This window comes from Schistocerca nitens, chromosome 6 (assembly GCF_023898315.1).
Source record: "Schistocerca nitens isolate TAMUIC-IGC-003100 chromosome 6, iqSchNite1.1, whole genome shotgun sequence".
NCBI classification, from domain to species: Eukaryota; Metazoa; Arthropoda; class Insecta; order Orthoptera; family Acrididae; genus Schistocerca; species Schistocerca nitens.
This window is the reverse complement of record NC_064619.1, coordinates 618,643,089-618,787,267: the sequence shown is the minus strand read 5'-3', so window position 1 is coordinate 618,787,267 and position 144,179 is coordinate 618,643,089. Positions and strand designations below refer to the sequence as shown.

Genomic DNA, 144,179 nt, shown 5'->3' with positions numbered 1-144,179 from the left:
TTATCGCGAACACAAGTGTTTGAGTGGTTTAAACGATTTAAAGATGGCCGCGAAGACACCAGTGATGACACTCGCACTGGCAGACCATTGTCAGCAAAAACTGATGCAAACATTGAAAAAATCGGTAAACTTGTTCGACAAGATCGCCGTTTAACAATCAGAGCAGTGTCTGAGTTAACAGGAGTTGACAAGGAAAGTGTCGAACAAGTTTACCGATTTTTTTAATGTTTGCATCAGTTTTTGCTGACAATGGTCTGCCAGTGCGAGTGTCATCACTGGTGTCTTCGCGGCCATCTTTAAATCGTTTAAACCACTCAAACACTTGTGTTCGCGATAAACAATCATCGCCGTACACTTGTTGTAACATTACAAACGTTTCACTTGCAGATTTTCCTAGTTTGAAACAAAATTTGATGTTAACACGCTGTTCTTTCTGTACACTCAACATTTTCCGACACACAGACAAAACGTCAACTACTTAAAACAGACGCCACGGGCAGACTGAGTGCAGGAGGCAGATGAAACTCGAGCAGTAGGCGGAGCGAGAGTCACGTGACAGGCCACGCGACTTTCAGCCTTATTGCATTCGTTTTATTGTTTCACCAGTACTAGTCCGGTTTCTTTCTAGCCACACCTCGTATACAGTGAAGCACTGCCTCCGCCACCAGGACAAGGATTGGTACCGACAGGGCATACACGCCCTTGTTTCGTTTCGCGCTGGAGGAATGCCACAGAACGGGGTGGAGAACACGTGGAAAAATACGGTATGTAGATAAAACACGATTCTTTCCTGTGTGTCTCATTATGTTGAATGAAGAATTGTTGAAGGAAAAAAAAATGCGGTGCATTTCTTACTGGGCAATCCTCGTTTATGGCCACTCACTGAGTTTTGTGATTTTGGCTTCGAGCACATGGTACCTATAACCCGATTTTTGAATCTTCCTCGTTGCATGAAAATGTTGTACGATGGAGGGATGATCACAGTTCATCACATTTGCCACTTCTCGAGTACTCCGACATGGGTCACTGTGGGTTAACGCGTGTACAGAATCTTCACCAAACCCCGAAGGTCAGCCCGAACATGGAGAGTCACTAACGTCAAAACGATACTCCTTGAAACGAGAAAACCATTTCGTTGCCATCCTCTGTCCAATGGCATTATCCCCATACAGGGCCCAAATTTTTCTGGCTGCCTCCGCAGCTGTCACCTCTCTACTAAACTCAAACAAAAGAATATGTCGGAAGTGTTCCGACTTCTCCACTTGGTAGTCAATTTTTCTGGCGTCCGCAGCTTCACTCACTATCTCGAAACGAAAAAATTACAACAAGTAAACTCAAATAGTAACAGTGAACTACAAACGAAGAAATGACAATTGATAAATAAACTTATAGCAGCCGGAATATCAAATATGCATAACAAAAACGGTACGAACTAATATTTAAATAAACAACGCGTTTCGTCATAAATCTCATGTTCAGGCTACAATGCAAATATAAAAACGTTTAACGCAAGTACACGTATGTATTGAAGTTGATTTTTACACTCATGGCATGTGATGTACAGTATCTTCAGGATTCGTCCGACAATAGCGCACGGAATATAACGTGCACTACCATAAAAATATACCTAAGAAACGGTTTACTAAGATCGTTTAATATATAGACGTAGAAATAAAAGGCTATTTGGGTTCATATCTTCTTTAACTTGCAAACAAACCTACGTTATTTAAAATTATGCCTCAATTGATGTCAAGCAAGTAACAGTACAGAGAAAAAAGAATAACTGCGAAGTTGAAAGAACTATAACAGCCTCACTTAAGGGGACATTGCGGCCGGTGTGACCGAGCGGTTCTAGGCACTTCAGTCTGGAACCGCGCAACCGCTACGGTCGCAGGTTCGAATCCTGCCTCGGGCATGGATGTATGTGATGTCCTTAGGTTGGTTAGCTTTAAGTCGTTCTAAGTTCTAGGGGACTGATGACCTAAGATGTTAAGTCCCATAGTGCCCAGAGCCTTTTGACCCATTTTTAAGGGGACATTGTACGTGAAATTCGTTGACATTTGACATTTTCTGTTTTTTACTTTGGACTTTCCTGAACATTTTGGTATATAATACATTAAAATCTGGCAACTGTGAGACCTTCAAATAATATTTTGAATGTTGACGTGTGACTCTCAAATTTCGCGGCTACGCATATACTGCCACAGTTGAGCAGTCACATCTTGGGAATTACACAGTCTAGAAGGCTGTGAATTGCGTCAGAAGCTGTTGAACAAAATGAGGGTGACACAGACATCAGAATTGCTGTGGATTGATCCCGGCAAAAGCGTGTGTTTGGTTCTAAAAATAATTATACATCAGCATTACGTACTGACACTGGGAAAGTTTTGGATTTTGAAGTTCTCAGTAAGTACTGCCAAAGTTGTACAGTGAATCAGAAGAACAGATTACTTCACAAGCAGCAGTGTATAAAAAATTATGATGCAATAAGTGGAGGAATGGAGGTAAAAGGGGCAGTTAACATTTTCCAGCCGGCCGGAGTGGCCGAGCGGTTCTAGGCGCTACAGTCTGGAACCGCACGACCGCTACGGTCGCAGGTTCGAATGCTGCCTCGGGCATGGATGTGTGTGATGTCCTTAGGTTAGTTAGGTTTAAGTAGTTCTAAGTTCTAGGGGACTGATGACCTTAGAAGTTAAGTCCCATAGTGCTCAGTGCCATTTGAACCAGCCAACATTTCGCAGCGTTCGCAGAAGGCAAGAGGTGTCAGATATGTGAATTACTTAGGTGATGGAGACAGCAAGGCTTTCATTGAAGTGCAAAACAGTTCACCATATGATGTTCCTATACAGAAACTTGAGTGTGTAGGACGGACATGTCAAGAACAGGATGGGAACACGTCTGCGTAACCTAAAAACGAAGCTGGGTAACACAAAACTGTTTGATGGCAAGACAATAAAATGTGCTGGAAGACTATCGGAGAAAGTCATTGATGAATCACAGGAATGTTATGGGAAGACCATTAGAGATAACTGTGACAATTTAGAGAAGATGAAAAGAGTTGTGTGGAGCACTTTCTTTCATCGAATATCAACCGATGAAAAGCCATGTCATGATTTGTGTCCATCTCCACCAAACACTTGGTGTAAATATAGGAAAGCTGAATTTTCTGGCACCCTGCATGAATTTACACATAAACATTCTCGTCCTTCGGCAGTAATGGAGGCAATCAAACCTATTTACAGAAATTTGGCAAATCCTGAGCTACTAAAGAAGTGTTTACATGGTAAGGTTCAAAATGGTTCAAATGGCTCTGAGCACTATGGGACTTAACAGCTGCGGTCATCAGTCCCCTAGAACTTAGAACTACTTAAACCTAACTAACCTAAGGACATCACACATCCATGCCCGAGGCAGGATTCGAACCTGCGACCGTAGCAGTCGCTCGGTTCCAGACTGTAGCGCCTAGAACCGCATGGCCACCACGGCCGGCCTACATGGTAAGACCCAGAATGTGAATGATTCCTTTAATAAAGTTGTGTGGTTCTGTGTGCCTAAAAATGTATTTGTTGGCCTTATAACTCTAAAGTTAGCAGTGACTGATGCTGTAATAACTTTCAATGGTGGGAACTATGAAAGACTTTAAGGTTCTGGAGAAGTTAGAGATAAGATTTGAACAGAACACAGCTAAAGGACTGCGGAAGCTGGATGAGCTTCGTGTACGTGAAGCGGTGTTAGCTGCTCAGCAAAAGACAAAAGAAGCAAGAAAGAACAGAGGAGGCAAGAACTGGGCTGTTATGACACTGAAGAAAACATAGACTATGGGCCAGAGCAATTCTAGTGCATAAAAGGCGCAGAAATAAGAATTTGTAATAAAAAAGTTTTAAACCTCAATATCCTTGAACTACATTTTTTGCAATAAATGACCCGTTTTCTAAAAAAGTACTGTTGGGAGAGACATGACATTTTCACAGCATGCCAAGTGTGAGATTCAACACATATTGTACTTAGAATAATTAAACTATACTGAGTTTTTTTGTTTTTATTTTTATTTATTGACAAAATTCTGTCAAAAATTGAGCGTTTGAAAAAAAAAAAAGATAACATGCCCCACAATACAATTTTAGTAATAATTCTAGTTCAGTGTATCTATAAAGGTGCATCCAATAATTATTGAAAATTGTAACTTGGTGTCTTAAAAAGTTTCCAAGATAAAAGTCGATAATTTAACATTGACGGCATAGGACATACAACGTCCCCTTAGACATGGAGAAGGTTCAGAACTTGGCTGGGTTCGCATGAGTGCAAATGGCGTGGGGATTTATTTTTTATTGATGGAATTATGGACCACAAGATCCACATAAACATCCGAAAAACACATATTCCTAGAAGTGTAAATAATACGGGTCTTTCTTTTGATTATATATTAAGATAATCATCGAAGATGTAAGACTGTGACACTTCCCGCTGGATGCCGGCACCACAGCAATCCTCAGACAGTACCCCAATACAGAATTTGTGGTATGTACTCGACAAAAATATGATGAATCATCAGATATCCAACAGAAATGATGTAAAGAACGCTCTAGGAGAGAAACGGTAGAAAAGTACAATGCAAAGAACTCGATGTCTGGAGAAGCCCATGCCAAGAGATAACAAGAGATTATAAAGAGGAAAGGAGAACCTACTATGTACCGACCATAACATTATATGTACAGAGCGTTGTTTCCAATATTGCAGAAGAATACGTTTTTGCATTCTAAATTGCTTTTCTTAATTTCTGAATGTTTATCTATGTCTCTCTAGTCAGAAATCCGTGTTTATTGTACTTTCCTTTTGGCTGGTTAATAATGAGATCCATCTTCCTGCTTACTTCATTCCGACAATTTTCCACTATCTATACACCCTTCAACATTCACTCATGTATTAAGACAAATACTTCATGGAGTAACTGCATGAAATGGCTGTATTTATGTGGCATGTTCAGTTACATACTCTGCTATGAGTCGTTGATTCTTCTTACACAGTGTACGTAAACTTGTAAAGGGCTCTTAAAACACACCACTAAAATCAGTTCAGTAGAAACACGGTGGCGGTCAAAAAACGGCTACATAGAATCAACTACCGATGTATGGATCCTGATATTATGCGTCACTTGCAATGTTTTCTACACACCTTCCTGACACATCTGGATGAAATGTATTACTACAAGACAGACTGTGGTAATCTGCATGTAACTGAACACACCACAAGAAGACAGCCATTTCGCAAAGATGGCCACACTCCATGCCGAGACTGCACAGAACGGCTTTAATATGTCTGTGTGCTTTTGTTAAATGTTTTTTGTATTGTCATTGTAAGCTGAAGATGAGGTCTGTGCCTCGAAACATGTTGTTTTATTTCATAATTCCAGTAAGTCAACAAAAAGTTCTGACAGGTATCGCTCTCCAAAAAAAACCCTTGTCATATTTTTGAAATAGTCACGTTTGCTTAACAGTCGCTAGGGATCTAAATTAAAGACAGGAAAAATTACTGAAGACGGCAGTTGGATGAGGAATTGTGTAGACTGAAAGAAGACAAATATCACACGGGGGGAAAAAACCTAACAAGTGCGGGAAGCACTCGCGCTCTAAGGCTTCCGAACAAACTTAATTATACAGTACATCTACAGGTTTTGATTAGTGAATTTGTGAGTATTAAAATGGGACATATAAGGCCGTATCGTTTCGTTGCACTGACTTAAAAGCTTAAATTACACTACTTGCCATTAAAATTGCTACACCAAGAACAAATGCAGATGATAAACGGGTATTCATTGGACAAATATATTATACTAGAACTGACATGTGATTACATTTTCACGCGATTTCGGTGCATAGATCCTGAGAAATCAGTACCCAGAACAACCACCTCTGGCCGTATTAACGGCCTTGATACGCCTGGGCATTGAGTCAAACAGAGCTTGGATGGCGTGTACAGGTACAGCTGCCCATGCAGGTTCAACATGATACCACAGTTCATCAAGAGTAGTGACTGGCGTATTGTGACGAACCAGTTGCTCGGCCACCATTGACCAGACGTTTTCAGTTGGTGAGAGATCTGGAGAATGTCCTGGCCAGGGCAGCAGTCGTACATTTTTTGTATCCAGAAAGGCCCGTACAGGACCTGCAACATGCGGTCGTGCATTATCCTGCTGAAATGTAGGGTTTGGTTGGTTGGTTTTTTGGGGAAGGAGACCAGACAGCGTGGTCATCGGTCTCATCGGATTAGGGAAGGATTGGGAAGGAAGTCGGCCGTGCCCTTTCAGAGGAACCATCCCGGCATTTGCCTGGAGTGATTTAGGGAAATCACGGAAAACCTAAATCAGGATGGCCGGACGCGGGATTGAACCGTCGTCCTCCCGAATGCGAGTCCAGTGTCTAACCACTGCGCCACCTCGCTCGGTGGGTAAATGTAGGGTTTCGCAGGGATCGAATGAAGGGTAGAGCCACGGTTCGTAACACATCTGAAACGTAGCGTCCACTGTTCGAAGTGCCGTCAATGCGAACAAGAGGTGACCGATACGTGTAACCATTGGCACGCTATACCATCACGCCGGGTAATACGAGGCCGTTGGGATCCAGCACGGCGTTCCGTATTACGCTCCTGAACCCACCGATTCCATATTCTGCTAGAAGTCGGATCTCGAACTACGCGAGCAGCAATGTCGCGATACGATAAACCGCAACTGCGATGGGCTACAATCGGACCTTTATCAAAATCGGAAACGTGATGGTACGCATTTCTCCTGCTTACACGAGGCATCACAACAACGTTTCACCAGGCAACGCCGGTCAACTGCTGTTTGTGTATGAGAAAACGGTTGGAAACTTTCCTCATGTCAGCACGTTGTAGGTGTCGCCAACGGCGCCAATCTTGTGTGAATGCTCTGAACAGCTAATCATTTGCATATCATAGCATCTTCTTCCTGTCGGTTAAATTTCGCGTCTGTAGCACGTCATCTTCGTGGTGTGGCAATTTTAATGGCCAGTAGTGTATTTACACCGCCAAGAGACCGTAGATGATACATTCGACATAAATATCAAATTGATACAGACGGACAACAAAGTAATCCTATACGGGTTCGGAATGACGTACGGCCCCCTAAAAATTCAACAAAAGGCACAGGAAAGAAGGTACTGCATTCGAGCTACTATGGAGCTCGATTGGATTACACTGATCACACAGAACATTATGACCATCGAGCTACTACACTCCTGGAAATTGAAATAAGAACACCGTGAATTCATTGTCCCAGGAAGGGGAAACTCTATTGACACATTCCTGGGGTCAGATACATCACATGATCACACTGACAGAACCACAGGCACATAGACACAGGCAACAGAGCATGCACAATGTCGGCACCAGTACAGTGTATATCCACCTTTCGCAGCAATGCGGGCTGCTATTCTCCCATGGACACGATCGTAGAGATGCTGGATGTAGTCCTGTGGAACGGCTTGCCATGCCATTTCCACCTGGCGCCTCAGTTGGACCAGCGTTCGTGCTGGACGTGCAGACCGCGTGAGACGACGCTTCATCCAGTCCCAAACATGCTCAATGGAGGACAGATCCGGAGATCTTGCTGGCCAGGGTAGTTGACTTACACCTTCTAGAGCACGTTGGGTGGCACGGGATACATGCGGACGTGCATTGTCCTGTTGGAACAGCAAGTTCCCTTGCCGGTCTAGGAATGGTAGAACGATGGGTTCGATGACGGTTTGGATGTACCGTGCACTATTCAGTGTCCTCTCGACGATCACCAGTGGTGTACGGCCAGTGTAGGAGATCGCTCCCCACACCATGATGCCGGGTGTTGGCCCTGTGTGCCTCGGTCGTATGCAGTCCTGATTGTGGCGCTCACCTGCACGGCGCCAAACACGCATACGACCATCATTGGCACCAAGGCAGAAACGACTCTCATCGCTGAAGACGACACGTCTCCATTCGTCCCTCCATTCACGCCTGTCGCGACACCACTGGAGGCGGGCTGCACGATGTTGGGGCGTGAGCGGAAGACGGCCTAACGGTGTGCGGGACCGTAGCCCAGCTTCATGGAGACGGTTGCGAATGGTCCTCGCCGATACCCCAGGAGCAACAGTGTCCCTAATTTGCTGGGAAGTGGCGGTGCGGTCCCCTACGGCACTGCGTAGGATCCTACGGTCTTGGCGTGCATCCGTGCGTCGCTGCGGTCCGGTCCCAGGTCGACGGGCACGTGCACCTTCCGCCGACCACTGGCGACAACATCGATGTACTGTGGAGACCTCACGCCCCACGTGTTGAGCAATTCGGCGGTACGTCCACCCGGCCTCCCGCATGCCCACTATACGCCCTCGCTCAAAGTCCGTCAACTGCACATACGGTTCACGTCCACGCTGTCGCGGCATGCTACCAGTGTTAAAGATTGCGATGGAGCTCCGTATGCCACGGCAAACTGGCTGACACTGACGGCGGCGGTCCACAAATGCTGCGCAGCTAGCGCCATTCGACGGCCAACACCGCGGCTCCTGGTGTGTCCGCTGTGCCGTGCGTGTGATCATTGCTTGTACAGCCCTCTCGCAGTGTCCGGAGCAAGTATGGTGGGTCTGACACACCGGTGTCAATTTGTTCTTTTTTCCATTTCCAGGAGTGTATTTGTGTAAACCCGTCCAGGCGATAGCAGCGTCACCAGGTGAGGAATGACCGCTAGTCAGACGCACGCACGGTGCATGAGGTGTGAGTGAGCGTGCTGTACGTGTGTAGAATGGGGAAGGCGCTCGATCTATCTGACTTTGACCGAAAGGTTCGGCACACGCATTTCGGTAACTGCACGACCTGCCGCGTGTTCGAGCAGTGCCGTGGCGCGTGTCTTCAACACGTAGCGAACCAAGGTGAAACCACGTCCAGAGGTCTTGGGGTCCAGAAGTCGGAGGTTGTAGGCCGGGCAGACTGGTAAAACAGGGCAGCCGGCGAGCTGTGCCGGAAGTAGCATCAGACTTTAAGGATAGGCACAGTACACATGTGTCTGAACACACAGTGCACATAACGCTCCTAAAGGTGGGTTTTCGCAAACGACGACCTGTGCGACTACGACTGAAATGAGCACGTGACCATCGGCACTGGACATAGGCGTAGTGGCAGAGCGCTGCATCGTCTGATGAGTCCCGATACTTTCTTCACAATGCCGATCTGGAAATCTGTGGTAAGTTTCTATGGGACCAAACTGCAGAGGTCTTCGGTCCCTAGGCTTACACACTACTTAATCTAACTTACGCTAAGGACAACACACACACCCATGTGTCCAAGGGACGACTCGAACCTCCGACCGGCGGAGTCGCGCGAACCGTGGCAAGGCGCCTTAAGCCGTCGGCAGACGGGCCGTGCTGTCGAACGTTAACGTTGAGCGTGCCAAGTTCAACGTGCTGCTGAACGCTCAGGAACGATGCGACTTGTGCATACGGTACGTGGGCCCCAACGTGGTATACGCGATCGCAACGCACTCCAGCAGCAGTTGAGGGATGTTTCTAGTTCGTCAATCACACTGTTTACTCAATGGGCGCGCGTAAAATTCCCACGTTAGCTCTATTAAAACGCACATTTCCTCCATCGTCCACGAAAAGGAAAGTACCATGTCCAATCAATAAGGACACAGGCTTATAAAAGTTCCATTACAAACATTGCGTTTCAAATTTGGAATACTTCTCCACTTAAGATAAACATTATTTCGTCATTCCCACATTTTAGTAAAGCCCCAAGGTCAGTCTTACTTGATCACTGTTCTTACCCAGTAGCAGAATCTTTGCAACATGTGAATTACGAAGCGTAAAAGAAAAAGGAGCAAAATATCTTTATACAAGTAGCGCAAGCTGTCCTGTAATTAAGCCAATCGAACAAAGTCACCCCTCAAAGAAAGGTGAACTTATATTTACATAACATTAAATATTATAGCATATACTTATATTAAACTAATAACACGAACACGAATTCTTTAAAGACGAATGGAAAAACTAGTAGAAGCCGACCTCGGGGAAGATCAGTTTGGATTCCGTAGAAATATAGGAACACGTGAGGCAAATTTGACCCTACGACGTATCTTAGAAGCTACATTAAGGAAAGGCAAACCTACGTTTCTAGCATTTGTAGACTTGGAGAAAGCTTTTGACAATGTTGACTGGAATACTCTCTTTCAAATTCTGAAGGTGGCAGGGGTAAAATACAGGGAGCGAAAGGCTATTTACAACTTGTACAGAAACAAGATGGCAGTTACAAGAGTCGACGGACATGAAAGGGAAGCAGTGATTGGGAAGGGAGTGAGACAGGGTTGTAGCCTCTCCCCGATGTTATTCAATCTGTATATTGAGCAAGCAGTGAAGGAAACAAAAGAAAAATTCAGAGTAGGTATTAAAATCCATGGAGAAGAAATAAAAACTTTGAGGTTTGCCGATGACATTGTAATTCTGTCATAGACAGCAAAGGACTTGGAAGAGCAGTTGAACGGAATGGATAGTGTCTTGGAAGGAGGATATAAGATGAGCATCAACAAAAGTAAAACGAGGATAATGGAATGTAGTCGAATTAAGTCGGGTGATGCTGAGGGAATTAGATTAGGAAATGAGAAACTTAAAGTAGTAAAGGAGTTTTGCTATTTGGGGAGCAAAATAACTGATGATGGTCGAAGTAGAGAGGATATAAAATGTAGACTGGCAATGGGAAGGAAAGCGTTTCTGAAGAAGAGAAATTTAATAACATCGAGTATGGATTTAATTGTCAGGAAGTCATTTCTGAAAGTATTTGTATGGAGTGTAGCCATGTATGGAAGTGAAACATGGACGATAAATAGTTTGGAAAAGAAGAGAATAGAATCTTTTGAAATGCGGTGCTACAGAAGAATGCTGAAGATTAGATGGGTAGATCACATAACTAATGAGGAGGTATTGAATAGGATTGGGGAGAAGAGAAATTTGTGGCACAACTTGACTGGAAGAAGGGATCGGTTGGTAGGACATGTTGTGAGGCATCAAGGGATCACCAATTTAGTATTGGAGGGCAGCGTGGAGGGTAAAAATCGTAGAGGGAGACCAAGAGATGAATACACTAAGCAGATTCAGAAGGATTTAGGTTGCATTTGTTACTGGGAGATGAAGCAGCTTGCACAGGATAGAGTAGCATGGAGAGCTGCATCAAACCAGTCTCAGGACTGAAGACCACAACAACAACAACAATAAAGTATCAGAAGTAAATAAAAACGCGAATGTTAGGGGAAAAAAAATTGGGTTTTAAGACGCGAACCACCGCCACAAGAAAGACTCATACTTGGACAGAGACGCTACTCATTACGCTAAACCAACAACAGGCTCCTACTTCTTAAAAATATTGTTTTACCCCTTGCTAAGAACGTTAATCGTAGATAATTCTGTTATTAATTGAAATTTAATTATAACAAATTGTACGAAGGACAATGCGTCTTAGGTGGATCTTCGGTGTGTCGCTGCCTTCAAATAGCCTACTCTCATATACGCAAGTTACAATAATTCTTTTGCCACGAATATGATGTTTCTCATTAGTTTATTGGAACGAATCACACAACTAAGAACGGGTTTTCCAGTGATTCTAAATTTGCTGGTGCTCAAAAACGGAATATATACGTATAGGCTTGAAATGAATGCCAATATGGCGCCTCACAACTCTGTACTGAACGGAGATGGCGTGCGTGTGACGTAGGTGGCGTTGCGCCATCTCATTGGTCAACGCTCAGACGCACGCTCAGAATATCTGACATGCCGGATATTGGTCTGCACGTTCGGAAAGACTCCCGAACGTGCTATTCCGCGCTATGACGTCAGAAACTGGGCACGCTCAAGGCCCAAACTTCGGATGCACGGTTCGTGTGCCGACGGCTTTAGACCGCGCGTCATACTGCCGATGGGAAGGCGCGAATCTGTCGTCTTCCAGGGGAACAGCTCCTTGTCACTTGTATTGCGGGACGGAGAAAGGCTGGATGCGGCGCCATTATGCCCTGAGGAACATTCACGTGGCCATCCATGGGGTCCAGTGGAGCTGGTGCACGGGACCACGACGCCCAAGAAGTATCGCACACTGGTTGCAGACCACGAACACCCCTTCATGACGATCATGTTTCCCGAAGGCAATGATATTTTTTAACAAGATAATGGGCAATATCACAAGGCCAGGAGTGTGATGCACTGGTTCGAGGAACACAGTGGCGAGTTCGAGTTGACATGCTGGCCCCCACCAACTCGCCGATATGAACCCGATCGAACACATCTGGGATGTAATGGAACGTGGCGTCACAGCTTATGGCTCTCTTCCCCGGAATTTACGGGAATTAGGTCACTTGTGTGTGTGCAGACGTGTTGTCAGCTCTCCCAGCGGCCTACCAACGCTTCATTGCTTCCATGTCACGTCGCGTGACATGTCTTTTAGTCCCTTTTAGTCCTCTTATGGGTCGAAAGGAGGATATAAGATGAACATCAACAAAAGCAAAACAAGGATAATGGAATGTAGTCGAATTAAGTTGAGTGATGCTGAGGGAATTAGATTAGGAAATGAGACACTTAAAGTAGTACAGGAGTTTTGCTATTTGGGGAGCAAAATAACTGATGATGGTCGAAGTAGAGAGGATATAAAATGTAGACTGGCAATGGCAAGGAAAGCGTTTCTGAAGAAGAGAAATTTGTTAACATAGAGTATAGATTTAAGTGTCAGGAAGTCATTTCTGAAAGTATTTGTATGGAGTGTAGCCATGTATGGAAGTGAAACATGGACGATACACGGTTTAGACAAGAAGAGACTAGAAGCTTTCGAAATGTAGTGCTACAAAAGAATGCTGGAGATTAGATGGGTAGATCACATAACTAATGACGAAGTATTGAATAGGATTGGGGGAGAAGAGAAGTTTGTGGCACAACTTGACCAGAAGAAGGGATCGGTTGGCAGGACATGTTCTGAGGCATCAAGGGATCACGAATTTAGTATTGGAGGGCAGCGTGGAGGGTAAAAATCGTAGAGGGAGACCAAGAGATGAATACACTAAGCAGATTCAGAAGGATGTAGGTTGCAGTAGGTACTGGGAGATGAAAAAGCTTGCACAGGATAGAGTAGCATGGAGAGCTGCATCAAACCAGTCTCAGGACTGAAGACCACAACAACAACAACAATGGGTCGAGCGGTTCTAGGCGCTTCAGTCTGGAACCGCGCGACCGCTACAGTCGCAGGTTCGAATCCTACCTCGGGCATGGATGTGTGTGATGTCCTTAGGTTAGTCAGGTGTAAGTAGTTCTAGGTGAGTGATGACCTCAGATGTTAAGTCCCATAGTTCTCAGAGCCATTTGAACCACTTTGAACCGGACGTGGGTTTGAACCGTCGGCCTCCCGAACGCGAGTCCACTGTGCTAACCCCGCTTCGCTCGGTAAGCGTTTTGCGTTCTACGTTTTGCGCAGGGCGCGTTAGTAATAACTGTTCAGCGGGACTTTCATACTAGGTGTGGCGCGTATCGACCTGCAGCACAGAGCATTAGACGATGACTTAACAATTCCGAGAAACAGGTTGTTTGTGTAAAGACAAATTGCGAGGCCTTCCCTGAGAGTCTGACACAAAAGTGGAAGGCATCCGCCATAGTTTCACAGGGAATCCGCAGAAATCCTTTCGCCGTGCAGCTCAACATGCACGCGATGTCCGTCTCGCGTGTGTTGCGTCGACGTTTACACATGAAAACACTCAACATTCAGCTACTACAAGCTCTTCGTGAAGGTGACCAACAACGACGTGTGTAGGTCTGTAATTTCGTTCTTGGCAAGATGGAGGATAACAGTTTTCTTCCACGCTTAGTGTTTAGTGAAGAGGCAACATTCCATTTAAATGGAAAGGTGAGCCGTCAAAATGGTTCAAAAGGCTCTGAGCACTATGGGACTTAACATCGGAGGTCATCAGTCCCCTAGAACTTAGAACTACTTAAACCTAACTAAACTAAGGACATCACACACATCCCTGCCCGAAGCAGGATTCAAAACTGCGACCGTAGCGGTCGCGCGGTTCCAGACTGAAGCGCCTAGAACCGCTCGGCCACATCGGTCGACGTGAACCGTCAAAAAGGTGAGAATATGGGGTACAGAACAAGAACATGGAGTTGTACAACGTGAGGGGACTCTCCAAATTTTAATGTGTTTTGTGCAGTTTCACGGGAAATGGCGTATGGTCCATTTTTCTTTGCACAGAACACTTTTACAGGAAGCACACATCTCGATATGCCTGAGAACTTCCTTCTCCCATAGTTACTGATTCGAACAACTTCATTTAACCAATAGGATCGGGCAACGCCACATTGGCATATGGGAGTGTGGGAATTTTTAAATCGAAGGATTACTGAACGATGGAACGGTCGCACTGGACCAAATGATTCAGCCGTACATTACTGGTCTCCAAGGTCCCGGACCTGACTGTATGTGTTTATTTCTTGTGGTAATTTATAAAATGCTCTATGTGTCTCCGTTACCAACGACAGTGAATGAACTGAGAGATCGCCTAACAGCAGCGGTGGAAGATGTAACTCAAGACATGCTCGCTGCAGTGTGCGAACAATTTGAATACCGCATTGATTCAAATGGTTCAAATGGCTCTAAGCACTATGGGACTTAACATCTGAGGTTATCAGTCCCCTAGACTTAGAACTACTTAAACCTAACTAACCTAAGGACATCACACAGCCGGCCGGACTGGCCGAGCGGTTCTAGGCGCTACAGTCTGGAACCGCGCGACCGCTACGGCCGCAGGTTCGAATCTTGCCTCGGGCATGTATGTGTGTGATGTCCAAATTCAAATGTTCAAACGTGTGTGAAATCTTATGGGACTTAACTGCTAAGGTCATCAGTCCCTAAGCTTACACACTACTTAACGTAAATTATGCTAAGGACAAACTCACACACCCATGCCCGAGGGAGGACTCGAACCTCCGCCCGGATCAGCCGCACAGTCCATGACTGCAGCGTCCTAGACCGCTCGGCTAATCCCGACCGACGTGTGATGTTCTTAGATTAGTCAGGTTTAAGTAGTTCTAAGTTATAGGGGACTGATGACCTCAGAAGTTAAGTCCCACAGTGCTCAGAGCCATTTGAACCATTTTGACATCACACACATCCATGACCGACGCAGGATTCGAACATGCGACCGTAGCAGCAGCGCGGTTTCAGACTGAAGCGCCTAGAGCCGCTCGGCCACAGTGGCCGGCTACCGCATTGACATATGTCGTGCATCTCAAGGGGGAAATCTCCTGCAAATAAATTCCCAATTGGGAGATATAAGAAACCTCATTCCCGTTAGCACAAATGCAAACGAATATATTAAAACAACCAAATGATGTCCCTTGTACACCCTCGGCCGAGAAAGAGCAAAGCAAGCTCTAGTAAGCCACGACTTTCCCTTAAGGGAATGAATGAAAAGTGCTTAAGAAAAAGGGGGGGGGGGGCACACTGAACACCTATGAAAAGGTGTGAAAAAATACTTTTTGCGTTTCCCGTTCATCAAAAAAGAAAATTCATTGCATATCTTTATTAGTTTCAGAAATATAGACGTCCCAAATCGGATGATTCTTTTTTATATAAGCTGTATTAATACTATTATTAAACTTAAAGGGGCTTTTTTCTCTTTTTAGAGGTTTTTGTGTCTTTTTTAATATCGGTTTTATTTCTCGTCAGTTGACCGGATCTGCAAACGAGCTATATGCGGCCGAGTTTCGAACCCTCGCTGGCTCGCGCGGGACTAGCATAGACAGCCGGAACTTGGGAGTTAGTCTAGATTAACCGGATCCGCTGAGCCGCTGTACAATGCATAAATGCATGCCCCGCACGGCCTTGCACCTGGACAGGGGCACGTCCACAATCTCGGAAGGTCGGGCGAATACTCATTGCGTCCAGGAAGCACTGACTCCACGTGCACCTTTCGACAGAGCCAAGATACATCGCGGGGAAACTTCCGCTGGCATTCTTCTCGACAGTCAGCCAATCCCTGACGCTCCCACACGTACTGTGCGGTCGCCGGCAGGTGGGCGTCGGTGAGGACGGATCCTGGGGGGGAAAACAGCGAAAGGTTGCGGCAGCGACCCGCGCACAACACCGACCCGGGAATGGGTTCCACAAGGACAGTTTACATAAGGAGCCCTCACAGCGTGCGGGCCGGCGCGCCGGCGTAAACATCTTGCGCAACCCGATAAAAGTCTGCGCACTGCAATCTACCTGTCTGCGCGCCGGCGGATCCCAAACAGGGACCTAGCGAGAGGCGTGCCTTTCGTTAAAAGTCGTCGGCACACGGACCGTGCTGTCGAACGTTCTACATCTACATCTACATGATTACTCTGCAATTCACATTTAAGTGCTTGGCAGAGTGTTCATCGAACCACAATCATACTATCTCCCTACCATTCCACTCCCGAACAGCGCGCGGGAAAAACGAACACCTAAACCTTTCTGTTCGAGCTCTGATTTCTCTTATTTTATTTTGATGATCATTCCTACCTATGTAGGTTCGGCTCAACAAAATATTTTCGCATTCGGAAGAGAAAGTTGGTGACTGAAATTTCATAAATAGATCTTGCCGCGACGAAAAACGTCTTTGCTTTAATGACTTCCATCCCAACTCGCGTATCATATCTGCCACACTCTCTCCCCTATTACGCGATAATACAAAACGAGCTGCCATTTTTTGCACCCTTTCGATGTCCTCGGTCAATCCCACCTGGTAAGGATCCCACACCACGCAGCAATATTCTAACAGAGGACGAACGAGTGTAGTGTAAGCCGTCTCTTTAGTGGACTTGTTGCATCTTCTAAGTGTCCTGCCAATGAAACGCAACCTTTGGCTGCCTTCCCCACAATATTATCTATGTGGTCTTTCCAACTGAAGTTGTTCGTAATTTTAACACCCAGGTACTTAGTTGAATTGACAGCCTTGAGAATTGTACTATTTACCGAGTAATTGAATTCCAACGGATTTCTTTTAGGGCTCATGTGGATCACCTCACACTTTTCGTTATTTAGCGTCAACCGCCACCTGCCACACCATACAGCAATCTTTTCTAAACCGCTTTGCAACTGATACTGGTCTTCGGATGACCTTACTAGACGGTAATTTACAGCATCATCTGCGAACAACCTAAGAGAACTGCACAGATTGTCACCCAGGTCATTTATATAGATCAGGAACAGCAGAGGTCCCAGGAAGCTTCCCTGGGGAACACCTGATATCACTTCAGTTTTACTTCGAACTGCGACCTTCCTGACAGGAAATCACGAATCCAGTCGCACAACTGAGACGATACCCCATAGACCCGCAGCTTGATTAGAAGTCGCTTGTGAGGAACGGTGTCAAAAGCTTTCCGGAAATCTAGAAATACGGAATCAACTTGAGATCTCCTGTCGATAGCGGCCATTACTTCGTGCGAATAAAGAGCTAGCTGCGTTGCACAAGAACGATGTTTTCTGAAACCATGCTGATTACGTATCAGTAGATCGTTCCCCTCGAGGTGATTCATTATGTTTGAATACAGTATATGCTCCAAAACCCTACTGCAAACCGATGTCAATGATATACGTCTGTAGTTCCATGGATTACTCCTACTACCCTTCTTAAACACTGGTGCGACCGGCGCAATTTTCCAATCTGTAGGTACAGATCAATCGGTGAGCGAGCGGTTGTATATGATTGCTAAGTAGGGAGCTATTGTATCAGCGTCATCTGAAAGGAACCTAATCGGTATACAATCTGGACCTGAAGACTTTGACGGTATCAACCGATTTGAGTTGCTTCGCAACCCCTAAGGTATCTACTTCTAAGAAACTCATGCTAGCAGCTGTTCGTGTTTCAAATTCTGGAACATTCCATTCGTCTTCCCTGGTGAAGGAATTTCGGAAAACTGCGTTCAATAACTCCGCTTTAGCGGCACAATCGTCGGTAACAGTACCATCGGCACCGCGCAGCGAAGGTATTGAGCGTTCCAAGTTCAACGTGCTGCTGAACGCTCTGGAACGATGCGACTTGTGCATACCGTACGTGGGCCGCAACGTGGTATACGCGATCGCAACGCACTCCAGCGGCAGTTGACGGATGTTTCTAGTTCGTAAATCACACTGTTTACGAAACGGGCGCGCGTAAAATTCCCACGTTAGCTCTATTAAAACGCACATATCCTTCATCGTCCACGAAGACGAAAGTACCATGTCCAATCAATAAGGACATATGCTTATAAAAGTTCCATTACAAACAGTACGGTACAAATTTGGAATACTTCTCCGCATAAGATAAACATTATTTCATCATTCCCACATTTTAGTAAAACCCCCGAGGTCAGCCTTACTTGATCACTGTCCCTACGCAGTAGCAGAATCTTTGCAACATGTCAATTACGAAGCTTAAAAGAAAAAGGAGCAAAATATCTTTATACCAGTAGCGCAAGCTGTCTTGTAGATTAAGCCAATCGAATAAAGTCACCCCTCGAAAAGAGTTGAACTTCTATTTACATAACATCAAATATTATAGTATATACTTATATTAAACTAATAATAAAGTATCAGAACCTAATAAAAACGCGAATGTTAGTAAAAAAAATTGGAAGTGTTACAACGCGAACCATCGCCCCATCAAAATCTCATTACTGGACAGAGACGCTACTCAATACGCTAAACCAACAAAAGTCTTTCTCTATTTATTCACATGTTAGCTCTTGGTAAAAGCGTTAATCGTAGATAATTATGTTACCAATTGCAATTTAATTATATCAAAATGTACCAAGAACAATGCGTTTTGGGTGGATCTTCAGTGTGTCGCTGGCTTCAAATAGCCTATTCTCCTAATACGTAACTTACAATAATTCTTTGGCTTGGAATATGATGTTTGTCATTATTTTATTGGATCGAATCACACAACTAACGACGGGTTTTCTAGTGATTCTCAATTTGCTGGTGCTCAGAAACGGCATATATACAGGGTGTTTCAAAAATGACCGGTATATTTGAAACGGCAATAAAAACTAAACGAGCAGCGATAGAAATACACCGTTTGTTGCAATATGCTTGGGACAACAGTACATTTTCAGGCAGACAAACTTTCGAAATTACAGTAGTTACAATTTTCAACAACAGATGGCGCTGCGGTCTGGGAAACTCTATACTACGATATTTTCCACATATCCACCATGCGTAGCAATAATATGGCGTAGTCTCTGAATGAAATTACCCGAAACCTTTGACAACGTGTCTGGCGGAATGGCTTCACATGCAGATGAGATGTACTGCTTCAGCTGTTCAATTGTTTCTGGATTCTGGCGGTACACCTGGTCTTTCAAGTGTCCCCACAGAAAGAAGTCACAGGGGTTCATGTCTGGCGAATAGGGAGGCCAATCCACGCCGCCTCCTGTATGTTTCGGATAGCCCAAAGCAATCACACGATCATCGAAATATTCATTCAGGAAATTAAAGACGTCGGCCGTGCGATGTGGCCGGGCACCATCTTGCATAAACCACGAGGTGTTCGCAGTGTCGCCTAAGGCAGTTTGTACCGCCACAAATTCACGAAGAATGTCCAGATAGCGTGATGCAGTAATCGTTTCGGATCTGAAAAATGGGCCAATGATTCCTTTGGAAGAAATGGCGGCCCAGACCAGTACTTTTTGAGGATGCAGGAACGATGGGATGGCTGGGTGTTGTGTGCTGTCCTTAGGTTAGTTAGGTTTAAGTAGTTCTAAGTTCTAGGGGACTTATGACCACAGCAGTTGAGTCCCATAGTGCTCAGAGCCATTTGAACCATTTTTTTGAACGATGGGACTGCAACATGGGGCTTTACGGTTCCCCATATGCGCCAGTTCTGTTTATTGACGAAGCCGTCCAGGTAAAAATAAGCTTCATCAGTAAACCAAATGCTGCCCACATGCATATCGCCGTCATCAATCCTGTGCACTATATCGTTAGCGAATGTCTCTCGTGCAGCAATGGTAGCGGCGCTGAGGGGTTGCCGCGTTTGAATTTTGTATGGATAGAGGTGTAAACTCTGGCGCATGAGACGATACGTGGACGTTGGCGTCATTTGGACCGCAGCTGCAACACGGCGAACGGAAACCCGAGGCCGCTGTTGGATCACCTGCTGCACTAGCTGCGCGTTGCCCTCTGTGGTTGCCGTACGCGGTCGCCCTACCTTTCCAGCACGTTCATCCGTCACGTTCCCAGTCCGTTGACATTTTTCAAACAGATCCTTTATTGTATCGCTTTTTGGTCCTTTGGTTACATTAAACCTCCGTTGAAAACTTCGTCTTGTTGCAACAACACTGTGTTCTAGGCGGTGAAATTCCAACACCAGAAAAATCCTCTGTTCTAAGGAATAAACCATGTTGTCTACAGCACACTTGCACGTTGTGAACAGCACACGCTTACAGCAGAAAGACGACGTACAGAATGGCGCACCCACAGACTGCGTTGTCTTCTATATCTTTCACATCACTTGCAGCGCCATCTGTTGTTGAAAATTGTAACTACTGTAATTTCGAAAGTTTGTCCGCCTGAAAATGTACTGTTGTCCCAAGCATATTGCAACAAACGGTGTATTTCTATCGCTGCTCGTTTAGTTTTTATTGCCGTTTCAAATATACCGGTCATTTTTGAAACACCCTGTAGATATAGGCTCGAAATGAATGCCAATATGGCGCCTCACAACTTTGTACTGAAGGGAGACGGCGTGCGTGTGACGTAGGTGGCGTTGTTCCTACTTATTGGTGAACGCTCAGACGCACGCTCAGAATATCTGACATGCCAGATATTGCTCTGCACGTTCGGAAAGACTCTCGAACGTGCTATTCCACGCTATGACGTCAGAAACTCGGCACGCTCAACGTTCGGATGCACGGTCCGTATGCCGACGGCTTAAGGGGGGAAGGCTAGGGTCTAACGTACCGTTGACGATAAAGTCGTAATGCCGTTTCGCACGAGCGACTTTATTTAGCCAGTCAACTTGTGGCAAGTGGGCGAACTCGTGGCAAGTGGGCCTCCTACAGCGCCCCTAGCGTGTTATTCCTGCTCTAACAAGGGCGGCCTGACGGCAATCGGATTTTCGTAATTTTTTAGATCTATGGTAAGTGAAGTTCAGAACAAGTGATGAAGAATTACATGATCTGCTGAATGGAATGAACAGTCGAATAAGTACAGAATATGGATTGAGAATAAAATGAAGAATAAACATACAAAAATGACGAATAAACATAGAAAAGTGCTTTGGTGTCATTTATACTCAGGAGACGTTTCATGAACTCACTGATGGATCGACCTCTTGGGGTACTACGTGTGCCACTAACTACAAGAAGTTACAGGTTGTACAAAGCAGATGCCTACGATGGATCACTGGAGCCCAATGGTGGATCCGGAATCATGATATTCATCGAGCCTTAGGCGCATCTTACCTCTCAGACAAGGTCAAGGAAAAGGCACGAACCTTATTTCGGAAGTTGGATATGATACGTGACAATACACGACAACTCACCACAGTAGGTACGGTAGAACCCTTACGCAAACACAAATATAAAGTACCGAAGGCGATAGTATTTGAGCCCCCGTAAATGATATCCCTACGTAATTCTCCATAATTTAAGGACATAAAGTCCTTTAGCACTTCTACACACATGTTTTCAAACACACACCAAAAGCAGCGACTTAAAGGACCCTTCTGTGTGCCCAAACTAAAGCTGAAAGAAGAATAAATAAATAAAGAGAAAATGTTTACCCTTTCCATTCCCTGCAGAAGTAAAAAATCAACGAAGTTGATCAGACTTCAGCACCACCACACACACACATGTAATTTTTCCTCCTATCTATGTAGTTCTCAATTCGTTCGAGCAATCAGTCATTCATAATATGAAACACAGTCATAGCTCAGTCACTCAAAATGATTCAGAAATTTTACTTGTTAGAATGAAATCAGGCGATGATTATTCTTCTCTGCAGGCTCGTGCTTTGCGGCAGTCTGCCAATCTGTACAAATAAAATGCCCCGTAATTTTTGGAGCGTTGTATAATTAGTCGGGAAACCTCAGATCAAGCGGATATTTGGCTTTGATGAAGTTTAACCTTCCGAAGAAGTAATGGAGCTCTTGGATTATTAAATGCAGGTTCGTATCCAGTCTTTCGGAAGTTCCCTTCTGATTAACAACTACGCAATATATCGATGAATATCATTAATTCTCAATTGTCAAATACACACCTTTTGTATAAAGGAGCAATTTATATATATATATATATATATATATATATATATATATATATATATATATATATATATTTCCCTTTTAATCGTACAATTTCGTCTCAGTTATCTTCTGTCATAATCAGATTACAATTCTTCAAACCACGCTCAGGCAAATCGGCACGAAGACAATCTCGGAAGCTTTTTTCTTCTAACAACCACCAGAGAGAATACTACAAAGAATAATTATGCGCTCATGGCATAGCTATTGTATGAAACTATTTTGCGCATGGATTCTGCGAGTATGGAGATAGAAAATTAGTAAACGTCATTCAAGGGTAGAATTGTATCAGAATAAGTCATCGAATATAAAGAGATATTAGACACACACACACACACAAAATGAACTCACTGTAATCTTCTCAGTACAATAGAAACGTCAGCTTAGACCCTGTCGTATGAAAGGGCGAATCAAATTCTGTGTACCATCGTAAATGTGGCAGGTGAAATGCTAGAATAAACTAGGAAAAGTGCATTGGTGTCAAGTTACGTATACTCAGGAGACGTTCCATGCGCTTAGTGTTATCACCCTAGTAAAATACAAACGTCGATGACAAGTATCAGAAATAAGAACAGTGAGAACCTTAACATGAGGATTGATGGTCACAAAGTAGATGAAGTTAAGGAATTCTACTATCTAGGCAGCAAAATAACCAATGTAGGACGGAGCAAGGACATAAAATGCAGACTGGCACTGCAAAACGGGCATTAATGGCCAAGAGAAGTCTACTAGTATCAAACATAGGCCTTAAATTGAGGAAGAACTTTCTGAGAATGTCCGTTTGGAGCACAGCATTGTATGGTAGAGAAACAAAGACTGTCGGAAAACCAGAACAGAAGCGAATCGAAGTATTTGAGATGTGGTGCTACAGACGAATTTTAAAAATTACGTGGGGGGGGGGGGGGGGAGGGATAAGGTAAGGAATGAGGAGGTTCTGCGCAGAATCGGAGAGGGTAGGAATATGTGGAAAACACTGACTAGGAGAAGGGAGAGGATGATAGGACATCTGTTAAGACATCAGGGAATTATTTCCATGGTGCTAGAGGGAGCAGCAGAGGGCAAAAACTGTAGAGAGAAATCGTAACATCCAGCAAATAATTAAGGACGTAGGTTGCAAGTGCTACTCTGAGATGAAGAGATTGGCACACGAGAGGAAATCGAGCGGGCCGCATCAAACCAATCAGAAGACTGATGACTCATAAAAAGTTTTATAAGGTTCAGTCGCCCAAAATGTTGCAACTCTCAAAAATGCCCGAGAAAATTGATTTTCAAGTTTTCTCAGCGATTTTAATACCCTAATGTGCGTTTTATTCTTCCACAAGCGGCGCGGCTCTGTTGTATAGTGGCTTGGGTTCGATTCCTACACCCTACAAATTTTTAAATAAGGGTAGCTATTCTACGAGCATTTCAGTTAATACGAGGGACATTTCATAACTAATGCGCGGGCTGGTATTACTGTGAACTGTCTGATGCAACAACAATGAAAATTACGTCAGATGTAGTTGGCAGCTTCAGGAAGAACGTGTTTTCGTTTTTTCAGTCTGTACTCTAAAATAAAATTGTCGAGAGGTAGAAATGGACCCCGCAAGGGTCTCGGTTACTGTGACTGCTGAAAACCAGAGGTCGAAAACCAAGATTGAAACTTTACGCGGCGACAACCCGTAAGAAATCCACAGTGCATAAAGTGAAGTTTGTGGTGAGTTTACAGTAGCCCGTAGTACAGTTTCACGTTGGGTTGATCGTTTTCGAGGTGACAGTGTGGGCACAGACGATAATCCAAGTCCCAGAAGGCCAAAAACGTCAACAGATGAGCGAAGTGGGAAACTTGTGGCAGATGCTCTTGAAGAAGATCGCAGCGCGATTTGTCAGGAACTGTCTGTGGCCACTGGAATTCCCCAAACGTCAGTATTCCGTATTCTGACAAATGATTTGAAGAACAGAAAAGTATTGCGCGATGCGTTCCGAACTGGTTTGACTGCTGAAGAGCAGTAGAAACGCCTGAACAGTGGAACCCTGCCAAAAGAACGATTCGACTGTACAACTCAACGACTCTGGTGTCGAATTGTCGCTACCGGTGAAACGTGGGTGAGAGACTTTGAATCAGAGTTGAAATCACAATCTAATGAGTGGTGAGGCTCAGATTCTCAACGTGCAAAACAATATCGACGCGTTCAATCAAAGCTCCAGCAAATGATAATTTTTGCTAATGATCACCAAGGATTCATCGTGACAGACAAGAGTCAGCCCATGTGGAACAGTGTCACAGCAGTGTATTATCGTAACTTCGTGGAAAACCTGCGCAGAAAATGCACAAAACCCGACCCCAGTTTCTCGAGGCTGGGCCATTCATTCTCAACGACAACTCTCACTTGCATTTCGACAATGTTGTAGCCAAAAAACTGCGCGATTACGGATGGTTAAGTGTTGCCGCATCCTCCCGTCAGCACGGACATGCGTACACCACACTTCGACTTAATTCCGTCGTTATCTTTCTCTGGAACAGCTTTGTACCACGGTTACCCGAGCCAATGGACAGATGAACAGAAGCTGTGTCCTGGATGGAACAACACAGCTTCCGAGACGAAACGTCCTGGCAGATTAAAACTGTGTGCCGCACCGAGACTCGAACTCGGGACCTTTGCCTTTCGCGGGCAAGTGCTCTACCAACTGAGCTACCCAAGCATGACTCACGCCCCGTGCTCACAGCTTTACATCTGCCAGTATCTCGTCTCCTACCTTCCAAACTTTACAGAAGCTCTCCTGCGAACCTTGCAGAACTAGCACTCCCGAAAGAAAGGATATTGCGGAGACATGGCTTAGCCACAGCCTAGGGGACGTTTTCAGAATGAGATTTTCACTCTGCAGCGGAGTGTGCGCTGATATGAAACTTCTTGGCAGATTAAAACATTCTGGAAGCTTCCGAGGCGTTGGGATTCAGTCATAGAGAAGCAGGGAGACTATATTGAAGGACTGTAAAGAGATACTGAAAAAAATAAACGTGTAAGTAAAAAAAAGGTGTGCATTATTCATGAAATGTCCCTCGTACATAGAGATGAAAAAATGACAATTGACATACATTTTTGTTTTAAACAACATTCATTAAAATATTTTATAAAATATTGGCAATTAAGAATTTGTATTGGTAAGAAAAACTGGATTTTTGCGTGCAACTTGTAACTATAAATACACTCCAAGACAAAAAAAGGAAGACGCACCACAAAGGAGTTTTGCAAATTGGTCACAAACTGTTGCTGAAACAGGTGTAGACGGAAAAATGCAAAATTGTGAACTTGGGCAGCAATTTGACAGTGCATCTGCAAGGATGGTAAACAGGGGACATGTCGATACCAGGCCATAAGGTCTTTGCGAATTTAATTCTGCGTACTCAGTTGGACAATAACTATGTCTCGCAGACGGGTGGTTGGACACAGACGACAGCATTTGAGAAATGACGCGGAGTTGGGCTCAAAGAAGCCGGTTGCAGTAATCGACGAATCACTAAACAACTGAATAGGACCTATGCCACTATTCAACGATGTTGGCAGGAATGGGTGAACCATGGCCGAACACAGCGTCGAGAAGGAAACGGTCGACTTAGTGAGACGACAGAACGCGAGGACCGAGCAATCGACAGAGGGGCGCTCAGAGCCCCGCAGTCGTCATTATTATCGATCCGATGTGCAACTGGTGCTCCAGTGACCACAACGACCACTGATAGGTGGCTCCGAGCAAGTGTGGTCAGCTCACGCCGACCCTTGCGTCGACTACCATTGACCTCTGTACACCAAAAATCCCGTCTGCAGTGGTGTCGGGCACATTCGGCCTCGAATCTCATTCACTGGAGTTGAATTGTCCTCAGTGATGAGTCCCACTTGGAATTCAGCACCAGCGAAGATGTGTCTCTATACACCCCGGACAGCAGTGGAATACCAACCCGTCTGTTTCCCGCCATATGGCTCGATAACCAGCAGCAATTATGTGGAGTGCCATTTCATTTCAAAGCGAGACCCCTTTGTTGTCATCCGCGACAACCAGCGCTACTTCGACGACATTCTACGTCCCGTTTTGAGGCCTTGCGTGGCAAGCCATCCCGAGTTGGCAAGCAATCTTGGGCTTACATTTCAGGAAACAAAAACCGCTCCCACACGGTGAGAGCTTCTACTGCTTGTCTTCGCGCTTGCCAAACCCTACCTTGGCCAGCAAGGTCGTCGGATGTCTCCCTAAGTGAAGAAGTTCGGAGCCTCATGGGCAGGGCCCTCCAACCAGCTAACGCGCCAGTTGGGCAAAATTTGGCACGATATCCTTCAGGAGGTCATCCAAAAACTCTGCCACCCAATGCCAAGCCGAATAAGTGCTTGTATGAGGGTCACAGGTGGAACATCGCATTACTGGCTTGTTCAATTTGTGAGGCTCTTTCCCTTGAATAAATCCAATTTTTCTGAAATTATAATCATTTTTTTTCTGTACATCTACCAATTTGCGTATCATACGGGTCATTCCTTCGTTGTTTTCTGAGAGAGTAAGAAGTGCATTATAATAAAAATGACAATTACATGTGTGTTAATTACCATATATTTGATGAATTTTGTAATTAATTGACGCTGGTATTCGTCCTGAACGAGAAGCGGGGAACGTAAAACGACTAGACTCGAACCAGAAATTACCGGTATTGAGCGCTACATATGTTTTTTGCCGTTTTCGTTGTTTTACGCTTCATGGAAATGCTAGCGGATCACGCACCCTTGTCTAAAAATTTGCATAATCCTGGAAATGAACCCAAACCGTCCATATGGCAAGTAAACACTCTTCCACAGAACCACGCTACTGTCGAAAAATTGAACTTACCTTAGGGTCTTAAGGGCGCTTGCTAAACTTGAAAGTCGCTTTTCGCGAGCATTTTTGAGAGTTGCGTCCAACTGCTTTGGGCGATGGATATTTGAGGTCTGAGCTTCACGTATCATAAATATAAAAAATTGTAAAAATTCGATTGCTCTCCTAGTGAGACGCACTTGTCACGAGTGATTGTATTTATTTACGTGTGACTGCCCAGAAGTCTCGCGTCAGCGGTTCTATTTCTAGCGTTAATGATGTTACACACTGGACGTCAGTGGAACATTACGGAACGGGAGAGCTGGCGTGGGAACGACATCGTCAAATGGCGTCGAGTTCACACCAGATGATACATCAGCATCTGAGGTGTCCAAGCGCCCCACGTCCATCTGCGTTACTACACACATCAAAAAATATCCTTTCAGAATGGGAAGAGCTACCTCAAAATACATACATAAAAAAAGTTTTGCATTACCTCAGTTCCTACAGTTCCGGAACCTGCACAGAAAACTGGAATAGGAATCAACATAAGCATCATTTACGCCCTTTTTATTGCTCATGAAAACCACACATTGCATGTTGTACCACCATACAGCGAGACCTTCAGAGGTGGTGGTCCAGATTGCTGTACACACCGGTACCTCTAATACCCAGAAGCACGTCCTCTTGCATTGATGCATGCCTGTATTCGTCATGGCATACTATCCACAAGTTCATCAAGGCACTGTTGATCCAGATTGTCCCTCTACTCAATCGCAATTCGGCGTCGATCGCTCAGAGTGGTTGGTGGGTCACGTCGTGCATGAACAGCCCTTTCAAATCTATCCCAGGCATGTTCGATAGGGTTCGTGTCCGGAGAACACGCTGTCCACTCTGGTCGAGCGGCGTCGCTATCGTGAAGGAAGTCATTCACAAGATGTGCACGATGGGGATGCGTATTTGTCGTCCACGAAGACGAATGCCTCGCCAATATGCTGCCGATATGGTTGCGCTATCGGTCGGGGGATGGGATTCACGTATCGTACAGCAGTTACTGCGCCTTTCATGACCACCAGCGGCGTACGTCGGCCCCACGTAATGCCACCCCGAAACAGCAGGGAACCTCCAACTTGCTGCGCTCACTGGACTGTGTGTCTAAAGCGTTCAGCCTGACCGGGTTGCCTCCAACGATTGTCTGGTTGAAGGCATATGCGACACTAATCGGTGAAGAGAACGTGATGCCAATCCTGAGCGGTCCATTCGGCATGCTGCAGGGCCCATCTGTACCGCGCTGCATGGTGGTGTGGTTGCAAAGCTGGACCTCGCCATGGAAGTCGGGAGTGAAGTTGGCGTCATGCAGCCTATTGCGCACAGTTTGGGTCATAGCACGACGTCCTGTGGCTGCACGAAAAGCATTATTCAACATGGTGGCGTTGCTGTCAGGGTTCCTCCGAGCCATAACCCATAGGTAGAGCTCATCCACTGCAGTAGTAGCCTGAGCGAGGCAAGTCATCGACAGTTCCTGTCTCTCTGTATCTCTTCCATGTCCGAACAACATCACTTTGGTTCACTCCGACACGCCTGGACACTTCCCCTGTTGAGAGCCCTGCCTGGCACAAAGTAACAATGCGTACGCGATGGAGCTGCGGTATTGAGCGTCTAGACATGGTTGAACTACAGACGACTTCACTATCTGTTCTACTTTAAAGAGCAAAAAGCCTCCAACCCCATGTTCTGTGAAGACTCGTGGACGTCCAACCATTTAGCGCCTACTGATAGTTTCACTGTCCTACCTCTTTCGTAGATGCTCACGACAGTAGCACGCGAACATTCGACCAGCTTCATCGACAGGCTCTGCATAATAACAATCGGCCCATTGTCAAAAAAGCTTATCTGTGGATTTCCCCATATGCAGCCCCTGTCTTCGCTAGAGTGATCCCCCCGTCCGTGACTGCTCCGTTCTGCTATACTTTTGTTACCGCATCACGTATCCGAAACGTCGCCAGGCGCATCCACGTCGCGGTGGGGAGTGGTCATGTATTGGCTAATCACTGTACACGGGTAAAATGGTTAAAATGGCTCTGAGCACTTTGGGACTTAACATTGAGGTCATCAGTCCCCTACAACTTAGAACTACTTAAACCTATCTAAGGACATCACACACATCCATGCCCGAGGCAGGATTCGAACCTGCGACCGTAGCGGTAGCGCGGTTCCAGACTGAAGCGCCTAGAACCGCTCGGCCACACCGGCCGGCTTACACAGGTAAGGATACTGCTTATACACTCTTATCTTATTTTTAAATCTAAAGCGGGAAACGGTTATAGCGTTCTCGTTTAACCCTTAACTTTCAAGGTGTGGACCGAGCGAGGTGGCGCAGTGGTTAGCACACTGGAATCGCATTCGGGAGGACGACGGTTCAATCCCGCGTCCGGCCATCCTGATTTAGGTTTTCCGTGATTTCCCGAAATCGCTACAGGGAAATGCTGCGATGGTTCCTTTGAAAGGGCACGGCCGACTTCCTTCCCCGTCCTTCCCAACTCCGCTCAGACCGATGACCTCGCTGTTTGGCCTCAAAAACCCAACCCAGCCCCACCCACGAGGTGTGGTCTCTCAGACCGCGCGAAAATTTTCGCTCCCCAAGGCCAGTCGTGGTGGAATGCTTCTATGCTCCCCCTACCCTCATTAAATTGCCAAGCCTACAATGTTTTGTTGTCGGTTGCGTTATCGCTTGCTGTGTTTATTGTTGACACGTATCAACGTGTTGGGAGTCTCCTAGACCGCACCTCGTGAACTACGTACCTGTTTTCTTCAGTACGGTACCATATAGCTCAAAATTTGTTGGCACCAATGTGTCATTTTCAACTTTCCCGAGTTTTATGAAACTGTTAATCGGTCTATTGAGGAAGGTGTCACAGAATAGATCAAGAAATAAACGAAAAAGGCGACGATTTTACATTTGCCAGTGATAACAGTTCTGCTATCGAACGGCCGCTGTGCCCGAGCGGTTGTAGCCGCTTCAGTCCTGAACCACGCTGCTGCTACGGTCGCAGGTTCGAATCCTGCATCGGGCATGGATGTGTGTGATGTCCTTAGGTTAGTTAGGTTTATGAAGTTCTATCTCTAGGGGACTAATGACCTCAGATGTTAAGTCTCATAGTGCTTAGAGCCATTTGAACCATTTTAGCTATCGAACAAGAATATCACTCAGAGGAAGAACTTCAGGAAAGTTGTGATGGGGATCTGTCTGTTTCTTCAATGAAATACTTAAAGTATATGTTAAAATTGAATGTGTTCTGAGTTGTGATAAAAATGTAGTTCCCAGCAATGAATGTCAATTTGACAGACTTTCTTTTTGTGCCTATCGGATGGAATTTTTATGCGCATATTGAAACCCTGGAATTTAGTTTTATTTAGAAATTTATTTGCTACAGAGATTGCATAATTTTCCACAATTTAAAATTCAGTACTACCAGTATATTTATGTGTACTATTTAAAAGAACCACACAAAATTATGTGATTTTGTGTGATAATAGTTAAACGCTGCAGGCTTTGTTTAGTGCAATAAAATAAACTGTTGTTGTTGTGGTCTTCAGTCCAGAGACTGGTTTGATGCAGCTCTCCATGCTACTCTATCCTGTGCAAGCTTCTTCATCTCCCAGTACCTACTGCAACCTACGTCCTTCTGAATCTGCTTAGTGTATTCATTTCTTGTTCTACCTCTACTGTTTTCACCCTCCACGATAACCTCCAATACTAAATTGGTGATCCCTTGATGCCGCAGAACGTATCCTACCAACCGGTCCGTTCTTTTAGTGAGGTTGTGCCACAATTTCCTGTTCTCCCCAGTTCTATTCAATTAAAAAAAAAATGGCTCTGAGCACTATGGGACTCAACATCTCAGGTCATAAGTCCCCTAGAACTTAGAACTACTTAAACCTAACTAACCTAAGGACATCACACACACCCATGCCCGAGGCAGGATTCGAACCTGCGACCGTAGCAGTCCCGCGGTTCCGGACTGCAGCGCCAGAACCGCTAGACCACCGCGGCCGGCTCTATTCAATACCTCCTCATTACTTACGTGATCTACCCATCTAATCTTCAGCATTTTTCTGTAGCACCACATTTCGAAAGCTACTATTCTCTTCTTGTATAAACTATTAATCGTCCACGTTTCACTTCCATGCATGGCTACACTCAATTCAAATACTTTCAGAAACGACCTCCTGACACTTAAATCTATACTGGATGTTAACAAATTTTTCTTCTTCAGAAACGCTTTCCTTGCCACTGCCAGTCTACATTTTATATCCTCTCTATTTCGACCATCATCAGTTATTTTGCTCCCAAAATAGAATCCCCTTTACTACTTTAAGCGTCTCAATTCCTAATCTAATTTCCGCAGCATCACCTGATTTAATTCGACTACATTCCATTATCCTCGTTTTAGAAGCATTTAAACAACACTTAAAATAATTCTAAAAATAAATGTTACATAGCATAAATTAAAAATTTCAAAAGATTTTTGCCTTACATCTCGGTTTAAACATAGGGGTCCCAGAGACCCCACCTCGTGGTTTACGTTGCAGAAAAGTCACCTCGTGAGTTACGGGTTAAGAAATAAAGTACAAAAAACAAATAGCCAAACAAAAAAAAAACATTTTCTTTTACCGCTCCGATATCTTCTTTCTGGTGCGAAGTATTCGTGACTGCCTGCAATTTCAGAACGAGGATCATCCCGTGAGATATCGACAGCAGCTGCCCCTCAGTCAAAGGTTCGCAGCAGATCTAGTCACGAATTCGACCGGACACGGGTCGGGAATTCGGCGTCATCTAGCGAAGTGTCCAGGGGGGATGATTTGCGAAAAGCAGCAGGGCGCGCCGCCAGCACACGGACGTTACGACTGTTGGGTTGCGGGGGAGGGGGTGGGGGAGGGGTTGCCGGCCCGGCCCCGCGTGGCGGCGGCCGCCATGTTAACCCAGTTCAGACGCCACCCACGCGCGCGGGTCGCTCGATATACGCTGTTGTGGGGCCGCTTTGGGGCTGGACGCAGCTGAAAGCGGGGCAAGGCGACGACGCCTAATCGGCACTGCGGTTTTCTCGTTTCGACACTGGATCACTGAGCCATGAAACCGCAAGTGGATGGTGTTTTTTTTTTCTTTTTTTACACGAATAACGAAAGAAAACCATTGTTCAGTACAAATAGTTTCTTGTTTTCCAAAATATACATCTTTGAAACGAACACGTTTCTCCAGGCGTCCGAAGTACCGGGTGATCAAAAAGTCAGTATAAATTTGAAAACTGAATAAATCACCGAATAACGTAGATAGAGAGGTACAAATTGACACACATGTTTGGAATGACATGGGGTTTTATTAGAAGCAAAAAAATACAAACGTTCAAAAAATCTCCGACAGATGGCGCTTCATCTGATCAGAATAGCAATCATTAGCATAACAAAGTAAGACAAAGCAAAGATGATGTTCTTTACAGGAAATGCTCAATATGTCCACCATCATTCCTCAACAATAGCTGTAGTGGAGGAATAATGTTGTGAACAGCACTGTAAAGCATGTCCGGAGTTATGGTGAGGCATTGGCGTCGGATGTTGTCTTTCAGCATCCCTAGAGATGTCGGTCGATCATAATACACTCGCGACTTCAGGTAACCACAAACCAAATAATCGCACGGACTGAGGTCTGGGGACCTGGGAGGCCAAGAATGACGATAGTGGCGGCTGAGCACACGATCATCACCAAACGACGCGCGCAAGAGAACTTTCACGCGCCATCTGTCGGACATTTTGTAAACTTTGTTTTTCTTTTTTTTTTGTCATAATAAAACCCCATGTCATTCCAAGCACGTGTGTCAATTTTTACCTCTCTATCTACATTATTCCATGGTTTATTAAATTTTCAAATTTATACTGACTTTTTGATCACCCTGTATTTCTGGAAACATTTCTTTCTACTCTGACGCTCGTGCCTCAAAGAGATGGTTCTGCTAGTTTTTTTTAAAGAATTCAACTTCTTCTTAAGGCGATGAAAATAGGCGCCCACGTAATTTTTGTTTGGTATACGAGAACAACAAGAAGTCATTTTTATGTTTTCTGTTGTTTCTTACAAGGGAACCTCCCCATCGCACCCCCCTCAGATTTAGTTATAAGTTGGCACAGTGGATAGGCCTTGAGAAACTGGATCCAGATCAATCGAGAAAACAGGAAGAAGTTGTGTGGAACTACGAAAAAATAAGCAAAATATACAAACTGAGTAGTTAATGGGCAACATAGGCAACATCAAGGAGGTTATGAGCTCAAGAGCGCCGCGGTCCCGTGGTTAGCGTGAGCGGCTGCGGAACGAGAAGTCCCTGGTTGAAGTCGTCCATCGACTGAAAAGTTTAATTTTTTTATTTTCAGACAATCATTATCTGTCCGTCCGTCCGTCCGATGCAAGGTAACTGCGCCGTAGTATGGGGACGCCACACCTAAACAAACATCGAAACACACGTCAGTCGACTACAGCGCACGGAAGAGAGAGTATTCCTGCTAACGAGGCTCCCTAGCTGGCAGCTGACTGTTCACTACTTTGGACGAGAGTGCATTAAATACGTGAGATGTATTACGTGGGCAATATGAATCCAGCAAATATAGCTCGAGCCTTGAATAACAATCGCACGGTTTTGCGGTGCGGACACAGGCGCTAAACTTATTACAGTGAACAGAGACGTCAGTGAACGAACGGACAGATCATAACTTTGCGAAAATAAAGAAAGTAAAATTTTCACTCGAGGGAAGACTTGAACAAAGGACCTCTAGTTCCACAGCGGGTCACGCTGACCACGGGACCACGGCGCTCTTACGCTCCCACAGTCCTTGATGTTGCCTATCTTGCACATGGATTACTCAGTTTGTATATTTTGCTTACTTTTTTCATAGTTCCACACAACTTCTTCTTGTTTTCTTGATTGATCTGTGTTCAGTTTTTCAAGGCCTATCCACTGTGTCAACTTATAAGTAAATCTGAGGGCCGTGCGATGGGGAGGTTCCCTTGTTAGATGCTTCTACGCTACGAGGGTTGCCCTGAAAATAATGCTCTGCATTTTTTTTCTCAGCCGAAAACAATGCTACGAATGCGAAACGTTACGTATCTATTGTTTGAAGTCTCCTAAGTGAGCGCGCCAAGTTTCCGTCACTTCCGACGGATAGTGTAGCTGCAGGACAGTTTCAAAATAGTTGATGTACGTTACAAGCAACGTGCCCTCATTGAATTTCTCGCTGCAGAGAATCTGTGGGGAATATTCACAAAGGCTTGTACAAACTCTACGGAGCATCTGCTGTCGACACAAGTACAGTTAGTCGCTGGGCACGGAGGGGGGAAGTCATCAGTAGGCGGTTCGGCGGAGCTCCGTGGTTTGCAGCGGTCCGGCAGACCATCCACGGCTGTTAAACCTGACAGCCCTGACCTAGCCCCCTCGCACTTCCACTTGTTTGGGCCATTAAAGGGTGGCATTCGTGGAAGACATCCTGTGGACGATGAGGAGGTGATTCACACAGTGAAGCATTGGCTCCACCACCAGGGCAAGGATTGGTAGCGAGAGAGCATACACGCCATTGGATTACGTGGAAAAACAGGATGTGTAGAAAAATACCATTCTTTCGTGTGTGTAATGCTCATTATCTACGATAATGACCGAAGCAGAAGAAATTAATTAAAATTTGTGCCACGGCCGGGACTCGAACCCGGGTCTTCTTCCTTGTTAGGCAGAAATGCTAACTACACTCCTGGAAATGGAAAAAAGAACACATTGACACCGGTGTGTCAGACCCACCATACTTGCTCCGGACACTGCGAGAGGGCTGTACAAGCAATGATCACACGCACGGCACAGCGGACACACCAGGAACCGTGGTGTTGGCCGTCGAATGGCGCTAGCTGCGCAGCATTTGTGCACCGCCGCCGTCAGTGTCAGCCAGTTTGCCGTGGCATACGGAGCTCCATCGCAGTCTTTAACACTGGTAGCATGCCGCGACAGCGTGGACGTGAACCGTATGTGCAGTTGACGGACTTTGAGCGAGGGCGTATAGTGGGCATGCGGGAGGCCGGGTGGACGTACCGCCGAATTGCTCAACACGTGGGGCGTGAGGTCTCCACAGTACATCGATGTTGTCGCCAGTGGTCGGCGGAAGGTGCACGTGCCCGTCGACCTGGGACCGGACCGCAGCGACGCACGGATGCAGCCAAGACCGTAGGATCCTACGCAGTGCCGTAGGGGACCGCACCGCCACTTCCCAGCAAATTAGGGACACTGTTGCTCCTGGGGTATCGGCGAGGACCATTCGCAACCGTCTCCATGAAGCTGGGCTACGGTCCCGCACACCGTTAGGCCGTCTTCCGCTCACGCCCCAACATCGTGCAGCCCGCCTCCAGTGGTGTCGCGACAGGCGTGAATGGAGGGACGAATGGAGACGTGTCGTCTTCAGCGATGAGAGTCGCTTCTGCCTTGGTGCCAATGATGGTCGTATGCGTGTTTGGCGCCGTGCAGGTGAGCGCCACAATCAGGACTGCATACGACCGAGGCACACAGGGCCAACACCCGGCATCATGGTGTGGGGAGCGATCTCCTACACTGGCCGTACACCACTGGTGATCGTCGAGGGGACACTGAATAGTGCACGGTACATCCAAACCGTCATCGAACCCATCGTTCTACCATTCCTAGACCGGCAAGGGAACTTGCTGTTCCAACAGGACAATGCTGGTCCGCATGTATCCCGTGCCACCCAACGTGCTCTAGAAGGTGCACGTCAACACCCTGGCCAGCAAGATCTCCGGATCTGTCCCCCATTGAGCATGTCTGGGACTGGATGAAGCGTGTCTCACGCGGTCTGCACGTCCAGCACGAACGCTGGTCCAACTGAGGCGCCAGGTGGAAATGGCATGGCAAGCCGTTCCACAGGACTACATCCAGCATCTCTACGATCGTCTCCATGGGAGAATAGCAGCCTGCATTGCTGCGAAAGGTGGATATACACTGTACTAGTGCCGACATTGTGCATGCTCTGTTGCCTGTGTCTATGTGCCTGTGGTTCTGTCAGTGTGATCATGTGATGTATCTGACCCCAGGAATGTGTCAATAAAGTTTCCCCTTCCTGGGACAATGAATTCACGGTGTTCTTATTTCAATTTCCAGGAGTGTATTACACCACCACAGGACAGTGGTGAACATTACTGCTTCGATCATTGTCGTAGATAATGAAGAGAATTAAATGTCTCAGGGAAACATTTAATTATAAAATTCGCATCATGTTCAATAAAGAAATGTTGAAGAAAAAAAATGCGGTGCATTACTTTCTGGGCAACCATCGTATTACTTTGGTATATAGTTTGATAGGGTTTTTGATGTCCACGTTGGTTATCCTGATGCTGTAGTTTATTAATTATCGATTGTCACTTTTTATTCACTGTTGCTATTTGAGTTTGCTTATTGCAATTTTGTCATTTGGAAACTGTGAGTGGAGCTGTGGACGCTAGAAAATGAAGTACCAAGTGGAGAAATCGAGACATTTCCGACATATTCTGCTGTTTGAGCAGACATATGCGCCGTGTCTGGGGATAATGTCGTTGGACACAGCATGACAAGAAAATGGCTACCTTGTCTTAATTAGGATCGTTCCGGCATTACCTTCGGCGTTTGATGCATATCGCTTAAACGCATTAATCCAAAATCATGCACGTCAGTGTACTCGAGAACTGGAAAATGTGATGAACTGTGTTCATTTCACCGTCGTGCGACATCTGAATGCAATGGGGAAGGTTCATTGGTACCAAACGCTCTAAGCTAAAAATTTAAAAATCAGCATTTGGAGGCATTTTGACTATTTTTCAACCGTGACTGTCTCAAGAAATATGTAAAGGTTTTTTTTTTTTTAAATTACTGCTGCCAGTCACTTACTTTGTCAACTATTGCATTACTGCCGGCCGAAGTGGCCGTGCGGTTAAAGGCGCTGCAGTCTGGAACCGCGAGACCGCTACGGTCGCAGGTTCGAATCCTGCCTCGGGCATGGATGTTTGTGATGTCCTTAGGTTAGTTAGGTTTAACTAGTTCTAAGTTCTAGGGGACTAATGACCTCAGCAGTTGAGTCCCATAGTGCTCAGAGCCATTTGAACCATTTTTTATTGCATTACTTATTTATTTAGGGACATGTTTCGAGGGTTAAACCTCATCTTCAGGCTAAATGACATTACAAAAAACAACTTTACAATAAGGTCACACTGTGCAATATCATTATGACCTTATTGTAAAGTTGTTTTTTGTAATGTCATTTAGCCTGAAGATGAGGTTTAACCCTCGAAACATGTCGCTAAATAAACAAGTGACACAATAGTTGACAAAGTTTGTGAATGGTAGCGATAATTTAAAAAAAAAAAACCTTTACAAAAATCAGCATGTCTGCTTGCTCGTTATCAATTGGTTCGTGAACAATACCGACCATTCCTATCCTGTATTGTCACTGAAGAAGAAGTGTCTTTATGCTAACATAAGGAATGGTTGAGCCCAAACATTGCAGTAACTCGTCGTTAGACCTGTGCGCGTTCACGAAAGATAATATTTCGCATCTGGTGGATCATCGAATTGCTGCTGACATTTATTGCTGCTGACATTTACTGTCAACAACTTAGACGCCTTGCGGACTTAATTTAAGAAAAACGACCAGGACGACTACGCGAAATGATCCAACTCCACGATAACCGTATTCTGTTCGACTAACAGAAAACACTATACAAGGAGTTGGGATAGGAAGTCATTCCGCACCCTTCACCTGACCTTGCGCCCTCAGATTTCCACTCTCTATCGAACAGCCTCCAAGGAAATTCCTTTTCAGAAGAATATGCGCTTTGAACATGGCTCTCCGAGTTCTTCGCCTCAAAACGACATCTTATCTACAATCGCGAAATCGAAAAGTTATCCCAGCGCTGGCAGACTATAGTAAACAGAGCAAGAAAATAGTGATGGCTTAAGTTTATATTATGAGTATCTGTTGTGTTTTATCAAACTTATGGTAAAAAACTACGAGGTTATGCGTCAACCCAATACTATGAGCTTCTTGGAGACGAACTAACCAAGTAACTAAAATGCATTTTGCCATATAATAACGTGATTGGAGACCATGGCTGTTATCTGATACAAACTGTTCATACTGAACACCAGTAACTAGCCACAAATTGGTTTTAATTTACTTTATCCAAAAAGTACTGTTACCAGTTCAGAATTGATACAGTTCGTCTTCAGACGGCTTGCATGCTCTCGTCAGAAAACTTATTATGTTGGTTTACATGTCAGTGGCTCTAGGGTAAACAGTAATTCACAGTTACAAACGTTAATTAAAGATGGTCGCGCTTCAGGCCTGTGGTTGATTGCAGGTTACGTTAAATGTCCGTCTGGAACACGTGTTTTCACAGTTTTCTTCCGACGAATCATATTCATGTTGCTCTTCGTATTTTCACATATAAATACGTTGGCTTTCATTATTATACACTTTCGCTGGCGGAGGTTCGAGTCCGCCCACGGGCATGGGTGTGTGTGTTTGTCCTTAGGATAATTTAGGTTAAGTAGTTCAAAAATGGCTCTGAGCACTATGCGACTTAACTTCTGAGGTCATCAGTCGCCTAGAACTTAGAACTAATTAAACCTAACTAACCTAAGGACATCACACACATCCATGCCCGAGGCAGGATTCGAACCTGCGACCGTAGCGGTCGCTCGGTTCCAGATTGTAGCGCCTAGAACCGCCCGGCCACTCCAGCCGGCAAGCATTAAACGAAGTAGGAGCATTTTAGGTATAATAAACACCATTCTTGCACCACTTCATTATCGTTAGGAGGAAACAATTATAATGCAAATAAGTTTTATTTATCATTCTGTCTGGCTTTCTGCTCGTTGTCTAAGGTTGGCCTTCTTATGTGATGACTGTTTCGAAGTTCTTCGCCTTTTTTGTCATTTCTCAACGTCAGATCAGTTGTTCAAGATGCTACTTCTACAGACGAGTCAATCAAACATCTTCAAACAAGTGACATAATATCTTTACAGATCGAAAGCTAAACGCACTCTCTAAATTGAAGCGCAACGTCCACATTTATAATCTCGCACTGCCCTCGAGAACTCTCGCGAAACAGAAACTTTGTAATTACAATTTTTTTATAATTAACGTATTAATTTTGACAAAAGTATACATTTTTAGAAACTTGAGAATTAGGATTACAAGAACACAGTACAGGCTATTCAAATCTTACTCAATTTTACAGAAGAATAACTTATTCCACCCTGCGAAAGTTTTTATAACCAACAACTTTTCAAACTCCAGAATCAGATTTTCACTCTGCAGCGGAGTGTGCGCTGATATGAAACTTCCTGGCAGATTAAAACTGTGTGCCCGACCGAGACTCGAACTCGGGACCTTTGCCCTTCGCGGGCAAGTGCTCTACCATCTGAGCTACCGAAGCACGACTCACGCCCGGTACTCACAGCTTTATTTCAACTTTTCAAACTAATTATTTTTGAAAAAAACCTGTACTTTCACAACTGGAGGCAAGGAGTTTTCAATTGAGGTATATCAAGGCTACTACAAATGACTTTCATCTGTACAGAAGTTTTGCGCAATACATAGTACATTGTAGGTATCGAAATTTTTCATATTTTTTAAAATACACCTAGCTACATTATTACAATCAGGAAACTGATAACGAATACTAATAATGTGAAACATCCTTAATAAAATGTCGAGTATTTCTGGAACATGTTGATTACCTGTGAGATGTTTCCCTTATGTGTTATTTGGATCATTAGTTTTGTTTTTATTACTTCCTTAATTTTAAAATGAATGATGTGATGCCCAACCTTTATTACTGTATGTTAAACATAAGTGTTGCAATTGTCTACACCTCAGAAGACATACTTTTATTAGTTATGACACACGGCGAATGAATTAAAGGTTTATATGTGATCACATGTATAGCACAATTCAGATATACCCATAAGTTCGAGAGCTTTTATAAAAACTGGTGAGCTAGAAAAGCGGTAGTAAGCAAAGGAGAAGCTGGCAGGTGGAAAAAATATATTCAGTCGCTATAGCAAGGAAACAAACCTGAACAGAATTTTATGGCAACGGCAGAGGAACTAGATGAAGATGAGATGGAGAAGGCAATACCGCGAGAAGAAGTTTACTTAAACGTAGAGACCTTAGTCGAAACAAGGCTGTTCCTCGTATCTACTGATATCCTTCGGAGGACCAACCATGACACAACTATTACAGCTGGTATTTAATATGAATGAGAAACGAAATACCTTCAGAGTTCAAGAAGAACGTAAAACTCCTAAGTTCAAATAAGCGAAGTGCTGACGGGTATCAATATTACCACGCCATCGGTATAAAAGGCACGTTTGCGTAGCCCTGACACGAGTTATTTACAGAAGAATGGAAACACTGCTACAAGAAGACCTTCTTGAACATCACTTTGGGTTCCGGACAACACGCGAAGCAATACTGGCACTGAAGCAATACAAATTTAGTGGTTTGACAATTAAATTGAAATTTCAACAGATGAGGGGAAGGATATGGAAGATGGGTTGAACGGAATGGATAGTGTCCTCAAAAGAGGTTATAAGAGTGAATCAACGAAGGAGAATTACCTAAGGCGATGCCGAAAGAACCTGATTAGAAAATTACGCAATTTATGTAGTAAACGAGTTTTGGTATTTGGGCAGCACAATAACTGGCGATGACAGGGGTACAGCGAAAATACAACGCTTACTGCCAATAGTGTCATATAAACTTCTTTGAAAGACTCTAGAGTTTAGCTTTTTACGGAAAGAGACGTGGACGATACACTATACAGACAAGACGAGAATATAAACTTTTGAAATGTGATGTTACGGAAGAATGCTGGTAGCCGAAGAGCTGACGAGTATGTTGCTTCGAATCGCGGAGAAAATAAATTTATGGCAAAACTTGACCATGGATTGCAGTTGAAATCGTGGCTTAGTGGATAACGCCTAGAAGATTATAAGGAAGAGAAGAACGACGTTGTCAACTGGTTCAGTACTCAAGAGGAGGATTTCTATACAGGTGGGTTGAAGTAGTTAGCACAGCTGGAACAAAAGTACCGAGAACTGGACGGCGATTCTGCGTAAAAGTGATGTAGGTTTATAGGAAATTGAAACCTCCAACAAAAGCTTTTTATGACGAATATATGTATTTTTATGAAAGAAAGGCACTTAAGTTTTCGAATACTCTGCGTAAAAAATAGTTCCGACGGCCTGTTGTAGAGCAGGAGGTATTGGATGGGTTTCGCGCCGCTACATTAATTTTACGCCACAGTCCCGCATGGTGGAGACGGCGGGTTTCATTATAAATAAAACAGGGGTGCCATTTACGCAATTAACTGTGACTTTTAGTGCCACAAAAACACGTGCATTCACACACTCGCAGCTAACTATTTTTGGTTCGTACCGCTTTGGCCGTAAGCCGTCTCTTCGCCTCCCACTCGTTTTATAAACTGGGTATTGTTTACCTTACAAAAGACATTATCTTATGAACGACATTAATTTATCGCACTGACTGTTATTGTTAGGATCAAACATACCTTTTATTTCATATTGTTAACTGCTACAGAGTTTAGGTTGTGTAGCAATTCTCAACTGTAGAGTGTAACCCGTTAAATGCACATAACCGGGTTACCGGCAGCCTACGTGTCTAGTCACAAAATTCTACAAGCAGAGTATGGTTGACCGGACTTACAATTTATCAGTATAGTAACAGGGGTTACAACAGTAATTACACAGCATAGGTGGGGCGGCAGGTGGAATAATACGCAGTTTGCCGTTCTCAACACTGGCTCTCTAACTACAATATTGGCAACCAGAAAGTGATTAGCAAAACGTGGAGCCTGTAATTAGAATTCCTAGTGCCCACTTCATCTGAGAAATACATTTATAGCTACAGCTTATAGCTCTGAGGAATTAGGAGATGTCTGGGATTCATAATCAAAAACCATTCTCTCTAAAATGTTCACTATATTCTGAAAGTCACAGACCAAAAAGAATCCACACAATCCAACTACCAGAGCAGTTCAGAGTCTAATGCGCTGATGTCACTATAACTGTTCAAATTAAATGTTTAAGTGAATGCTCGCCATAATTTGATGATAATGTTATATCAAACGCCACGCTAAATAATGGTAGAATGTCTGTCCTGCGGCAGCACGTGAAAATACGACATACGCAAACTGAAGATAGATCATTAAAGTCATCTCAGAATTAACACTTCACCCGAAAACGATTTCATGGTCACGCGTATCCCGAGTAACTTATTACGGCATCCGAGGCTGTTTATATCAATGATACCGACGCGATGTGACTCCCGGCACAGGTGGTGCGCTAATCAGCGTCTGGAGAGAACTGGGGCCTTCCTACTCTCGCGCAGCGTTCTTACAATAGGCATTTGACACTTATAAGTGACTAGGCTGTGTGATCGTTGCGAATTTGTGTTGCAGCACGGTATAAAATCGGTTGATTTAGTCTTGTGTTACCGCATCGTCTTACAGGGTCCGATTTTTATCCTTTCTTCAAAATGGGTTTCGAGCATTATTAAGTTCCTTTGGCAGTGACGAAGGGACCGTTCTTCCAGCATGACGGGGTCCCTGCATGTTCTAGTCAGGTGACGCGTCATCAAAACCAGACATTCCCCGTAAGATGGATAGGCACCAATAGTCATGTTTCTTGGTCATTCCGGTCCCTGGATTATTTTCCTGATCGTTGCCATTACGAATAGTGCTGCTCTCATACAGGTGCGCGAATGACACCTGAACAGATACACTTGGTTTTGTCACGCGTATTCGGAAGTGCTTCGAAGTCGGAGGTAACATTCAAGAAAATAATATTTGAATTTAATTATTTCAGTGTTATTATGCGAGTATTTGCGTGGATTAGATTCTAACAACTGTTTCTTGTAACCAATAAAAACAGAACACATATTTTATGGAAAATTTTATTGTAGTTAGTTTAAACTGTATAGTGGTGCAGCGTGCAATATGTGATTTTCATGAGCAATAAAAAGGGCGGAAATGATGTTTATGTTGATCTCTATTTCAATTTTCTGTACAATTTGCTGAACTCTCGGAACCGAGGTGATGCAAAACTTTTTTTGATGTGTGTAAAAGACTCGTTTCACGGATCTCAATATTTATGATGTCATACCTCCAGAACTACGTAAACCGCCAGGGTAGCCGAGAGCGCTAACGTGCAGCTACCTGGACTCGGGTAGGAGCGCCGGCCCCGGATCGAATCCGCCCGGCAGATTAACGACAAGGGCCGTTATGCCGGCCAGCCTGGATGTGGTTTTTAGGCGGTTTTCCACATCTCGCTAGGTGAATACCGGGCTGGTCCCCATGTTCCGGCTCAGTTCCTCAGGTCGCAGACATTTGCACATCCGCACTATTTCACGATTTACACTAGACGCAGACAGTTGGGGTACATTGATTCTGTCCTGGGGCAGAGGGGAGGGGGGGCACGGGATGGCGGCAGGAAGGGCATCCGGCCATCCCCGTAACACTAACATTGCCAAATCCGTTGTAACCACGCCGACCCTGCGATCACTGCGGTACTATGGCGTAAGCAAAAGAGAGAAAGAAAGAATCTCTGGAACTATGTCTTGTATGATGACATAACTGTGAAAGTATAGGAGGTGGACAAGAACACGGAAACAACAAAAACACAACACATCGCCAAGTCTAATGCGGCGCAGGAAACCTGTTGGCATGCGAAACAGCTTCCAGTCGTCTCGAAATGAATAAATACAGGACCTGTATGGTTTACGAGGGAAACATATACCACTCTTCCTGCAAAACAGTGGCAAATTTAGGTAACGATGATGGAGTTGGATAGCGATCTCGCATCCTTCTCTCCAAAGTACACCACAGAGGATCAATGACATTGAGATCTGGTGACTGGGGTGACCAGGGGAGATGCGACAATTGATCCTCGTGCTCACAAACCGAGACCTCCAGATTGAGAGCTCTGTGAACAGCGGCCCTATCGTCTTGGAACATAACATCATCTCTGGGGAAGGAACATTGTACCATGAGACCGACCTCATCAGCCAAAATGATCACATAATCCTTGACAGTAAATAAATGGCTCTGAGCACTATGGGACTACTGAGGTCATCAGTCCCCTAGAACTTAGAACTACTTAAACCTAACTAACATAAGGGCATCACACACATCCATGCCCGAGGCAGGATTCGAACCTGCGACCGTGGCGGTCGCGCGGTTCCAGACTGTAGCGCCTAGAACCGCTCGGCCACTCCGGCCGGCCCTTGACAGTAATGCGACCTTGCGGGGCAGCACTATATCATCACCAAAACTCGCCACGTTTCCCTCTTGGGACGAGCCGGCCGGAGTGGCCGAGCGGTTCTGGGCGCTACAGTCTGGAACCGCACGACCGCCACGGTCGCAGGTTCGAATCCTGCCTCGGGCATGGATGTGTGTGTTGTCCTTAGGTTAGTTAGGTTTAAGTAGTTCTAAGTTCTAGGCGACTGATGACCTCAGCAGTTGAGTCCCATAGTGCTCAGAGCCGAGCCCTCTTGGGACGTAAACAGGGCCAGAAGTTGGAAACAGTGTGAAACAAGACTCATGTGACAAAATTGCTTCCTTCCCTTGCTCCACAGTCAAGGTATTACGGCCTCAGCACGACGTTTTCCTGTTATGGGCATTTGCACCACTGATGAGTAGTTTTGGAATCCCTGCTTACGGAACTCCCTTCGCGTTATTTTAATACCGACAGGCTTCGCGAGTTTTGCAGCTGCCGTCCGCTTAGTTTCCGTCACAGTCCTCTTCAAAGACCGTCTGTCACGAACACTCAACACACACTTTCGTGCACTTTGTGACTTAGCGGATGATATTTTTTCGGTTCCCCTGTACGCAATATAATCTTCGATATGGTGCTTCTTGAAGCACCAAACATTTGAGCCACCTTGGTTACGGAAGCAGCCAGCATACGACCAGCAACAATCTGCTCACATTCGAATTGACACCGCTCCGACATATAGCACTCACAGCTACACAGAACTCTAGCCTCACCACGACTGACACTTGCAGCGTATTGAGGCCATGGCACACGTCGTATTCTGATCAAACACAACAGCGTAACCTGTAGGATTGGCTTTATTTAATGGGTGACAATTATTGAACTATATGAAAAATACGTAACTTGGTTACAAACTACGGCGTGCGCATACGAGGTGCATTCAAGTTCCAAGGCCTCCGATTTTTTTTCTCCGGACTGGAAAGAGATAGAAACATGCGCATTGTTTTAAAATGAGTCCGCATTCATTGTCAATATGTCCCAGAGATGGCAGCACCGTATGGCAGATGGAATTTTACCGCCAGCGGCGAGAATGAGAACTGTTTTAAATACTTAAAATGGCGACGTTTTCCTTACTTGAACAGCGTGCAATCATTCGTTTTCTGAATTTGCGTGGTGTGAAACCGATTGAAATTCATCGACGGTTGAAGGAGACATGTGGTGATGGAGTTATGGATGTGTCGAAAGTGCGTTAGTGGGTGCGACAGTTTAATGAAGGCAGAACATCGTGTGACAACAAACCGAAACAACCTCGGGTTCGCACAAGCCGGTCTGACGACACGATCGAGAAAGTGGAGAGAATTGTTTTGGGGGATCGCCGAATGACTGTTGAACAGATCACCTCCAGAGTTGGCATTTCTGTGGGTTCTGTGCACACAATCCTGCATGACGACCTGAAAATGCGAAAAGTGTCATCCAGGTGGGTGCCACGAATGCTGACGGACGACCACACGGCTGCCCGTGTGGCACGTTGCCAAGCAATGTTGACGCGCAACGACAGCAGGAATGGGACGTTCTTTTCGTCGGTTGTGACAATGGATGAGACGTGGATGCCATTTTTCAATCCAGAAACAAAGCGCCAGTCAGATCAATGGAAGCACACAGATTCACCGCCACCAAAAAAATTTCGGGTAACCGCCAGTGCTGAAAAAATGATGTCCATGTTCTGGGACAGCGAGGGCGTAATCCTTACCCATTGCGTTCCAAAGGGCACTACGGTAACAGGTACATCCTACGAAAATGTTTTGAAGAATAAATTCCTTCCTGCAGTGCAACAAAATCGTCCGGGAAGGGCTGCGCGTGTGCTGTTTCACCGAGACAACGCACCCGCACATCGAGCTAACGTTACGCAACAGTTTCTTCGTGATAACAACTTTGAAGTGATTCCTCATGCTCCCTACTCACCTGACCTGGCTCCTAGTGACTTTTGGCTTTTTCCAACCCAACAATGAAAGACACTCTCCGTGGCCGCACATTCACCAGCCGTGCTGCTATTGCCTCAGCGATTTTCCAGTGGTCAAAACAGACTCCTAAAGAAGCCTTCGCCGCTGCCATGGAACCATGGCGTCAGCGTTGTGAAAAATGTGTACGTCTGCAGGGCGATTACGTGGAGAAGTAACGCCAGTTTCATCGATTTCGGGTGAGTAGTTAATTAGAAAAAAAATCGGATGGCCTACAACTTGAATGCACCTCGTACTTTATTCAACATGTTAACGTCACTACAGAGATTCAGATTCACGTTATGAAATGTTCCATATGCGTGCCGTCATCGGCGATGATGTGCCGAAGACGAATAGCGAAATTCTGCGTGAGCCGCTGAAGTGTCGGAACATCGATGCTGTCATTGACCTTCTGAATGGCTGTTTTCAGCTCAGCAATGGTTTTGGGGTTATTGCTGTACACCTTGTCTTTAATATAGCCCCCCAAAACGGAGTCGCATTTGCTCAAATCCGTAAAATATGGCGGCCAATCGACGGCCGTGCCAGTATCCTCTGGGTAACCCAGAGCCAGAACGCGGTCCCCAAAGTGCTCCACCAGGGCACCAAACACCCTCCTGTTTCTGTGAGGTCGAGCTCCGCCTGCAAGACCACATATTGTCAAAATCAGGGTCACTTTGGATAATGGGGATGAAAACATCTTCCAAAACCTTCACCTACCGTTCGGTAGTCACCGTACCATCAAGGAATACTGCACAGATTATTTCCTGATTGCACATTGCACAACAACCGCTGAGGGTGAAGAGACTTCTCGACCGGTAAATGCGGGTTCTCACACCTTCAAATGTGGCAATTTTGCTTACTGACGAACACATCCAAATGAAAGAGGGCTTCGTCGCTAATTCCCATCATGCCCTGCGGCCAACCGTACAGTTTCAACGTCCTACCGCCGTTCAGATGACGTTTCTATTTCATATAGCTCAATAAACATCGCCCTGTATGTTCTAGCACGTATTTCTCGCGATATTCACATTCACCCCTCTACATTCAGTGGTACATATGTATATTGTCTGCAGAAGTGTTGCGAACAGAGATAGTAAGTAGGAAAGAAGTAATAAACCGAAAACGTCACACCTGATGCTGAAGTTTTACTGCAGCAACACCGAAAATGTAAGCGGTAGGTTTTTCCTTTCACTGTTGTGTGGGGGGATGTCAGAAAGTGAATTACGGTGTCTGTATACGGTTAGGTAGGGATCCGAACCACTGTCCTACCAATGGGCTCTGTATGCCACCGCTGCACGTCACAACGGTAACGTCGGGTGTGATCATCGGACACGTCAGGAAATGTTGCACAGCGGAAGCCGATGACACATGCGTTGCTGCATCATCATCGGAAGATCTCGTTTTGGTGGGCCCAGTCGTCAATGAATCTACCGTAGCACGAGTGCTCCGCTAAACAGAAGCAAAACTTCCTTACTGTAGCCGATATATATATATATATATATATATATATATATATATATATATATATATATATATATATATATATGTATATACGAGGGCCGTTCAGAAAGTAACCTCCGGTTGATTTAAAAGAATACACCAAGTTAAATAAAAATATTTTAATATATACATCTTACAACTACATCTTTGCACTATTTTTCTACATAGTCTCCATAGCGATTGAGGCACTTATCGTATCTCTTCACAAGCTTTGAAATTCCTTCTGCATAAAAATCACCCGCTTGTGCCTGGAGCCAGCCTGTGACCGCATCTTTGAGCTCTTCGTCGTCATCAAACCGCTGTGACCCGAGCCATTTCTTCAAATGCATGAAGAGGTGATAATCACTTGGCGCCAGGTCTGGGCTGTAAGGTGGATGGTTGATAACGTCCCACTTGAAGGACTCAAGAAGGGCCGTTGTTCTGCGAGCAGAGTGAGGACGGGCGTTATCGTGCAAAAAAACGATACCGGAAGTCAGCATACCACGGCGTTTGTTCTGTATAGCCCGTCGTAACTTTTTTATTGTTTCACAGTACACGTCTCGATTAATGGTCGTACCACGTTCCATGAATTCAACCAACAACACCCCTTTGGCATCCCAAAACACCGTTGCCATCAGTTTTCTGGCAGAAAAATCTTGCGAGGCTTTTCTTGGTTTGGTAGGCGAATTTGAATGTGCCCACATCTTTGATTGTTCTTTTGTCTCAGGGTTCACGTACTTAATCCAGGTTTCGTCACCGGTCACGATTCTGTTTAACAATGGTTCTCCTTCGTCCTCATAACGTGACAGAAAGTCTAATGCAGAGTTTTGTGGTGGTCGGTAAGAATTTTGGGCACCCATCGTGCACAGAACTTACGGTAACCCAATCTTGCTGTCACTATCTCGTACAAGAGAGTCTTAGAAATCTGTGGAAAACCAGTCGACAACTCCGACATTGAGAAACGTCGATTTTCACGAACTTTTGCATCAACTGTCTGAACGAGTTCGTCAGTCACCAATGATGGTCTACCACTCCTCTCTTCATCATGAACGTTTTCTCGTCCACTTTTAAATAAACGTACCCATTCACGGACAACTGCTTCACTCATAACTCTTGGTCCGTACACGGCACAAAGCTCACGATGAATAGCTGCTGCAGAATATCCTTTGGCTGTAAAAAACCTTATGACAGCACGCACTTCACATTTGGCGGGGTTTTCTATTGCAGCACACATTTCAAACTGCCACAAAAACTAAACTAGCGCAGGTACGACATTCACTCGACCACGGCTTGATGCCGACTGACCTGTTGAGTGCGTGAACGCACAGATGGCGTCGCTACTCCCCCCACAACCCGCACTGTGACCAATCGGAGGTTACTTTCTGAACCGCCCTCGTATATACACTGCTGGCCACCGTAAATGCAACACCAAGAAAGACAAGAGATAGCACAACAAAATTTATTTTGTAGATAACATGTTGACCAAGTATCAAATGATTACGTTTACAGACGTCTGTGACATGTGGTTCCTGCCAGAATCAGTAGCCAGAGTAGCCGCCATTGTTGGAGATCACCGCTGCCACACGTCTCGGTATTGAGTCAAAGAGACGTTGGATGTGTTCCTGGGGTACAGCAGCCCAAGCAGCTTCCACACGTTGCCAAAGATCATCTGGTGTGGCAGCTGGGGATGTAATCTGGGTCACTCGTTGAGCAACCATGGACCACATGTTTTCTATCGGCGAAAGATCCGGAGAGCGATCCGGCCAGGGAAGCAATTCAATCTGGTTATTGACGAAGAACCTTTGGACAATGCGTGCCACGTGTGGTCGCGCATTATCCTGTTGAAATATAGCTGTGGCCGAGTCCTGAAGGTAAGGAAGGACAACTGGCTCCAGCACCTCGGATATGTAGCGCCGGCTATTTAAAGTACCGCGCAATGCGTACTAGAGGCGTGCGAGAGTAATATCCAATACCGCCCCATACCATAATACCCGGTGCAAGACCAGTGTGGCGGTGCATAATGCAGCTGTCCAGCATCCTCTCTCCACGGTGTCTCCACACTCGAATCCGACCATCGTGGTGCTGCAGACAGAAGCGTGCCTCGTCAGTAAAGACAACGTCATTCCATTCTGCCGTCCACATCCGTCTGTCATCACACCATTGGCGACGGAGACGTCGGTGGTTCTGCGTCAATGGTAGACGAAGCAATCGACGACTTGCGGACAGACCACTCTGCTGTAAACGGCGTCGAATGGTACGCGCAGACACTGGATGATGCGTTACAGACGCAATGTGCTGTGCTATGGTTCGGGATGTCACTGAGTGATCCGTCACTGCCATGCGCACAATTTGCCTATCAGCACGTGCAGTGGTGCACCGAGGTGAATGCGATCGACCACGTCGGTCCGTCGTACCCTCCTGCATCCAACGGTCACATATCCGCATTACAGTTGTTTGGTTTCGTCCAACACGACTAGCGATTTCTCTGTATGATAATCCACAATCTCGGTAAGCCACTATCCTTCCTCTGTCGAACTCGGATACTTGATCAAAAGATGTTCGCTGTTGTCTACGAGGCATAACTGATCGTCTTGTGAAACAACCACAAGGTAAACACACGTGCCGAACGTACACTCGTCGAAATCGCCAAGCCTTAAATGGCGCTATGAGGTGGCGCCACAGGCGCGCGTGATGTGCGTCTGCGCTGAAATTCTAATCAGTTGTATATCTCATCGCTGCAAACCCATGGTGTAAATTTCACTTGATTCGGATGCTTCCTTCAGGTGTTGCATTTACGGTGGCCAGCAGTATATATATATATATATATATATATATATATATATATATATATATATATATGGCCGGTATGACGATATTTTCAACGACCGGGAGCGCGGTGTGCTGACCACATGCCCCTCCTATCCGCATCCTCACCTGAGGATGACACGGCAATCGGATGGTCCCGATGGGCCACTGGTGGCCTGCAGACGGAGTGCTTTTTTTATGACGATATTTTTTGCGTCGATGTATCGACAATTTTTTTCGATATGACGAGAGCCGATAGTCATATTTTTTAAAATAACGATATGTCGGATTCGTGATATTTTTAAAAATATCAGAATTTCTACTTCCCACCGTAAAGATGACAAGGTGAATACCAGACAGGCACAACGAAAAGACTGTTACACACTGAGCTCTCGGCCAAAGCCTTCTTCAGAAAGAAAACACACACAATCGCACAAGCACGCACACATCACCGCCATCTTGTGCGAATGCGAGCGTGTCTCCTTTCTGAAGAAGGCTTTGGCCGAAAGATAAATGGGTAACAGTCTTTTCGTTGTACATGTCTGCTTCTCAACGTGTCATCTTTAGGATACATAGCAACGTATCCTTTTCATAAATTCTTTGTTATTTTTTATTTTAATTTTATCCGTATTTCGCAGCTTCAAACGTGACTGTATTCAATACACCGGAGGTATGAATTAAAAAACGCCTTCAGTCAAGCATATGTCAATTGTTCAAGAATTATATATTTAGCTCAACGAATAAATTCAGCCGTCCGGAGTGGCAGAGCGGTTCTAGGCGCTACAGGTCACAGGTTCGAATCCTGCCTCGGGCATGGATGTGTGTGATGTCCTTAGGTTAGTTAGGTTTAAGTAGTTCTAAGTTCTAGGGGACTGATGACCTCAGCAGTTGAGTCCCATAGTGCTCAGAGCCATTTGAACCATTTTTGAAAGAATGTTTGCTGGTGCTAAAACGGTAAAAACGCTTTTCTTGGATTATGTGGTAAGTTTACATGTTCATCTTTTCCACTGTTTCGCACACATATTTTCCGCGTTTGACTTATGAAATTCACAACCTAATATCAAACATTTTCACGACAGGAATATGCATTTCACCTCATGCAAGAGAAAAAATAAAACATGTTAACACAAATTACACCTGATGATCGAGTCACAGGGTCCGAAATGCATCGCGTACTTAAAATAAACACGAAAAGTTGTGACTGAAGGAGTTTTTTTATTTCATTCCTCCAGTTGTTATTTTTTTCGTAATACAAGTAGGTATTAGAAAACGAATATTCGCGTTGGTTTGTAGAATATGTGAGTCTGGCGACATACCATCTGACTTTCGGAAAACCATCATCCGACAATTCCGAAGACTGCAAGAGCTGAGAAATGCGAGAATTGTTGCTCAGCAGCTTAACAGCTCATGCATCCAAGCTGGCTGACAAGAATAATATACAGAAGAATGAAAAACAAAACTGAGGATTTGACAGGTAAAGGGAGCAAAGAGGCAATTATGACGTTGGGGTTGATAATGTAAACAAGACTAGAGAAGGATTAAGATACATTCACAGGATTTGTCGATCTGGATAAAGCTTTCGACAATGTAAAATGGTGCAAGATGTTCGAAATTCTGCGAAAAATAAGTGTAAGCTACAGAGAGAGACGGGAATATACAATTATGTACTAGAGCCAAGAGGGAATAAGAAAAGTGGACGACAAAGAACGAAGTGCTCGGATTAAAAAGGGTGTAAGACAGGGATGTAGTCTTTTGCCCCAAGTGTTCCATCTGTACACCGAAGAAGCAATGGTGCAAACAGAAGAAAGATTCAGGAGTTGAATTAAAATTCCAGGTGAAAAGATATCAATCACACAACTGGCTGATGATATTGCTATCCTGAGTGAAAGTGAAGAAGAATTACATGATCTGCTGAATGGAATGAACAGTATAATGAGTAATGGACTGAGAGTAAATACAAGACGAAGGTAATGAGAAGTAGTAGAAATGAGAACAGCGAGAAACTTAACAACAGGAGTGACGAAGTAGATGCACTTAAGGAATTCTACTACCTTGGCAGCAAAACAACCAATGACGGACGGAGCAAGGAGGACTTCAAAAGAAGACTAGCACTGCATAAAGGGCATTCCTGCCCAAGAGAAGTCTATTGGTATCAAACATAGGGCTCAATGTGAGGAAGAAAGTTCTGAGAATGTACGTCTGGAGCACAGCATTGTGTGGTAGTGAAAAATGGACTGTGGGAAAACCGGAACAGAAGAGAATCGAAGCATTTGAGATGTGGTGCTACGGCCGAATGTCGAAAATTGGGTGGACTGATGAAGTGAGGAATGAGGTGGTTCTGCTGCGCAGTATCGGAGACGATAAGAAAACATTGACAAGGACAAGGGATAGGATGATAGGACATCTGTTAAGACATCAGGGACTGTCTTCCATGGCATTAGAGGGAGCTGTAGAGGGAATAAGCAAATTGGAATACATCCAGCAAATACAGGGTGGCGCACGAAATGTGTTACGAATTGTTTCACAATTTACGACGCACATTAGATATCCCTCTGGGATCTCTACAGCAGTACCAGCACAGCTTGGAAAAACAAGTGTGTTACGAAATGACGTGTAATTCACGATACTGCCGCTAGGAGACTAGTAAGCAGCAATGGCTGACAATGGAAGACTGACGACACAGCAACGATCGGCAATTTTGTTACTTTTTCATGAAACGAAAAGCCTTGTTGTGACTCAGAGGTGTTTTCAACAACAGTTTAACACACGATGGGTCCCTTGCAAGAAGACTATGCACAGGTTGTACGATAAATTTGTACAGGAAGGAACAGTATTGGAAGCGAAGCGACCTCGGTCTAAGCCTGTTTGTTCGCCGGAGAATATTGAAGGGGCACGAGTTGCTGTACAGAGAAGTCTCGGGAAATCGTGTAGAAAGGCTGCACTGCAACTGGGAACATCCAGACGCTCCGTTCAATGCATTCTTAAAAGTGACCTCCATATATACCCATACAAGATGACCTGTGCACAGAAGCTCACTGAAGAACACAAGTTGCAGAGACTACTGTTTGCTCAGTGGGCGGAGGATAGGGAAGAAACTCTCAACGACGTTTTGTTTTCAGTCGAGGCGCATTTTCATTCAGACGGTGTGGTTAACAAACAAAATGTACGCTTTTGGGCCACTGAAAACCGGCAAGTGCTTCATGAACGACAACATTACAGCGCGGGCAGCAATTTCCAGTCACGGACGTATTGGACCCTTTTTCTTTGAAGAAACTGTGAACAGCGAGCGTTATTTAAGCATGCTTCGCAATTAGGTTCATTCCACAGCTTCTTGCTACTGCCTTGCCCTTCAACACGCAATGGTTCATGCATGATGGAGCAAGGCCACTTACTGCAAACACTGAGTTGGAGTTTCTACACGAGCATTTCGACATGCGGATCATTTCACTCAGGTTTCCAGGTCGCTTCAATGACGGACAAAATTGGCCCCCCAATAGTCCAGACCTTAATCCATGTGCCTTTTTTCTTTGTGGGCAACTAAAGGAAAAAATTTTCCCGAACGTTCACGTGATTTAATGGAACTCAGAAGATTTATTCTTCAAGCTTGCAGTGAAATTACGGAAGACATGTGGCGTAGGGTAATCACTAACTTCAGTGTTCGTTTGAAGGAAGTTAGGAAACGAAATGGTGGACATATTGAGCATGTGCTGAGTTAGAACCAATCTCCATGGACGGCTTTTCATTGTAGTATATGTTCCTTTCAGATTGTATTGACAATAAAGTTTATATTCAAAAACAAAATGGTAACACATTTCGTGCGCCACCCTGTAATTGAGAACCTAGGTTGCAAGTGCAGCTTTGAGATGAAGAGGTTGGCACAGGACATGAATTCGAGTTGGGCCGCATCAAACCAGTCAGAAGACTGATGACTGAAAAAAAATACTAGTTACAAAAATTTTGTAAAGTTATTGTTAATAAATTTTGTTAACAGTGCAAGTGCATTGTGCAAAGCACTGAGTCGGCTCGCTCGGTGCCAGCGCTCGGCAAGCCTCATAACTTCGCGTCGCGTCCCTGACTGCGAAATAAACGTCCGGTGTGACGAATGTGTCGGTGGCGTGCACCGGCAGCGCACGTGGCGCGCTGGGCGGCCATTTGTTTCGCGGCAGCGTGCGCGCACGTGGCAGGGCGCGCCCGCCATCTTCACCCAGTTCCGCCTTACGCCGCGGCGGCCGTGTACTCGCGGCGCGGTCGATGGCGCTGACGTCACGCGCCGCCCATTCACCGGCGTCGCCCATTCTGCCCGCCGCGTACTACGGACGGCTCGCCCCCTCTGGGAGCGGCACGCCTTTTGTCCGCACGGTGGCCACGTTCTGTGTGGGCGGCGTGTAACCGAGAAAAATTTCGCAACGCGGTCCACGCAGACCGGACGTGTCGACTGGGGGAAGGATTTCGTGCAGTCGCAAATTTGTGTATAGCCGTAGAAAGGAGTGGAATCAACAACACACTAAAAATCCTTATCGGTGGGGTGTGCGCGTGGGGAATGGGATAACATGAGGAGGGCGTGTAATGGTCACTTTTTTAGGCTTCCCCTGAATATCTCCGAAACAGTGGCCTCTAACGAAAATATTTCCATATTTTCGATCTGCAGCTCTTTTCCTTTCTTTTCGCATTTGCAGTTAAATTGTAGGATACAGGTTCCGCCTTTTTTGCAGATACACAGTTTTTTCTTTGGACCCCAACATATTTCAGCACCACTGTGCCATCAAGTGTTGGTTTTTGTTTATTGGAAACTGTAGAAAATGAACATATTTTAGGTTTTAACTGATCTCACGAAGTAACGGCTAACGAAAGTTTTTGTTTGTTTTGGTTCTTACCGTGATTTTACATTATACGGTCCAGGACACCAAACAGTTTCACCCGCAAATCTATATAACATAAAATCACTATAAGAAGCAAACCAAACAAAAACTTTATAAACGTAGGTTACCGCGGCCTTTGTCACAGACTATAAATTTTTTCTGGGCTTGTAAACATGATGGAAATAGGATCACATATTAGGAAGTGGAGAAAATGGTCAATAGATTGCAGTGCAATAAAGCAGCTGGGGTGGATGAAATTAAGTCGGAACTCAACAAATACAGTGGAATGTCAGGTCTTAAATGGCTACACAGGATAATTGAAATGGCCTGGAAGTCGGGACAGGTTCCATCAGACTGGACAAAAGCAGTATTCACACCAATCTTTAAACATGGAAACAGAAAAGATTGTAACATCTACGGAGGTATCTCTTTAATCAGCGTTGTGGGTAAAATTTTCTCAGGTACTGTTGAAAGGAAAGTGCGAGTATTAGTTGAGGAGCAATTGGATGAAAATCAGTGTGGGTTTAGGCCTCTTAGACGTTGTCAGGACCAGATCTTTAGCTTACGACAAATAATGGAGAAGTGTTATGAGTGGAACAGGGAATTGTATCTATGCTTTATAGATCTAGAAAAGGCATATGACCGGGTTCCTAGGAGGAAGTTATTCGCTGTTCTACGACGTTATGGAATAGGAGGCAAACTTTTGCAGCAATTAAAGGTCTTTACATGGATAGTCAGGCAGCAGTTAGAGTTGACGGTAAATTGAGTTCATGGTTCAGAGTAGTTTCAGGGGTAAGACAAGGCTGCAACCTGTCTCCACTGTTGTTCATATTATTTATGGATCATATGTTGAAAACAATTGACTAGCTGGGCGATATTAAGATATGTGAACACAAAATAAGCAGTCTCGCATATGCGGATGACTTAGTTGTGATGGCAGATTCGATTGAAAGTTTTCAAAGTAATATTTCAGAGCTAGATCAGAAATGTAAGGACTATGGTATGAAGATTAGCATCTACAAAACGAAAGTAATGTCAGTGGGAAAGAGATATAAACGGATTGAGTGCCAAATTGGAGGAACAAAGTTAGAACAGGTGGACGGTTTCAAGTACTTAGGATGCATATACTCACAGGATGGCAACATAGTGAAAGAACTGGAAGCGAGGTGTAGCAAAGCTAATGCAGTGAGCGCACAGTTAGGATCTACTATCTTCTGCAAGAAGGAAGTCAGTACCAAGACGAAGTTATCTGTGCACCGTTCAATCTTTCGCCCACTTTGTTGTATGGGAGCGAAAGCTGGGTGGATTCAGGTTACCTTATCAACAAGGTTGAGGTTACGGATATGAAAGTAGCTAGGATGATTGCAGGTACTAGTAGATGGGAACATTGGCAGGAGGGTGTCTACAATGAGGAAATCAAAGAAAGACTGAGAATGAACTCTATAGATGTAGCAGTCAGGGCGAACAGGTTTAGATGGTGGGGTCATGTTACACGCATGGGAGAAGCAAGGTTACCCAAGAGACTCATGGGTTCAGCAGCAGAGGGTAGGAGGAGTCGGGGCAGACCAAGGAGAAGGTACCTGGAATCGGTTAAGAATTATTTTGAAGTAATAGGTTTAACATCAGAAGAGGCACCAATGTTAGCACTGAATAGGGGATCATGGAGGAATTTTATAAGGGGGGCTATGCTCCAGACTGAACGCTGGAAGGCACAATCAGTCTTAAATGATGATGATGACGATTGTAAACACACTGTCAATATGTAAAACTGCCCACGTTTCGTTTACTGTTGCAAGTGACCTCCTTCTGGGTCAGGTCACCTGCAACAGTGACCGAAACTTCAGTAGTTTTACATATTGACAATGTGGTCACAAAACCGGAAAAATTGTATTCACTGTGACAATGGCCGCGGAAGCCTACGTTTATAATGTTCAGGGTGTTTTTGTGAACAAAAACACCCTGAAGAAAGTCACTTGCAACAGTGACCGAAACGTCGGTAGCTTTTAATATTGACAATGCGATCAAAATTTTATTGACTGGAACAAAAACTTCCTTTAGGCGTCACTCTCTGTGATCAGTTACAACCTAAACTATGGCCGAGCGAGGTGGCACAGTGGTTAGCACATTGGACTCGCATTCGGAAGGACGACGGTTCAAACCGGCGACCGGTCATCCTGGTTAGGTTTTGCGTGATTTCCCTAAATCGCTTCAGGCAAATGCCAGGAGGATAGTTCCTTTGAAAAGGAACGGCCGATTTTCTTCCCCATCCTTCCCTAATCCCAGCTTGTGCTCCGTCTCTAGTGACCTCGTTGTCGACGGGACGTTAAACGCTAATCGTCTCCTCCTCCTAAAACATGTTAACTTTCTACAGTTTTGAAATGGCTCTGAGCACTATGGGACTTAACTTCTGACGTCATCAGTCCCCTAGAGCTTAGAACTACTTAAACCTAACTAACCTACGTACATCACACACATCCATGCCCGAGGCAGGATTCGAAACTGCGACCGTAGCTCTACAGTTTTCAATAAACAAAAACCCACTGATGATGGCACAGAGGTGCTGAAATTTGTTGGGATACAAATAAAAAACAGTGTGTTTGCAAAAACACGGAACCTTTATCTTATAAGAAAATATTTCCCATTAGGACACTGAAACTAGATTAAATTTGATACGAAAAAAGTTCTAGTCATTTTTTTTCTCTAGGACTAATAGTTCCATTGCTGTAGTCAATATCGCAGATTATAAAAAAATAGTGCTTCAATGGCATAAAACTGATGCAGAAGAACCGTATTGAGGGATAAATTATGTTCTCCGGACGAGCTGCGAAATGGTCGGACTAACTCCCTGAAACACCCGGTAGTCGCTTTTTGTGGCGCAGTGCGGCAACCAGAATGGGGAATTGACTGCTCGCTCTTCATTTTGCAGACCTATGAATGAGGGCAATGCGTGACCGCAATGCGGCGACCTACCTTCTTCCGGCACGCTTCTAACCTCTGCCCCGCCTTTCCATCCTATCACATCTACAGACCACAACTTATGCGTCTATACAGTTCTGCTGCACTCAGATGTGGCACAAACATTTAGCATTTGTTCTTAACCCTCGTTATTTAACAACACACGTTAAACCACCGATCATGATTTTTAATTGTTATGCATTAGACTCCCCCCTTCCACTGTACAAAAATTTGAGAAAACACCAATTTTTTCCCTAATTTTTCCTCTTTGACTGGACTATTACCCGCAAAGCGAACTGCACTCCTGGCCACTGTGCCACTAGAGTCGTGTTTACGTCAGACAACCGCGGGGGGAGGGAGGCGAGGGGGGGGGGGAAGGGGGGCGCAAAGTGCGTTCGGAAAGTCGCTGTGCGCTGGACTATGAACCCTTCGATACACTAAGCACTTCGGTTGCGTTGGTTACTGAAAATCCACCATACGAGCTATAACGATTTGTCCACGTACGAATTCATTTAGCTCCGATGCAATGCACTTAAAACTACACGGAGATCACGACACACACTTTAAACATTTTGAGGACATTGTACAGCAGCGCAACCTGCAGGCTTGGCTAGTACCTGCGTTTCTGTTCAAGCATGGATTTCTCAAGGTGTTTTCATATTTTTGTCAAACTCGTGTACCTAGATGTAGATACAGAGTGACAAATATTGAACTATGTGAAATAAAACCGTCAGCTTCTGAACGATCTGCGTTAGGACGTTCAAACTGCACGGGTGGCCGCAGAGCGTGATGGGAATTAGTATGTGCGTGCATGGTTTGGTTTAGCGACGAAGCCCACCTTCTTTTGGATGAGTTCGTCAATAAGCAAAACTGGCGCATTTGGGGGACCGAGAAGCCGTATTTTGCGATGGAAAAGCCTCTTCACCCTCAACGGGTGAATGGGTTGTGTGCATTGTCCTGTAACGGAATAATCGGTGCGATATTCCTTGATGGCACAGTGACTATCGAACGGTACTTGAAGGTTTCAGAAGAGGATTTCATCCCCATTATCCAAAGTGACCCTAATTTAAACAAGACGTGGTTCAAAATGGTTCAAATGGCTCTGAGCACCATGCGACTTAACTTCTGAGGTCAGTCGCCTAGAACTTAGAACTAATTAAACCTAACTAACCTAAGGACATCACACACATCAATGCCCGAGGCAGGATTCGAACCTGCGACCGGAGCGGTCTCTCGGCTCCAGACTGTAGCGCCTAGAACCGCACGGCCACTCCGGCCGGCTAAGACGTGGTTCATTCGAGACGAAACTCGACCACGTCGAAGCAGGAGACTGTTTGATGTCCTGGAGGAGCACTTTGGGGACTGCATTCTGGTGAGGTATCCAGAGGGCACTGGGACGGGCCTCGATTGGCCGCCATATTCTCTGGATCTGAACACCTGGGATCCTATTTGTGGGGCTATATTAAAGACAAGGTGAACAGTAATAACGCCAAAACCATTGTTGAGCTGAAAGCTCAGGAGGTCATCGAAATCATCGATGTTCCAACACTTCAGCAGGTCATTCAGAATTTCGCTATTCGTCTACGCCACATCATCGCCAATAATGGCAGGCAAATCTAACATGTCGTAACATAAATCCGAATATCTGTAGCAGTAGCAGCAGCTTTATTCATCCGTAGATGTCTTTTTACAAAGATATAGGACATGTCAAAGTATTTGCAAGTTTAGACCAATTTAAAATAAGCTAATTCGTATACACATACATTTACAGACTTCTTGTTAGAGACAATCATTAGGTTTACTCCTGGTATACAATATTTGTTTTACAAATAACTTATTAAATATTGTAATGTCACACTGTTCACTCAGATCTCACTATCAGTCACTGCACAGACTATACACGCATTGTTTCATAATACTTCACACACACACACACACACACACACACACATTGTTGATCTCTGAGCCATTTTCCGTACCACGACTTCACATTTGCTATCCTGAAAAATTGAGTCAGCATCCCTCTATAATGAGTGAGATGCTGAGATCAGAAAGAGGAAGAGGCGTTAATATTGTGCAATGCATAGCTTCGGGGTAAGATTTTCTGGAAAAGGAAAAAAGAAGGAATAAAACATAGTGTGAAGGTGTTATGTGGAATGTTGGATGTTTTATAATCATTATTATTATTTATTTGTATAACTTTTATTTACCAAAACCCTACTCTGTTTTATCTAAGTAATCCTTCAATGTATAGAATGTATTGCATAACAGGTACTTTTTTGCTGTCTTTTTAAATAAGTGTATTTTTGCAATTTCTTTTATCTCTTTTGGTAATTTATTGTACAGCTTTATTTCTTGGTAGAAAATGCTGTTTCGAGTTTTATGTTTATTTTTTCTCGGCAAATGTAAGCTGAGTCTATGCCCCAACGCAATTTGAATCGCGCGCCAAAAACACATCAACCAATCAGAGACTGTGCTCGACATCTATTGAGCTTCCCAGGGTGACACAGAGAGCATCCCAGAGAGCTACAACACTAAGAAGAATCGCTTCTCGGCTTTTGGCAAGATCAAAGTTTGTAGTATTTGTGGCCCTTAAAAGGGCCGTTTTTAGGACAACTGCTTTCAATGATTATACAGAGTAGAATCACCCACAATGCGACAATCTTCCAAAGAAGAAGGACCACTAGCCTTCACCCATAAGTGAACGCTGGAATCAGAATTTATCTTACAACGTCTACGACAAGACAAAGACAAACTCCCGTGCGGAAAAAGGTACGAACCCTCACTAGCAATAATAGCCTCAGAAACAGGTATAGTACGGTAAGCTAAGATTTCACGAGTTTCAAAGGATTCCAAACCGGCTCTTCCTGCATTGTTACATGCAACGAAAGCTACAGTTAGCCATCCGTTACCCGAACTGGAAGAAGAAGAAACTTTCATTAAAGAAAAATTTAACCTCGCACCACAAAATAAAGTAGGTCCATGAATAAGAACAAATTGAGTAGTTTTACCTACTCCTCTTATTTCGTTCTTTTTACCCTTCGCAGATGATGTCGAAGCACCAATGGTGCCGTCCACATTGACAAGTGATTTGTAAACCAGCATTCGCCGGCGACGACGAAAACAACGTTTACGCATGGTCATGGACAGTGTTTGTGCAGTAATTACCATTGTTATTTTTGACGTGTACATCTGAATGGTAAATGTATTCACACGGAACAGTTAAAGTGCCCAGTGTTTTGAAGCTCGACCACCATTTTTGGTTATAATTCTTATGGCTCTTTTCTGGTGTTAAAAAATTGCGTTTATATTTTGTGCATTTGTTCCCCATAAAAGAATGCCATAGCTAAGAACTGAGTGTACATATGAATAGTATGTAACTAAAGGACACTGCATGTTACACACTGATGATACGATTCTAAGGGCATAACGTGCTGATGACATTCTGTTTGCAAATACCTTTGTGTGTTTACATGTTGAATAAAGTGTGTGCACGCTGTAGTTTGTAACTAATTTACATTTTTTTTTATAGAGTTCGATAATAGATACCCTGTACTTGCAAGTGAAGCGCTGCTACAGGCTACGTTTGTGTACTCGCCACAGAATGGAGCGTCCATTTGGCACAACAGAAACGCGAGGTACAGCAGGTCCCACCTTTGCCGTTCACTACGCTTCGACGACAGTACATGTGAAACTACCTTCACCGTAAGCTCTCTTGCACAGCTGTGTCTGTCGATGTGTCGCGGACGATAATGCCTGCTCTCTGCTTTCATCCATGCCTACGTATTTTGTTTCCAGTTTCCTCGCTCGTCAACGTCTCACTCTTGCGGTAATCACAATACACTTTTTTGACGTTAAGCCGGCCGTTTTGGCCGAGCAGTTCTAGGCGCTTCAGTCCGGAACCGCGCTGCTGCTACGGTCGTAGGTTCGAAGCCTGCCTCGGGCATGGATGTGTGTGATGTCCTTAGCTTAGTTAGGTTTAAGTAGTTCTAAGTTCCAGGGGACTGATGACCTCAGATGCTAAGCCCCTTTGTGCTGAAAGTCATTCGAACCATTTGACGTTATATACGGCTTTTGTATAGTCTTCTAATGTCACAGTAGGGAAAAAACTGTCTGGACTTGTGGAGTAGTGCTCAGAGTTTTTTGCTTGTGGCGCAGTGGTGAGACGGGCGAGGGCCCATGCGGGGAACAAGGGCTGCCTCCCTCCCGCACGGTTGCCACCCTCTAGCCTCGTTTTGTGTTTACGCGGAAGCAGGTCTGCCACAACTGACACAGAGATCGCCGGTTTCTTCTGGTGATGTGAGAGTTATACCCAAGCCGAGCGATGGAACACAGTTAGTCCCTTCGCTCAGTTCAGAATAAGAAAAGAAAACAATGAGCAACCGACAGAAAAGTGGAGAACACAAAGCGTTCGAAGCTTTGGCTAAGGACCACAGCGCAATTGCTTGCTGAGGTTGGCAGGGCTCGTAAACGAGGTAGTACAGCTCCGACATCTACCGGTATCCGTAAGGGGTCCTCACAGGCTCAATATTTATTGAACAATATTGTGTATTACGCAATAATATGCACCGTCTTAGAGCGGTACTGGCGGTTTGCGCAATATATTGAAGGATTTCCAGAAGGCTTTCGACACCGTTCCTCACAAGCGTCTTCTAACCAAGCTGCGTGCCTACGGAGTATCGCCTCAGTTGTGCGAATGGATTCATGATTTCCTGTCAGAAATATCACAGTTCGTAGTAATAGACGGAAAGTCATCGAGTAAAACAGAAGTAATATCCGGCGTTCCCCAAGGAAGTGTTATAGGCCCTCTATTGTTCCTGATCTATATTAACGACAGAGGAGACAATTTGAGTAGCCGCCTTAGATTGTTTGCAGACGATGCTGTCATTTACCGTCTTGTAAAGTCATCAGTTGATCGAAACGACTTGCAAAATGATTTAGATATCTGTATGGTGCGAAAACTGGCAATTGACCCTGAATAAAGAAAAGTATGAAGTTATTCATAAGAGTACTAAAAAAAAAGCCGCTAAATTTCGATTACGCGATAAGTCACACAAATCTGAGGGCTGTAAATTCAACTAAATACTTAGGGATTACAATTACAAATAACCTAAATTGGATCGATCACATAGATAATATTGTGGGCAGAGCAAACCACAGACTGCGATTCATTGGCAGAACACTTAGAAGGTGCAACAGGTCTACCAAAGAGACTGCTTACACCACGCTTGTCCGCCCTATTCTGGAGTATTGCTGTGCGGTGTGGGATACGCATCAGGTGGGACTGACGGATGACATCGAAAAAGTACAAAGAAGGACAGCTCGTTTTGTATTATCGCGAAATAGGGGAGATAGTGTCGCAGACATGATACGTGAATTTGAGTGGCAATCATTAAAACAAAGGTGTTTTTCGTTGCGACGGGATCTTCTCATGAAATTTCAAAATGGCTCGGAGCACTATGGGACTTAACATCTGAGGTCATCAGTCCCTTAGAACTTAGAACTACTTAAACCTAACTAACCTAAGGACATCGCACACATCCATGCCCGAGGCAGGATTCGAACCTGCGACTGTAACGCCTAGAACCGCTCGGCCACCCCGGTCGGCATAAAATTTCAGTTTTCTCCTCCGATTGCGAAAACATACTGTTGGCACCCACTTACATAGGGAGAAATGATCATCACGATAAAATAATAGAAATCAGGGTTCGCACAGAAAAATTTAAGTGCTTGTTTTCCCGCGTGCCGTTCGAGAGTGGAACGGTAGAGACAGCATGAAGGTGGTTCATTGAACCCTCTGCCAGGCACTTTATTGTGAATAGCAGAGTAATCACATAGATGTAGATGTAGAGACTGAAAAGCTTTAAAAATATGCAGGCCGGTCAATATACCGCCCAACATATTGTACCGTACAAGTGTAGTATTGCGCAATAAATGGCAATTTCTGCCAAGACTGCGAGCAGTTCAGTTCGATGCGAACAAATTTCCATAATAATCAAAGATCTGGAAGTGTGATGGACGAATATTGAAGCGGTACTTTCAGAAATGAAATTCCTGGCAATTTAGGAAAGGCCAGGCAAATACAGGGTGTTTCAAAAACGAGCGGTATATTTGAAACGGCAATAAAAACTAAACGAGCAGCGATAGAAATACACCGTTTGTTGCAATATGCTTGGGACAACAGTACATTTTCAGGCAGACAAACTTTCGAAATTACAGTAGTTACAATTTTCAACAACAGATGGCGCTGCGGTCTGGGAAACTCTATACTACGATATTTTCCACATATCCACCATGCGTAGCAATAATATGGTGTAGTCTCTGAATGAAATTACCCGAAACCTTTGACAACGTGTCTGGCGGAATGGCTTCACATGCAGATGAGACGTACTGCTTCAGCTGTTCAATTCTTTCTGGATTCTGGCGGTACACCTGGTCTTTCAAGTGTCCCCACAGAAAGAAGTCACAGGGGTTCATGTCTGGCGAATAGGGAGGCCAATCCACGCCGCCTCCTGTATATTTCGGATAGCCCAAAGCAATCACACGATCATCGAAATATTCATTCAGGAAATTAAAGACGTCGGCCGTGCGATGTGGCCGGGCACCATCTTGCATAAACCACGAGGTGTTCGCAGTGTCGTCTAAGGCAGTTTGTACCGCCACAAATTCACGAAGAATGTCCAGATAGCGTGATGCAGTAATCGTTTCGGATCTGAAAAATGGGCCAATGATTCCTTTGGAAGAAATGGCGGCCCAGACCAGTACTTTTTGAGGTTACAGGGACGATGGGACTGCAACATGGGGCTTTTCTGTTCCCCATATGCGCCAGTTCTGTTTATTGACGAAGCCATCCAGATAAAAATAAGCTTCGTCAGTAAACCAAATGCTGCCCACATGCATATCGCCGTCATCAATCCTGTGCACTATATCGTTAGCGAATGTCTCTCGTGCAGCAATGGTAGCGGCGCTGAGGGGTTGCCGCGTTTGAATTTTGTGTGGATAGAGGTGTAAACTCTGGCGCATGAGACGATACGTGGACGTTGGCGTCATTTGGACCGCAGCTGCAACACGGCGAACGGAAACCCGAGGCCGCTGTTGGATCACATGCTGCACTAGCTGCGCGTTGCCCTCTGTGGTTGCCGTACGCGGTCGCCCTACCTTTCCAGCACGTTCATCCGTCACGTTCCCAGTCCGTTGAAATTTTTCAAACAGATCCTTTATTGTATCGCTTTTCGGTCCTTTGGTTACATTAAACCTCCGTTGAAAACTTCGTCTTGTTGCAACAACACTGTGTTCTAGGCGGTGGAATTCCAACACCAGAAAAATCCTCTGTTCTAAGGAATAAACCATGTTGTCTACAGCACACTTGCACGTTGTGAGCAGCACACGCTTACAGCAGAAAGACGACGTACAGAATCGCGCACCCACAGACTGCGTTGTCTACTATATCTTTCACATCACTTGCAGCGCCATCTGTAGTTGAAAATTGTAACTACTGTAATTTCGAAAGTTTGTCCGCCTGAAAATGTACTGTTGTCCCAAGCATATTGCAACAAACGGTGTATTTCTATCGCTGCTCGTTTAGTTTTTATTGCCGTTTCAAATATACCGGTCATTTTTGAAACACCCTGTAGCTGTACACTAGCAGAGGAAACTGAAGATCACTGTGCCATCAAGCCCGCTGTCCAGTGAGCATATATGTCTTTTTTTTTTCCCCCTGCAACAGCTGTCCCACCAGGAGAAGAACATGTAAATTTCAATCGCTAATCAGTACGCAATTCTTTTATTTAGTCAGCTACAGTTTTTACATAAGGGAAATACATAGGAAAGAACACATCTACACGATAAATTACAGTTCAGTTGTTTAATTTGTAATTAGTAGTAGTTGTGTTTCACGAGTCAGTGGCGCGCTGAATGAGCCGCTGATCCATTGCAATATTCAGTGACAGTTTTTTAGACTTATATCGTCCGTTCTGCATAACTTCTTCTTGTGTTTTGCAAGGCAAGCAACTCGATCGCAATACATATTAATTCCGCGTCGTCGAACGCTGGTGATTTTGCTACGAAGGCAGAGCTCTAACTGACGCGTCTCGGGCGAAAATGTTACGGAATAATATTGTGCGTTTTCGTGCAATATACTGACACAATATTATTGCGTAATAAATGTTGAGCGTGTGAGGGGTCCCTTTTCGCAAGCGTAATTGAAGCCCCTCCCCTCCCTCTACCGGTAAAACTGACACTTTAAACAGACACAGAAATAGTGGACCTGTGTTCAAAGAAACTCATTCTCTCGAAATACAGGGCATCTCAAAAAAATGTATGGACTTTTTCACAGCTCATAATTATAACACACTTGTTTTTTTTTTTTCGGGTGTGACGGCTTGAAGAATGGTTGGCGCCAGGCTGAATCTTGAGCAAAGAAAAATCATTCCCAAGTAGCACTGGAAGACAGAATTACGTGAAGTGCAAAGCCAGTACAGAATGAACTTTCAACGAGATGCGCCAACGCGACTTACAGTTACTCGTCTGCCAGAAAGTTTGAGGAAGAAGGAACAGTTCGGAATAAATGAGTTGAAAGAAGCAACTGAAAACGAATGTGCCAAAAATATCAATTGCAACGATCAGGATTGTGCCCGGACTCCATCAGCTGTCTCAATCACAATGGTTGGTTTCTACATTTGTTCCTATTGTTTTGAATTTTGAAATATTTCCGTTTCTTAATAAATGCATAGGATGGGCAGCAATAAGCGGTTGTTTGTTGATGAGGCTGTGGTTTACGGAAAGGTGTCCTCGTTCAGTAACTGTGGTAGCATACAAGATGCTTTAGACAAGGTTCCTAGTTGGTGTGATGAATTGTAGCTAGCTCTAAATGAAAAATATAAGTTAATGCAGATGCAGAAAAAGCAAACTCGTAAAGTTCGAATACAGCAGTGTTAGTCTCCGGCTCGGCGCAGTCACATCGTTTTAGTATCTGGGCGCAAAGCTATATGATATGGAACAAGCATGTGAAGGTTGTGGTAGAGAAGATGAATACGCGACTGCGGTTTACTGGGAGAATTTTGGGAAAGTGTGGTTCATCTGTAACGGAGACCTTCCAAGATCCTACTCCAGGAGGGTGTAAAAATAAATGTGCGCAACGCATACTCAGTGACAAAACAAAGCAGTACGCTTTTACGAGAAATATTGACCCTTAGACAATGTGTCCAATAGAGTATTTTAAATACGACAGTATGCCATCTTAGGCACTGTATAACATTAAAACACTTGATAATGGCACTTTAAAGCCGAAATCGTGATCGTGTAAGTGAAAATGTAACACTGTAAATAAACAACAGTCTAATGGCGGTACTGACGGTATGAAGTATTCCCGGAACACAGCAATAATCAGCGTCCTCCGACTTATTGTTGGGTCGCATTCCAAAACTTCCGTAGTACCCTCTGTACACTACTGGCCATTAAAATTGCTACACCAAGAAGAAATGCAGATGATAAACGGGTATTCATTGGACAAATATATTATACTAGAACTGACATGTGATTACATTTTCACGCAATTTGGGTGCATAGATCCTGAGAAATCAGTACCGAGAAGAACCAACTCTGGCCGTAATAACGGCCTTCATACGCCTGGGCATTGAGTCAAACAGAGCTTGGATGGCGTGTATAGGTACAACTGCCCATGCAGCTTCAACACGATACCACAGTTCATCAAGAGTAGTGACTGGCCAGTTACTCGGCCACCACTGACCAGACGTTTTCAATTGGTGAGAGATCTGGAGAATGTGCTGGCCAGGGCAGCAGTCGAACATTTTCTGTATCCAGAAAGGCCCGTACAGGACCTGCCATATGCGGTCATGCATTATCCTGCTGATATGTAGGATTTTCCAGGGATTGAATGAAGGGTAGAGCCACGGGTCGTAAATGTAACGTCCACTGTTCAAAGTGCCGTCAGTGCGAACAAGAGGTGACCGAGACATGTAACCAACGGCACCCCGTACCATCACGCCGGGTGATACGCCAGTATGGCGATGACGAATAGACGCTTCCAATGTGCGTTCACCGCGATGTCGCCAAACACGGATGCGACCATCGTGATACTGTAAACAGAACCTGGATTCATCCGAAAAAATGACGCTTTGCCCTTCGTGGACCCAGGTTCGTCGTTGAGTACACCACCGCAGGCGCTCCTGTCTGTGATGAAGCGTCAAGGGTAACCGCAGCCACGGTCTCCGAGCTGATAGTCCATGCTGCTGCAAACGTCGTCGAACTGTTCGTGCAGATGGTTGTTGTCTTGCAAACGTGCCCATCTGTTGACTCAGGGATAGAGACGTGGCTGCACGATCCGTTACAGCCATGCGGTTACACGCCTGTCATCTCGACTGCTAGTGATACGAGGTCGTTGGGATGCAGCACGGCGTTCCGTATTACCCTCCTGAACCCACCGATTCCATATTCTGCTAATCGCGATAGGCTACAATCCGATCTTTATCAAAGTCGGAAACGTGATGGTACACATTTCTTCTCCTTACACGAGGCATCACAACAACGTTTCACCAGGCAACGCCGGTCAACTGCTGTTTGTGTATGAGAAATCGGTTGGAAACTTTGCTAATGTCAGCACGTTGTAGGTGTCGCCACCGGCGCCAACCTTGTGTGAATGGTCTGAAAAGCTAATCATTTGCATATCACAGCATCTTCTTCCTGTTGTTTGAATTTCGGGCGTCTGCAGTACGTCATCTTCACGGTGTAGCAATTTTAATGGCCAGTAGTGCATTATTAGAACGTGACCGATTAGTGGAAATGACCGAATGCAGAGGGCGAGTATTAATGCACTGACAGCCGCGGCTGCGGCCGTCAACCTCGGCGTGTGACGCTCGCTGCTTGCTGCCGCTGTTGGTACTCACTCTTCTGGCAGTGGTTGCTGTTCCAGCAGAGCGGCTCCCCGGCGGCGGAGCGTGGGCACTGCGGCGCCCGGGGACACAGCATCGGACACTCGTTCTTGGGCCGGTTCGCCTGCAACACACCAGCCAAAGCTGCACTAGTCCGTCCCACTCACTGTGCTGCGCACTCCAACATCCCTCCCTTTTACATCTGGTCACCACCTAAGCACTTACGTGTATTTCGTAACACTCATTTACACAATCTTATTGATAACCTAGGGCAGTAGTAGTTAAAATTTATTTTGTCCGTACTGTGGTGTGCTGAGTTCGTGACCATTAAGGACTGTTGCTCGAGAACGCCACCATCCACAATGACTAGAAAAAACAATTATTGTAAAAGCCTGACTGCTTACGGGCTAGCACGTCAGTCTTCAGACAGCAAAATATTTTAATTATAGTAATATACTCGTCAGCTACGGGGGTTCGAACTTAAATAGTGGCAACTATTTACTCACAACCGATACAAACGAGTTACATGTTTGCACCTGTTACTGTCCTTCAAAGTAGTCGCCAGCGTTGTGTAGACCCCGTTGCCAACGACGTGGAAGGCGTGGTATACCGTTAGCAGAGCCTGTTCTGTTGATGGTGCGAATGGTGCGGTCTAAAGTTATGGTGATTCTCGTGTACGACTGTGATGGTGTTATCCTAACGCATTACGTTCCTCCACGGCAAACCGTCAATGCTCCTCTTTGGAGCATCGCCTGCGACCAGCTTTGCGAAAGAAGCGGCGACACTTTCTGCGCAACCCACCCATCATTTTGTACGACAATGCGCGGGTGCATACAGCGCAAGCTGTGGCTGCTCTGTTCGGTCGATGGGACTGGGAAGTACTGTACCATCCACCATACTCCCCGGAATTAAGTCCTTGTGACTTTGATTTTATTCCGAAGATGAAGGAACCACTTCGTGGCATTCGCTTCAGAACTGTTCCAGAGATTCGACAGGCAGTAGACCGCTCCATACGCACCATCAACAGGTATACTATGCCTACCAAATCGCTGGCAACGGGTTCTACACAACGCTGGTGACTACTCTGAAGGACAGTAACAGGTACAAACATGTAACTCTTTTGTACTGGTTGTGCCGCGCGGGATTAGCTGAGCGGTCTTTGGCGCTGTAGTCGTGGACTGTGAGGCTGGTCCTGGCGGAGGTTCGAGTCCTCCCTCGGTAATGGGTGTGTGTGTTTGTCCATAGGATAATTTAGGTTCAGTAGTGTCTAAGCTTAGAGACTGATGACATTAGCAGTTAAGTCCCATAAGATTTCACACACATGTGAACATGAGTGTATTGGTTGTGAATAAATAGTTCCCACTATTTAAGTTCCAACCCTCGTACGAGGTGTGGCTAGAAAAAAACCGGACTAGTACTGGTGAAACAATAAAACGAATGCAATAAGGCTGAAAGTCGCGTGGCCTGTCACGTGACTCTCGCTCCGCCTACTGCTCTAGTTTCATCTGCCTCCTGCACTCAGTCTGCCCGTGGCGTCTGTTTTAAGTAGTTGACGTTTTGTCTGTGCGTCGGAAAATGTTGAGTGTACAGAAAGAACAGCGTGTTAACATCAAATTTTCTTTCAAACTAGGAAAATCTGCAAGTGAAACGTTTGTAATGTTACAACAAGTGTACGGCGATGATTGTTTATCGCGAACACAAGTGTTTGAGTGGTTTAAACGATTTAAAGATGGCCGCGAAGACACCAGTGATGACACTCGCACTGGCAGACCATTGTCAGCAAAAACTGATGCAAACATTGAAAAAAATCGGTAAACTTGTTCGACAAGATCGCCGTTTAACAATCAGAGCAGTGTCTGAGTTAACAGGAGTTGACAAGGAAAGTGTTAGGCAGATTCTTCATGAATGTTTCAACATGAACAAAGTGTGTTCAAAAATGGTTCCAAAGTGTCTCACAATTGAACAGAAGGAACGCCGAAGAATGATTTGTTCTGACATCCTGGAAAACATTGAAAGTGATCCCACCTTCTTACAAAATGTTATTACTTGCGATGAATCGTGGTTTTTTACTTACGATCCCGAAACTAAACGCCAATCGATGCATTGGAAAAAAGCACGGAAGTCAAAATCGAAATTCAAGGCAATGATGGTTGTTTTTTTTTTTGACATCAAAGGGATTGTGCACATTGATTGGGTACCAGAGGGACAAACAGTGAATCAGCATTACTACATTAGCGTCCTGGCTACCCTACGTGAGCGAGTACGGAGAAAACGGAACGATTTGTGGAGAAAAAAGTCATGGATCCTTCACCAAGACAATACCCCAGCTCACAGTGCGTTGTCAGTGAAGACGTTTTTTGGCAAAACACAACATTCCCATCTTAGATCATCCACCCTACTCACCTGATTTGGCCCCCTGTGACTTTTTTCTTTTCCCTAAAGTCAAGTCAGCTTTGAAAGGAACTAGATTTGAGACTGTTGAAGCAGTAAAAGAAAAAGCGACGGAAGTAATGTATGGACTTACCGAAAATGATCTGCAGCATTGCTATGAACAGTGGCAAATTCGTATGGAGCGGTGTAGAGACCGAGGAGGAGAGTACATTGAAGGAGATAACATGAAATTGTAAATAATTGTAAATAAATGTTTTTTCCAGCATCAGTCCGGTTTTTTTCTAGCCGCACCTCGTATATGCTATTTGCTTCTGCGCTGAACGAGAATGTTACAGTGTTTACCGGCACTTAATTACGTTCTCCCGGCATGAAGAACATGCTTAATGTGCGCGCATTTCATATATAAAATGAAAGCGTTACACACACTTACGTCTGTGGTAGTGGACAGTGTTTCGTCTTGTTTTGGTCCTTATGTCCTTTCAGACAAGGCGAAACGCTGAACGACGACCGTAAAGCGTATTTAACATAACGGGGTGATTCGCTGATGATGTTACAAACCTTCTGTGGTGTCACCGCCAGACACCACACTTGCTAGGTGGTAGCTTAAATCGGCCGCGGTCCATTAGTACAAGTCGGACCCGCGTGTCGCCACTGTCAGGATCGCAGACCGAGCGCCACCACAAGGCAGGTCTCGAGAGACGTACTAGCACTCGCCCCAGTTGTACGACGACGTTGCTAGCGACTACACTGACGAAGCCTTTCTCTCATTTGCCGAGAGACAGTTAGAATAGCCTTCAGCTAAGTTAATGGCTACGACCTAGCAAGGCGCCATTAACCATTTGTAACGTTGCATGTACCTCAAGATAGAGTCTCACTTGTATCATCCAGAATGCTGTATACCAAAGGACGATATAAAAGTTAAGTGTTCTAGTAGCTACGTTCTTTCCTTTATCACATTCATCACGTATCCTGTTCCAAACTTCGCGCCAGACGGCGTGAGTTGACGCGTGCCCTTTCGGCTACTTCACTGTGGACTGGCTGCCTTAACAGTCCACTACACCTTCAGGGACGATGGAGAAGGGTAAGTGTTGCAACTTCAGGAAAGGGACCCTGGTCTGAAAACGACCCAGTCGAGAAGCTGTAGCCGGCCGCTGTGGCCGAGCGGTTCTAGACGCTTCAGACCGCTACGGCCGCAGTTTCGAATCCTGCCTCGGGCATGGATGTGTGTCCTGTCCTTAGGTTAGTTACGTTTAAGTAGTTCTGTTCTAGGGGACTGATGACCTCAGATATTAAGTCCCATAGTGCTCAGAGCCATTGGAACCTTCTTTTTTCGAAAAGTTGTAAGCCAAAATTATTCTGATACCTCAAATTGTGGACTTATTCTTCTGAAACCTCTTTCCGTTCCATATTTTCGGAGCAGGTAGCATGGGCCAAAGATCAAAAAAGTCCAGGAAAAGTGGGCTCTGTAACGAATGCCTCAAGAGCAGTTGTACATCTTTGTTACTGCGTAGCACACGTCTCTTACTGAGCAACAGGTCATAGCTTTCAAGGTATTCATTGCAGAGCCCACGTTTACTAGACCAGTGTTCTTGTTTTGGTGCGTACTACCTCCTCTGAAAACATGGAAAGCACAGAGTTTAGAACAGGTCCAGAGGTATCAGAACGATTTTCGCTTATATAACTTTTAGACTCGTCTGCGGAGCAGGGTCCCTTACCTCATACTGACAAGGGGAGGCCGCCAATTGTGAAATTCAGATTCGATTCATACTGCGCATAATAAAAGCTCATGGCCAGAGGTGTAATGTGGCAAAGAACCAAGATGCACTTCTCAGCCCTTGTCGAGAAAATCGACAGTTAAAAGAAACCGTTGCGGTGAAATACTCTCTACGATTAATAATTTTCTACAGCGTCGTGGCGCAGCGGTAAGCGCTCGGGTTCGTAATGCGGTCGCCGGATCGAATCTCGCGCCATGCAACATTTTTTTATTAATAGTTTTTCGTAATTCAAATATATATAAACTATTAATGAATTGCTTATGCATGTTGGTGAAGGCGGATCGCTCTCCAATTGTACCGCCTCCATTTTTCCGTTTTTTTAACAGGGTGTACCAAAGCTCTCACGTCCGCACTGATTTTTGACGATGTTATAAGTTGCGCTAGGGGCCGCATCTACCTTCTTTCGAAGTTAGCAGGCAATTACGCTGTTATGCGGCGGCTCGTTTCGGCCCATTCAACATCTGTCCTTCAAGTGTAACGAGCGATTAACGGAGTTATATTTCATACCTGCCACAGTAAATTTGTGTTCGTGGGGTTTCTATTCTAATTCGAACGTTTGACTTAACGCTATACGTATTCGTTTCGGAATATCGTTTCTGCGTCTTCCGTTAACTATACGTGGTTAACATTATGAAGACAATTAATAACATTTGTGAAATACAACTTTGTTTGCGGAAAACATAATGATGTTCGAAGTCACCAGTTTTTCCACGACAAACGACTTTCAACAACTTATTATATGCATAATTGTTGCAACTGATTGCCGGGAATTTTATATATATATATATATATATATATATATATATATATATATGTGTGTGTGTGTGTGTGTGTGTGTGTGTGTGTGTGTGTGTGCACCCATTTGAATTACAAAAAACAAATACTAAAAAAAAAGGGTTGCATGGCGCGAGATTCGATCCGGCGACCTTCGCATTACGAACCCGAGCGCTTACCGCTGCGCCACGATGCTGTAGAAAATTATTAATCGTAGAGAGTATTTCACCGCAACGGTTTATTTTAACTGTCGATTTTCTCGACAACGGCTGAGAAGTGCATCTTGGTGCTTTGCCACATTACACCTCTGGCCATGAGCTTTTATTATGCGCAGTATGAATTGAATCTGAATTTCACAATTGGCGGCCTCCCCTTGTGAGACATTTACATGTGTCTGCTGTACACGCAACATATAACGTGCTGATAAATGTTCTTCAGTGCACAGGCGAACGGCATGTTACTCACGAATATATTACTCACTTAAAAAAGTTAAGTCATCGGAAGTTGGGCTTGATATCCAAAAGCTCTTAATGGCGTTACTCTTTTTCTTGTTTTTTATAAAAAGGTTTGTGGCTGCTGGTTGCTTCTTCCTTTAGTTTTAGAGCTATTTTACCCAGTAAACTGGTTCATGGCTCACTGCTGCATCCCCCATCCCTATTCCCTATCCATTTATTCACTGCTCAGATTCAACACTACATGAATAACTGAAATTAGAACCACCACGTATGAAATTTTGTGGGGACGGCGAACCTACGACTGCGTTTTATTGGCAGGAAGCACGTGCAACAAATCAGCTGCAGAGGCTGCCTACACTACACTTGCCAGATTATTCCTGCGGGATATGGGGTTCCTCACCAGGCAGGACTGACAGAGGGCATCGAAGAAGTGGCGCTCGTTTTGTATGCTATCGTGAAATGCAGCTGAGGGTGTCATGCGTATGATAAACGAGTTGGTGTGCGAACCATTAAAGCAATGACCGTCTGATCTTTTTGCGAAATTTCAGTTACCAACTTTCTGCTCCAAATGGCAGAATATTTCGTCGAAATGACCATATTGATAAAATAAGAAGCAGCACAACCCCCACGGAAACATTTTGGTATCATAGACAACGAAATAGTTGACCATTTAAAACAGAGTAGTATCACGGAAGGGATGCCTTGCTTCGTACGCCTGCCTCATAGAGACTTTGTAACTAACGAAAAGGGCATGCGATTAATGGATCCGATTCTGGGACACCTCTAGGATGACGAGAGGGCAATAATTTGGAAGGATCCAACCGTCCTATCCTAAAACAACAAATCATTCGGAGTAAAAACTCTCACCACGTCATACAACATCATTGATAAGACAGCGAACTGGGAATGGGTGTTAGCCTGCCCATCTTCAGAGAAAGAATATTTAACGACGGAAGCTCGTCCTTCAGAACTGGCAGATTTATACCACATCTACTGCTCGGTTGTTCCCGCTACGCCAGTTGCCAGGGCAAACTTCATAAGGCAGTGGTCAAACTGGGAATTCCTCTACCCACAAGCACCACGAATCTTGGACACAGAGAACAAGCTATGTACACATAACAAAGTATTTTCAAGACACAGGCATTCCTTCCTGAAGTACAATATGTGACGACACCAGAGTCACAGCAAACGCATTACTTATTTGACTTCACATTTGCACACCAGCAAATTTTTCCCTCTTCCGAATACGAAAATATTTTGTTGAGGCCAACCTATATTGGTAGGAATGATCATCAAAATAAAATAAGAGAAATCAGAGCTCGAACAGAAAGGTTTAGGTGTTCGTTTTTCCCGCGTGCTGTTCGGGAGTAGAATGATAGAGAGATAGTAAGTTTGTGGTTCGATGAACCCTCTGCCAAGCACTTAAATGTGAATTGCAGAGTAGTCATGTAGATGTAGATGTGAAGAAGAAACTACTTGCACTCACGTTTATATGTGGTGACTAATGCACAGTGCTAACCCTTAGATCTATTAGTTAAATTATCTGAAATGATGATCCCCACAACACTTGTGTTGTTGTTGTCTTCAGTCCTGAGACTGGTTTGATGCAGCTCTCCATGCTACTCTATCCTGTGCAAGCTTCTTCATCTCCCAGTACCTACTGCAACCTACATCCTTCTGAATCTCCTTAGTGTATTCATCTCTTGGTCTCCCTCTACGATTTTTACCGTCCACGCTGCCCTCCAATGCTAAATTTGTGATCCCTTGATGCCTCAGAACATGTCCTACCAACCGGTCCCTTCTTCTTCTCAAGTTGTGCCACAAACTTCTCTTCTCCCCAATTCTATTCAATACCTCCTCATTAGTTATGTGATCTACCCATCTAATCTTCAGCATTCGTCTGTAGCACCACATTTCGAAAGCTTCTATTCTCCTATTGTCCAAACTACTTATCGTCCATGTTTCACTTCCATACATGGCTACACTCCATACAAATACTTTCAGAAACGACTTCCTGACACTTAAATCTATACTCGATGTTAACAAATTTCTCTTCTTCAGAAATGCTTTCCTTCCCATTGCCAGTCTACATTTTATATCCTCTCTACTTCGACCATCATCAGTTATTTTGCTCCCCAAATAGCAAAACTCCTTTACTACTTTAAGTGTCTCATTTCCTAATCTAATTCCCTCAGCATCACCCGACTTAATTCGACTACATTCCATTATCCTCGTTTTGCTTTTGTTGATGTTCATCTTATATCCTCCTTTCAAGACACTGTCCATTCCGTTCAACTGCTCTTCCAAGTCCTTTGCTGTCTCTGACAGAATTACAATGTCATCGGCGAACCTCAACGTTTTTATTTCTTCTCCCTGGACTTTAATACCTACTCCGAATTTTTCTTTTGTTTCCTTTACTGCTTGCTCAATATACATATTGAATAACATCGGGGAGAGGCTACAACCCTGTCTCACTCCCTTCCCAAACACTGCTTCCCTTTCATGTCCCTCGACTCTTATAACTGCCATCTGGTTTCTGTACAAATTGTAAATAGCCTTTCGCTCCCTGTATTTTACCCCTGCGATATAAACACAGTACTGAAAATAAAGTATCTGAGGATGTGTCCGACAGATGGGAATGAAACGTAAGTGAGTAGGTTTATACATCAACCACGGACTTTTAGTCCGGCAGTTTTAACATAAGTTAACTAATACTATTGATCTTTCGTCACGTTTCGCAGTGTCAATCTTCCTTTTTTCAGCAGTCTGACGTTTTGTTGGAGATACTAGCGAATGTTGCACTATACTAGCAGGGTGTACTCACGCCGATGTAGTGGGCGTCCTTGCCGGCGGGCGCGATGCGGTTCCAGTCGATGGAGTCAGCGTAGCAGAGCAGCGGGTTCTTCTCCAGGCGCACGCCGCCGCGCAGGATGTCCGTCAGAGAGTGCAGGCCCAGCTCCTGCAACACACCGTCAGTATCTCCTCAAACAACACGTTGATATTCACATGTCGATGTCATATGTCGACATATCGTCAATGCCGATGCATTTTCCCGACATACACGACGTTTCATGTGGAATGCTTACAGATTGTAAAAATGTACGTATGTACGAGGGTCACTCTGAAACAAATGCACACTATTTTTTTTTAAAAAATCCATCTTTTATTCTACACGTTTGAAAGTTTTACAGTGTGTAGACACATCCTTTAGGAACAATATTTTTCATTTCTCCACATAATTTCCATCCCTCTCAACTGCCTTACGCCGTCTTGGAACGAGCGCCTGTATACCCGCACAGTAAAATTCTGGACCAACCTGTTGGAGCCACTGTTTGGCAGCGTGCACAAGGGAGTCGTCGTCTTCAAACCTTGTTCCACGAAGAGAGTCTTTCAGTTTCCCAAAGAGATGATAGTCACATGGAGCCAGGTCAGGACTGTAAGGCGCATGTTTCAGTGTTGTCCATCCGAGCAGTACGAGGCATGCCGCTCCGAGGACAATCCTCAATATTGCCGTGCCCGCTTTCGTCACGTAACCTGATACTCCTTTTTCAACCTCTTATGGATGTTTCCCACTGTCTCGTTTTCACAGCACAGGAGTTCTATGACAGCACGTTGCTTCTGACGAACGTCGAGTGTAGCAGCCATCTTGAAGACATGCTGTGACGGCGCCACTCACGGGAACAGGTTGAACTAAGTTTGAAAATAAGCGGGAAGAATGTATCTACAAACTGTAAAACATTCACACATTCAGAATGAAAACTGTATTTTTATAAAAATAGTGTGCATTTCTTTTGGAGTGACCCTAGTATGTTCATGTCGTCACAGACCCCTGGACCGATTTCAACACTTCGTACACATATTACCTACTGTCTGTAAAGAATCGCAGTGTCGGTAAAAAGCCACCTACCTATCAACGTGGTGGGAGCGAATACTCAGAGAGTACACATCCAGTATTTGAGAATGAAAGCACTTCGTGACTTACAACAAACTTTACGCATAATTTCAAACGTTTACCAAGCTTTTTCTCGCTGATAGCCCCCACAAAATGGTGAACGGAACTTCATCCCATTTTCGCTGTTAGTGCAGAATAACTATTGCCTCGTGCATTTCCTTTTAATTTGTCATTTCTTTGCAACTAATTGTCTTCGCGACACATATTGCAGACAGTATTCGGATACATCAACGAATGTAGCTACGAAATTACATCATTTTACGGAGTATATTCGGGAGATACGGAGTGACAAAGACCTAAGCTGCATGAAAATTGAACTTCAGTCAGGAATTCGCTACGGGTACAGATAAAATATGCGTACAAATACGTGCGAAATATACTGAATACAATTGAAATAAATGTGACAAGTGCGTACTAAATGGCTCTGAGTACTATGGGACTTAACATCTGAGGTCATCAGTCCCCTAGAACTTAGAACTACTTAAACCTAACTAACCTAAGGACATCACACACATCCATGCCCGAGGCAGGACTCGAACCTGCGACCGTAGCGGTCGCGCGGGTCCACACTGAAGCGCCTAGAACCGCTCGGCTACTTCGGCCGGCCAAGTGCGTACTCTAGCAAAGCAAGGAGAGAGTGGGGAGGAGGAGATTGACTTAGAGCGAATGAGGAGATGAGAGAACGATGAAGAGAAAATGAACTTAGAGGGGGGAAGGAGATGATTGGACACCCAGAGAGGGGGAGCAGCAGGTGGACAGAGGAGGAAAGTGAGTGGGGTGGGGGGGGGAGGGGCAGGAGGAGAGATGGACAGAGGGGAAAGTGCAAAGGGGGAGATGGACTATGTATGTATTAAACCGGGTACCTAGAAACAACGGAGAGGCTTCGTCCCGCCGAAGCCCTCAGTGGTTCACAACCCCTACAACAGGCCACAGCATAGCAGTCCACCCACCCCACCGCCGTCCCACACCGAACCCAGGGTTATTGTGCGGTTCGGCCTCCAGTGGAACGTTGAGCAGGTTGGCGAGAACAAGTTTAGAAAAGGTTTGAAATGATGTTTACAGTCTGTGCTGGAATCCGCCGAGAACTCTCATTATGAAAGACTGGAAGAATATTTTCTGTGCAATTCGCGCTCCATTTTAAGCCAAAACAAGTTCTTGATGCGCCGCGATGTTTGTGGCAGCATATCACCTGAAGCACCTTTGTTACAGTGATATAACTGTGCAGGTACATTCAGTGATACATGTAGATACTGTCGGAAAACAGTGCTCCGAATAGAGTCTGTAGTAAACTAGTAATTAATTGGAACGTCATGTCTGATGCTACAGTTTCATTGAATGAAGCCACGCGGAGTGGCCGCGTGGTTTGAGGCGCCATGTCACGGGCTGCGGGCCCATCCCGCCGGAGGTTCGAATCCTCCTTCGGGCATGGGTGTGTGTGTTGTTCTTAGCATAGGTTAAGTAGTGCGTAAGTCTAGGGACCGATGACCTAAGCAGTTTGGTCCCTTAGAATTTCACACATTTGAACATTTTTGATTGCATGAACAGGGAAAATGTTGCAAGCGATAAACTCTTTTCCTTTCGTAAGTTTGTAGGGGTTTTTCAAAAATGTTCAAATGTGTGTGAAATCTTATGGGACTTAACTGCTAAGGTCATCAGTCCCTAAGCTTACACACTACTTAACCTAAATTATTCTGAGGACAAACACACACACCCATGCCCGAGGGAGGACTCGAACCTCCGCCGGGACCAGCCGCACAGTCCATGACTGCAGCGCCTTTAGACCGCTCGGATAATCCCGCGCGGCTGAAGGGCTGTCAGCGTGTAAAAGTTTCGTAAGGCTTTGAATTTATAAGAGTGTTGGAAGTCGCTAAGTGTTCTCATTCTCAAATACTGGATGTATGAAATCCGTCCGGGTACTTGCGCGATGTCAGTTACCTCGCTTTAAGTCAAAGAGTTTTAAACTGTAATCTGTTAAACATCTAACGTAAGATTATACTTCTTAGTGAGTAGATAATGACTAACCTTTTAAATTTTTTAATTCGGTCAATAATTACGCGAAATATTGAAAATAAAATTTTTGATGCCCTTGCAAGCCGTTAGAAAGGCAATCTGCAACTAGGATTTCTTTCCGGAATAGTCGCTTAATAATCTTACAGCTAGATTTGTGGTGTCACCGCCAGACACCACACTTGCTAGGTGGTAGCCTTTAAATCGGCCGCGGTCCGTTAGTATACGTCGCACCAGCGTGTCGCCACTATCAGTGATTGCAGACCGAGCGCCGCCATACGGCAGGTCTAGTCTAGAGAGACTTCCTAGCACTCGCCCCAGTTGTACAGCCGACTTTGCTAGCGATGGTTCACTGACAAAATACGCTCTCATTTGCCGAGACGATAGTTTAGCATAGCCTTCAGCTACGTCATTTGCTACGACCTAGCAAGGCGCCATTATCAGTGACTATTGATATTGATTCATGTACCGTCAAGACCGACGTTCTTCATTAACGGATTAAAGTTAAGTATTCCACCAGCTACGTCCGTTTTTCTAAATTCTAATTTCCTTGCCCGTTTCCAGACCTCACACCAGCCTGCGTGAGGTAAAACGCGTGCCTTTCGGCCTCCTCTAGTAAGACGGTGTTGGATCTCCTGCCAACCAAAACAAGATTACTCCTGGAAATCCTACATATAACAAAAGAGTGCATTGTCAAAGCAGCGACCCACACCACCACTCACGCGCTACACCCTAAAAAATGGTTCAATTGGCTCTGAGCACTATGGGACTTAACATCTGTGGTCATCAGTCCCCTAGAACTTAGAACTACTTAAACCTAACTAACCTAAGGACATCACACACATCCATTACCGAGGCAGGATTCGGACCTGCGACCGTAGCGATCACGCGGTTCCAGACTGAAGCGCCTAGAATTACACGGCCACACCGGCCGGCCCCTACACCCTCAGTCGCTTGTTCGCTTCTTGCGTTGTGCTAGACCTTTAGGGTCCCATTTGGAAACGACGCATGGTGCATATACAGGGTGTGCTCGGATAATAGAGTTTAAGGACACAAAGAAACACAAGAGAGGAAAGGAAATACAGTACTAAACTAAGGCAGATGTTAAAAGTAACCACCATTCCCCTCTTGGTACGTTTGCGCCCTGTCAGCAAGTTGCGAAAGGCGGATCGAAGCTTGACTGCTCAAATGGCTGCAATCTCATCTGAAATGTTCTGCTGCAGTTCTAGACGACTGTGAGGGATGTTGCGATACCAGACGTGAGGGCTCCTCACACATAGTAACCCCACACTGACCGATCACGTGACCTGGGCGGTCAGCTAGGCCCGCGACGAGACTGACCTCTGCTGACAACTCTCTCAGGCGTGAAGATGGCGTAAATGTGCTCCAATGTTCGGCCAGCTGTATGGGCAGTTGCTCCATCTTGTTAGAAGTAACTGTAACTCTTTTCCTCCTCCGTTAACGCTACCACAAATGGTTTCAAACTGTTGGCAATCGTTCGGGCCACTTTTATTTGCCCCATCCTTAGTATCAGTGAGCTTACTGTCCATGTGCAGAATGGGACAGGCGCGCGATCTATTGAGTTTGACCGAGGACAGATTGTGATGTCCTAGAGGCTCGGCACGAGCATTTCGGAAACAGCACGACTCAGCACGACTTCAGACTTTAAAGCTGGGCAGCCGGCCGCGGTGGCCGAGCGGCTCTAGGCGCTTCAGTCCTGACCGAGCGACTGCTACGGTCGCAGGTTCGAATCCTACCTCCGGCATGGATGTGTGTGATCTCCTTAGGTTAGTTAGGTTTAAGTAGTTCTAACAAGGGAACCTCCCCATCGCACCCCCCTCAGATTTAGTTATAAGTTGGCACAGGGATAGGCCATGAAAAACTGAACACAGATCAATCGAGAAAACAGGAAGAAGTTGTATGGAACTATGAAAAAAAATAAGCAAAATATACAAACTGAGTAGTCCGTGTGCAAGATATGTCACATTAAGGTACCTGTTCACTGAGGAGCACCGTGGTCCCGTGGTTGCCGTGAGCAGCTACGGATCGGAAGGTCCCGGGTTCAATCCTCCCTCGAGTGAAAAGTTTTAATTTTTTATTTTCAGACAATTATCAAAGTTCATGCACTCAGACATGATCAACTTTGCTCTCCAAAATTCCAGGACATGTTCAGATTTGCTTGGACACATGCAGGATTTGACGGTCTACACACCGAAAAACTTGAAAACGTTAAAAACGTTTGTTTTGACAGAGCACAGGGAAAACTGTGCGACTGTGAAACTGTTGCATTCATTTGTTGCCGTTTATGCGACAAACTCAATGTTTTCATCACTTTTTTGGCAGTGATTATCACATCCACAAGAAAACCTAAATCGGGCAAGGTAGAAGAATCTTTTTACCCATTCGCCAAGTGTGCAAGTTATGTGGGTCGACAACATATTCCTGTAATGTGACGCACATGCCGTCACCAGTGTCGTATAGAATATTTCAGACGTGTTTTCCTGTGGAGGAATCGGTTGACCTATGAATTTGCGATCAATTGTTTTCGGTTCCTATTGCAGAGGCACGTCCTTTCGTCTACTAATCGCACGGTTTTGTGGTGCGATCGCAAAACACAGACACTAAACTTATTACAGTGAACAGAGACGTCAATGAATGAACGGTCAGATCGTAACTTTGCGAAAATAAAGTAAGTAAAATTTTTGCTCGAGGGAGGACTTGATCCAAGGACCTCTCGTTTCGTAGTTGCTCACTCTAACCACGGGACCACGGCGCTTCTCGTGTTATATAGTCAAAGATGTTGGATATGTTACACTTGGACTACTCAGTTTGTATATTTTGTTTATTTTTTCAAAGTTCCACACAACTTCTTCCTGTTTTCTCGATTGATCTGTGTTCAGTTTTTCAAGGCCTATCCACTGTGTCAATTTATAACTAAATCTGAGGGGGGTGCGATGGGGAGGTTCCCTTGTAAGTTCTACGGGACTGATGACCTCAGAAGTTAAGTACCATAGTGCTCAGAGCCATTTGAACCATCTGAACTATGTTTTTGTGTCGAACAGTTATTTTGTCATCCTGTTGACAAGTAGTCTACTATTCTAGAGGACAAACAGTTTTATATAACACAAGGACCCTGTAGTGACTATATATTTAGTACGACACTGTTAACCTAAAAACACAAATAATTCAATCAACCTACATACATAATGTTAAATTAAAGAAGTTAGTAAGTCGTCATTCCCAGTCGTAGACTGAAGAAAGGTAAATCGAAACATTTGTAGATTTACAGAACGCTCTGTCTAATTCTAAAGGTACGAGGGGCATTTGAAAAGTCTGTGCAAAGTCCGAGAGATTGGCACCACCGGCGCATATCGAGGTCATGTTTAGTTAGTAGCATCTTTGGAAAGAACGTACACCAAGTTTCAGCCATATTGGTCTATTTCTTTGTGTTTGGCATTCGCGTGAATCAAGGAAGTCGAGTGACTGTCAAAAAATGGACGAAAAAGAATTTCGTGTGGTGATTAAACATTACTTTATGAAAGGCAAAACGCCTCAGGAGACTAAAGAAAAGCTTGATAAACATTACGGCGACTCTGCACCATCCATTAGAACAGTTTATAAGTGGTTTCAAAATTTTGGGAGTGGCCGCATGGGCACAAGTGATGCTGAACGTTCTGGACGCCCTGTGGAGGTTACGACTCCATAGATCATTGATGAAATCCCTGATATGCTGATGGATGACAGAAGAGTTAAGGTACGTGAGACTGCTAGTGCTGTGGACATCTCGAATGAACGGGTACACAATATTTTCCATACACATTTGGACATGAGAAAGCTATCCAAGACGGGTTCCACGACTGCTCACGTTTGACAAAAAATGGAATCGTGTGAAATGTTGCAAGGATGGTCTGCAGCTGTTCAGGAAGGATCCGTTACTGTGGACGAAACATGGATACATTACTATACTCCTGAGACCAAAGAACAACCTAAACAATGGGTTAGCAAGGGAGAATCTGCACCGAAGAAGGCGAAGACCGTTCCTTCGGCCGGAAAGGTTATGGCGACTGTCTTTCGGGATTCGCAAGGGATAATCCTCATCAGCCCGCATCTGGTGGTCGTGCGGTAGCGTTCTCGCTTCCCACGCCCGGGTTCCCGGGTTCGATTCCCGGCGGGGTCAGGGATTTTCTCTGCCTCGTGATGGCTGGGTGTTGTGTGCTGTCCTTAGGTTAGTTAGGTTTAAGTAGTTCTAAGTCCTAGGGGACTGATGACCATAGCTGTTAAGTCCCATAGTGCTCAGAGCCATTTGAACCATTAATCCTCATCGACTATCTGGAAAAGGGTAAAACTATTACAGGTGCATATTAGTCATCGTTATTGGACCGTTTTAAAACCGAGCTGCAAGAAAAACGCCGGTGATTGGACCGCAAAATAGTCCTTTTCCATCACGACAATGCACCAGCAGTTGTGGTCGCAAAATTAATGGAAATAGGATTCTAACGCGTTTCACATCCCCCCTATTCTCCAGACTTGGCTCCCTCGGACTACTATTTGTTCCTCAATTTGAAGAAATCGCTGGCGGGACAAAGATTTTATTCAAACGAGGAGGTGATTGCAGCAACTAACAGCTATTTTGCAGACTTGGACAATTCCTATTATTCGGAAGGGATCAACAAATGAGAACAGCGCTGGACGAAGTGTATAAGTCTAAAAGGAGGCTATATCGAAAAATAAAAAAGGTTTACCCCAAACACGTAAGTGGTTTTTATTTTTGCACGAGCTTTTCAAACGCCCCTCGTATAAGTGACATTTTGTTTTCCCGATGTATCACTACATCGATATCGAAATGGGAATATCGAATGCTCATATTTTTATTTTATATTATTTTCGCAATATTCGGTTAATATTTGAAATTGTAGTAGAACATAATTTTACCAATCTTTCTGTTTGACAGTTTGAAGCAAATATCGGTGGCACAAACAGTAAGTCCGACTGCACTGGGTGCTGGCGGTGTGAATGGAATAACAAGATTTCCGATGTGAAGAAACAACACAACAGACGCATTAAAAAACCATTTTTAACGCAACTGGTGTGCTATTTCTTCACATCGGCATTCTTCAAAAATAGTTGCTGATATTGATGAACACAAATCTAAATGATAAGATTGGTCTTTGCGGTGGGTGGAGACGTGTGAGGGGAAATGCGGACGTGATCAGTGCTACCATGAGAAACTGCAACGTTTAGCTTCACCACGCAGTTCTCACACTACGTTACTAGGTCGCTGGCGTTTGCAGAAATGAAAAAACATTGCAGTCGACATCAACTGGTTCAAATGGCTCTGAGCACTATGGAACTTAACATCTGTGGTCATCAGTCCCCTAGAACTTAGAACTACTTAAACCTAACTAACCTAAGGACATCACACACATCCATGCCCGAGGCAGGATTCGAACCTGCGACCGCAGCAGTCGCGCGGTTCCGGACTGAGCGCCTAGAACCGCGAGACCACCGCGGCCGGCTCGACCTCAATTGTTCTGGAAAAATCCGATATGTGATTAAACCGAACGACCGACCCATCGGCCACCTTTTATTGCGCACTTACGTGCAGGTACCATTGTTAGCAAAGCGGTTATCGCAAAGTGTGGACATGCATCGTTTTCCTTTCAGTTCTTGCTATAAAGAGGATACGACCAGTGTTACACTATCATATTTCTTTCACAAAGAAATATGATCAAATATTCATCCAATTTCTTTGATAAATAGCTTTGACGAGGCGCTAAAAAGGGGTGTTATACTGTCGTCATATTTTTCGTCAAATTTCAAGATGGCCGCGCAGTTGTTGGTACCACAATTGCATTGCGTGTGTATTTGGGAGAAAAGCGGAGGAAAAAAAGGAACCATACTTGGATGAAGGCATAGACATAACGTCGAGATAATGAAAGCATTCATCAAAATTTGATACGAGAGCTGCAAATGGAGAACGTCTACTCTTAGGGTATATAAATTAGTTACGAATGGATGAAAGTTTATTTCAGTATTTGCCCATTGTGAAGCGATTTATAAAGCACTGCATGGGAAATATGTAAAGGTAAATAAATGTTTAGTACACTATACTGGCAATAAGAACTATTTTTACTTTTGAACAGTTTAATTAATGGGATTAGTGTTCCAATAACTACAAAATTAATAAAAAGAACGAAACAGATGAAGCGCTTTTTAACTTGTGGCTTCCACAATTCAAAAATAGACAAAATAGAATGGAAAGCTGAGAAATGTTTTTTTTTTTTATTTTACAGTGTGACCATATCCTCTATTCCGGCTTGCTGAAAAGCTCACTGGATGTTTCGAGATGTAGAGGTGGTTAGCTATAGCTGCTGTGATCGCGGATATTTGTCACCTGCAGCATATTCCAACTGCCCATTAACACACAATTAATAGCATGTGCTGTGCTCCTTGCTCAACCCCCCCCCCCCTTTCCACCCTAGTCGAAGCAAGTTTGAATCGAAGGAACACACCAACTTTGAAGCCGTGTTTACAAACACACTTCAGAGACGTCAAATGGCTGTAGCGACGCCAGCTCTCCAAGGGGTTACATTTCACACTGCAGTGAACAGAAGACGAACGTCTTATGATCAAATCTAGGGTGAGGCCCTAGATTTGATCATATTTGTTTGACGACAGGCGAGATTTAATAAAGTTCTCTATTACACCATCAAATTTCTGTGGTATAAATATTTCACATATCAACTTTGCCTATGCAATATGACTGTTCAAATGGTTCAAATGGCTCTGAGCACTTTAGGGACTTAACATCTGAGGTCATCAGTCCCCTAGAACTTAGAACTACTTAAACCTAACTAACCTAGGGACATCACACACATCCATGCCCAAGGCAGGATTCGAACCTGCGACCGTAGCGGTCGCGCGGTACCAGACTGAAGTGCCTAGAACCCCTCGGCCACTCCGACCGGTTATGACAGTGTAAAAAAAAGGGCCTATACAGGCCGCTAGGTTGTTGATGTACAGAATATCTAATAATAAATCAATAGCCGGCCGCTATGGCCGAGGGGTTCTAGGCGCTTCAGCCCGGAACCGCGCGTCTACTACGGTCGCAGGTTCGAATCCTGCCTCGGGCATGGATGTGTGTGATGTTCTTAGGTTAGTTAGGTTCATGTAGTTCTAAGTTCTAGGGGATTGATGACCTCAGTTGTTAAGTCCGATAGTGCTCAGAGCCAATAAATCAATACTATAATATACAGCTCTAAAACTGGCACTATATTTACAATGTGCGGCCGATATTTTTAGGCCGGTACATTAGTATTTTTCGTCGATATATCGATACCATTTTCGATATGTACAGAGTTGGTAATGATATTTTTTTTGTAAATATCGACATATCGGCCTCTCGCTGTATCTAAAATATCAACAGTCTTAGTTTGTGTCACCTATAACCAAGAGGCAGCCGGCAGCCGATGTGGCAACACTGTAGCGGCCCAAGTGATAGTCAACTGTCAAATAATTTTAATCCGATTACATCTGCCGTTCCCCTATATCTGTATAACGGAGTAGAGTCGACTTCATGCTTCCCGCAGTTTATTGGCGCGCGCCCTGTGCATTCCGCGCACGTGACAGGCTGACCACACTGCTCGCGGGGAAGTCCCCGCTGGTGCGACTTGGGGGAACCCAGCTGTTCTCAAGGCCGCCGTTCGCCTTTGCCGACTGCGTACTCACAAAGGTGGCCGTGCCGACTCGCCATCACCGATTTCGTCCAAATTTACGGTATAGCTAGAGCTTGGCCAGAAATGAATGTGACTGAAGTTCAGACAGCCAACCGCTCAGAAAAAAATGGCTTTTTGATGCGGGTGGCGCGAGTCATGATCCACCTACGTTACATAGGTTCCACAAAGCGGTTTAAGCACCGAAGAAAAGTACACACAGAACGGTAAGGCACGAGTTGTGGGATCGAGTCGACACTCAGAAACATTTTTATTTTTGTTTCTTTACAATTCATATACAGGGTGATTCTTTTCTACCGTGTACAAACTCCAGGGATTGGTCTATGACGAAATACGGACCAAAAAAGTCTAACGAACTTAGGTCAGTAAATGCATGGTACCCATGTCCATTTATTCAATCACACTTTCTTACAGAGACTGCGGTCTAATACGCGCTCTAGCACGCATCTACAGTTACGGTACGCTTAGTTTCTTCCTAGAGGGTGGTACTTTCTTCATACGTCACGCCCTAACGCCCCCTCCTGCCATAGTCATTGGTAATGTTGCGTCCGATTCACGTCTCTTGCTGACTCACCTTGTAGTGGATGTGATACAGCGTTGTACACAGTGGTTCCGTATTCGAATCGAGAGCTTGCCTACATGGTGTTTGGGTGGGGGGGGGGTGTTTGGGGGAGGAGACCAGACAGCGCGGTCATCCGTCTCATCGGATTAGGGAAGGATGGCGAAGGAAGTCGGCCGTGGCCTTTCGACGGAAACATCCCAGCATTTGCCTGGAGCGAGTTAGGGAAATCACGGAAAACCTAAATCAGGATGGTCGGTCATGGGATTGAATCGTCCTCCCGAATGCGAGTCCAGTGTGCTAGCCAATGCGCCACCTCGCACGGTAGACATGGTGTTTACATACGGAAAGGCAAATGGCAACGGGCGACGGGCAGCAAGTTTGTATCAGGAGACCTATCCCCCGCGGAACAGCCACAGCATTCAGTGTTTGCAACAGTGTTTCGCCGTTTGTCTGAGACAGGGTCGTTTCAGGAAGCAGGAAATGATGAAGGGCGTACCAGAAATGTTCGGACACCAGAACTGGAGGAAAATGTGGTTAACACTGTGGAAGTCGACCTCGAGTGTCAGTACCAGGCAGTTGGCTGGCCACTGCAGGGTAGAGATGGGCAAAACTGTTCTTTTCAGAGATCGGATCAGAACTGTTCACTCCCTGAAATGAACTAGGTCTTTTTCATGACTCACCACTCATTCACAATAGAAAATAAATGGAAGGCACATTGCCATTTAAACTTGGTTTATTCCAGTACTATACCTGTATTTTGATCTTATTTGATCCTATTTTGAAGTAACACAGATAATGAGTAAGAATTTTGTATTGTTTATTGAAATTTCCACGATATGACAAAGTTTTTGATTATCGATTTATTTTGCACTATCGTGGTGTTTTGTGTGATCGGAAAATGTTGCAACTTGAAATTTACATTAACAATGTATTTGGCTATAATGTATTAAAATTTCATTAACCTCGTACAAATACATCCCAAGCCATATATTTTTAAAGTGAACGTTTCCTTCCGAAGACGCCCAAAATCGCAAAATCCGTACTACAATTAGAAAAAAAATATAAATTTGACTGTAAGACCAAAGTGCTGCATATAGCCTTACGCAGAATAAAACAAGGAAAATATTGGTGTATCACATTTTGCGATATGTTTATTGGTTCGCTCGTAATTAAAGTGTAAATTCGAGTGTCCATAATAAAAAATCCTATAGTAAGAGGAGTCGTCAGGAACCTCATCTGATCAGTTTAAACAAATAAAAATAAAATAAAAACAAATGATGTATACATAACATAATTAGTAATATACATATCGGTATTAGTACGAAAAACAATATCCAGTATAGACGAACTCCGATGCAGAGGCGCTGAGTCAAGCTGGTCGAGCCGCGAGCTGTATTGCTGCGCGAGCTAAGACCGCAGAGACCAGAGTGACACCTGAGTTGCTTTGCTCAACGCTCTGGCTAGAGTCGAGAACGGTGGGGTGAGCGTTGAGCGGGCGAGTTCCGAGGGTGGGGGGAGTGGTGAACGGCCACCAGTCACCCGCTCCGAGACAAATCGTCCGTTCTCTCGATCAGGTTGTTGCAAGTAGTTCTTATGTTCTCCGCTAGGAGGCTCTCTGTCCTGTTGCTCGCATCAACTGCCCAGAGGGCAGGACGTGCGACTGAAACGATCGCCGACGGAGTGCGATACTAAGTTAAGATGCGCCAGACACTGCACGCGGCAGAGGAAGCACAGAGACGGCACGGCGTATGTGAAACACAAAATCCAATGGGGCATTGCACAATGCAGGCAGCCAAGGCAGAAGCAGGGCAGAGGCCGGCCCTGGCTGTGTTGTGTGGCGTGCAGTGTGCTCTGACCAGCAGAGGCCCCGCTGACCTGCTCCGACTATCTCTCTCTCTCTCTCTCTCTCTCTCTCTGCTGTGTGAAACGTTTGGAGCTACCATTCTTTTTTTCTGAATCATTGATTGTTCACTCCTTTGAAAGATTCAACTCTATCAATCAGTTCAGGAGCGGATCCCCCATCTCTACTGCAGGGTAAGCCAGACGATCGTTGGAACATTGTCCATCACAATTGTTACTACCCTTATCACAGCATGTGCAGGGCTTACTACCAACAGTCTTCCCACATCGCGAGTAATTTTGTCACTGATTCCTTCACCAGGCAACCACGATTCCGGGATCTGTGTCATCCTTCATATTCACGGATGAGGCCACCTTTACGCCGAATGGTATCTTGAACTTTCATAACAGTCATTTGTGGGATAGCATGTAGAACCCCCATGGTATGGCAACAGCGAATCATCAGCATCGGTGCAGCCGGAATGTGTGGGCCGGGATAATCGGCGGCCGAATTTTGGGACCAGTCTTCCTTCCACGTTGCCTACCAGGCCGGAAGTATCGGCGTTTCTCGAGGGTGGCGTTCCCTCCTGTGTTGGAAGAAGTGCCATTCGTGATTCGAATGATTATGTGGCTGCTACATGTTGGTGCTCCAGCCCATTTCGCCGTTAACGTCCGGATGCATCTCAATCCTGTCTTCCAGTCAATGCCAATCTTCCCCAGTCGATGGATCGGACAACGTGGTCCACTTGCATGGCCTGCTCGTTCACCGAATCTCAACCCGTGCGATTTCTGGTTATGGGGCCATGGAGCCATTCCAGATTTGGAGACAATGGACCAGCGTATTCACGCTGCCTTTGACACTGTTCCGATGCAGCCTGACCGATGCGTTGAGACAAACGGAAACCATTTTCAACACGTACTGTAACTGTGACTGCATGGTACAGCGCGTATTAGGCCTCTTCTCTGCAACAATGAATGTATGACTTTTCTGGAGACTAGAAATCTACTCTGTAGGAATCAGAATGGGTTTCGAAAAAGACGACCGTGTGAAACCCAGCTTGCGCTATTCGTCCACGAGACTCAGAGGGCCATAGACACGGGTTCGCAGGTAGATGCCGTGTTTCTTGACTTCCGCTAGGCGTTCGATACAGTTCCACACAGTCGTTTAATGAACAACGTAAGAGCATATGGACTATCAGACCAATTGTGTGATCAGATTGTAAGACTTCCTAGATAACAGAACGCAGCATGTCATGCTCAATGGAGAGAAGTCTTCCGAAGTAAGAGTGATTTCAGGTGTGCCGCAGGGGAGTGTCGTAGGACCGTTGCTATTCACAATATACATAAATGGCCTTGTGGATAACATCGGAATTCACTGAGGCTTTTTGCGGATGATGCTGTGGTATATCGAGAGGTTGTAACAACAGAAAACTGTACTGAAATGCAGGAGGATCTGCAATGAATTGACGCATGGTGCAGGGAATGGCAATTAAATCTCAATGTAGACAAGTGTAATGTGCTGCGAATACATAAAAAGAAAGATCATTTATCATTTAGCTACAATATAGCAGGTCAGCAACTGGAAGCACTTAATTCCATAAATTATTTGGGAGTAGGCATTAGGAGTGATTTAAAATGGAATGATCATATAAAGTTGATCGTCCGTAAAGCAGATGCCATACTGAGATTCATTGGATGAATCCTAAGCAAATGCAATCCGAAAACAAAGGAAGTACGTTACAGTAGACTTATTCGCCCACTGCTTGAATATTGTTCACCGTACCAGATAGGGTTGATTGAAGAGATAGAGAAGATCCAACGGACAACAGCGCGGTTCGTTACAGGATCATTTAGTAATCGCGAAAGCGTTACGGAGATGACAGATAAACTCCAGTGGAAGACTCTGCAAGAGAGACGCTCCGTAGCTCGGTACGGGCTTTTGTTGAAGTTTCGAGAACATACCTTCACCGAGGAGTCAAGCGGTATATTGCTCCTCCCTACGTATATCTCGCGAAGAGACCATGAGGATAAAATCAGAGAGATTAGAGCCCACACAGAGGCATACCGACAATCTTTCTTTCCACGAACAATACGAAACTGGAATAGAAGAGAAAACCGATAGAGGAACTCAAAGTACCCTCCGCGACACACCGTCAGGTGGCTTGCGGAGTATGGATGTAGATGTACATTGAACAAATAGTCTCCAGCAAGGCAACCGCGCATTTCCGGACATAAGTTCATTAGACCTTTTTTGGTCCATATCCTCCCATCGATCAATCCCTAGAGTTTGTACACAGTGGAAACATTCACTCTGTGTGTAAAAATGTAAACAAATTTCAATACAATGTGACGAGAGAACCAGGCGCATGAGGGCAGGGCACGCTGCTGCTCTCGCGTCTCATAGTAGGCCTTCCAGAATCGGAGGCTGTCAAAGCGGTTGCCAATATGAAGGTGCCCAGCACATCGTCACGGATTCTGTAGAGGTACACTTTTAAAATTCTAAATAAAAGTGTCGGATGCCACCGACGGTTTGCCGAACTGCGCGGTGTTAGAACGGCCCGTCTCGTTTTAGTGGCTTGGTTAAAATGGCTCTGAGCACTATGGGACTCAACATCTTAGGTCATAAGTCCCCTAGCACTGAGAACTACTTAAACCTAACTAACCTAAGGGCATCACACACACCCATGCCCGAGGCAGGATTCGAACCTGCGACCGTAGCAGTCCCGCGGTTCCGGACTGCAGCGCCAGAACCGCTCGGCCACCGCGGCCGGCCTCGTTTTAGTGATGCATGTGTCAGTGACCCCCCCCCCCCCCTCCCCTGATCAAGCCCCAGGAGAACAGAAAATAGGAGCTGCTTCGGATCGCGTTCAAACTTCGTCGAATGGTTTTGAACGGTCCCTAACGGTTGCAGCCTGTACGATTGACCAAAAATTGTAGTCACGCTGCGCTCCAAACGGGTGTGATCACGTGCGATGCGGATACAGTTCCACAGTGTCCTTACAGAAGGGCTGAAACGTCCGACAGTGGCAGCAGAGTCAAAGGTTGTGAAAAAAGTCTTCCTGCTGCTCATCGCACTTTGAACTGTCGTTTTCGACCGCGAAACGCCTGGGCACAACGCCACAAGGAAAGAGACGGTTTTATTGGCGCCTTTTATGTCACCGCCTGTGGCGTTTCCGCGTCGGTTCTGGGCAGCGGTGTGTCTGGAACGTTTTCCTCGGCCGCTCGTAACAAAACCGCACGATTTCTACGCTGGGCGTCCATGGCAGAGGCGTCAAGAGAAGGGCTGAGACGTGGGTAAGAGAGGGAGGGGCGGCTTTCCCATCGAGCGACACGTCCGCGATGGCGTTGGCCGGAATTGTGGTGAAATTTCGTACCAATGTGACATGATTAACCCACCTAACAGCTCACATAAAGTTCAGAGCTGTGACCTTTTTTTCGCAAGGGACGAAACCTTGCTGCCTCAAGTGGCGCGGAGACCGAGGGTGACCTGGCAGGGCGCACCATTGGAGAGGAAGGTTGTAGGGACCTTTGAGGCAAATTTAAAACTTACGCGCCGCTGTGGGTGGCAATTACGGGTTTCCAAAAAGTGATCCCTTAATTCCTTGTCCACTTGATACTTTTTACTTACGCGCCCGTGGGCTATAGGCCACATGGATGTGCATCAGCCTGGACGGCAGCAGAAAACATTCCAATAGGGTACAGGTGCCCGTCCAGAGGCGAGCTGCATCTGCTGTCAAGAACGATTTCGACAGAGCTCTTAAGCAGAACTGGCATACATCGCTAGTTTCTCCAAATCGCCATGTCGATAACCCCCCCTCCCCCCCCCACCCACCCACCCACAAACACAAACACACACACTCCACCCCACCCCACATGTACGATGGAAAAGCCAGAGACCTGTGTCAAGACTCCTAGTGCTAACAACGAGATAATACTGATAATTTTAAGGTCACAATTTGATCTTACGCGCCGAAAGTTATGACACTCCAAAAATCCCCCTCCGGACAGCTCCCCAGAGAGGTTTGGCTCAAATTTGAAAATTGCGTAACCACAGATATAACGTTTAACAGATACCAGTGAATGAGCTCTCTCATCTAGCCTACCACGTGGTGTACAGTAGGAAGGACTGCCACCATGCTCACCCTTTCTGACCAGGAGAGAGTGCAATAACAAAATTCACCACTGGCCATTAAATTTGCTACACCACGAAGATGAAGTGCTACAGACGCCAAATTTAACCGACAGGAAGAAGATGCTGTGATATGCAAATGATTAGCTTTTCAGAGCATTCAGACAAGGTTGGCGCCGGTGGCGACACCTACAACGTGCTGATATGAGGAAAGTTTCCAACCGATTTCTCAAACACAAACAGCAGTTGACCGGCGTTGCTTGCTGAAACGTTGTTGTGTTGACTCGTGTAAGGAGGAGAAATGGGTACCATTACGTTTCCGACTTTGATAAAGGTCGGATTGTAGCCTATCACGATTGCGGTTTATCGTATCGCGACATTGCTGCTCGCGTTGGTCGAGATCTCCAATGACTGAATATGGAATCGGTGGGTTCAGGAGGGTAATACGGAACGCCGTGCTGGATCCCAACGGCCTCGTATCACTAGCAGTCGAGATGACAGGCGTCTTATTCGCATGGCTGTAACGGATCGTGCAGCCACGTCTCGATCCCTGAGTCAACATATGCGGACGTTGGGAAGACAACAACCATCTGCACGAACAGTTCGACGACGTTTGAAGCAGCATGGACTATCAGCTCGGAGACCATGCCTGCGGTTACCCTTGTCGCTCTATCACAGACAGGAGCGCCTGCGATGGTTTACTCAACGACGAACTTGGGTGCACGAATGACAAGACATCATTTTTTCGGATGAATCCAGGTTCTGTTTACAGCATCATGATGGTCGCATCCGTGTTTGGCGACATCGCGGTGAACGCAAATCGGAAGCGTGTATTCGTCATCGCCATACTGGCGTATCGCCCAGCGTGATGGTATGGGGTGCCATTGGTTACACGTCTCGGTCACCTCTTGTTCGCACTGACGGCACTTTGAACAGTGGACGTTACATTTCAGATGTGTTACGGCCCGTGGCTCTACCCTTCATTCGATCCCTGCGAAACCCTACATTTCAGGAGGATAATGCACGACCGCATGTTGCAGGTCCTGTACGGGCCTATCTGTATACAGAAAATGTTCGACTGCTGCCCTGGCCAGCACATTCTCCAGATCTGTCACCAACTGAAAACGTCTGGTCAATTGTGGCCGAGTTACTGGCTCGTCAGAATACGCCAGCCACTACTCTTGATGAGCTGTGGTATCGTGTTGAAGCTGCATGGGCAGCTGTACCTGTACACGTCATCCAAGCTTTGTTTGACTCCATGCCCAGGCACATCAAGGCATACCCAGAGGTGGTTGTACTGGGTACTGATTTCTCAGGATCTATGCACCCAAAATGCTTGAAAATGCAGTCACATATCAGATCTAGCATAATACATTTGTCCAATGAATACCCGTTTATCATCTGCATTTCTTCTTGGTGTAGCAATTTTAATGGCCAGTAGTGTACATTTTACTTATCTGGCAACAGACTCAAACTACTCTAGAATTTACGAATGATATATCACAAAGATCAATCCGTTTAATATTCAAAAATTCGATGACATGAAACAAATCAAACTAATTTTCCTTGATGGTCAGGTACCACCGTAGGCTTTCCTAACAGGACTGGTTCAAATGGCTCTGAGCACTATGGGACTCAACTGCTGAGGTCATTAGTCCCCTAGAACTTAGAACTAGTTAAACCTATCTAACCTAAGGACAGCACACATATCCATGCCCGAGGCAGGATTCGAACCTGCGACCGTAGCGGTCTCGCGGTTCCAGACTACAGCGCCAGAACCGCGCGGCCACTTCGGCCGGCTCCTAACAGGACTGTTGTCTCGTGGGGGCGGATCAATTTTCCGAGCCTCGAATTAAATATTCCTAGTAATCTGCAATAGCCACACGTGCTGTTCGAGCCGTTATTTTGAATTCGAGACCACGGCTTCTTTGTGGAGAGGTCCCTACCCTTTCGACGAGTTGCCGCCATTGTAGGGAAACCGATCTCGGAAGCGTGAGTCGAGACCTTGCAGGCCAGGGTTGGCGTACTCTCGGTAACAAAACTGACATGTGAAACCCCTCTCGTCCTCGGTGGTTAGCTGAAGCAGGTCGGTGGAATTCAGTGGCACACAAGTCTCCGTCATTTGCCTGTCATGGTGCACACCTACTGTCCTCACTACCTTCGCGTTAAAGGCGAAGCAACCGCGATTACCTCGGTCGTGAACCATCACAAATGCAACCGTTTGCAATCGATCGGTAGGCGCGACAAATCCAACTATGCTTTCAAATGGTTCAAACGGCTCTATGCACTATGGAGCTGAACTGAGCGAAGGGACTAACTGTGTTCCATCGCTCGGCTTGGGTATAGCTCTCACATCACCAGAAGAAACCGGCGATCTCTGTGTCAGTTGTGACAGACCTGCTTCCGCATGAACACAAAACGAGGCTAGAGGGTGGCAACCGTGCGGGAGGGAGGCAGCCCTTGTTCACCACATGGGCCCTCGCCCGTCTCACCACTACGCCACAAGCAAAAAACTCTGAGCACTACTCCACAAGTCCAGACAGTTTTTTCCCTACTGTGACATTAGAAGACTATACAAAAGCCGTATATAACGTCAAATGGTTCAAATGACTTTCAGCACAAAGGGGCTTAGCATCTGAGGTCATCAGTCCCCTATAACTTAGAACTGCTTAAACCTAACTAACCTAAGGACATCAAACACATCCATGCCCGAGGCAGGATTCGAACCTGCGACCGTAGCAGTCCGCGGTTCCTAGAACCGCTCGGTCACAACGGCCGACTAACTATGCTTTCGCGAAAGTACTATCTACCGCCCCTGCCTCGGCTTCAGATTATCTTTTCTTCTGGCTAATACTCACTAGAATTTATCTCTCAGTGCACTCACTGTTCTTCTCTCTCTCTCTGAGATCAAGGGGCTGGACGAGCTACGAGAACTCTCGATGGTACTGCAAACCGTTCCCTTTGCCTTGTCCTGCAGCGATACATTACCTAGCTGTTTATAAAGTTTGCTATCGACATGGGATCTCAAATTGATTCCATATTTTTAGATTTCCAGAAGGCTTTCGACACCGTTCCTCAATAGCGTCTTCTAAGCAAACGATGACTAACTGACAACCTCAGCTGCCGACAGGTGTTGTTGTTATACCTCGATGTGGACAGCGGAAAATGTGTGCCCCGACCGGGACTCGAACCCGGGATCTCCGGCTTACATGGCAGACGCTCTATCCATCTGAGCCACCGAGTACACAGATGAATAGCGCGACTGCAGGGACTTATCCCTTGCACGCTTCCCGTGAGACAACACCTGTCGGCAGCTGAGGTTGTCAGTTAGTCATCATTTATTCCAGGGAAAAGCTGTACGGTCATCAACATCAACTGTTCTATCGAGAACAAGTTACTGTCTTCATATATATATATAGTTAAAGGCTACCCAGCCATTGACCTTCGTCTGTGCGAATACGCACAGGTTGCCCAAACTCTTACGGGAATCGCCAAAGCGTGCGCGAGTAATGAGTGGGTGGGCAAATGTCTATAAGGTACAATACATATGTAGAATTGTGGACAGTTGGGAATGTGAGTCTCACGGGAAGCGTGCAAGGGATAAGTCCCTGCAGTCGCGCTATTCTTCTGTGTCCTCGGTGACTCAGACGGATAGAGCGTCTGCCATGTAAGCAGGAGATCCCGGGTTCGAGTCCTGGTCGGAGCACACATTTTTAGCTGTCCACATCGAGGTATAACAACAACACCTGTCGGCAGCTGAGGTTGTCAGTTAGTCATCATTTATTCCAGGGAAAAGCTGCACGGTGTTCATCCGTAACTGTTCTTTCGAGAACAAGTTACTGTATTCATATATATTCTAAGCAAACTCCGTGTCTACGGAGTATCGCCTCAGTTGTGTGAATGGATTCGTGACTTCCTGTCAGAAAGGTCACAGTTCGCATTAATAGACGGAAAGTCATCGAGTAAAACAGAAATAATATTCGGCGTTCCCCAAGGAAGTGTTATGGCGCCTCTGTTGTTCCTGATCTACACTCCTGGAAATGGAAAAAAGAACACATTGACACCGGTGTGTCAGACCCATCATACTTGCTCCGGACACTGCGAGAGGGCTGTACAAGCAATGATCACACGCACGGCACAGCGGACACACCAGGAACCGCGGTGTTGGCCGTCGAATGGCGCTAGCTGCGCAGCATTTATGCACCGCCGCCGTCAGTGTCAGCCAGTTTGCCGTGGCATACGGAGCTCCATCGCAGTCTTTAACACTGGTAGCATGCCGCGACAGCGTGGACGTGAACCGTATGTGCAGTTGACGGACTTTGAGCGAGGGCGTATAGTGGGCATGCGGGAGGCCGGGTGGACGTCCGCCGAATTGCTCAACACGTGGGGCGTGAGGTCTCCACAGTACATCGATGTTGTCGCCAGTGGTCGGCGGAAGGTGCACGTGCCCGTCGACCTGGGACCGGACCGCAGCGACGCACGGATGCACGCCAAGACCGTAGGATCCTACGCAGTGCCGTAGGGGACCGCACCGCCACTTCCCAGCAAATTAGGGACACTGTTGCTCCTGGGGTATCGGCGAGGACCATTCGCAACCGTCTCCATGAAGCTGGGCTACGGTCCCGCACACCGTTAGGCCGTCTTCCGCTCACGCCCCAACATCGTGCAGCCCGCCTCCAGTGGTGTCGCGACAGGCGTGAATGGAGGGACGAATGGAGACGTGTCGTCTTCAGCGATGACAGTCGCTTCTGCCTTGGTGCCAATGATGGTCGTATGCGTGTTTGGCACCGTGCAGGTGAGCGCCACAATCAGGACTGCATACGACCGAGGCACACAGGGCCAACACCCGGCATCATGGTGTGGGGAGCGATCTCCTACACTGGCCGTACACCACTGGTGATCGTCGAGGGGACACTGAATAGTGCACGGTACATCCAAACCGTCATCGAACCCATCGTTCTACCATTCCTAGACCGGCAAGGGAACTTGCTGTTCCAACAGGACAATGCACGTCCGCATGTATCCCGTGCCACCCAACGTGCTCTAGAAGGTGTAAGTCAACTACCCTGGCCAGCAAGATCTCCGGATCTGTCCCCCATTGAGCATGTTTGGGACTGGATGAAGCGTCGTCTCACGCGGTCTGCACGTCCAGCACGAACGCTGGTCCAACTGAGGCGCCAGGTGGAAATGGCATGGCAAGCCGTTCCACAGGACTACATCCAGCATCTCTACGATCGTCTCCATGGGAGAATAGCAGCCTGCATTGCTGCGAAAGGTGGATATACACTGTACTAGTGCCGACATTGTGCATGCTCTGTTGCCTGTGTCTATGTGCCTGTGGTTCTGTCAGTGTGATCATGTGATGTATCTGACCCCAGGAATGTGTCAATAAAGTTTCCCCTTCCTGGGACAATGAATTCACGGTGTTCTTATTTCAATTTCCAGGAGTGTAGTTAAAGGCTACCCAGCCATTGACCTTCGTCTGTGCGAATGCGCACAGGTTGCCCAAACTCTTACGGGAATCGCCAAAGCGTGCGCGAGTAATGAGTGGGTGGGCAAATATCTATAAGGTACAATACATATGTAGAATTGTGGACAGTTGGGAATGTGAGTCTCACGGGAAGCGTGCAAGGGATAAGTACCTGCAGTCGCGCTATTCATCTGTGTCCTCGGTGACTCAGATGGATAGAGCGTCTGCCATGTAAGCAGGAGATCCCGGGTTCGAGTCCCGGTCGGAGCACAGATTTTCAGCTGTCCACATCGAGCTGTAACAACAACACCTGTCGGCAGCTGAGGTTGTCAGTTTGTCATCATTTATTCCAGGGAAAAGCTGCACGGTCATCAACAGTAACTGTTCTTCAGAGGACAAGTTACTGTCTTCATATATATTCTAAGCAAACTCCGTGTCTACGGAGTATCGCCTCAGTTGTGTGAATGGATTCGCGATTTCCTGTCAGAAAGGTCACAGTTCGCAGTAATAGACGGAAAGTCATCGAGTAAAACAGAAATAATATTCGGCGTTCCCCAAGGAAGTGTTATGGCGCCTCTGTTGTTCCTGATCTACACTCCTGGAAATGGAAAAAAGAACACATTGACACCGGTGTGTCAGACCCATCATACTTGCTCCGGACACTGCGAGAGGGCTGTACAAGCAATGATCACACGCACGGCACAGCGGACACACCAGGAACCGCGGTGTTGGCCGTCGAATGGCGCTAGCTGCGCAGCATTTGTGCACCGCCGCCGTCAGTGTCAGCCAGTTTGCCGTGGCATACGGAGCTCCATCGCAGTCTTTAACACTGGTAGCATGCCGCGACAGCGTGGACGTGAACCGTATGTGCAGTTGACGGACTTTGAGCGAGGGCGTATAGTGGGCATGCGGGAGGCCGGGTGGACGTCCGCCGAATTGCTCAACACGTGGGGCGTGAGGTCTCCACAGTACATCGATGTTGTCGCCAGTGGTCGGCGGAAGGTGCACGTGCCCGTCGACCTGGGACCGGACCGCAGCGACGCACGGATGCACGCCAAGACCGTAGGATCCTACGCAGTGCCGTAGGGGACCGCACCGCCACTTCCCAGCAAATTAGGGACACTGTTGCTCCTGGGGTATCGGCGAGGACCATTCGCAACCGTCTCCATGAAGCTGGGCTACGGTCCCGCACACCGTTAGGCCGTCTTCCGCTCACGCCCCAACATCGTGCAGCCCGCCTCCAGTGGTGTCGCGACAGGCGTGAATGGAGGGACGAATGGAGACGTGTCGTCTTCAGCGATGACAGTCGCTTCTGCCTTGGTGCCAATGATGGTCGTATGCGTGTTTGGCACCGTGCAGGTGAGCGCCACAATCAGGACTGCATACGACCGAGGCACACAGGGCCAACACCCGGCATCATGGTGTGGGGAGCGATCTCCTACACTGGCCGTACACCACTGGTGATCGTCGAGGGGACACTGAATAGTGCACGGTACATCCAAACCGTCATCGAACCCATCGTTCTACCATTCCTAGACCGGCAAGGGAACTTGCTGTTCCAACAGGACAATGCACGTCCGCATGTATCCCGTGCCACCCAACGTGCTCTAGAAGGTGTAAGTCAACTACCCTGGCCAGCAAGATCTCCGGATCTGTCCCCCATTGAGCATGTTTGGGACTGGATGAAGCGTCGTCTCACGCGGTCTGCACGTCCAGCACGAACGCTGGTCCAACTGAGGCGCCAGGTGGAAATGGCATGGCAAGCCGTTCCACAGGACTACATCCAGCATCTCTACGATCGTCTCCATGGGAGAATAGCAGCCTGCATTGCTGCGAAAGGTGGATATACACTGTACTAGTGCCGACATTGTGCATGCTCTGTTGCCTGTGTCTATGTGCCTGTGGTTCTGTCAGTGTGATCATGTGATGTATCTGACCCCAGGAATGTGTCAATAAAGTTTCCCCTTCCTGGGACAATGAATTCACGGTGTTCTTATTTCAATTTCCAGGAGTGTAGTTAAAGGCTACCCAGCCATTGACCTTCGTCTGTGCGAATGCGCACAGGTTGCCCAAACTCTTACGGGAATCGCCAAAGCGTGCGCGAGTAATGAGTGGGTGGGCAAATATCTATAAGGTACAATACATATGTAGAATTGTGGACAGTTGGGAATGTGAGTCTCACGGGAAGCGTGCAAGGGATAAGTACCTGCAGTCGCGCTATTCATCTGTGTCCTCGGTGACTCAGATGGATAGAGCGTCTGCCATGTAAGCAGGAGATCCCGGGTTCGAGTCCCGGTCGGAGCACAGATTTTCAGCTGTCCACATCGAGCTGTAACAACAACACCTGTCGGCAGCTGAGGTTGTCAGTTTGTCATCATTTATTCCAGGGAAAAGCTGCACGGTGTTCATCAGTAACTGTTCTTCAGAGAACAAGTTACTGTCTTCATATATATTCTAAGCAAACTCCGTGTCTACGGAGTATCGCCTCAGTTGTGTGAATGGATTCGCGATTTCCTGTCAGAAAGGTCACAGTTCGCAGTAATAGACGGAAAGTCATCGAGTAAAACAGAAATAATATTCGGCGTTCCGCAAGGAAGTGTTATGGCCCCTCTGTTGTTCCTGATCTATATTAACAAGATAGGAGACAATCTGAGTAGCCGTCTTAGATTGTTTGCAGATGATGCTGTCATTTACCGTCTTGTAAAGTCATCAGATGACCAAAACGAATTGCAAAATGATATAGATAAGATAACTGAATGGTGCGAAAAGTGGCAATTGACCCTGAATAAAGAAATGTGTGAGTACTAAAAGAAATCCGCTAAGTTTCGATTACGCGTCAAGTCACACAAATCTTAAGGCTGTAAATTCAATTAAATACTTAAGGATTACAATTACAAATTCCCTAAATTGGAACGATCACATAATGTTGTGGATAGAGCCAACCAAAGATTGCGATTCATTGGCAGAACACTTAGAAGGTGCAACAAGTCTACTAAAGAGACTGCTTACACCACGCTTCTCCGCCCTATTCTGGAGTACGGCTGTGCGGTGTGGGATCCGCATCAGGTGAGACTGACGGATGACATCGAAAACATACAAAGAAGGGCAGCTCGTTTTGTTTTATCGCGAAGTAGGGGAGATAGTGCCACAGACATACGTGAATTGGAGTGGCAATCATTAAAACAAAGGGGTTTTTCGTTGCGACGGGATCTTCTCATGAAATTTCAATCACCAGTTTTCTCCTCCGATTGCGAAAACATTCTGTTTGCAGCCATCTACATAGGGAGAAATGATCATCACGATAAAATAAAAGAAATCAGGGCTCGCACAGAAAAATTTAAGTGCTCGTTTTTCCCGCACGCAGGCAACGGCCTTGCCGCAGTGGGTACACCGGTTCCCGTGAGATCACCAAAGTTAAGTGCTGTCGGCGTTGTCGACACTTGGATGGGTGACCATCCAGGCCTCATGCGCTGTTGCCATTTTTCGGGGTTCTCTCAGCCTCGTGATGCCAATTGAGGAGCTACTCGACCGAATAGCAGCGGCTTCGGTCAAGAATACCATCATAACGACCGGGAGAGCGGTGTGCTGACCCCACGCGCCTCCTATCGGCATCCTCCACTGAGGATGACACGGCGGTCGAATGGTCCCAGTAGGCCACTCGTGGCCTGAAGACGGAGTTCTTTCTCTTTTCCCGCGCGCCGTTCGAGAGTGGAACGGTAGGGAGACAGCTTGAAGGTGGTTCATTGAACCCACTGCTAGGCACTTTATTGTGAATAGCAATCACGTAGATGTGTCCGATTTGTTCTATTGCTATGTGTGTTTAGTTGTAACAGCCTACCTCCCATTTCCACGTGTGCGTTTATGGAAATACATGCAAGATTTTACCAGATCTGCCCGGCTTCTGGTCTGCAGAATTCCCCTTATGCCTCCAACAATCCTTTAATTAATAATCAGAAATCCCTGCCAGCAGACATGCCGTCCCATGCTGGCCACGGTCAAGACTGCAGAAGACTGGCGTTTAAGGTTAAATGTACCTGCTAATTTTAATTTCTACCACCGCTATCGCCACGTTCGTTCTTTTAAAAGAGAACCGACGGAAGCCGCAACGTCTACGAGCGCGAATCAAAAGGTAAGTTACACTAGCTCGCCGCGAGAGCACGCTATGTGTCGTGACCGCGGCCAATGTGTAACACGCGACAGTAATAGTGTCGGCAGTCACGTAGCGTAGTGTCCCGTCGTGACGTGTGAGCAGAGTGGGGCGTCAACTGGACATTCATTCCAAATTTGAGGTGTGTGCAACGATCAGATTTCTATGGGCTAAACGGCTCAACTGGAGGGACATTCATCGTTAAATCACTGATGTATATGGTGAGCGTGCAATCTATCACCCAATTATTGTAAAGTGGAGTAAGTAACTTGAGACCAGGCGCACGGATCTCACTACCGTTGCAAATGTTGAGCGCGTGGATGTGATCACTAGATAAGATCGGCGCACTGCACTCAAAGAAATTGCCAGCATGCTTAACATACAGGGTGTTTCAAAAATGACCGGTATATTTGAAACGGCAATAAAAACTAAACGAGCAGCGATAGAAATACACCGTTTGTTGCAATATGCTTGGGACAACAGTACATTTTCAGGCGGACAAACTTTCGAAATTACAGTAGTTACAATTTTCAACAACAGATGGCGCTGCAAGTGATGTGAAAGATATAGAAGACAACGCAGTCTGTGGGTGCGCCATTCTGTACGTCGTCTTTCTGCTGTAAGCGTGTGCTGTTCACAACGTGCAAGTGTGCTGTAGACAACATGGTTTATTCCTTAGAACAGAGGATTTTTCTGGTGTTGGAATTCCACCGCCTAGAACACACTGTTGTTGCAACAAGACGAAGTTTTCAACGGAGGTTTAATGTAACCAAAGGACCGAAAAGCGATACAATAAAGGATCTGTTTGAAAAATTACAACGGACTGGGAACGTGACGGATGAACGTGCTGGAAAGGTAGGGCGACCGCGTACGGCAACCACAGAGGGCAACGCGCAGCTAGTGCAGCAGGTGATCCAACAGCGGCCTCGGGTTTCCGTTCGCCGTGTTGCAGCTGCGGTCCAAATGACGCCAACGTCCACGTACCGTCTCATGCGCCAGAGTTTACACCTCTATCCATACAAAATTCAAACGCGGCAACCCCTCAGCGCCGCTACCATTGCTGCACGAGAGACATTCGCTAACGATATAGTGCACAGGATTGATGACGGCGATATGCATGTGGGCAGCATTTGGTTTACTGACGAAGCTTATTTTTACCTGGACGGCTTCGTCAATAAACAGAACTGGCGCATATGGGGAACCGAAAAGCCCCATGTTGCAGTCCCATCGTCCCTGCATCCTCAAAAAGTACTGGTCTGGGCCGCCATGTCTTCCAAAGGAATCATTGGCCCATTTTTCAGATCCGAAACAATTACTGCATCACGCTATCAGGACATTCTTCGTGAATTTGTGGCGGTACAAACTGCCTTAGACAACACTGCGAACACCTCGTGGTTTATGCAAGATGCTGCCCGGCCACATCGCACGGCCGACGTCTTTAATTTCCTGAATGAATATTTCGATGATCGTGTGATTGCTTTGGGCTATCCGAAACATACAGGAGGCGGCGTGGATTGGCCTCCCTATTCGCCAGACATGAACCCCTGTGACTTCTTTCTGTGGGGACACTTGAAATACCAGGTGTACCGCCAGAATCCAGAAACAATTGAACAGCTGAAGCAGTACATCTCATCTGCATGTGAAGCCATTCCGCCAGACACGTTGTCAAATGTTTCGGGTAATTTCATTCAGAGACTACGCCATATTATTGCTACGCATGGTGGATATGTAGAAAATATCGTACTATAGAGTTTCCCAGACCGCAGCGCCATCTGTTGTTGAAAATTGTAACTACTGTAATTTCGAAAGTTTGTCTGCCTGAAAATGTACTGTTGTCCCAAGCATATTGCAACAAACGGTGTATTTCTATCGCTGCTCGTTTAGTTTTTATTGCCGTTTCAAATATACCGGTCATTTTTGAAACACCCTGTATATGCCAGTGTGTTCTCCATTCTTCACCAGCACATTGGACATCGTAAAACGTGTTCCAATGGGTCCCACGGTTGCTCACCGATGTTCATAACTGTCACAGGCATTTTTGGAATGGTATTCTGTGGACGGCAACGGCTTTCTGCGGCGAATTATCCCGGGGAATGAAACGTGGGTCCACCATTTCACCCCCCCCCCCCAAACAAAGAGAACATCGATAGAATGGGTGCACACATAACCACAACGAAAGAAGGCGAAGGTCCAACCTTGATTCAAGTGGGAGGTACGGCAACATCCTCCGTACAGTCCAAGCCTAGCGCCACCCGACTATCATGCGTTCGCCACGATGAAAGAGGAACTCGGAAGATGATAAGATGATGATTCCGAAACGAGGAGGAGGTGAAAACGGCTGTGGAGGTGATTTCTACGAATCCAACATCGAAAAGTTGGATACCATTTCCGAGAAATGTTTACGATCTCTTGGGAACTATGTGGAAAAGTGAATTTCACATTGTATCTTGTCATAGTCTGTTGTCTATGTGTATGTGGTTTAATAAATGGCCATCACTTGGAAGTGTATCGTACTTTTTGATTCGCCTTGTTCATCCTGCATATCAATAAGTATCCCAAATGGTGGAACAACCATACCAAAGATGCCTTACCCGAAAAGAACGCTTATTCAAAGTGTGGCGAGAAACTCGCTCAGATATAGATAGGAAATCTTACAAAGAGGTTACGAAAATGTCCCACAGAACGGCTGTTTAAGAGAAAAGAAAGTTGAGATTGGCCTTTATAAATTCGTTTAAAATGAAGATAACATCAAAAATCTACAAAAAAAGCGAAACACAGAAGTAACACTGCTAAAGACTTTAAAACTACGAAGTGGCTCTGAGCACTATGGGACTCAACTGCTGAGGTCATTAGTCCCCTAGAACTTAGAACTACACTCCTGGAAATGGAAAAAAGAACACATTGACACCGGTGTGTCAGACCCACCATACTTGCTCCGGACACTGCGAGAGGGCTGTACAAGCAATGATCACACGCACGGCACAGCGGACACACCAGGAACCGCGGTGTTGGCCGTCGAATGGCGCTAGCTGTGCAGCATTTTTGCACCGCCGCCGTCAGTGTCAGCCAGTTTGCCGTGGCATACGGAGCTCCATCGCAGTCTTTAACACTGGTAGCATGCCGCGACAGCGTGGACGTGAACCGTATGTGCAGTTGACGGACTTTGAGCGAGGGCGTATAGTGGGCATGCGGGAGGCTGGGTGGACGTACCGCCGAATTGCTCAACACGTGGGGCGTGAGGTCTCCACAGTACATCGATGTTGTCGCCAGTGGTCGGCGGAAGGTGCACGTGCCCGTCGACCTGGGACCGGACCGCAGCGACGCACGGATGCACGCCAAGACCGTAGGATCCTACGCAGTGCCGTAGGGGACCGCACCGCCACTTCCCAGCAAATTAGGGACACTGTTGCTCCTGGGGTATCGGCGAGGACCATTCGCAACCGTCTCCATGAAGCTGGGCTACGGTCCCGCACACCGTTAGGCCGTCTTCCGCTCACGCCCCAACATCGTGCAGCCCGCCTCCAGTGGTGTCGCGACAGGCGTGAATGGAGGGACGAATGGAGACGTGTCGTCTTCTGCGATGAGAGTCGCTTCTGCCTTCGTGCCAATGATGGTCGTATGCGTGTTTGGCGCCGTGCAGGTGAGCGCCACAATCAGGACTGCATACGACCGAGGCACACAGGGCCAACACCCGGCATCATGGTGTGGGGAGCGATCTCCTACACTGGCCGTACACCACTGGTGATCGTCGAGGGGACACTGAATAGTGCACGGTACATCCAAACCGTCATCGAACCCATCGTTCTACCATTCCTAGACCGGCAAGGGAACTTGCTGTTCCAACAGGACAATGCACGTCCGCATGTATCCCGTGCCACCCAACGTGCTCTAGAAGGTGTAAGTCAACTACCCTGGCCAGCAAGATCTCCGGATCTGTCCCCCATTGAGCATGTTTGGGACTGGATGAAGCGTCGTCTCACGCGGTCTGCACGTCCAGCACGAACGCTGGTCCAACTGAGGCGCCAGGTGGAAATGGCATGGCAAGCCGTTCCACAGGACTACATCCAGCATCTCTACGATCGTCTCCATGGGAGAATAGCAGCCTGCATTGCTGCGAAAGGTGGATATACACTGTACTAGTGCCGACATTGTGCATGCTCTGTTGCCTGTGTCTATGTGCCTGTGGTTCTGTCAGTGTGATCATGTGATGTATCTGACCCCAGGAATGTGTCAATAAAGTTTCCCCTTCCTGGGACAATGAATTCACGGTGTTCTTATTTCAATTTCCAGGAGTGTAGTTAAACCTAACTAACCTAAGGACATCACAAACATCCATGCCCGAGGCAGGATTCGAACCTGCGACCGTAGCGGTCTTGCGGTTCCAGGCTGCAGCGCCTTTAACCGCACGGAAACTACGAAGTGCATCAACGATAGGCAAAGTACTGACAATAAATGAATTTTATCCTTAGTGGATGCTACTGAACTCCGTGACTGCTCCTTTATAGGGTACAGAAAAAATTCCGCTTCCAGTCACAATAAAAGGTTATTTTTTTTGTCACACGACCGGTTTCGGGCCTACGCCCATCTTCAGGTGTTTATAAATCTTATTTCCCAAATCCAATGTGTTGTTTTAAATGCCACCACTTTGGGCACACTACTCTTGGTTGTAAAGGTGAAGCAACCTGTGGGCTTATTATGATGGAGTTGGTTGGTCCTCTCCTTCAAAGTTTGTCAGCTGCTCTGGGAATTCGTATGTAAATACAGTGTATTTCACGAGTGCACATCGTAATAGTGAAATATGCAGCTAAACTTTATAAAACTGAAATATGGACGAAAAAATAAGTGTGTAACTAAGTGGAAAAACTCTCACCATTGTGTAACTACAATAATGATGCTTCGTCTTTATTGATCTCCAGCATATAAATATGTACATGAATGTATAAACACCTGAAGATGGGCGCAAGTCCGAAACCAGTCATGTGACAAATAAATAACCTTTTATTGTGACTGGTAGCGGAAATTTTTCTACATCCTATAAAGTACTGACAGCTGGTAAGCACATATGAGAAATATCGTAGAAATATTATAATTGTCCAATGAATGAGATACCACCACATCCGGAGATAAATAAGCCGATAAGATCTGGCCCTGTAAATGAAATCACCTCAGCAGAGATTAAGCGATCAATATCCAAAATAAAAAGCAACAAAAGCTAGCGGGCCAGACCAAATATCAGTCGAAACGCGCTAGCGGATGTACAGGAGATGTAAGTTGCAAAACTATTTAACAGTATTCCGAAAAGCAAGAACATACCGAATGCTTGGAGAAGCAGTGTTCTACTTCCTTCCCGCAAAAATCAAAGAAAACGTAAGTGACTGTGGAAACTTCAGGGACATAAAGCTCACATCTCGTGCCCTTAAAATCAGGGAAAGACTCTATGAAGACAATTGGTTTGGCTTCACTATAGGCAAAGGGAGGCGCAGACAAGAATACGGCAAGCTCATCATGTCTCACAGCAATGTACTCGACTTATCATGGACATGGACAACAATGTCCGCATTTGAGGCAAATGTTCTGCACAAGTATCAAAGAGCTTTGTCGTTAAAGTAGGTGACCATCAGGAAAGTGCTTTAAGTACTTTATTGTTTAAGTCTGTGATTAGCTATCCTACAGCGAAGATCAGTGTGGGTATAGGCCTCTTAGAGGTTGTCAGGACCAGATCTTTAGCTTACGGCAAATAATGGAGAAGTGTTACGAGTGGAACATGGAACTGCATTTATGCTTTATAGATCTAGAAAAGGCATATGACCGGGTTCCTAGGAGGAAGTTATTGTCTGTTCTACGAGATTATGGAATAGGAGGCAAACTTTTCAAGCAATTGAGGTCTTTACATAGATAGTCAGGCAGCAATTAGAGTTGACGGTAAATTGAGTTCATGGTTCAGAGTAGTTTCAGGGGTAAGACAAGGCTGCAACCTGTCTCCACTGTTGTTCATATTATTTATGAATCATATGTTGAAAACAATAGACTAGCTGGGCGAGATTAAGATATGTGAACACAAAATAAGCAGTCTCGCATATGCGGATGACTTAGTTGTGATGGCAGATTCGATTGAAAGTTTTCAAAGTAATATTTCAGAGCTAGATCAGAAATGTAAGGACTATGGTATGAAGATTAGAATCTCCAAAACGAAAGTAATGTCAGTGGGAAAGAGATATAAACGGATTGAGTGCCAAATAGGAGGAACAAAGTTAGAACAGGTGGGCGGTTTCAAGTACTTAGGATGCATATTCTATCAGGATGGCAACATAGTGAAAGAACTGCAAGCGAGGTGTAGCAAAGCTAATGCAGTGAGCGCTCAGTTAGGATCTACTATCTTCTGCAAGAAGGAAGTCAGTACCAAGACGAAGTTATCTGTGCACCGTTCAATCTTTCGCCCACTTTGTTGTATGGGAGCGAAAGCTGGGTGGATCCAGGTTACCTTATCAACAAGGTTGAGGTTACGGATATGAAAGTAGCTAGGATGAGTGCAGGTACTAGTAGATGGGAACAATGGCAGGAGGGTGTCCACAATGAGGAAATCAAAGAAAAACTGGGAATGAACTCTATAGATGTAGCAGTCAGGGTGAACAGGCTTAGACGGTGGGGTCATGTTACACGCATGGGAGAAGCAAGGTTACCCAAGAGACTCGTGGGTTCATCAGTAGAGGGTAGGAGGAGTCGGGGTAGACCAAGGAGAAGGTACCTGGATTCGGGTAAGAATGATTTTGAAGTAATAGGCTTAACATCAGAAGAGGCACAAATGTTAGCACTGAACAGGGGATCGTGGAGGAATTTTATAAGGGGGACTATGCTCCAGACTGAAGGCTGAAAGGCATAATCAGTCTTAAATGATGATGATGATGATGATGATGATGATAATGATGATGATGACAGCGAAGATAGAGAAATCAACTCCGCGGAATATGTTGGGTGCTGGTAATGTACCATTATAGCTGATAATATCCAGGAAGTTCAAGAGAATCTTGAGGAGTGAAGGAAGCCACTTGAAACAAATGGCTTACTCATCAGTAAAACAAATACCGGGCCCATGACGTGTAACTTCACCCCGATGCCACAAAAAAACACATTATCAACTAGATGAAGCCACACTTGCAAAACTTAAAAATTGTGAGAATAAGAGGTCAGAAATATCAGAGGACTGATCAACTGAAGCTCACATAAGTACGAGAATAGCATCTTGATGGAACAAGTGGCGTATGCTTTCAGGCGTTCTATCTGATGCAACAATCAACAAAATAACCAAAGGAAAAATATATATAATGGCTGTAAGACGAGCGCCATTGTACAATTAGGTGACAGAAGTCGTGGGATAGCGATATGCACTTATACAGACGGTTGTAGTATCTCGTACATAAGACATAAAAAGAGCAGTGCTTTGGTGCAGCTGTCATTTGTACTCAGTTGATTCATGTGAAAAGGCCTCCGACGTGATGTGGCAGGGAATTGAGACTTTGCATGGGTTTGCTAGTTGGAGCTGCAACGCACTGGAAATTCCATTTCGTAAATCGTTAGGCAATTCAATATTCCGCGATCCACAGTGTCAAGAGTGTGCCGACAATACCAAATTTCAGGCATTGCCTCTCACCACGGATAACGCAGTGGCCGATGGTCTTTACTTAACTACCGACAGCAGCGGTGTTTTCATAGTGCTGTCAGTGCTAACAGACAAGCAACACTGCGTGAAATAACCGCACAAATTAATGTAGGACGTACGACGAAATTTGGCGTAAATGGGGTGTGGTAGCAGACGACCTACGCGAGTGGGTTTGCTAACAGCACTGCAGCGTCTCTCCCGGGCTCGTGACCATATCGGTTGGACCCTAGAGAATTGGAAAACCGTGGCCTGATCAGATGAGGTCAGATTTTAGTAGGTAAGAGCTGATGGTAGGGTTTGAGTTCGGTGCAGGCCCCACAAAGCCATGAACCGAAGTTCCATAAAGGCAGTGTGCAAACTGGTGGTGGCTCCATACATGAAGTGCAGTGGATCCTCTGGACCAACTGACCGATCAGACTGGAAATGGTTACGTTCGGCAACTTGGAAACCACATACAGCCATTCATTCACGGCCATCATGTTCCCAAACAACGATGGAATTTTTATGCATGACGATGCTCCATGTCACCGGGCCACAGTGGTTTGCGAATGGTTTGAAGAACATTCTGGCCAATCTGAGCGACTGGTTTAGGTATTCAGATCGACCGACATGAATTCCATCGTAGATTTATGGGACTCAATCGAGAGGTGAGTTCGTCCAACACTTTCACAGTTATGGACAGCTATACAGGGTGTTACAAAAAGGTACGGCCAAACTTTTAGGAAACATCCCTCACACACAAAGAAAGAAAATACGTTATGTGGACATGTGTCCGGAAACCCTTAATTTCCATGTTAGAGCTCATTATAGTTTCGTCAGTATGTACTGTACTTTCTCGATTTACCGCCAGTTGGCCCAATTGAAGGAAGGTAATGTTGACTTCGGTGCTTGTGTTGAAATGCGACTCATTGCTCTACAGCATCAAGCACATCAGTACGTAGCATCAACGGGTTAGTGTTCATCACGAACGCGGTTTTGCAGTCAGTGCAGCGTTTACAAATGCGGAGTTGGCAGATGCCCATTTGATGTATGGATTAGCACGGGGCAATAGCCGTGGCGCGGTACGTTTTTATCCAGACAGATTTCCAGAACGAAGGTGTCCCGACAGGAAGACGTTCGAAGCAAATGATAGGCGTCTTAGGGAGCACGAAACATTCCAGCCTATGACTCGCGACTGGGGAAGACCTAGAACGACGAGGACACCTGCAATGCACGAGGCAATTCTTCGTGCAGTTGACGATAACCCTAATGTCAGCGTCAGAGAAGTTGCTGCTGTACAAGGTAACGCTGACCACGTCACTGTACGGAGAGTGCTACGGGAGAACCAGTTGTTTCCGTACTATGAACAACGTGTGCAGGCACTATCAGCAGCTGATTGGCCTCCACGTGTAAACTTCTGCGAATGGTTCATCCAACAATGTGTCAATCCTCATTTCAGTGCAAATGTTCTCTTTGCGGATGAGGCTTGATTCCAACGTGATCAAATTTTCACAATCAACATGTGTGGGCTGACGGGAATACGCACGCAATTGTGCAATCACGTCATCACCACAGATTTGCTGTGAACGTTTGGGCAGGCATTCTTGGTGATGTCTTGATTGGGCCCCATGTTCTTCCACCTACGCTCAATGGAGCACATTATCATGATTTCATACGGGATACTCTACCTGTTCTGCTAGAACATGTGCCTTTACAAGTACGACGCAACATGTGGTTCATGCACGATGTAGCTCCTGCACATTTCAATCGAAGTGTTCGTACGCTTCTCAACAACAGATTCGGTGACCGATGGATTGGTAGAGGCGGACCAATTCCATGGCCTCCAGGCTCTCCTGACATCAACCCTCTTGACTTTCATTTATGAGAGCATTTGAAAGGTCTTGTCTACGCAACCCCGGTACCAAATGTACTCTTCGTGCTCGTATTGTGGACGACTGTGATACAATACGCCGTTCTCCAGGGCTGCATGAGCGCATCAGGGATTCCGTGCGACGGAGGGTGGATGCATGTATCCTCGCTAACGGAGGACATTTTGAACATTTCCTGTAACAAAGTGTTTGAAGTCACGCTGGTACGTTCTGTTGCTGTGTGTTTCCATTCCAGGATTAATGTGATTTGAAGAGAAGTAATAAAATGAGCTCTAACATGGAAAGTAAGCGTTTCCGGACACATGTCCACATAACATATTTTCTTTCTTTGTGTGTGAGGAATGTTTCCTGAAAGTTTGGCCGTACCTTTTTGTAACACCCTGTAGAGGCACCATACCTCAATATGTTGACATGGGCCGGCCGGAGTGGCCAAGCGGTTCTGGGCGCTACAGTCTGGAACCGCGCGACCGCTACGGTCGCAGGTTCGAATCCTGCCTCGGGCATGGCTGTGTGTGATGTCCTTAGGTTAGTTAGGTTTCAGTAGTTCTCAGTTCTAGGGGACTGATGACCTCAGAAGTTAAGTCCCATAGTGCTCAGAGCCATTTGAACCATTTGTTGACATGGGACTTCTAACGACTTGTTGAGTCCATGCCTCGTCGGGTTGCTGCAGTAGCCCGGGCAAAAGGAGATTCGACAAGGTAGGAGGGCGTATCGCACATGTCAGTATCTTCATGGCAGTCAGTTTTAACTACGACAGCAAGGCGACAAATTGTATACAGAAATAGTTGCTGTTTTCTTATTCTTCCTCGCGGTCGGTGTTAACAGAAAAAGGGAAGTTATGTTTATGGCTTATCGGCTTTCGATTAGAATACTACTACGGAATCTGGAGCTTTGCCTACCCATTTGCAGATTACAACAATGCAAAATACTGCCACTGAAGCTACTATCCCCAGAGATCCAGTAGCATGAGAGGTGTCTCATTCCCTGCATACCAATGACTTTTTAAGCGGCTTTAATTCCCGTCGTTCGCAATAACAATAGGTTGAAGATCAGAGAGAGAGAGAGAGACCTAGGCAGCGAAATAACCAGTGACGGACAGAGCAAGGTGGTCATCAAAAGCAGACTACCACTGGAAAAAGGGGCATTCCTGGATTCCTGGACAAGTAAGTCTACTAGTATCGTACATAGTTCTTAATTTGAGGAAGACATTTCTGGGAATGTAGGTCTGGAGCACAGCATTGTGTGGACTGTGGGAAAACCGGAACAGAAGGGAATGGAAGCATTGGAGATGTGGTGGTACACACTAATGTTGAAAATTAGGTGGACTGATAAGGTAAGGGATGAGAACGTTCTGCGCAGAATCAGAGAGGTAAGAAATATGTGGAAAAGACAGAGAAGGAGAAGGGACAGGATGAAGGGATGTTGTTATGGTGTTCAGTCCAGAGACTGCTTTGATGCAGCTCTCCATGCTACTCTATCCTGTGCAAGCGTGGTCGGCTTGTTTTTCGATATCTGTTAAGATATCAGGGACTGACTTCCATGTTACTAGAGGGAGCCGTAGAGGGGAAGAATTGTAGAGGAAGACAGAGACTGGAATACATCCAGCAAAAAATTGAGGACGTAGGTTGCAAGTGCTACTTTGAAGTGAAGAAGGGGTCACAGGAGAGGAAGTCGTGGCGGGCCGCATCAACCCATTCGTAAGACTGACGACTCTAAAACGAAGAAGAAAAATACGGAGAAGAGTAGAGCTGGCGTGGCGACGAAGCAGTGAGTGCGAGAGCCTTTAACGGCTAGAGAGCAGACTCACGTGCAGGTGCATCATCTCGAAGGCGACGAGCGCGTAGTTGAGGAAGAGGTTGTTGCCGCGGATGACGGCCAGGTTGGGGAAGAGCGCGGCGAGCGAGCGCAGGCCGTCGACGCGGTACAGCAGCAGGTAGTCGGTGACCTCCCGCAGCTCGGGGAACGACACGCCCTCCCAGCTCTCCTCGTCGGCGCCGTCGATCAGCACGATCTGCACGAAGCCCTCGACCACGGCGCAGCCGCGCAGCCGCTCCAGGCCCTCCACGGAGTTGCGCACGTCCACCGACTGGCACACTGCAACACGACCACGTCTCGCCTCAGTACACGTATTGTACAAGATTCTTCGTAAGCAGTTCCAGGACTTCAGAAGAAGAGTGTCCTGGAAGTACAAGACATTCACAAAAATGACACACATCAGGGCCCCTATTCTGTATCGTTCATACCGATCGGTGCAGTAGGTTAGTCTCGGTAGCGACGTCATTTTCGGTTCTTTATCGAAATATCCTATTCAGTAAGCTTCTGAGACCTGTTACCGAACGGTGCTCCGACCGATTTCACGACAATTGTACCGAGAGGTTTTGGATTTCGGTGTGGCCCTGTCGATCGGTGAGCTGTGGTTTATCTACACTTATAATTTGTTATTTTAAACATATTTAGCGGTTTTACCTTTGGATTTAGTGATTTTGTTACTAAAGAATCCCCAGAGGAGGCATCCGGTTGGAAAGTGAGTTCATAATAGACTATTTTCCTTTGTTAGAAATATGGTTAGGTTAGGTTGTTACTGTGAACAATTACATCGAAAAATAAAAACGTTTTCGGTCAATATTATCTCAAAATACGTGTTACTTTTATGCAAATAAGAGTTTAAAGATCATTAAATATCAAGACATCGGCTCTGCGTACATACGAGTGTATTACATGAGTGTGAACTGAAGTTACTAGTGTCTTTGTGTACTTTTCCCAAAATATGGTTTGCTTAGTAACTATCGAAACGTGTTTACAACTTTCAAGTAACGTGAAGCCTGATATTGGAAACCTTCCAAACTATCACGCATTTATGACATACACAGCACCGTTTGGCAACGAAGTCAGCTTACGTTCCTCTACCTCAATACTACATGAATTGAGCAGTGCATCTCTCATGTTTGGTGTGGCCAACTGTTTAGCAGGCCGGAATGCGGTACAAAAGGACACAGGTTCGCGCATGGTTGAATGCAAAAAAAAAAAAAAAAAATTCCTCTTCGTACACTCCTGGAAATGGAAAAAAGAACACATTGACACCGGTGTGTCAGACCCACCATACTTGCTCCGGACACTGCGAGAGGGCTGTACAAGCAATGATCACACGCACGGCACAGCGGACACACCAGGAACCGCGGTGTTGGCCGTCGAATGGCGCTAGCTGCGCAGCATTTGTGCACCGCCGCCGTCAGTGTCAGCCAGTTTGCCGTGGCATACGGAGCTCCATCGCAGTCTTTAACACTGGTAGCATGCCGCGACAGCGTGGACGTGAACCGTATGTGCAGTTGACGGACTTTGAGCGAGGGCGTATAGTGGGCATGCGGGAGGCCGGGTGGACGTACCGCCGAATTGCTCAACACGTGGGGCGTCAGGTCTCCACAGTACATCGATGTTGTCGCCAGTGGTCGGCGGAAGGTGCACGTGCCCGTCGACCTGGGACCGGACCGCAGCGACGCACGGATGCACGCCAAGACCGTAGGATCCTACGCAGTGCCGTAGGGGACCGCACCGCCACTTCCCAGCAAATTAGGGACACTGTTGCTCCTGGGGTATCGGCGAGGACCATTCGCAACCGTCTCCATGAAGCTGGGCTACGGTCCCGCACACCGTTAGGCCGTCTTCCGCTCACGCCCCAACATCGTGCAGCCCGCCTCCAGTGGTGTCGCGCCAGGTGTGAATGGAGGGACTAATGGAGACGTGTCGTCTTCAGCGATGAGAGTCGCTTCTGCCTTGGTGCCAATGATGGTCGTATGCGTGTTTGGCGCCGTGCAGGTGAGCGCCACAATCAGGACTGCATACGACCGAGGCACACAGGGCCAACACCCGGCATCATGGTGTGGGGAGCGATCTCCTACACTGGCCGTACACCACTGGTGATCGTCGAGGGGACACTGAATAGTGCACGGTACATCCAAACCGTCATCGAACCCATCGTTCTACCATTCCTAGACCGGCAAGGGAACTTGCTGTTCCAACAGGACAATGCACGTCCGCATGTATTCCGTGCCACCCAACGTGCTCTAGAAGGTGTAAGTCAACTACCCTGGCCAGCAAGATCTCCGGATCTGTCCGCCTTTGACCATGTTTGGGACTGGATGAAGCGTCGTCTCACGCGGTCTGCACGTCCAGCACGAACGCTGGTCCAACTGAGGCGCCAGGTGGAAATGGCATGGCAAGCCGTTCCACAGGACTACGTGCAGCATCTCTACGATCGTCTCCATGGGAGAATAGCAGCCTGCATTGCTGCGAAAGGTGGATATACACTGTACTAGTGCCGACATTGTGCATGCTCTGTTGCCTGTGTCTATGTGCCTGTGATTCTGTCAGTGTGATCATGTGATGTATCTGACCCCAGGAATGTGTCAATAAAGTTTCCCCTTCCTGGGACAATGAATTCACGGTGTTCTTATTTCAATTTCCAGGAGTGTATATGCAACACGTTCTGATACATTGTTATTCGCGTAACTTAAGATTTTTCTGCAATATTCGTTATTACTTACATGTAAGAGCGCACTTCCTCAGTTATGATTTCGTGATTTCTGTGTGTTTAAAATACGAAATATGAAATTGCTGTGAGTGAAACAACCGACAGTGACCTTTTCTATTTTTTCTTGTCAGAAATAATTCACCATTTTTTTCCGAATATGTAGCATTTCCAAGTATGCGGGTAGACAGGAATTTAAGAGCACAACGTAAATTACTGGGAATGCAACTAGCAGCAGTGATCTTCATAATCTTGCTTGTCACAAGTATTTATCTGCGATCGAATCCTCAACCACAGTAGACAGAGACGAAAGACCTCTGCCGTAACATTTTTAGACTGTAGCACCATATACGAAACATTTTCATTCATGAGATGCATGTTATAAACTTTGACGAACTGCAGGAGCTCTCGAAAATGCGTTTTCGTTTTTTTCCATTTTGTTTTTAAGACCCAAATCGTTGACGCATCATATATGGAAGTGGGCTACATAATCATTTGGATCTCTAGGAGCGTGTTATAACCACATTCTGTTTACCTTCCTATTCTTTGAAACTCTCAGAATCAATTTTTCGGGTGTTTTTATAGATGTATTAGTACAATGTGGTACTACACACTATTCCTAACTCATTTTCCGAAACGTAAAATCCAAAACACGATGAGAATAACATGACATAATGCGACATTTACGACAATCTGCAGAATACAGTCAAATACGCTATCGTTATTATCGATGCATGGAAACATGTGGCCAGAGAAACTGTAAAAATTTTTATGCATTTCAGCTGAGAATCATGGAAATGGACATACTGCGCCTGATACTGTTAAGGAGGAGGCAAGGGCGATGAAGGCGGGCACGTCAGCTCGATGGAATGCGACGTCATGCGTTATGGCAACGTAAACGCAATTTTCGGTACTTGGAAGAATAGCGCGCCTGTGTCGTCTGCTAGCCGCTTTGTGTTCGTGGCGCAGTCCGCATTCGCGGATCTGCAGCCGCTAGCTTTTGATTGGCTTGCGCGACACGAACCGACAACAGCGGTTCGGTTCTCTAGACTCGAACGGTATCGCTACCAAAATGCATACTGAATAACGTGGAAACCCCACATAGACGAGGTCCACAGGAAGGCCTGCGCCAGAATGTCCATCCTATACCCTATCCTGAACACAACCAGCTCCCTTCCCTGCCCAGTAGCAGTAAATGTTTACCAGGCCCTGATCCGGCCAGTAATGGAGTATGCGTGCCTTGTCTGGGGATACGCGGCAAAGCAGCACCTGGACAAACTCCAGAGGCTGCAGAACCGCGCCCTCAGAAGGGCACTGCGTCTACCTCTTGGATTCCCCACGGACGACCTGCACGCCGCAGCCGAAATCCCACTCCTGAGAGAGCGTTTCCAGGATCTGGCAAGGGCCTTCTATGAGGGTTCTTCCAGATCCGGAAACGCGCTCATCCACTCCCTAGGTCGGTATGACATGTCCCGCGATAAGCATAAGCGCCCTATGACGATCTTCGACGATTAAGTCGAAGAGAAAATCCCAATACCCAATCCCTAATCCAGTTCCTTCCCATATAACACCAATCTTTTCGCCTACCTCAGGCAAGTACCAGACTCACTCACAACAAACATCACAAGTCACAGACACCAAAAAACTATAGAAAAATCACACACACACGTTCACAGGGGAGTAAAAGCCGAAAGGCTACAAACTCCCCCTCACACTTCCCCAAAGAGGGGAAAGTAATAGATGTGAGCAGCGAGACTCGAACGGTATCGCTACCAAAATGCATACTGAATAACGCAGGGACTCTAATTCGAGTACTAGACCGTTCGGTGGTATTGAGTTACCGAAACGATCGGCACAATGGCGGAAAGAAACAGAATAGGCACCCAGTGGACAGACCAATACTCCGAGTTTCGATTCGTAATGCGTGCCATGGCATAGTTCCAGAACGCACTGATAGGGGACACGCGTGTCAAACCGTGTAAACAAAGCATCTGTTCAGAACGAGAACACGGCAAGTGGCATCAATCCATATCCCACGAACTTCGCTCAGCGGAAGAGGGGTCAAAATGGGTGAAAACGTGTCTCGGCTTAGCCTATCCGTAGATACACGACCGTTTGTAACACCATAGCTCTAATGTTGTACTGATTTATTTTGCTTTTGTTTCATTTAATGTTACATCATTGAGCTTCTGTAAGTGTGTTTGATAGAATAGAGAACAAAACTTACTGTATATAATTGTAATTTTGTGTGAATAATTTTTTGTAGAAATGTCTATATGTGCAAATGTTCTGTTTTGTTTAAAATGATTGTTTGCTGTTATGTAAACTGCTGATCCTCACTTAGGGTTCCTAGTTAGTTTGTATGTAAAAGGTGTAGTGGTTCCCCTCGGGAACGGAACTGTGCAGCGCGCGCAAATTGTGGTTGGCCTAGGTGGAAAAGGTGGAACTGATAGTCAGTCGGGGACGAGCCACCGGTCGGAGACGAGCTACGAGTCCGTGCACTGCCATGTAAAAGATGCATATTGTGCTGGTTCCGAGAGAGGCTTTTCCTGCTACTTTCCAATGCCTCGGATGGATGGATAAATAACTGGAACTATTCTGGAATTTGTATCTATCATCGCCACCAAGAAATGACAGAGTCCGGCAATTCTGTCTGCGAATCCACCTACCAACGTGCCGTTGCCACCACATTGCGCAATCATTGCATGGTAATGCTATAATGATGTACAGTGAAGGATCAGCTTAATGGATGTGTTATTGTGCTCAAATATAAGGTAAATTATATCTGAATTTATGTACCTACCTTGATTTTTCTCCTTATCATAACACCTCTCAGGTTCCTCTCCGTTTGAAGTAAAGTGATATCCGAGTGTCCTTACTAAAAGAAATTAAAGCCTAGAGTTTTGCTAATTAATGCCTCTTGAACTTAGTAAAAAGAAAGTTAAAGTTAATGTGGCAAGAGAGTGAGGAGTGAGTTAAAGTAAATGTTGTTTGCTGAAAATAATTTTCCTATTAAAACTGCTTATTAAAGTGCTGTTGCTAACTTCAAAATTAAAAGTTCTTAAGACTGAGGCTTATAAAGCAAATGATCACATTGTTGTCTGTAGTAAATTCTAAAAGGTGAGTCAGTTTCTTGCAATTTTGTCAACATTGGTTTTCGCTGTAGTAAAAGTGAGAAAGCTGCAGTTGTGAAACGTTATATACTCATGTTTGCTAAGTGTTTGTCTCTCTTGGGTATTAGAAGTGCATATTAATAGTAATGTTATAAAGACCATTCACTTTGTGTAAGCCCTGAAAGTAATGGTGTGTTTCGGTATCTGTTATAATTTTGCAAATAGTTTCTGCTGCTCTAATTGCTAGCTTCATTCTTAACGTAAACAAATGTATGTGTCAGAGTTCACTGCACTTCCGTGTGACAAAGTACAGGTTGTGTTTATCCACTAAAATTACTAATAACTATTTTCTTGAACGAGAATGTTAATCATTCTCTTGCCTAGTTAGGCTGGCGACCGTTTTCTTTATCCAATAAACAGTGCAGATAAACAAAATTTCGTTTGTTACTGTTCAAATATTTACGTAGTTCTTTCATTTCCGATAAGCCACCTCCGTTAGGTACAACACGGTCAGCATAACAAAATTCCTCTCAAGAGGGTAACACTGCTCTGTTGCTTTATACCATAATTGCTTCAACAAACTAATTATATTTCACGACCTGCCTCCTACTTTAAGGTTATGGTATAGCAGTAGCAGACAGGGGAGTGTTATACGTTCCTGAAAAAATGACGGTCAAAGCCCTGCGCGATATCCTCAGACGAATTGGTGGCTCGGTGGTTTGCCATACTCTTCTTCTTCTTCTTCTTCTTCTCCTTCAGTAGCACTACAGCCCTCGGTGAGCCTTGGCTTCTTCAACGCTCTTCCTCCACACTTCTCGGTTATTTGTTGCTCTTGTCCACCCCCGTACTCCCATACTGGTGATATCCATTATTACCTCGTCGATCCATCTTCTTCTAGGTCTCCCTTTTCGTCTAGCTGAAAGGATCACACCATTCATCAAATTCTTTGGAATTCTATCCTCTGCCATTCTCTCCAATTCTCCTAGCCATCGTATTCACTGTTATTTCACAAATTTTACTATGTATTAACTCTTGTAATAAGGCATTGTAGCGTATTCTCCAGCCTTCTTCCTCCCTTATTGGCCCATAGATTTTGCGCAGTATTTTCCGTTCGATGGTTCTTAGTGCATTTTTATCGTGTTCTGTCAACGTCCATACATCTGACCCGTATGTGATAACTGGGCGGACTAGGGAATTATATACTAGCAATTTTGTTTCTCTTGTAACAAGGCTATTTTTGAAAAGTTGCTTTCTTGCAAAGTAATCTCTGTTTCCTGCTTGTAGTCTTTCCCTTATAGCCTTTCCAATACTGTTTTCATTTGTTATTAGGGCTCCCAAGTAGTTAAAAGAAGACACTCCTCTGAAGCATTTCCTATTGATGTTTACGTTTTTTGGGGTTCTTCTGGCCTCAGATTGCGACATTACTATATATTTTCTTTTGTTTTCATTTACTATGAGGCAAATTTTTTAGGCTTCTGTTTCCATTGCCCGGTATGTTTCTAGGAGTGTATTGGTATTTCCTCTTACTACAGCAATGTCATCAGCGTATGCAAATATCTGGCTACTTTTCATAAATATGGTGCCTCTTTTGTTAATTTTATTTACTACACTATGCAAGGCTATATTGAATAGGGCAGTGGAGAGAGTATCACCTTGCTTCACACCTTTATTAAAGTCAAAGCTTTCACTTGTTCTGCTAAGGACCTTTACTTTTGCTCTTGTCTCTGTCATTGTCATTCTGATTAGTCTTATTAGTTTAGCATATATACCAACTTCTTTCAGTACTCTGTACAGTTCTTGCCGATTTATGATCTCAAAAGCTTGTTTGAAATCGATGAATAGGAAATGCAGATCTATATCATATTCATATTCCATCATTTGTCTTATCACAAGTATTTCATCAGTTGTTCCTCTGTCTGATCGAAAGCCACACTGATATTCCCCTAGTATGCCTTCTTCACACTTCTGTATCCTTTCGTTTAATATGCTTGTGAAGATCTTATAAGCTGTGCTTAGGAGTGTTACACCATAACAGTTTTTACATGCTGTTCTGTCCGCTTTCTTATAAATGAGGATTGTTATTACTATTTTCCAATTATCTGGAATAGTTTCTGTTTCCCATATATCTGACATTAACGTGTGCAGTTACTTTATTACAGCCTCACCACCAGTTTTTATTAATTCAGCCATTATGCTGTCTTTCCCAGGGGCTCGATTGTTTTTTGACTTGAGCACAGCCTGGGAGACCTCTTGTAGTGTTGGCTTTCTTGCCTCATTGTTTTCATTGTCTTGCCATACTACTGCCATCGATATGTTAATTACTTTAAACAAAACTCCGCCCGAACAGGCCATAAAGGCCCAACGGTACCGACCGACCGCCGTGTCATCCTCAGGGTAAAAGCGTCACTGGATGCAGATATGGATGGGCATGAGGTCAGTTGACAAGACTGGACCCGCTATTTCTCAGTCAAGTAGCTCCACAGTTTCCCTCACAATGGCTGAGTGCACCCCGCTTGCTAACAGCGCTCTCCAGACTGGATGGTCACCCATTCATGTGCTAGCCCAGCCCGACAGTGCTTAACTTCGGTGATCTGACAGGAACCGGTGTTATCACTGCGGGACGGCCGTTGGCATGCTGATTACTTACACAGTGTGATTTACGACTCCAACCCCCTCTGCTGGGGCGTACCAGACATTCGGCGTGCCTGACACCTCACAACACCCGGGTACGGAACGGAACGATGTAACAGCCGAGTCCCAGCCAAGGAACAGCAGACACGCTCGAAGAAGTGCCTGCTGCGCATCCCAACTTATCTTTCTACGTTTTCTCCGTTATTCCTACTTTTTTATTTCTATTTGTTGTCATCCCCCAATGTTTAAAAAAAAACTTTATTGATACAACAACATCAACATTATGAAAACAATCGAAAGAAGGTATTATGATACAAATTGTTTATGAAATCAACATCATTGTGAGATACACATTGACCCACCACCTTATGTAATTAGTGGGTCCAATTATTATGCTTGAGAAAAAGAAGCAGCTTATTCTAGTTACTAACTGGCACTTGCTATGGACAGGGTTAATCTAACTACTTGACTACTCTTGATTATTCTAAGACTAGCTACTCTGCAGCGTTACATGTGTGCCAGACAGAATACAAACCTACTAAAAATCGGCCTGCTCACTGAGCTAACCCCAGTGAGCGTGCCCCTGGCACTAGGCTGGCCTACTACTTTTAGAATCGCTGCAGTCCCAATGTTTACGGGCCTTGAGCCGATAGGGAAGTATAGCCCTTTGAGCACAGCCGGGACAAAAAATAAATAAGTAAATTCTGTACCTTTCCTTCGCGGCCAGGCCTCGGGTTGCGACCCCTGCTCACTTCGCCCACGTAACCCTTGACAATCGTTGTCTCTCTTCCTTAAAAAAAAAAGTGATCAGTGTGGCATATTACCATGCGGGTAATTGTCAATATATACAGAGTGAAGAAAAATTCGCGCGCTCTGGCTTCGCAGCGCTCTTCCTCACACAATGCCAATACAAGAACGTCTCTCACAAAGTTTCGTCCTGCGCATATTTCGGGCAGTAAATGGACGTTTATCATCAGCAACACTGCAATAACGAGTACGGTAACTATCTCTGTCAGGATACAGCAGTACTGTTGTGCCGTTGGTGCAGTAAGCAGCGTGTTGGGTTACTATGCAGGAGGTCCAGGGTTCGATTCTGGGTCGTGGCTTGTTTTTGTTTGCTAAAAGTAGTCTGCGTGGTACGATATCTGGCATCTTAATCGTCATACAGCCATTACAGTGAGTCTTCTACAAGGCATTTGCAATTCCGTATTACGAACAAAGAAATGGATATACATTCGTTTTCATTGGTTACCTATTACACCACTGCATCTACTAGATTCCAGACTTGTTTTATGTACCCTCCGCTAATGGTCCCATCGATTAATAACAACTATTATTCTTGCTACATTCAGGTCCATTACAATCCTTTAGGGCCTCGGTGGGACTACTGGGGGAGCGTACACATAAAACAGGTTTGGAATCGTTGCAGTGGCGCGAAACAATTCGCGTCGACGATGTGCAAAAGGCTTCTTTAAAAGCTGACCAATGAGGACAATTACACTTTCATTTCTGTATTCGCAGCCCGTAACTGCAAGTGTTTTGTAGAAGACCCATTGTAATCCGCAGGACGAAATTTTGTGAGACACATTTTTTTATTCTCAGTGTGTGAGGAATCGCACTGCGACGTCCGAGCGAGCAAATTTTTATATCTATTTGTTAGCGTCGCGACTTCTTAATTTTGCGTCCTGTGTTCGAAACTCGATTACTGTTTTTATTTATTTATTTAGTTTTATTTTCATTATATGCATTTATCTCCCCACGTTCATAGACGTTTACTACACGAATGTTCCTTATCAAATTAGGGTATACAAGGGCGTTACATAAACTGTAAAATTACAACTGGATTTCACAATACGTGTGTCATATCTATTATATGGTATATGTTTGTAGATATTGAAAAAATCAGCCAACCACTTGCAAACCAAATGTTTATTTAGCCCTTGATCTAGCTTTCGATATTTACGAGGGCAGTTCAATAAGTAATGCAACACATTTTTTTTCTGAAACAGGGGTTGTTTTATTCAGCATTGAAATACACCAGGTTATTCCCCAATTTTTTAGCTACACAACACTACTTTTCAACATAATCTCCATTCAATGCTACGGCCTTACGCCACCTTGAAATGAGGGCCTGTATGCCTGCACGGTACCATTCCACTGGTCGATGTCGGAGCCAACGTCGTACTGCATCAATAACTTCTTCATCATCCGCGTAGTGCCTCCCACGGATTGCGTCCTTCATTGGGCCAAACATATGGAAATCCGACGGTGCGAGATCGGGGCTGTAGGGTGCATGAGGAAGAACAGTCCACTGAAGTTTTGTGAGCTCCTCTCGGGTGCGAAGACTTGTGTGAGGTCTTGCGTTGTCATGAGGAAGGAGAAGTTCGTTCAGATTTTTGTGCCTACGAACACGCTGAAGTCGTTTCTTCAATTTCTGAAGAGTAGCACAATACACTTCAGACTTGATCGTTTGACCATGGGGAAGGATATCGAACAGAATAACCCCTTCAGCGTCCCAGAAGACTGTAACCATGACTTTACCGGCTGAGTGTATGGCTTTAAACTTTTTATTGGTAGGGGAGTGGGTGTGGCGCCACTCCATTGATTGCCGTTTTGTTTCAGGTTCGAAGTGATGAACCCATGTTTCATCGTCTGTAACAATCTTTGACAAGAAATTGTCACCCTCAGCCACATGACGAGCAAGCAATTCCGCACAGATGGTTCTCCTTTGCTCTTTATGGTGTTCGGTTAGACAACGAGGGACCCAGCGGGAACAAACCTTTGAATATCCCAATTGGTGAACAATTGTGACAGCACCACCAACAGAGATGTCAAGTTGAGCACTGAGTTGTTTGATGGTGATCCGTCGATCATCTCGAACGAGTGTGTTCGCACGCTCCGCCATTGCAGGAGTCACAGCTGTGCACGGCCGGCCCGCACGCGGGAGATCAGACAGTCTTGCTTGACCTTGCGGCGATGATGACACACGCTTTGCCCAACGACTCACCGTGCTTTTGTCCACTGCCAGATCACCGTAGACATTCTGCAAGCGCCTATGAATATCTGAGCTGCCCTGGTTTTCCGCCAAAAGAAACTCGATCACTGCCCGTTGTTTGCAACGCACATCCGTTACAGACGCCATTTTAACAGCTCCGTACAGCGCTGCCACCTGTCGGAAGTCAATGAAACTATACGAGACGAAGCGGGAATGTTTGAAAATATTCCACAAGAAATTTCCGGTTTTTTCAACCAAAATTGGCCGAGAAAAAAAATGTGTTGCATTACTTATTGAACTGCCCTCGTATAAAAATAACTTCTTCAGAAAGAGTGGGTCTTGTTACGTCACAGTTGGCTTTTGTCTCTAGCACGGTGAATACTTACGTTACGCAAATATCTTATTCTTTGGACTCCTGTTGCAATTTTATGTAGACAAGAGCCTTTACCAGTGGGCGAATACATTTGTGCATTTAATTTTAACGTATGCTGAGCGTAATCTGGCTGCTGATTTAAGCCATGGCATGTAACGTTTCTGGCTTTTACATCAATTTTATGTATGCTTCAGCTAATGTAATTTGCCACCATGTGATGTAAGAAGATCCACTCCTTCTGAAGAAGACATTTTTATAAATATTGAAAACTGAGAGAAGGGCTAAGTAAACCTTTGTTTCCAAAACCTCTTCAAATGGATACAGTTGCTGAATCGCAACTATGTTTAAGATTTTGAAATATATGTCTGTATGGTGTGTCGAGGGGTTACAATCTTATTATATTTTCATACTTCATTCCCATATCAACTCATATACCGGGTGATCAAAAAGTCAGTATAAATTTGAAAACTGAATAAATCACGGAATAATGTAGAGAGAGAGGTACAAATTGACACACATGCTTGGAATGACATAGGGTTTTATTAGAAGCAAAAAAAATAGAAACGTTAAAAAATGTCCGACAGATGGCGCTTCATCTGATCAGAATAGCAATAATTAGCATAACAAAGTAAGACAAAGCAATGATAATGTTCTTTACAGGAAATGCTCAATATGTCCATCATCATTCCTCAACAATAGCTGTAGTCGAGGAATAATGTTGTGAACAGCACTGTAAAGCATGTCCAGAGTTATGGTGAGGCATTGGCGTCGGATGTTGTCTTTCAGCATCCGTAGAAATGTCGGTCGATCACGATACACTTGCGACTTCAGGTAACCCCAAAGCCAATAATCGCACTGACTGAGGTCTGGGGACCTGGGAGGTCAAGCATGACGAAAGTGGCGGCTGAGCACACGATCATCACCAAACGACGCACGCAAGAGATCTTTCACGCGTCTAGCAATATGGGGTGTATTTTTTTTTTTTTTTTTTTTTTTGTAATAAAACCCCATGTCATCCAAACATGTGTGTCAATTTCTACCTCTCTATCTACATTATTCAGTGATTTATTAAGTTTTCAAATTTATACTGACTTTTTGATCACCCGGTATTTTATTCATATGTTTATTTTTCAGGAGGATTTGGAGCATTCCGTTGGATGATACCGATAGTAAAATCATTCGAAACACAGATATTCCGAATATTAGGAGCATCGTGCAAAGGCAGGTTTATTACAGTGACATTTCTTCGCACGAATCTCACTCGGGAAAGAAACGTCTTAAACACTGGTGAATTTTGAAGCATACCATGTGTAACGAATCACTTTTCCGAAAATCGGCGCTTGTAATTGATTATGAATTAAGACACACTACAGGAATTTCACCGAAAAACATTTCAAATCATTTTCTCATTGCTTTTTACATTTATGCACTAGACATACAATTAGCAGACGAATGAGGACAATGTTATCTCGATATACACTGGAAAACACTCGTGTAGTAATCTTCTAACAATCGCGTTTCGAACAATGCGAGAAAAATTAAGAAACCGCGACGCTTATCACTGTGCCACCATTTCTTCTGAAGATACCGCGCGGTAAAAGGCACATAACGTATATGGAGAAGCCCCCAAAAACTTTGACCATCGTGTTTGTTTTTTTTTTTTTTTTCCTTCAGTAACGGTCAAGTATCTACGAATAATCTGAGACACATGTTCGCTTATTTTGACCCCTCTTTCCCTGAATGAAGTTTCTGGGGAGTCGTGTTTCGGCACTTGCCGTGTTCTCGTCGTCAGTGTTATCGCGACGAATTAGTTCGCGCCTCCAAGTAGGCAACTGGATGACCAATTTCCAAAGTACGCTGCTTTCGGTGTGCGTTCCCAGGCAGCAGCAGCGACTTCAAAGTGAACTGCACACACGTATTCACATACGGAGTCCATACTGAGCATCTGCAATGTGAGTTAAAAACCTGAAGGAGATGCTGTACCCACTGCTGCGTGTCTATTTTCTGTACACCGCATAGGTTTCACGTAGTTATCTCCTGGAACTCCGACGATACTTATGAATGACCCTGTCACTCGAAATTTTTGTTTACTGACTAATTTAACAAGGCAAGATTAGGACCATCACACTGTTCTTGCATCTAACCATGCATTCGACATTTTTTTTACATTACAGTCATTGTGATAATATGTTACATCTAATACAGAACATAAGATCCAGAAGTTACTATAGTGCAGAAAAAACATAGTTCACACTCGTTCATGAGGAGTACACCAATCTGCGATTGTTTGTTGGTCACTGTGAAATGTATGGGACAGTGTGGTCATTCGGTGACTGTAGAAGGATACAAGTTGACACAGACAAAATTTGTTTGTTATGCCGAGTGGCAGCATGCTTTAAACGTGGCGTATTGCTGGGTGACGAGCACGTAACTTACGGAAGGCTGATGGTCGACGGCGGTTTATTGGGGGAACTCTAGGAATGTGCAGCTCGTCCACGTACAGAGCACGTGTGCGAGCCATTCTTGAGCACTGGTCGTGGTGTGTACCTCCTGCAAGACGGCAACCTGCAATACATGCGCCTCCCATGGGTGGCCGCACTAGGAGAACCACAGGTTCTGCAGAGAGGCTCTACCACCTGACAGCCAAACAACTAATCACAATCGGAATGCGTGTTTGTCAGTGTTCCGTACCACAACATCAACACAGCGATTTGCTGTCCACGCAGTCTCTAGCAACTGCCACGAGACCTAAGCCCGCTGCCAACACAATGCGCTCCAAGACTACGGCACTACTTTCCTAAAGCTGTAGGCACATGGACCACGCTGTCGAACGCCAACGTTGAGCGTGCTGAATTCAACGTGCTGGTGAACGTTCAGAAACGATGCGACTTGTGCATACGGTACGTGGGCCCGAACGTGGTATACGCGATCACAACGCACTCCAGCGGCAGTTGAGGGATGTTCCTAGTTCGTAAATCACACTGTTTGCTCAACGGGCGCACGTAAAATTCCCACGTTAGCTCTATTAAAACGCACATTTCCTCCATTGTCCATATGCTAGACACATTGTTCTGTATGTAACACACACAAGTAAAAACTTCAATATCCATGTTCATGTTTTCAGACGAAAAGGAAAGAACCATGTCCAATTAATAAGCACACAGGCTTACAAACGTTCCATTGCAAACATTGCGACACAAATTTGCAATAGTTCTCCACATAAGATAAACATTATTTCATCATTCCCACATTATAGTAAAATCCCAAGGTCATCCTTACTTGATCACTGTTCCTACCTAGTAGCAGAATCTTTGCAACATGTGAATAACGAAACGCAAAAGAAAAAGGAGAGAAATGTGTTTATACAAGTAGCGCAGGCAATCCTGTAGATTAAGCCAGTCGAACAAACTCACTCATAAAAAAAAAACAAAAAGTTAACTTACATTTAAATAACATCAAATATTATAGTATGTACTTACATTAAACTAATAATAAAGCTGGTCTAGCGGTTCTAGGCGCTCAGTCTGGAACCGCGCGACTGCTACGGTCGCAGGTTCGAATCCTGCCTCGGGCATGGATGTGTGTGATGTCCTTAGGTTAGTTAGGTTTAAGTAGTTCTAAGTTCTAGGGGACTTATGACCACAGATGTTGAGTCCCATAGTGCTCAGAGCCATTTTTGAATAATAAAGCATCAGAACCAATTAAAAAGGCGAATGTTAGGAAATAAATTGTTGGACGGGGGCAGACGCAAGCCACCATCATCTTACTCAGCTTGTACAGGAATCAGTCACGCTACTCACAACGCTGAGCCGACAACACATACATTGCACCCAATATTGGCAACTTGCTATAACATTTAATCGTAGCTATGTTATTAATTGAAATTTGCACCAAGAACAACGTGTTTTTGGTGGATCCTCAGTATGTCGTTGCCTAGAAATGGCACAGTCGCATAATACGCAAGTTACAACAATTCTTTTGCCACGAATATGATGTTTCTCATGCAACGAATCACACAATTAACAACGTGTTTTCGAGTGATTCTCAATTTTATGGTGCTCAGAAACGTCATATATATACACTCCTGGAAATGGAAAAAAGAACACATTGACACCGGTGTGTCAGACCCACCATACTTGCTCCGGACACTGCGAGAGGGCTGTACAAGCAATGATCACACGCACGGCACAGCGGACACACCAGGAACCGCGGTGTTGGCCGTCGAATGGCGCTAGCTGCGCAGCATTTGTGCACCGCCGCCGTCAGTGTCAGCCAGTTTGCCGTGGCATACGGAGCTCCATCGCAGTCTTTAACACTGGTAGCATGCCGCGACAGCGTGGACGTGAACCGTATGTGCAGTTGACGGACTTTGAGCGAGGGCGTATAGTGGGCATGCGGGAGGCCGGGTGGACGTACCGCCGAATTGCTCAACACGTGGGGCGTGAGGTCTCCACAGTACATCGATGTTGTCGCCAGTGGTCGGCGGGAGGTGCACGTGCCCGTCGACCTGGGACCGGACCGCAGCGACGCACGGATGCACGCCAAGACCGTAGGATCCTACGCAGTGCCGTAGGGGACCGCACCGCCACTTCCCAGCAAATTAGGGACACTGTTGCTCCTGGGGTATCGGCGAGGACCATTCGCAACCGTCTCCATGAAGCTGGGCTACGGTCCCGCACACCGTTAGGCTGTCTTCCGCTCACGCCCCAACATCGTGCAGCCCGCCTCCAGTGGTGTCGCGACAGGCGTGAATGGAGGGACGAATAGAGACGTGTCGTCTTCAGCGATGAGAGTCGCTTCTGCCTTGGTGCCAATGATGGTCGTATGCGTGTTTGGCGCCGTGCAGGTGAGCGCCACAATCAGGACTGCATACGACCGAGGCACACAGGGCCAACACCCGGCATCATGGTGTGGGGAGCGATCTCCTACACTGGCCGTACACCACTGGTGATCGTCGAGGGGACACTGAATAGTGCACGGTACATCCAAACCGTCATCGAACCCATCGTTCTACCATTCCTAGACCGGCAAGGGAACTTGCTGTTCCAACAGGACAATGCACGTCCGCATGTATCCCGTGCCACCCAACGTGCTCTAGAAGGTGTAAGTCAACTACCCTGGCCAGCAAGATCTCCGGATCTGTCCCCCATTGAGCATGTTTGGGACTGGATGAAGCGTCGTCTCACGCGGTCTGCACGTCCAGCACGAACGCTGGTCCAACTGAGGCACCAGGTGGAAATGGCATGGCAAGCCGTTCCACAGGACTACATCCAGCATCTCTACGATCGTCTCCATGGGAGAATAGCAGCCTGCATTGCTGCGAAAGGTGGATATACACTGTACTAGTGCCGACATTGTGCATGCTCTGTTGCCTGTGTCTATGTGCCTGTGGTTCTGTCAGCGTGATCATGTGATGTATCTGACCCCAGGAATGTGTCAATAAAGTTTCCCCTTCCTGGGACAATGAATTCACGGTGTTCTTATTTCAATTTCCAGGAGTGTATATATAGGCTTGAAATGAATGCCAGTATGGCGCCTCACAACTCTGTTCTGAAGGCAAATGGCGTGCGTGTGACGTGCCATCTGATTGGTCAACGCTCAGAATATCAGACATGCTAGATATTGCTCTGCACGTTCGGAAAGTCTCGCGAAGGCGCTATTCTACACTATGACGTCAGAAACTCGGCACGCTCAACGTTCGGATGCACGGACCGTACGCCGACGTCTTAAGACACGTCACATACCCGCCAGCAACTCGCGCAGTATACGTGCGCCGCGACAATATTTAGGCCGGCGTTCAACCACGCATCCGCAGCGCGACTTCAGCTTTCGAACCAATTACTCCTTCTAGCCGTCTGGCCTAGGCGCCAGCAGCATCCGCAGCTGATCACAGTCTCACTAAGGAATCATCGCCGGACAGTTGTCGTGCAGTTTTGACTTCTAATCCACATCGAGCTTCGGACAGCGACCGAGTGGTTAGCACATAGGACTCTCATTTGGGAGGACGACGTTTCAAACCCGCGTCCGGCCATCCTGATTAGGTTTCCCTTGATTTCTCTAAACCGCTTCAGGCAAATGTCGGGATAGTTCCTTTCAAAGGGTGCGGCCGACTTCCTTCCCCATCCTTCCCTAATCCGATGAGACCAACATCCTCGCTGTTTGGTGCTGTCCCCCATATCAACCAACCATTCTAAGTGACTCTTCACTTGAAATTTTATTACCGGTAGTTATTTTGACCTTCCTTGTACGTAACTCAACACTACACGAAGGAGTCTTACGTTCTTCAATGTTCTAATAAAACCACTGTTTACATGGCCCAGTGATCCCATTGCGCCTTCACCGGAGAACGACATAGAAGAGATCAAGTGTTTGAGAACCCAACCAGATTAGAGTCAAGGAAGACATCGATGCAATTTCATGCGTGCTACGCGGTTTGTCAGCAACAGATTCGATCAACACGTGAGTATAATCGAAATTTTTTACTATTAAAAACAGTCTTGATCACAATTTATTTATTACGGTGACCGGTTTCGACCACTACTGTGGTCATCTTCAGACCAATGAGTAAGAACCTCCTTCTGCTGGAGAATCACTTGAGTTGTGATTCTCCAGCAGAAGGAGGTTCTTACTCATTGGTCTGAAGATGACCACAGTAGTGGTCGAAACCGGTCACCGTAATAAATAAATTGTGATCAAGACTGTTTTTAATAGTAAATATTTGTAAGACATTGATCACTGTCACTCCCATAATGTATTCAACAGTAATATAATGGAAATACTCCGTGTGCTCAAATGGGAATCCCTGGAGTGGTGAAGACATTCTTTTCACGAAACACTATTGATTCGGGGGAGAGAACCAAACAGCGATATCTTCGGTCCATCTGATCAGGGAAGGATGGGGAAGGAAGTCGGCCGTGCCCTTTGAAAGGAACCATCACGCCATTTACCTGAAGCGATACAGGGAAATGACGGAAAGCCTAAATCATGATGGCTGCACGCGTATTTGAACCGTCGTCCTCCCGAATGCGAGTCCAGTGGGCTGTGCCACCTCGTTTGGTCGCCGAAACACTGCCGAACAACGTAATGCTTGTTGGTTTCCGTCTCAGAATCATCCGTAAATGTTTGTTCAATGGCTTTTCTGATGTGTCACCAGCACGAGTAGCTGGAATTTTCAAAGTTCCACCGTCCGCTGTTGGTAGTGGGCTGATAATAATTTTCCTAGCGTCTCCCCAGCATGAATGGCCGTCGCTGTCAACGATACAACCTTGATTGCTGATGGCGGACTGTTTAACGACTTTCCTGGCGGCGCAGCGTTACTGGCAGGCATTGTCAAAAACATTCTCCCTGCAGTCCTCCACCAGCAAGAACAAAAATTCTCTCCTCCGAATATTCTCGATTTCCGTTCTCTGTGTGATGAGCCGTTGTCAGTCGATGATACAACAAACAGAAAACATGTCATTAATAAGCGTTGAAGTCGTACCGAATAAAATGTTTTTCGGAAGGCTAGAAATAATGCATCTGATGTCATGTCAGAAAAGAGCAATTAGATTCTCGGATGGCCGATGTTTTCGGAATTCATGCACCAATGAATTAACGAAAACCGGCGACAACGTGTACAGATTGGGCAGGATGGCTTGTCGGTACTCCGGACAGCTGGTGGTAACAGCCGTCTACATTTGATTTGGAGAGACATCGTCCGATAAGGGAGGCTTTTTCGTTTGATAGTACAGTCAAAAGATCACCGAACGCTGAGAACTCCAAACTGGACGCCTCTTCAAATGCTTTTCGGTGTGTTTTACAGGAGTTTACTGGCTATATGAAAGAGTCTGCCATCAAGAAATTGTCAGTTTGGTACTGCACGTTGCATGCAAATGCTGTAACACGACGCGGCCGTTTTGGACGCATTTTAATAATAACTCTCCTTATGCCTTGAACACACTTCTATTTTTCCGACAATCTTACGCTTTTCGATTTTCCGTCATTTTCAGAGGTTACAAAATACAACACAAAACGGGTATCAGAAGATATGAAAAATGATACAAAAATGGTTCAAATGGCTCTGAGCACTATGGGACTCAACTGCTGAGGTCATTAGTCCCCTAGAACTTAGAACTAGTTAAACCTAACTAACCTAAGGACATCACAAACATCCATGCCCGAGGCAGGATTCGAACCTGGGACCGTAGCGGTCTTGCGGTTCCAGGCTGCAGCGCCTTTAACCGCACGGCCACTTCGGCCGGCAAAAATGATACATTTCAAAAAAATGGTTCAAATGGCTCTGAGCACTATGGGACTGAACTGCTGTGGTCATAAGTCCCCTAGAACTTAGAACTACTTAAACCTAATTAACCTAAGGACAGCACACAACACCCAGCCATCACGAGGCAGAGAATCCCTGAACCCGCCGGGAATCGAACCCGGGAACCCGGGCGTGGGAAGCGAGAACGCTACCGCACGACCACGAGATGCGGGCAAAATGATACATTTCACCCTAGATAAAGAGATATTGTACAACGACAAGAAATTGGCTTCCTAGCTTACCAGTGATATGTTAGTCATAAATGGGAATGCCGTGGCGGCCTGGCGCACTATTTCAATCTGCCAGGAAGTTTAGTAAGAGCACACATTTCGCTACAGAGTGAAACATTCATTCCAGTGCCTACAGATACGTCTCACTGTAAGCAGCTGAGACTGAAGTGGAAAGAAACTACACGAAAACCGGCACAACACCGTTTTCTTAAGACAGCCAGGAAACGGGGGCGCTCACAGAAATGCACTGCGACTATACGTGGTGTTGCCAGATCGCCTACCTTCTACCGCGCCACCTACTTCCGCCGCCGCTTTCACGCCGTCGCAGCCGAAGCAGCAACAGCGGCCTACGGTACTGTCGGTGAAGTCTAGGCTTAACAGCTACTGGAGTCTGCACAGGTAGACACGGACGCTCGAATTCAGACAAGTGGGCTATCCTCATGTCGGAGATCGTATCGACCAAACCGGTGGGAGCTACTGATCAGGGGCCTCTACCTGAGTACACGCCAACACCTTCCCTTTATCGACTAGAAACGGTTAGTGAAGACCTCGGCTGTAAAAGCATCGGGACTGTTGTGATTCTTCGTGTTCTCACGGCTTATTAGCTGATCCATAAAAATTTGGGAATTCAACCATAACAATATTTCTTTGTCTGCGTGTTATTCCATTCCCTTCGCGTCGTATGGAGGACGAGGGCTTGCAGCTGTACAACAGCCTGTTCTTCAGGCAAAAGCTTTGAATATACGAAAAACTCTGAACAAAGATGATTTCGAAAGTTTACATGTTTAAAAAAAAACTATAGAACGATCAATTCTATTGGCGTTTACACAAGACGGACTTTAAGATAAAAACCAAAATGTATATTCAAAACACATTGCAGAAATACTAACACTCTTCTAAAACACAGCATTGCACATTCACTAAAAAGCTGATCGACCTGCAATGGGGAAAAATAGATTCTAGGAAAGGAAAATGTCTTCTACGGGGTGAAGGGGTGGGTAAAAGAAATATAGGGGTCCGTTGCGTAGTAACTATGTACACGAAGGTACGTGTTGTGGAGGGGTGGGTATAAGAAATATAGGGGTCCGTTGCGTAGTAACTATGGACACGAAGGTACGTGTTGAGGAGGGGTGGGTAAAAGAAATATAGGGGTCCGTTGCGTAGTAACTATGTACACGAAGGTACGTGTTGTGGAGGGGTGGGTAAAAGAAATATAGGGGTCCGTTGCGTAGTAACTATGGACACGAAGGTACGTGTTGAGGAGGGGTGGGTAAAAGAAATATAGGGGTCCGTTGCGTAGTAACTATGGACACGAAGGTACGTGTTGTGGAGGAAAGTGGGAAGAGACACGGTGGAGGTAAGTCTGATACACGGGCAGGGGCGTGGTATCAAGAGGAGAGGGGGCAGGGACGACGGAGAAGGAGCCCCCATGTGGAGTAGGATGGGTGGGGAAGAGTTACAGTTGGGACTATGGATAGGTATCGGGGAGGATTTCGCCGTCTGGGAGATGGAGTCGGTTACACTTGTGTTGGGACAGAATATGGCGTATGTGGAAGCGTAGAGACGATGGCATGTGACGGTAAGGCCGCGGCAGTGTACCAGTATTGACGACCAGAGGGGAAAAAGTGGAGTTATCGTAGTATATGCGGAAGTGTGCTTGGGTGAAGAGTGGTGGGAATTTAATGAGACGGTCGACGATTCATATTGGAGGAGGTAAACAGATGCGGATAGCAACACGCAGTGCATTGCCTTCAAGGGTTTGGAGGGACCGATAGAGCTTCGGTGGGGCGGACATCCAGGTAACATTGCCGTAGGAGAGTATAGGGCTGATCATCGTCTTATAGGTGTACGGTAGGATTGTTGATATTTTTAAAATATCGAGAATCCGATATATAGATATTTAAAAGATACTAATATCGGCATTGTACATATCGGATGACGATATCGATATATCTGTGTAACGACCTAAAAATATCGATATAATGCCCTATAAAAATATCGGCGGCACATTACCTCAGAAGTTAAGTCCCACAGTTCTCAGAGCCATTTGAACCATTTTAGAGCTGTATATTTAAGTATTGATTTATTATTAGATATGCCGGCCGGAGTAGCCGTGCGGTTCTAGGCGTACATCCTGGAGCCGAGCGACCACTACGGTCGCAGGTTCGAATCCTGCCTCGGGCATGGATGTGTGTGATGTCCTTAGGTTAGTTAGGATTAATTAGTTCTAAGTTCTAGGCGACTGATGACCTAAGAAGTTGAGTCGCATAGTGCCATTTTTGCAATCACGACACCATGCAGCGCGGTACAGATGGGTTCAACAACATGCCAAATGGACCGCTCAGGATGGCATCACGTTCTCTTCACCACCAATGAGTGTCGTAAATGCTTTCAACCAGACAATCGTCGGAGACGTGTTTGGAGGCAACCCGGTCAGGCTGAATGCCTTAGAGACACTGTCTAGCGAGTGCAGCAAGGTGGAGGTTCCCTGATGTTTCGCGGTGGCATTGTGTGGGGCCGACGTACGCCTCTGGTGGTCTTGGAAGGCGCCGTAACGGCTGTACGATAAGTGAATGCCATCCTCCGACCGATACTGCAACCATATCGGCAGCGTAGTGGCGAGGCATTCGTCTTCATGGACGACAGTTGGTGCCCCCATCGTGCACATCTTGTGAATGACTTGCTTCAGGATAACGACATCGCTCGAGTAGAGTGGCCAGCATGTTCTCCAGATATGAACCCTATCGAACATGCCTGGGGTAGATTGTAAAGTGCTGTTTATGGACGACGTGACCCACCAACCACTGAGGGATCTACGCCGAATCGGCGTTGAGGAGTGGGGCAATCTGGACCAACAATGCCTTGACGAACTTGTAGATAGTATGCCACGACGAATACACGGATGCATCAATGCAAGAGGACGTGCTACTGGGTGTAAGAGGTACTGGTGTGTACAGCAGTCTGGACCACTACCTCTGAAGGTCGCGCTATATGGTGGTGCAACATGCAATGTTTGGCTTTCATGAGCAATAAAAAGGGCGGAAATGATTTTTATGTTGATCTCTGTTCCAATTTCCTGTAAAGGTTCCGGAACTCTCGGAACCGAGATGATGCAAAATGTTTTTAATGTGTGTAGTTTAGATGTTGTTGGGGAGATCTGTGGGATTTCTGGATTGCTGGGAAGAGGGCTGGGGACGGCGTGTCATCAGCATATTGAACGAGGTGAAGTGGAGGGAGTGATTTTCGGCGTGTAAGCAGTGTGTAGGGTATAAAGGAGACTTGGAGTACACTTGCAGTGGGACGAAAGATGCGGGAGCTGGTACTGTAAACAGCGACAAAGGATGGTCAGTTAGAAAGGGACAGATTAGGCGGACATAGTTAATTGGAAGCACACTGTCTGCGGTCTCCCGTCCATCTTACATACTGGTAGGGTGGACCAGATGCATGGGAGAAGTACCACATAGGCGGCAGAGATATATGCTATCGTTATCGCACTGTGAATTATGATGGTCCACAAATTACGGATGGCAGACGGACATCACAGTCGCACATGAAAGATAAATACTGCCAATGCCGGATTCCACGTTATCTAAAGATTAAACTCTTCATTACGATTAATTAAATCGCCCGTCAAGCGTTCAGTAGCTTCCATGAAAACTTAATGCCAGGAGGATGAAATAGACTTCAAGCGCGACGTTCTCGTAGTCCATAGTTTGTATCTAGAGTTCACCCACGGCAGATTTACCAGGCCTTTTAGGCGAGTGCAGCGCTGAAGTTCTACGCAACGTTTTTGCGGTGTACGCAGTCCGCGTCCGTCCTTCACACAGTATATGGCCTTGGCTATAATTGATCCTGACAAAAAATATCCTTCAGTTTGTGCTACGAGAGAATACGACTTATTTCAAAGGAAATATTCCCTACAAACGGTAGGGAGGTCATGGACTTGCGCCAATCCACTCCAGCTTCTCGAGTTGGGACACTCACTTTCGGTATGAACTGGCTGTACGGAAATCAGGCGTGTGTAAGATTCCCTGTGAGAGTGGTTTATCGTATATCGGACGTACTTTACATACAGTTCAAGAACTGTGCGAGAAACAGGAACGCTGTACTTGCCTGTTAAATCTGGTGTGGCAGAGCAGTAAATACACTCCTGGAAATTGAAATAAGAACACCGTGAATTCATTGTCCCAGGAAGGGGAAACTTTATTGACACATTCCTGGGGTCAGATACATCACATGATCACACTGACAGAACCACAGGCACATAGACACAGGCAACAGAGCATGCACAATGTCGGCACTAGTACAGTGTATATCCACCTTTCGCAGCAATGCAGGCTGCTATTCTCCCATGGAGACGAGCGTAGAGATGCTGGATGTAGTCCTGTGGAACGGCTTGCCATGCCATTTCCACCTGGCGCCTCAGTTGGACCAGCGTTCGTGCTGGACGTGCAGACCGCGTGAGACGACGCTTCATCCAGTCCCAAACATGCTCAATGGGGGACAGATTCGGAGATCTTGCTGGCCAGGGTAGTTGACTTACACCTTCTAGAGCACGTTGGGTGGCACGGGATACATGCGGACGTGCATGTTGGAACAGCAAGTTCCCTTGCCGGTCTAGGAATGGTAGAACGATGGGTTCGATGACGGTTTGGATGTACCGTGCACTATTCAGTGTCCCCTCGACGATCACCAGTGGCGTACGGCCAGTGTAGGAGATCGCTCCCCACACCATGATGCCGGGTGTTGGCCCTGTGTGCCTCGGTCGTATGCAGTCCTGATTGTGGCGCTCACCTGCACGGCGCCAAACACGCATACGACCATCATTGGCACCAAGGCAGAAGCGACTCTCATCGCTGAAGACGACACGTCTCCATTGGTCCCTCCATTCACGTCTGTCGCGACACCACTGGAGGCGGGCTGCACGATGTTGGGGCGTGAGCGGAAGACGGCCTAACGGTGTGCGGGACCGTAGCCCAGCTTCATGGAGACGGTTGCGAATGGTCCTCGCCGATACCCCAGGAGCAACAGTGTCCCTAATTTGCTGGGAAGTGGCGGTGCGGTCCCCTACGGCACTGCGTAGGATCCTACGGTCTTGGCGTGCATCCGTGCGTCGCTGCGGTCCGGTCCCAGGTCGACGGGCACGTGCACCTTCCGCCGACCACTGGCGACAACATCGATGTACTGTGGAGACCTCACGCCCCACGTGTTGAGCAATTCGGCGGTACGTCCACCCGGCCTCCCGCATGCCCACTATACGCCCTCGCTCAAAGTCCGTCAACTGCACATACGGTTCACGTCCACGCTGTCGCGGCATGCTACCAGTGTTAAAGACTGCGATGGAGCTCCGTATGCCACGGCAAACTGGCTGACACTGACGGCGGCGGTGCACAAATGCTGCGCAGCTAGCGCCATTCGACGGCCAACACCGCGGTTCCTGGTGTGTCCGCTGTGCCGTGCGTGTGATCATTGCTTGTACAGCCCTCTCGCAGTGTCCGGAGCAAGTATGGTGGGTCTGACACACCGGTGTCAATGTGTTCTTTTTTCCATTTCCAGGAGTGTGTACGCACGGCACGCTATGGACAACGAGAACGTTCAGGTTTTAACATTTGTGTCATTCTTTTGGGATTCAGTTGTCACGAAAGCTACTAAAATATATTTGACGGACGACTAAATTAATTTAGATTATGCTTTTAACCTTGGAAAAACGTGAAATCCGGCACTGGCAATGTTCAGCTCTCACAGACGATCGCACAGTTCATCTGTTGTCCACATTTATGACACATTCACAGATGGCCTTGTAGGGGGCAACCACAGCGATGAGTATTCATCTTGGGTATTAATAACCGCTTCAGCTGTATTTGGTCCTTTTACTGTACCACTAACGGTTCAGTGGCTCACCTGAGGACGTGGCCTTTAGCGCCACGAAATCGGTAGCGGTACACTAATTAAGGACCAAATACAGCTGAAGCGGTTATTAATACCCAAGATTCACAGAGGAGATAAGGTAGCATGTACCTCTGCTGCATGTGTGGTACTTCTTCTACGTACTTGGCTCGCCATAAGGCCATAAAAAAAGTTCGACGGCACCGCTTTACCGTCTGCATCGTCCCATTTTCCTGCCTACCACTTCCTCCGTCTCAGTGAGTTTTAGTCGCTACCTGTGGTTCCTTAGGATCCCATAGCTACAGTCATCATTCCGCCTCCACATGTCTATGAAGCCGGTATTACACGACGATCCGCCGCGAACGGTACTCATCTAGAGCGACAGCCATCTAGCGGTAGAACGGGTGAAACTACGAAAATTAGCAGACACATTATCCGCGCGCCGGAATAGAGACCATTTCTAAACTTTCTGCTTATTTGCTTACTGCTTGGCTAGTAGCTCATTTCAGATTTTCATGTTGGGGATTTTCCGCGTTTTCTTTTTCTCAGTAAGTAGGTTTTCAAAAATTCAGAGATTTTTTGCCAGTACGCTTTCGTTTATACTGTTTGTGAAAGCATGATTTCCATCGACTACTTCGTATTCTACAAATGAAATGGAGCATAGAGGCGTTAAGCGTCTTAATTCAGGCATACAACCAGGAAAGGTGTACGTGTGCCTCGCTGTATCATAACACGATACGTCGGCAATCGTTTCTTTCTGAGTAATATGCATATAACGCCACACGGTGATTTTCGATTTGTATCGTAACGCCTTAGCTTAAAGTTCATGCTTGTTTTGATTGGAATCTCTTGTTTGTTTCAGTGTGCCAGAAAAGAGAAACTGGCAGCGATAGGCGACGAAGTCCGTGCAGTTTCGCAAAGTGCGATAGACGAGGACGGAAAAACTCTGAGGAGTACTTATATACCGTATATTCAAAACTTGGAAAAATAACACTACTACACCTTTAAGTATTGGTCCTTTCAAGTGCCGCAAATTGCAGTGGTACAAAATGGTTCAAATGGCTCTGAGCACTATGGGACTTAATATCTCAGGTCATCAGTCCCCTAGACTTAGAACTACTTAAACCTAACTAACCTAAGGACATCACACACATCCATGCCCGAGGCAGGATTCGAACCTGCGACCGTAGCGGTCGCGCGGTTCCAGACTGAAGCGCCTAGAACCGCTCGGCCACCAAATTGCAGTGCATACACCCACAACAACTTTTGAAATGGTGGGCTGTGCTATTCTGTACCTAAAATGCAGACTCTTAGAAGATTCCCCATTCCCCAGGGAACGTAATGTTACAACCAGCCTGCAACATAAGAGGGCGTTTACCGGTATTTTATCAGAGATCTTGGCTGGTATGATCACAAAACGTATAAATACATAATTCGTACCTTCGAGAAGGTGAGATAGCCTCCCTCATGACTGTGCCACACTTTCAGATTCCGTCTTCTATCATAAACAGCTTCTCGAAACAGGCCATGTCCATCCCAACATAGTTCCGAAATTCTTGCTCATCTCTGGGCCTCAGCTCTTTCATTAACAGTGAATATATTCCCGTGCCTTCGTCCCTTCTTTTCAACCAGGGTCGAACCCAAAAATGTCTGACTTTCCGTTTTCGTCGCCGTTCTGCTCTAATCCGAAGCTTACTGTCATTGCCAGCGCAATAGCTCCAAAACCAAGTGGGTCCTCGATGTGCAATATGCTGTATAAATGTAATTTTCGATATACATATACTTGTGTAACCAAGTGCCGTAATATGAAACTGTTGAGTCTGTAATTCAGAACAGTCCTAACGTAAATAAGAGAAAAACAATTACTTGATAAATAATGGTAAAAAACAATTTCCTATTA

At 45.7% G+C, this 144,179-nt stretch overlaps 1 protein-coding gene across 1 annotated transcript; it reads right to left on the bottom strand.

Annotated features, from left to right (window-relative positions):
- Window positions 1-69,433: 69,433 nt before the first annotated feature.
- On the bottom strand, window positions 69,434-124,172 carry LOC126263525 (insulin-like peptide receptor). The gene is made up of 4 exons (XM_049960619.1): window positions 124,031-124,172; window positions 116,035-116,321; window positions 77,688-77,822; window positions 69,434-69,592 (listed from the first exon to the last, which is right to left on the bottom strand). The coding sequence occupies exons 1-4, from the start codon at window positions 124,170-124,172 to the stop codon at window positions 69,434-69,436; spliced, it is 723 nt and encodes a 240-aa protein (XP_049816576.1).
- Window positions 124,173-144,179: the final 20,007 nt, after the last annotated feature.

Coding starts and splice junctions, on each gene's coding strand:
- LOC126263525 (XM_049960619.1), bottom strand. CDS start 124,172: ATGGCAGTAGTATGGCAAGACAATGAAAACAATGAGGCAAGAAAGCCA. Junction 116,322..124,030: donor TGAATTAATAAAAACTGGTG/GTGAGGCTGTAA, acceptor GTCGTGTTGCAG/TGTGCCAGTCGGTGGACGTG. Junction 69,593..77,687: donor AGGACGCCCACTACATCGGC/GTGAGTACACCC, acceptor GGTGTGTTGCAG/GCGAACCGGCCCAAGAACGA.